Source organism: Nelumbo nucifera, chromosome 4, assembly GCF_055504915.1.
Source record: "Nelumbo nucifera cultivar China Antique chromosome 4, China Antique-T2T, whole genome shotgun sequence".
NCBI lineage: Eukaryota > Viridiplantae > Streptophyta > Magnoliopsida > Proteales > Nelumbonaceae > Nelumbo > Nelumbo nucifera.
Window position 1 is genome coordinate 91,169,330 of NC_142652.1, and position 144,179 is coordinate 91,313,508.

Here is a 144,179-nt window from a genome sequence, read left to right on the forward strand (position 1 = left end):
AGCAAAAACAATACAGTCGATATGCTCCTGAACTCAGGGAAAATAGTCGATCTAGAGATCAGACTTTCCCCTCTAAAGCTTTCCTCACACCACAGTGGTGCATTGGATATATCACATTTGTACAATATACTATTAGTAACGGTCTTTAGGCGATTGACTTATAGCCATAGGTGGCTCCTCACTTATTTTGGAAGGGAGGGCTTAGGGTGTAAATGGATCGAATTTGAATCGAATCAGGCAATATCCGAATTCAAAACCGATTAAAAAATTTGATATCCGAATTCGATTTAATATCCGACGGATATTGAAAATTAATATTCGAATTCGAATCCGATTAGATATTTAAATATTCGATTTGATTCAAATTTGACTAATTAAAAATAAATATTTTATTTATATAAAGTATATAAATATATAAATTATTTATATAATTTAATTATTATATATATATATATTTTATAAAACATTTAAAAATTTTATATATTATATATAAGAATTAAATAATCGGTCGAACTCGGATATTTATCAAATTGAATAAGATCATATCCAAATTCAAATTGATTAGCTATTCGGTATAAAAAGAATATCCGAATTCGACCAATTAAATATTCAAATTATCTAAATTCAATTTGATTATATTGAATTTCAAATTTAAAAATTGGATTTTCAAATACCAAGGTTTTTCTTTATATGGAAAAACTTTGGGGGTTGCAGGCCAATGCCTATGTAGTTGAGAATATTTTTTGGAGCAGAAGAGAGAAGAAATCTTCAAAAAAGGGTTCCCTGACCCAAACTGGGCAAGTATCAGTCCACAACTCTCAACCCCGAAGACCTCTTTGCGCTATTTGGTGAGCTACCTGATTAGCACTCCTTTTAACAAAACTGAACCTGACATTTATAGTAGCTGCAAGGGCCAGACAGTCGTGCAACCGGAAGAAACAGTCCAGCGAGAAAGAAGTTGAATTTGAAGTAAGTGCCTTGAATCATGAATTCACATCTCCTCCCCACTATGAGCCGCCCCACAACGTCCCACAACATATCCTCGCCGTGTATCAAGAACATTTCCCGATGATGATATCATCGGTTCTGATAATATTATCGGGGGAGATAATTCCAATACATGATGGGAATGTACTGTGGGACATTGTGAGGCAGCCCCTTGTGGGAAGGAGATGTGATCTTCTCGATCACTACGTTGGAGAAATTCAAAGGCTTGGCCAGGTTTAAACCTTCAAACACTGCCTAAGCCTTTACCTGTTGAGGAGACGAACTACGGACCGAGAAGCACTTCAAAGTCAAACCATGGGGGCTAACAACCTAATTTGAATTAGTTAAACGCTTTAGCTGAAGTATTAAATTCATACGCTCCACTAAAAGATGGGAGCCCCATGCATTTAATAATGGCATAAAAACTTATTATTGGTTCTACAGCCCACTAAACAGCTTTCCTTTCACATAAACTCTGCATGCTGTATAGACGAAAACCTTTCTCCCATTAATTTAATACACACATACGGGAGATATTCTAGATGTATGGATGGATGATGAAATTCAGGGTACATACAAAGTATTGTGGTGATGAGGGTCAGAGAACATGAGCCAACGCCTCCCCCCTCTCTCCCTTTGCAGCTTCTTGAATATTCTATTCCTCCTCCTCCTCCTCTAATATGTTGGGATTTATTCATAAAATCGGTTTGATGTTGCACGATCTGATGCTCTCTACTAGACAAATTTGGATGTTGGGTTGGTGAGGCCACCTCGGTGAGTTGTAATAAAATAGTATAGTGTTTGGTTGTTTTATCTAGGGTAGATACTTTGATGCTTAAGTTAGTGAAGAGTGTGTTGAAACAACATTTTAAAAAATGACTCGAAAACGGAATCGTTCTAGCCACCGGTTTCTGGGTTGACAATCTGACCGTCCGGTTCGAATGGACGACCTGTTCTGACAAACAAATTAAAAAAAAATAATTAAAAATAAAAAATGGTCAAAATGGTTGAATGGGTCAACAGGTTGACAATTTGACCACCCGAGTCGATGGATTGTTGACTTTTTCAACGATTTTTTTATCAAAACCAAATTTGGGGTAAAACGAAACCAATTGCCTCAACAATTCCTGGGCCGAACGGTCCAACCATCCGGATCAACGACAATTCGAAAACATTGTTTTGAAGAGTTAGAATGCGAAAGAGCTTAAGAGTTATGAGAGCTAAATCGTGTATGCTTTTCTTGAAGAATGGAACGCTTTTATATAGGTGCAACTTACCTAGGTTTCATGTAACACATCCGAGATCATCTGTCCGTTTGGTTCGGACGTGATTTCACGCCCGAAAGCAAACTCTACGTAAAGCGCTAATGCTTATCTAATTGCCTTCGAAATGAGGATTCAACTCCATCAACAGGGCGATGTGAGACCAAAAGAGTCGAAGATGATATAACCCACTGGTGAAGTCGCCAGCCACGTCATATACGCCGCTAACTGAGCCACGGTCAAGTCAGTGGAGGTAAGTCACTTCTTATACCGACATGATACTGGGCGTCCACAGGTTGCCCAGCCGAAATGGGTGCGACATGTCCAAAGTGCTAAAATCAACCCTCTTATCATGGTCCTATAGCATTTTTCCACCACACGAGAGGTAGATATTCATATTTGTATGTTTTCATTGAGATGGGAGATTTTAACAATCCAAGTTGCAAGGGGTGTGAGGAGGAAATCCGATTTAATAAAATATAACGTTGCAATTTCTCGCACCCCTTCGTGTACCTGGACTGAGATTTTCCCTTTTTCAACTTATAATATTCTTTTTTATTTTTAATTTATCTTCTGTATTTTCTATTTTGCTTACCACAAAAAAAAAAAGAAAAGAAAATCTTTTGCTTCTTCATCTATACCGGTAGAAGGTCAACCATCGGTGGCAGAGTTACCTTATTTCTTCAGTCTCCCTTTGCCGCCCAACCCACACACTGCACTCTCATCTTATGGGCTCCCTTCCTGTTCCTGATGCGTTGCGGTGGTGGTGGCAAGTGAGCAACCGCAGAGATGAATACGCCCGAGCAGTGCTCACACTTTCCTTGGTAGTCCTTTCCATCTCCTGGTACGCATGGTTAACCAGGAAATCAAGGAAAGCAGACCTCCCGTTGCCGCCCGGCCCACGAGGCCTGCCCCTGGTCGGAAACCTCCTTTCCCTTCACCCGGAACTCCACGTCTATTTCGCCGAGCTGGCTCGGACCTATGGCCCCATCACGAAATTGCAGCTAGGTAAGAAGTTGGGCATTGTGATTACCTCACCGTCGTTGGCTAAGGAAGTGCTCAAGGACCACGACACCACCTTTGCCAACCGTGACGTACCGGCTGCAGGCCGGGCGGCTACGTATGGGGGCCTTGATATTGTATGGACTCCATATGGTCCAGAGTGGCGATTGCTGCGTAAGGTGTGCGTGCGTGAGATGCTCGGCACTGCCACTCTTGACGCCGTTTATGGCCTTCGTCAGCGGGAGGTTCGCCGGACCGTGGAATACCTGTATTCCAGGACTGGCTCCCAGGTGAATATTGGGGAGCAGATGTTCTTGACCGTGCTCAATCTGATCACGAGCATGCTGTGGGGCGCTACGATCAAGGGGGAGGAGCGGTCTCGTCTCGGCGCAGAGTTCCGACAAGCCATTGGCGAGATGACAGCGCTGCTGGGTATGCCCAATGTTTCCGATTTTTTTCCTATTCTGGCCCGCTTCGATCTGCAAGGCGTGGAGAGGAAGATGAAGGGTCTGGCCTCGCAGTTTGATCGAATGTTTGATTCCATGATTCATAAACGGCTGAATATCATGGACGAAAAAGGTAAAGAGGAGGGCCATGACTTTCTGCAGTTCCTATTGAATCTCAAGGACCAAGGAGATGCTAAGAACTCCCTCACAATGAATCAAATCAAGGCCTTACTCATGGTATGGTTTTACTTAATTAATCTAGCTATATTTAAAATGATATCCAGTTCATCCTTAACAATATTTCACCACTTTGAAGATAACTCTGTTCTGTTGGGCATTTATATTTGTAATCAGACTGATCAATCATATCGTTGACTGAACAGGACATGGTGGTTGGTGGGACGGATACGACTTCAAACACGGTAGAGTGGGCAATAGCCGAACTGATGAACAAGCCAGAGACGATGAGGAAAGCCCAAGAAGAACTGGAGAGAGTGGTGGGTAAAGACAACATAGTCGAAGAGTCTCACCTTCCCAAGCTACACTACTTGCAAGCCGTGATGAAAGAAGTGCTCCGTTTACACCCGGTTCTGCCACTGTTAGTCCCCCATTGCCCAAGCTCTTCGTGCGCTGTTGGGGGTTACATGGTCCCCAAGGGCGCCAGAGTCTTCGTCAATGCGTGGGCAATCCATAGAGACCCTGCGTTGTGGGACAAACCCTTGACGTTTGATCCCGAGAGGTTCTTGATTGATGGGAAATGGGATTACACCGGCAGGGATTTGAGCTACTTCCCGTTTGGTTCCGGGAGGAGGATATGTGCAGGGATAGCAATGGCAGAGAGGATGGTTATGTATGCATTGGCATCGCTGTTGCATTCGTTCAACTGGGAATTGCCGAAGGGAGCAAAGCTTCAACTTACTGAGAAGTTTGGGATTGTGCTAAAGAAGGCCACACCTCTTGTCGCAGTCCCCACGCCAAGGTTATCTGATCCAAAACTTTATGCCGGATGTTAGTTTCATCGTCGTCTTCTCTGGTATAAATCTTTTATCCTGCCAGCTGTACCTTGACTTGTGTTGAAATGCAATAAAGTTTTAATATATATATATATATATGCAGAGAAGATTCTGTTATGTTCTTGATCGAATTGAGAGTACTCAGCTCAGATCTATGTTGTATAAAAGAAATGAACAACAAAATAAGCCCAATGCAATAATTTTCAAGAAACTAAAACAAGATGGGTGGTTGGCTGGTTGGAGTGATTAGCACAAGGTCTTTGAACATTACAGAAAATTACTCAGACAAGCTTGACGTATTAACCTTCCGGTATAGCAGTAACTCTATAATGCCATGACTAGTGCATGCCAAATTCTTGGCTGTCTTTTGCGAAAAGAAGATTCCCCTCGTTGCATTTAGGTAAATCCGAAGCCATTTTTCAGCACCATTTTCTTACAACCGAGTTCATCACCAAGTATTTGTCAAAAGGCCACAAAGAGGTAAGCCCCTCACCTCATCCTTTTTTATTTTATCTTGATGATTTTTCTTTTTGTTTTCTTAAATCTTCCTAATGATATAGGTGCTTTTCTTTTCTTTTCTTTTTTTTCATTTCAGCCGTGATTATTTTGTTGATTGGATGGTGTTTGGCATTCTTGTTGGTTAATTTCCTAGTTATTAGGTGTAAAAATCATTAGAATAGTTTGTTGGTTGATTTGGATAGCATTCTATGTCTGTTTAGTAGTTACTTAACTTAATTAGAATCAATATCATTGCTGAAATTTCTTCTCTCTCATATTATTCAAATTCGGATTTGTCTACTTAAGTGAATATACATTTTGGATCTTTTGCTTGAATGTCAGAATATGTGTTTAATGGTGCTTTATCTTCGTGTCAAATTATAATTTAAATTAGTTTGTTGTCTTATTTATTTGATTATTTTGCTTTATGATTTTTTTTATCCTAAATGTAGATTGTATTTAGTAAGCCCTATTTGAAGTGGCTCATAGGGGATTGATTCCCTTGTGTTTTGATTTCTCTCATTAGCCTAATAGGAACGAGGGAACCTTGGATAAAGAAGGAGGATGCATATAGTTGCCTAATCTTTTGCTCATTTAAGGGTTTCCTTCACCCAAAAAAGAGAATGAGAGGGTGGAATCACTTGGGAAACAAGCCACCATGACTATCCTCTTTGATGGGTAAAGTTATTAGAAATCTAGTAGGTTTTGTTTCCTTTGGTTCTTATTCTTTCTTTACTAAATTAGGGGAATGGTACTACATGTTAAGTATGGGAGAGGGGTGCTTAACACCTTCCCTCTCTCCCCTAAAAAGTACCTAGAATAACTTTATCTTGGTATGTATGAGTCATGTCTTGTTCATTGAACATGGGAGGCCCATCACTCCCATGTTTCTATTCTAGATGGGTAGCGGCTCCATACCATTTCAGCCATGGAGTGAATCCCAATTTCAATGGGATGTTCATAGTATACAATGGCGTTTCATTGTTATTGTGTTTTGGGTTAATCAATTCAAATTCGTTAGAAATATGTTTTTGTCAGTGTCACATGTATGGGCATAGTTTCAAGTAGAAAATTGCATGTATGGAAAACATCAAATTTAAAGTTTTAAGAAATAACAATTTGTATGTTCAATTCAAATCTGTCTCACAATTGTGAGACAAATGCTATGCAAAATCACTATACCAAACACTCCCTAGGTTTTGGCCTAACTAAGATGTTAGGTCTTCGGACTTCAATATATGACAAAGAGTTATGGTCAAGGTTCAAAATATCGATACGTCTGATACGCCGGTAGGGGTGTATCGGGCAAATCAATATTGTTTTTTGATGCTTTTTTTTTCTGCAACCGGTTCAGGTGGGCCGATTTAGGGCTCCTCCACCCCCTGAACTGTCAGACCCCCCGATACACCCACTGTAGAGGCATATCGGAGGGGTCCCAGAACGATGTGTATCGGCCAATACAGGCCGATACATGTCGATACTTGAACCTTATGATAAGCTTGGAATGAAGGAGCCGTTTGATAACACCTGAAGTAGTTAAAAAGGATTTTATTGCTTTGTCTTTTAATGAATATAAATTGTTGTAGGCTATTTGATGGCTGAAGCTGAAAGTGGGTATATCACTATACCCTTAAATATTTTATTATTTAATTATTTAATCCACTAATTAAAAGAGAAAGCAATAAGTCTTTTAATTCAGCCTTCAGCTGTTATTACTGCTCCCGCCTATAACTATTTTGTTCAATCTTTTTTGGGGATCGCGTAGCCTTAGGACCTCTATGATGTAAAGATAGACACAAATGGATTGGACCCACACTAGTTTCATGTGTTATATTATTATTATTATTATTAGCGATGATTACTTTCATATACTTTGTACATCTGGGAAACTATTTGTATATACCTTAGAACTTTCAAAAACAACTTGTACATTCCTTATTTATCTTTTAAACCTTAGCTCCAACTGATAAAACTTAAATGACTGAATTGTTCTTAACTGTTGATTAAATTTTCAAAACATGTCATTCTCTCCTCTCTTTTTCTTCTTTCCAAAACATGTTGTCTATACAAATTTCATGTATTGGATTATTACAAAAGAGACAAATTACAAAAATGAATTTGTAATAAGAAAAAATACAAGGGATTTGAAGTCTTTGAATCTACTCAATAGCGTAAGCAACCTCTGATTAATGGTCAAATTAATTCAGTGAAGATGAGAATCGGTGTGTTTCTTTTGTTTTTCAAAGTATTGATGTATATATATATTGATTTTAGCATACAACTCAATAAGAGCATTCCCAGTGCCAAAATTAGAGTCGGAATCAACAAGTGTTTTAACAATATGAGAATGGAGAGCTCTGCCTTCTTCCAACTTATGCAGATTAGCACAGGCTCTGAGAACAAAACTTATTGTGGAATAACCTGGAATCAGTCCTAGCTCCTTCATCTTACAGAACAGTTCTAGAGCTTTTCCATCTTCTGAATCAAAGGTTAGACCTGCAATCATGGCATTGAAGCATATCTCATTCTTACAACTGACCTCAAGAAAACATTTGTAAGCATGACAAACCATCCCTGTACCAACATACATATTGATGAGGGCATTCCAGATAAAAGAATCCAATCCAAAGCCAGACTTGATAAAACTGCAATGCACTTGCGAACCAACTGCCGTAACCTCTATATTTGAACACAAACTAAATGCATTAGCAAAGATAAAAGGGTCAAACTTATGACCTTCCGAGACAAATTGGCGAAACAAATGCACGCCTTGTTCAGCAACCCCACTCTGATTGAAACCGGCCAGCAAAGAACTCCAGACCACATTGTCCTTCTCTTCTAGTTACTGGAACACTTTATAGGCATCCTCCAGGAACAAAATATAGGTGTCAACAAGGGCTCCACCAACAAAGTTATAGTTATCCAAGCTGATGAGGGCGGATTTGGCCCTCCAGTGAAATTATGACACCTGACACCTCATGTCAACTAAGCAGCCTCTTGACAACTACACAGCTCGAGCTAGTCACATGCAGCTCGCCATAGGCAGCTTGCCACAGGCAGCTCGCCACAAGATAGCTCGCTATAGGGTCCGTTATCAAGTAACCCTGAGCCCCGCGAATCTCCCTGTCTGACAACTGTACCTGTCAAACCTGAAAGTTGCACCCACGTCCCTTGCTTGGCGGCATCGCACCTGCCAACTCTGAGGACTGCACTCATTGTCTCTCACCCGGCGGCGTCGTGCTTGCCAATCCCGTAGGTTGTCCCCTGCCTGGCGGGACCGTACCATACAACGATCACATTAGCCCACCTGCTCCCCAGTCCTGACGATAACAGCCAATCACTCCGGAGCATTACCTGACAATAGATCGCCGCGGCAGAGATTTGGGATCAGCCCCTTAGAACCTGCCAGAATGTCAGTATATAAAGACTCCAACCCCCCAGGGGCCAAGGGATCGCATATTCACCACTCTCTAGCTCTCATCTTCTTGCGTACTCATTCTCTTTCTTAGCTCCCTACCGAGTTCTAACTTAAGCATCGGAGAGTCCCCGTCGGGTGTTCAACCCCGGGTCCCTTCGTCCTTCTTGTAGGTATCTCTTGCTCATCGCCAGCTAGAAGCCTCGTCACTTCCAAGTAGGAGTGGCCGGATTGCGCATCATCAATTGGCGCCATCTGTGGGAACACGCTACAAAAAGCTAAGTTCTCATCCAACAAAAAACTAAGTTCTTATCTTATAAAAAACTAAGTCCTCTTTTCTCAAAAAGCTAAGTCCTCATCTCCTAGAAAGCTAAGCCCTCACATTTTTAGGAACCGAAGCTCTTGCTTTATAGTTTCCATTTCTTATGAACTCAAAGAAACTAAAGCCCTCGAATTACGAGGTAGATGCAGTGCAATCATAGCTCTAAGGTGCCCACTCGGAGGTCTGGCGCGACCTATGCGCGGCTTGGCGGCCTGATGTGGCGTGCGTGCGGCCTGGCAGCCTGGCGTGACCTATGCACGGCCTGGCGGCCTGGCAACCTGGCACAAGCGCCGATTTGGCGGCTTGGCCCAGGCGTAAACTTACAAACTAAGAAGGCACCAACCTCAGAAACAAGTCTCGGAGCAACTAAGTCAAGAAGAGTGGACTACGAGTCACTCCCAAAGCCTACGGGTCACAATACTACTGAAAGACCCAGTCGCCTCTACGGCATGGGCAAAGTTCAGGAGTGGACTACGAGTCACTCCCAAAGCATACGAGCCACAATACTGCTAAAAGACCCAGTCGCCTCTACGGCATGGGCAAAGTTCAGGAGTGGACTATGAGTCGCTCCCAAAGCCTAAGGGCCACAATACTACTGAAAGACCCAGTCGCCTCTACGGCATGGCAAAGTTCAGGAGTGGACTACGAGTCGCTCCCAAAGCCTACGGGCCACAATACTACTGAAAGACCCAGTCGCCTCTACGGCATGGGCAAAGTTCAGGAGTGGACTACGAGTCGCTCCCAAAGCATACGAGCCACAATACTGCTAAAAGACCCAGTCGCCTCTACGGCATGGGCATTGTTCAGGAATGGACTATGAGTCGCTCCCAAAGCCTAAGGGCCACAATACTACTGAAAGACCCAGTCGCCTCTACGACATGGGAAAAGTTCAGGAGTAGACTACGAGTCACTCCCAAAGCCTATGGGCCACACTACTACTGAAAGACCCAGTCGCCTCTACGATATGGGCAAAGTTTAGGAGTGGACTACGAGTCGCTCCCAAAGCCTACGAGCCACAATACTACTGAAAGACCCAATCGCCTCTACAGCATGGGCAAAGTTCAGGAGTGGACTACGAGTCGCTCCCAAAGCATACGAGCCACAATACTGCTAAAAGACCCAGTCGCCTCTACGGCATGGGCAAAGTTCAGGAGTGAACTATAAGTCGCTCCCAAAGCCGAAGGGCCACAATACTACTGAAAGACCCAGTCGCCTCTACGGCATGGGCAAAGTTCAGGAGTGGACTACGAGTCGCTCCCAAAGCATACGGGCCACACTACTACTGAAAGACCCAGTCGCCTCTACGACATGGGCAAAGTTCAGGAGTGTACTACGAGTCGCTCCCAAAGCATACGGGCCACACTACTACTGAAAGACCCAGTTGCCTCTACGGCGTGGACAAAGTTCAGGAGTGGACTACGAGTCGCTCCCAAAGCATACGGGCCACACTACTACTGAAAGACCCAGTCGCCTCTACGACATGGGCAAAGTTCAGGAGTGTACTACGAGTCGCTCCCAAAGCATACGGGCCACACTACTACTGAAAGACCCAGTTGCCTCTACGGCATGGACAAAGTTCAGGAGTGGACTACGAGTCGCTCCCAAATCCTAAGGGCCACAATACTACTGAAAGACCCAGTCGCCTCTACGGCATGGGCAAAGTTCAAGAGTGGGCTACGAGTCTCTCCCAAAGCCTACGGGCCACACTACTATTGAAAGACCCAGTCGCCTTTACGACATGGGCAAAGTTCAGGAGTGGACTACGAGTCGCTCCCAAAGCCTATGGGCCACACTACTGCTGAAAGACCCAGTCGCCTCTACGGCATGGGCAATACTACTGCTCAAGACCTAGCCACCTCGTCGGCATGGGCAAAATCAATAAAAGTGGACTATAAGTTGCCCCCAGGGCCTAAGGGCTACATACTGAATTGGTAGAGACCTCCTCACCTTACAGGCAGCTCACCACTTGCAGGCAGCTCCCAGAGCTTAAGAAATTGGATCAGTGCTTACTAGCTCGACGACTTACAGGCCAAAAGGAGAAATCTACTCCCTTCGCCGAGTTACTCTCAGCTCGGGAGTGGGGGGCAAATGATGAGGGTGGATTTGGTCCTCCAGTGAAATTATGACACCTGGCACCTCATGCCAACTATGCAACCTCTTAACAACTAGACAGCTCGAGCTCGCCACAGGCAGCTCGCCGCAAGATAGCTCGCTATAGGGTCCGTTATCAAGTAACCCTGAGCCCCGCGAATCTCCTTGTTTGACAACTGTACCTGTCAAACCTGAAAGCTGCACCCATGTCCCTTGCCTAGCAGCGTCGCACCTGCCAACTCTGAGGACTGCACTCACTGTCTCTCACCTGGCGGCGGCGTGCCCGCCAACTCCGCAGGTTGTCCCCTGCCTGGTGGGACCGTACCATACAACGGTTGCATTAGCCCACCTGCTCCCCAGTCCTGACGATAACGGCCAACTCCATAGGTAGTCCTCAGAACCTGCCAGAATGTTAGTATATAAAGACTCCAACCCCCTATGGGCCAAGGGATCGCATATTCACCACTCTCTAGCTCTCATCTTCTTGCGTATTCATTCTCTTTCTCAGCTCCCTATCGAGTTCTAACTTAAGCATTAGAGAGTCCCCGCCGGGTGTTCAACCCCGGGTCCCTTCGTCCTTCTTGTAGGTATCTCTTGCCCGTCGCCAGCTAGAAGCCTCGTCACTTCCAACTAGGAGTGGTCGGATTGCGCATCATCACAAGCCAACCTTTAGGCCTTTAAACGGTATTCAAAAATCTGAATTCGAACTTGAGATTCGGCATAATTGAATCGAATCCGAATAGTTTGAATCGGATATTCGATCGAATTCGAATACCATTTTTTTACCGATTAAATTATCTGGTCGAATTTGGATATGCATTGATCCGAATTCCATAGGCGCATCTCTATAGGTTTTATGACTATAATTGCCTTGCTACAAATCTGCAATGGCCAACACCCAACAATTCCATAGGTGCTAATCTTGGAACTAGGGGTGGATTCGAGCCGAGCCAAGCTGAAAGCTACCAGGCTCAAGTCAAAAATTCATAAGCTCGAGTGAAAAAATATTTTATAAAAATAAAAAATTATATATAAAAATATTTTTTATTTGATATTTAAAAAATTAAGAATTATAATAATTAATAATTATAATATTTTTATTGTATATATTATTTTCTACAATATATATATATATATATCTATAATATATATATATAAGCCGGCTCGCGAGCCTCACGAGTTGAGCTCTAGTAGGCTCGAGCTCGACTCGTTTAATAATTGAGCCAATGAATTGGGCTCGAGTTCGAGTTCAAGCTCGGTTGAAACCGAGCCAAGCCGAGCTCAAACAACTCTTGAAAAGCTTGGCTCGTTGCCACCCGTACTTGGAACATGTATTTTTGACAAAGTGGCTTGAATTAGGAATGAAATTAAGAAGCATGATTTTTTTTTTTTTATAGATAAAGAAGCAAGAAACTTAAGAAGCATTTTTTTGGATATCATGTTGTGTAGGTTTTTCACATTGAACTCAAGAAGCATGAAAATTGCAAATTGAGATTGTTGACGCTTTTCATTTCCTGATTTAGTTCAGCTATTTTAAGTTGTAAGTGATGAAATCAACTATGCTCCAAATATGAAATATGCTTGTTTCTCTTTTTAGGTTTTTTCCTTTGCTATTTTTGTCATTTTAGATAAAAAACATTTTTTTAATAAAAATAAAAAAAATAAAAAAACCAAAAACCGAAGACCAAAGACCGATAAACCGCTTCTTTCAGTTCAGTTTTGGTTCAGACTAATACAAAATCCAGTGGTACCGGTTTGATTTTTAAAATATGCCCATGGTTCGGTTAGCCGAACCGTGGACACCCCTACCATTACCTAGGTGGGAAGATTACTAACATCCTGATCCAAAATTACGAGCACGAGAACAGGCCCATAAGGCCAAAGATATTAAGATTTGAAGGGTAAAATGATAATTACAACAAGTTTTACAAGCGGCTTGTGTCCAGAGGCCTTTGGGACAAGCTCTTCCTCCCAACTTGTGTATGAAAAGGTTACAAGAGGACGTATCACTAGGGCACTTTACTAAGATCATATGCCTCACAAGACAGGTAGTATATTATATTTAATGATGCAAGGGTCTCCTCACCCTTTTGGAGGGGACCCCGAGTAAAGGTGTCAATGGATCGGTTTTGGATTGGACCCGTCCAATCCAAAATCAATTTGTATGGATTGGACGGACGAATAAGACATATTGGATTGGACCTAGTCCATCCGTGATAAATTTATATTGGATTGGGTTGGATTGAGCTAATATCTAGTCCATTAATATAAGATAAGAATATATGTGTCAATGGGCTGGGTTTGAGTTGAAACCAATCTAAATTCTAAATCAAAACGAATTTGAATAGATTGGACAATCCAGACATTAAATTGGACTGATTCAAATTGGTTCAAAACATTTATTGGATTGGATTGGACCTGATCCATTTATAATAGACTCACAATGGACTAGATTGGATTGGACCAAATCCAATCCAATTGACACCCCTGACACCGAGTACATGAGAATGGAAACCAAGAGGGAATACTTTCCATGGAAATCAAATCAATTTTGGTGATAGATACCTTCCCACAGATGTAGGAAGATCTAAGTCAAACTTGCCAAAGAGGTCCTCACAATAATTAACCTTTCGAGAGGAGACGACCCTCCTAAACCTGTTAACATAACGCTAAGCTCCCGAAATATAGTGACCTTGTTAAAAGAGGTATGTAGATGCCTTTGCTTGAACCTATGATGAAATGTTGGGCCTTAACCCCACTTCTTTCTACACGAAATCAAAGTGAACATCGATTATTCGCCTGTAAATAGGGGTGTGAATAGGGGTGCAAATGGATCGGATTATGATTTGATTCGATTCTATTTGATCGAATTCGGATCACCTCTGCTTGGATTTTTGGATCGGATTGAATCGGATCTTATGATTCGATAAGAAATTGTATTGGATTCAGATCTCCCTATCCGATCCGATGTACTATATATTTATAAATAATTATATCTAATACATATATATGTTATTTATTTCTTTATTTATAAATATATTATTATATTTTTATAAATTTGTTATATTATTTATTTTTTTATAAAAATATGTATATATATATATATATATATGATGAAAATAATTAAAAAATACTTGTATTTTTTGTTTTATTTAAATTGGTATATTTTATTTTTTTAATAATTTATTAATTTTTAAAGAAAATAAGTTGGATCAAATCAGATTTGAATATCAGATAGGGTTCAAATTCAGATTGAGTCCTATCAGATCCGATCAGATCTTCGGATCGGATTCGAATATACCCTGATTTGAATCCGATCTGATCTGTTTGCATCCCTACCTGTAAAGCAACACCCCAAGAAGCTTCCTGTAGAAATAGAAGTTTTCTATAGCAACACCCCAAGAAGTTTTCCAATTTGCTTAGCCAACATTGTACTAGTACGAAAGGACAAAATACGATGTCGCATGGATTTTTGGGATTTGAACAAGGTCTATTCTTAGGATGAATTTCTCTTACCGAACATCAATGTAGAGGTGTAAATCAGGCCGTGCCGCCTATGGCCCGACACGAACTTGGACCGGCTTGGTACGACGATCCGTGGGCCATGCCAGGCCTGACACGATCATGTGGGCCATGTTGGGCCTAGGGTTTTAAGTCCATGGGCCGACATGATTGGAACACAAATAGACAAAAAGAATGTCTTTAATTATAAAAAGTTCTTTGGATGTAGCAGATTGGGGGAGGTGGCTTCAAGGGTTCAATCAAAACCCTCTTTGATTGTAGTAATTTGCAAGTAGAAGTGACAATGGTACCAAATGTAGTTGGGTTGTATTCATGTTGTGCATTAAGAAGATGATAAAAACAGGTCAAATGTGACCCTTTTTTAAAATTACCCATTAACATGTGTCGTTACATGTTTTTTTAAAGATAAAGAAACTATATTAAGTAGGGACGAGTGGAATAATAAATTTCATTACATCTGATACCCCGTCCGGGTAAACTTCAAAGAAAAAGGAGTCTTGAGTGTAACTTTTTGCTAATTGGGCCATTTTGGGCCGAGATGTTAAAGTTTCTATATACATAACATAAATCCACAGAAAGGCAGGAGGCTGGCTTTTGTTTGGTCATTGACAAAAGCCCACAGCACGACCAATGGAGAGATGCTTTGTTCAACAAAGCCTAAATCACTTTTTGAGAATCTGTACATATCAGAAGATTTCCTTTGAGAAGTTGAATTGCTTGTTGAACTCCTTGCGAGATAGCAAATAATTCAGCCTCTTCAATGGACTTAAGATTAACTCTGCCCCCAACTACACAGACAGGATAAACTAGGTGATACACAGATTGCTCCAAATGAAAATTCAGAATTATTTACAGAACTTACATTAGCAAAAACAATACAGTCGATATGCTCCTGAACTCAAAGGGAAAACCTCCTGCTGGAACGTTGTTTGCATGAATAACTCATTTATTCCCGCTATCAACCAATGGATGGGGATTTGTCTATCTTTGAAACATTTTTCATTTCAACCAAACCAGATGTAATAGTACAAAGCTAATGCATACCGACTTAACACCTGAGTCACAGTCATTTTGTCAGGAAGAGAATTAGTTAGCTCATTCATACAGTCCAACCACGAAGACTGGAAAATAGCATTTATATTTATGTTCCACGAGGCTGCAAAGAAAATTGCCTAGGATAGAGGGCAATCTACAAACAGGTGCTTGATAGTTTCCTCCCCATTGTTACAAAAAACACAGTCTCTGTCTTGGGATAGATTCAAAATTTGACTCTTAACTGGAATGAAATTTTGAACTACTCTCCAAAGAAAAAGTTGGTAACGAGGAGCTACTGGGAGCTTCCATATCCACTTAGGGCAGTGATTTAGGTTGTCACTAGGAGTTCTTTGGCAGGAATCTAGAAGGAGAGAGTAAGCTTGTTTTGTAGTAGAAAAATTACCAAAGGGATGAGGGATCCACACCCAAGCTTTAGGGTTTTCCTCCTCCAAGAAAATGAGTGTATGAACGATGTCTTGACATTGGAGATGCTTGATATGTTGTTCAAGGAGAGAGAGATTCTAGGAGCCTTGACCAATGATCTCTGAGAAGGATAGGCTCTGGATACTAAGAGAGGTTGGTTGATCTAGCATTTGAAATCCAATCCTAGATTGCACCCAAGGGACTTGAACAATTTTCTAATCAGAGTTTGAATAGACTAAGAAGCCTACGTCAAGAAATAAGTCCATCAATTTTGGGGCGGTGGACTTCCAGTTGAGCGAGGAAGAAGAGCTGATGGAGTAAGGGAAAAGATTATTGTTCCTCAAGTATCTTGACTTCCGGATTTGAGCAGAGCTTGTGTTGTTCATTCAGGAATCTCCAAGCAAGTTTATTGAGAAGAACTTGGCTAACAAGTTTCATTCTCCGAAACCCTAAACCCCCCAAATTTCTTGGATGGGATAATATATCCCAGGCACACCACTAGAAAGGGTGAGGGTTAAACTTAGATCTAGACCACCAAAAGTATCTCGCAAGCTTCTCGATTTCATTTATGGTCTTTTTAGGAAAACTCACCATGTTCATAGTGTGGTTAGGAATTGCTTGAAGGAACAATTGGATTAGGATTTATTTTCCTACCTGGCTAAGGGCCAAAGATTTCCATTTATTCAACTTAGATTTTATATTTTCCAGAACGAAAGATAGTTGTGAGTGTTTAGTTCTCCCCCACAAAAGAGATATGCCCAGATATTTGGCATGGCTTTTGAGTGATCTAATCTAGAGTTGTCTACCAATCATCCTTTGATGTTTGAGATGATGTTTTTACTATATAGGATTCCAAATTTCTAAAGGTTTATGAGCTAACCCAAAGCATTTTGGAAATGTTGCAAAATACTATGTTGGATAGACATTCCATGGCCAGAATGAACAGGTAGGGAGAGAGGGGATTGCTTAATCCCTACTCATTAATTCACCATTAAATCTCTCCCCTCTTTCTCATCAACTCCATTAATTTCCTTAGCTTTATCTTTATCTATATCCATTTGATTTTTTAACTATAATTTTAGATATATTAGATATATTTACATTAAATTATAATTGTTAATAAAATTAATTAACCCATCCAACTAGCACAATTGAATAATACCTGTCGTTACCTAGAGGTTAAAACTATTTAGCCTCTAAGGAAGCTTTTAAAACACCAGTTTTGTTTGTGGAGTAAACTAATAATATTTATTCTGAAAAGTAAATTACTTGATTAATTAAATAATATTTGTCACACTTATTTTTGTTTAATATGATGAATGATACGATATTAAAGATGTGTCCAAATGTTTTCTAAAAATTTTTGGTATTTTTTATACTTTTGTGTGTTTTCAATTTTATTATTATTTAATTATCACATATAGGGTTGACACATTTGACCATTTGACCTAAAAGGATGAATTGCTGACACACCACGAAACAAGAAAACAACTCCATTTTTGGGTTGTTTTTAAATTTGTATTTTATTTCCATCATCAATAAAATCAATATATATATATATATATATATAATAATAGAGGGACTCGAGGACAGAACTTAGCTGGCAGAATGACAACTCATCTCAACGTACCCAAGTCTGCAACAGACCGAGCTCGGATAACCGAACCACCTCAGGGCAGGTTCACCTTGGAAGCAAATCCACCTCCAGACAAGTCCCCTTAGGGGCATGATTGCATCAAGGTCACCTCGGTTACCAGTCACCTCGGCGTTCGTAACAGGTCGGACCCAGGGGGCATCAGTTCGGGTAATATTGACCGACCTCCACTAGCTGACCCCGAAGGTCTCGTCACCGAATTCCATGTTTCACGGGATCACACTTTGTAACGGCTGGCCTTATCTCCTCCAACCGATTCGGACGGCAACGATATGCCATATCGGCTGGCGACGTCATCTCCTATTAATTCGGTAACGGGCCTCATTACGACAAGAATCCCGGAACCACTCTAAAAAACCCGCGAGGACTCCAGTATATAAAGACCTCAACGCTTTGGGGGTAGAGGTACGCGCAATTACTGCTTACTAGCTCTCTTGCTTTCTGATCACTTTCAGCTCGCACATACTGACTTAAGCATCGAAGCGACCTCGCCGGGTAAGCACCCCCAGGTTCTCTGATTCTCTCTGTGCAGATCCGTCTAACCCGTCGTATGCTGGTAGCTGAGTCATCTCCAGCTAGGAGCAGCAGCCAGATTGTGCAACATCAATTGGCGCCATCTATGGAAAGCGCTTCGAAAAGCCCTTTTTCACTAACCATCCTAAACTCATCTTCAATGGCATCTTCCAGCAACGCCGGACAAAACGCCGACCTGAACACCTCGGGGGGCAAGTTCAGGTCCCAACTGTTTGTATCGAACAGTTCACCATACCTCTCTCTGCGGACGGGACCCCCACTCTCAATGTGTCTCAAGTTCTTGCACTGGTGAATGCCCCACCTCCTCTGACGATGGGTGCAACCTTCGCCGAACCTTCTATCATCACCCCGGCGGTCGGACAGAATCAATTGGACGACCTGGTGCACTACATGTGGGCCATGCAAGCCCAAATGCATCAAGTCCAGCAGTTTCCGAGGAACAGAGGAAGAGATGAACCGGAAGAGTGAGAATCCGCCAGAGAAGAGGAAAAGAGAAGGTGAGACCTCAACTAACGGGGACAACAAGAGGAAGAAGGATGAGCCAGCCCGAGGAGGAGGAAAATCATATCAGCCTTTCCAAGCTCCTCCATTTGAAAGAACAAACTACACGCCCTTGAACGCGAAGCGAGCATAAATCCTCTTAGCGATCAAGGACGCTTCTTACGTGAAGTGGCCACCTCGGATGAGAGGAGATCCGAACACCAAGAATAGAAATGTATATTGCCACTTACACAGAGATCACGGTCATAGCACCGAAAATTGTAAGAACTCATCTGTCGCGAATATTTGAAAAACTTTGTATTAAATGATAATAAAAAACAAACAGGTCGGCAGGGGGAGCAAGGTAGAGATGCTCCCGAGTCCAGCAATAGGGAGAACGAGCAGCTGTAGAGACAACTGCACGAAGAAAGGCTAGTTCGAGGGGTAATACATATGATCACTGGTGGATCGATTGTCGCGGGCTGCACTTCAGTCGCGGCGAAAACATCAGCTCGTGAGATTGAAACAGAAGAACAGAATCCTCCGAAGCAGCCGAGGGTAGAAGAGCCCATTTTCTTCACCGAAGATGAGAATCCACCGAAACGATTATATATATATTAATATATTATATAATATATATATATATATATATATATTATATTATATTATTATATAATATAAAGATTAAAAAAAGAAAATAAAAAGTAATGAATAATGACTAATGATTTCGAAAATCTCATCGAACTCTTTCATTTCATTCAAACCTGAACCTACTTACCCCCTCTCTCTCATCTTCTCAAAACCCTAAAAGTGTAAAACCCTAACCCTCTGACCTCCGTCACTCCCTTCGCCGTCGCTAGACGTTGCCCGAGCAACCACCGCCGGTCCATCACCGGTCATCGCCCATCATCGCCATCGTCGCTCATCTCATCACCTCTCTCTCTCTCTCTCTCTCTCTCTTTTCTCAGTCTCTGTCTCAATGATAGTGAGACAATGAATCGCCACCGGGAAGTCGCTGGGAATCATCATCTTCTTTTCTCAGTCATCGCATTGCAACCCACGATTGCTATCGAGACCCATCATCTTCTTTTCCCAGTCTCGGTGTGAATTGCCAGCATCACCTTCTTGTGCTGCAACCCACGATTGCCGCCGGAAACCCATGCCTACCGCCATCCCCTGCTTCTTTTCCCTAGTTAATTTGATTACAATATTAGAGAATGGTTGCTATGCTAAAAATTTCAGATTTTTCGATTGAATTCGAATCGAATCGGATATTCAATTTGATAATCGAAATCGAATTCGAATTCAAAGATTTGATATCCGTCAGATATCGAATTGAATTCAAATATTAGTGTTCATAATCCATTTCGAATTCGAATCTAATCTCGATCCGTTTACAGGCCTACCTACCTTAATAGTGTGGCCATGAAAAGACTTAACCAGGTGGAAATTCCACAAGTCTGTGCATGATTTAATAAAAATAGCATAAGTAAAACATGTCGGTGATACATTAGAAGGCATCATCTGATGAAAAGTTAATGGCTTCCTTAGCCTCTGTACCTGAACACAACTATCAAGCAATGTATTCCACAAGGCCTCGGATCTTTCATTCAGCGGGATTCCATTGAAGAGCTTACGGGCATCATCCATTTCCCAAGATTTTACATACATATTGAAATATTGAAAATAGATCTATTACAAAAGAAGCACAGTTCAAAGCCATATTTCAGTATTTGACCATGAGGAACTTTTCCCATCAGCAAATTGCCTGTAACTCCACATGCTTTGAGTGCCACTGAGAACCCAAACTCGTTGGGCCACAACCCTGAACGACACATAAGAGAAAACAACCGCAGACCAAGGTCGTTGTAACCGTATTGTACATAGGCTGAGATCATGCTTGTCGAAGAAATCAAATTTGGCTCTGGCATCTCGTCAAACAGTAGACGAGCATTCATCAGCTCCTCACAAGCAGCATACAAACAGAGAATATTGTTCTGTACAAAGATATCTCGATGTAGCCCGCTTTTGATGAGGATTGAATGAAGTGACTTTCCATTGTTAACATCTCTCAGATCACTGAAACGCTGCAAAAGTGAAGCACACTCTTGTAAGGAAAACTGAGGTCTATGGTTCTCAATGTCGGAGAAGCTGTTGATGGCGCGAACTGTTCTCTGGATCCCAGAAATGAAAATGTTAAAATGAATGAAAAGATTTCTACAATTCGGTTTTGCAGAGAGGATTTCTCTCTGAAATGGGAAGGAAAGCCAGAAACGATTCCCAAAGATCATGTTCGAAAAGATTCATCTGTAGGTTCCTGAGTAATACGTCCTCAGTTTCTAGTATTCGATAAAAAACTGGTATTTGAATTTTCAGGGAAATAAACGAAGTACGGGTGCAACTTCTGAGAAATCGTCCATGCCGTAGATGGTTCAAACAGTCAAACAGTGCACAATCAATTGTGAGAAGGTTTCCAATCCCCTACTGAAACCGCATTTGTCCAGTTCAGCAGAGAATCGCTTCTACCGGAGAAGATGACCTGAGAACGTGTTAATATGCCCTAGATGGACTCACCCGCGTCGCAAATGTTTGGTTGATACGAATCACTTCCATTTTTCCTCCTCAGCAAATGGTTCAAGCCTGTGAAGAAGAAGAAGAAGAGATTCGCGAAGCTTTAAAGTCGCCCTTTTTAAAAAGTAATATTTTCTCCTCTTCTCGGTACAAATCTAAGAAAATATACAAATTTGCATCAATGCATTTTTAAAACCTAATCAAACGAATACAAATCTGAACCGAAGTGTAAATTTGCAATGGTTCAGATTTGCACTCCAACCAAACGCAGCCCTAAGTACTATGGGCTGGTTCGCATCAACCTACAAGATTATTTCATTTATCTTATTGCACACAGAAGGCACTAGGTGATGAGGAGGATACCCTGAATCAGATAGCATCCAATGTTTAAGTAGGGGTGTTCAAATTCGGTTGATAAATCGAAAACCAAATCAAACCGAATAAGCTAATTTGGTTCGATTAATTCATTTATCTGTTTGATTCGATTTTTATTATTTTAAAAAATTGATTTTCAATTTTGGGTTGGTTTGATTGTGAATTTCAACTAAACCACATCGAAAATCGAAAATCAAAAATTGAATTAATGTTAATTAATTATTATATTTCCTAATGAACAATTAATAATAGTTAATTAAATCCTTGACTCATTATTAATTGTTTATTAGTCATTAATTGTTCGTTAATCATTAACTAATTTTGAAAATGACTAATTGGCCAATTCCCCACTGGCATAGGGCTTTAGACCCATTTTAACTTTTAATTAATAATAACTATTTAATTAAAATCATTGGGTTTTGGTTTTAGGGCCATTTTAACTTTCCATTAATAACACTTGTCACTTATGTGGAACCAGGATCCAGCCGAAATCAAAAACCAAACCAAATAGAACCAAATTCAATTAGGATTGATTTGGTTCGAAAATATAATTCGGTTCAATTCAGTTAGAGGAAATGATAAAACTAAATAGTAGGTTAGGTTCTCAATTTGAACTGAACCGCCCGATTGTACACCACTATGTTCAACATCAACAACAATGAACTCACTTGCCAATCTTAATGGTAGTAAGGGACGAAGCCCTGTTTCCCGATGCCATGCCATTTCTAGTTGTCTAGCATCAGGTCGCTACTCTAGCACAATTCTTTATCAATCGACCCTTCAAAGTTCCCTTCGACCCTAGGGCAAAACTGCAACAGGGGGCGTAGATGAAAGGGTCAATTGGCTCCAATATCATGGCTAAGAGCCCCATCGTAGAGTGAAGGTGATCCATTGAGGGAATGGATCAATGTAGGGGTCCTACCTTAACAACGCATGATAACAACACCGAAAAGCAATTCATGGCTATGGAGGAGGTGTAGACAAAGATTGGACAACTAAAGAACATACAGGATGTCGACTTTGACGTTCCACTACCACCTTACCCATGGGAAATCTACAATAAATCCCATCCGTACAAATATAAGGCACCCTAGTTCCCTAAGTTCACTGGAGAGGGAGGGAATTCGTGCAAGCATGGTTTTTAAAATCGATCCAGAGACTGAACCGGTCAGGGGCCCAGTTATTAGGTCGAATGGTCGGTTCGTTTTTACAAAAAAAATAAAAAATGGTTAAAACTGTTTGAATGATTAACTGCTCGATTCAACGGTTTGTTGATCAAAATTAACATCTTTTTGAGAAAATCTAGTTTTGGGGGGAAATGAAACCGGCCACCTTCCTAGTTTTTCAGGTCCGACCGTCCAGTCCGGTCCGGTTTTAAAAACCAAGCGTGCAAGGATATCAGACACTTTATGAATTTGAGGACCTGTCTACATGCAAGCAAGTCCATCGATGCTCATACATACACTTGGTATTGCAACCTCAAGCTTGGGTCTATTAAGACGTGGAATGAAATGGTGTCTCTTTTCTTTCGCAAATTCTGAGCTAAAAGAACTCACTATCACTGATCTAGGATGCATGGAATAGGGTAAAGATGAAGAGGTCGTTGACCTCATATGGCCTTTTCACGCCAAGAGTTTGGATTTGAAGCATGTGTTGGGCGAAGATGAACATGTCTTGGTACAACTGTGCCTAAATGATATCATTACTAATTTTGGATACATTTGGAAAACTTATAACCAACTTCACTGATTTGCATTCCTTCGCCTAATGAACAATCTTGTTAATCGCCAAGTTAACAGAAAAGGGCAAGTAAGCATAGGATCAACAAGTTGCTATTGCAGAACAACCACTGACGAAAAAGGCCACTGAATGCGTTAAGCAAAGAGTCCGGATCTCTTGCCCATGAGAAGTCTGCCCACATTTATCGTAGTCACACATGGAGAGCATTTCATCTTCTGTCTGGTATTATGCATGGGGAGATGTTCCCAATTCACAGGGGGTAATGTATTGTGGGTAAGCATGGGCAGAGTTTTTGTGGGCAGGAGATCCACAGTCTTAAGCAAAAGGAGCGGCCCTACATAGGAGATGCTAGTAAATCCCATTATCCCAAAAGACCTTGATCCCCTTAGGGGGCGTTCTTTTTTTGGATTTTGAGAGGGGGGAAAGTTGGTCGATGCGATTTTGGTTCTCATTGACCAAGAACGCCATGTTCTTTTTTCATATTTATGTGGGGACCAAGGAAAGTTTATTTTCTTGGGTATCACTTACTTGGATAAGTGATATCCATCTCTTGGGTGGATAAATAACTTTCATGCCTAGGGGGAAAATTGCCAACACTTGAATGGGACAGAAATGCCCCTTTTAATAATGGATTTTTATGGCTAAAATGATCATTATATTATTTATTTAGAAAATAAAAGAACATGGGTAAAATGCACTTACTCGGGTAAGTGTTTCCTAGGAAAACTTACCCAGGTAATTGCATTTACCCGAATAAGTAACTTATCGAAAACGAACGGAGCCTTAGTGGAGGATTAGATAGCAAAAGGACTTCTTAGAGACCCAAAAGCTTTGAAGATCTCAAACCTAAAATAAAGGCTTACCCAACATTTTGTGTATATCATGGCCATGTGAAACACCCTACTCCAAAGTGCTATCTATTAAGGAGGTTTAATGCTAGTAAATCCCATAAAAGGGAGATCGAGGTCCGAGAAAAGATCAAGCCTTAAGTGCATGAAGAGCCATTGGCCTAGCATGATGCACCCCAATAGATCAAAGAAATTCATTCACCTCCCGACTAGGGGGAGGAACTGAAAGGATGAGAACCAAGTGACATCAACATGGAGATGGAAGAATCAATCAACAACGTAGCAGGTGAAAGTGAACCATAGTAGGAAAAGGGCAAAGACATTCAATGCCATTCGAAGTTCAAAGAGTTTTGTGATAGCATGTTGCAACAAATCTAATAAATGATAGCTAAAGCAACCACTAATATCACCTCAACCAATGAGAACAATTAGTCCTGTTGACCTCACCTATAACTAGGGTAGCAACCTTTGGAATCAGCTTCCTAAAGGGTCATAAGGACCATGAACCTAACAGGTTTGGTCAGCACCCCATTACCTAGGGTGTCCATAAGAAACCGAAAAACTGATTCGAACCGAAGAAATTGATCCAAAAAATCCGGTTAATTGAATAGGTCGCTTCGGTTTTGGTTTGATTTAAAAAAAAAACCGAAGGAATGGTTCAGCTTTCTATTAATTTATAAAAAATTGGCGGTTAACCGAACCAACCGATATATATATTATATTTTTTTTTATATTTTTATTTCATTTTTTCACCCCAACGCCCCTCCCTCAATCAGCCTACACTTCCACGTGCGACATGCCCAAGTGGCCAAGTGGCCCAAGCCAAAGAAAATGAAAAAATATTGATTGAATGATCAAACACTCGAACCTAGGCCAGATTTCAAAACCCTCTTCTTGTTTCTGAAAGAAAATAAGAATAGACAGAAACCCTAGCTCCTGTCGCCGGCCGTCGATCAATTTATCCTCTCCCATCGCCGTTGTCGTTGCCCGTCGGCCGGTTCTCTTTCTCCCCCGTTGCCATCGCTGTCGTCCAGTTCTCTTTCTCCCCCATTCTTCTTCTCTAAAATCCGAATCTGGATATCTGGTTTTCTTCTCCCTTCTACAGTTTAACAATTGCAGGTAAATAATTTTTTGAGTTAAAATAGTTGATATGAATGATACCTCTTATGAAATTTGTTTAAAATACGAATGATACCTCTTAATCTCTTATAGTCTTACAAATTTTTTTAGCTAAATAGTTCAATAGTTGCTTTGTATATATTGTTTCTCTTCTTTCTAAAATTTCCACATTAGTAAGAAAACATGTTCTTGAACATATGTTTTCTCAAAACAAATGGAGCAAGCTTTGTGTTTTTACTTTGAAAAAAAAAAAAACAGGTTCTTGAACAATTTTTTTTTGGGCCTTGTTTTCTTGAAAATTCAGCAATTATTTGTGAATAAAATAGATCATAGATGGGAAACAAGCCATTGCTAAGGAAAAATAAGAAAGAAACAATTTCTGAATCTTTGCTATAATGAATGTGCTTTTTACGTTTAAAAATCGAGAGCTCATAGTCATGGATGTAGATCGTCAGAACTGGTTTTATTTATTTTTTATGATATGATCAAAAAATGTATAAAACCATGCACTTTTTGGTTTGCTTGGCTGGGGGATTTCAGATTTGTTCATTTTGTTTTTAAAGTTGGAAAGTTTGATTATTTGATGTTTTAGGGAATGTAAAGTGTTAAGTATTTCTTATATAGAAGAGAGGTTGGATGTTTTAGGGAATTATAGACTTCATGAAAATAAAATAAAATAAAACTCATTATGAGAATATGAGAAATGTTAATGGAGATTAGTTTCTTGTAGTAAAGGTTCTTTAATTTGAAAGTATAAGATAAAATGAGAACTAGAACAACTCTTTGAGACCTTTACATGCCTTCTTTATCACATGATGATGTTATCTCTAATTTAATCCATCTCTAAATTTCAGTTTTTTTCTTATTCATTCCTTTTCAATTCTTTGGGGGAATGGAATAGAACTTTAAGCTAAGATTTAATACTTATTCATTCTTTTTCTTATTCATTCTTATTAATTCTTTTTCTTATTCATCCTTTTTCTTTATTAGATGTCAAGTACGGGTGATAATAACACAAGCATAAAACCCCCTCCTAAACCTCAAAGTACTGATGACAATGCATCAAATCCACTTATTATGGAGGTTGATTCAAATGTTAGTGTTTCTTCTACTTCTAGAAAAAAAAAATCTTGGGTGTGGGATCACTTCACTAACATAGATTGTCAAGTTAAAAGTGATCAAAGAGCATCATGTAACTATTGTGGTAGGGACTTAGCTTGTCCTAGTGCAAGTGGTACAACTTGCTTGATTAATCACGTAACTAGATGTAAGAAGTATCTTTTGAATGCGGACAAGAAACAAAAACTTTGGAGTCTTCATATCAAAATGCAAAAGAGGGGGGACACGGGCACCACACCAATACTTGTAACTTACAACTTTGACCAAGAAGACTGTAGAAGGGAACTCGCTAGAATGATTACTGTAGATGAATTGCCCTTTAAGCATATGGAACAAGAGGGGTTCTGTGACTCCTGTGGTAGCATGCAACCACGATTTATAGTCCCTTCATGTCAAACAATAACCGGAGATTGTTATGAACTCTTTATGGAGGAGAAGAGAAAGTTGAAGAAATATTTTAAGAAATTGCCATCGAGGATCTGCCTTACTTCAAAATCTTAGATATATGTGTCCCACTGCTCACTTCATAGATGATGACTAGAGATTGTCTTATTTACCTAAATGTTGATACTAGGTGGAACTCTACTTACTTGATGTTGGAATTTGCTTTAAAATTTCAAAAGGCATTTGATTTATTGGAGACTGTTGATGGTAAGTACGTAGAGGAGCTTACTAGTTCAAAAAATAAGGGTTTGCCTAATGATGATGATTGGGAACTCGGTGTTTGCTTCTTTTCTTAAAATTTTCTATGAAACTACATTGAAATTGTCTGGGTCACTTTATGTAATTGGAAATGAATACATGAAAGAAATTTATAGTATTAGGTTTGATATTTCTAGGAGGTGTACCGGTGATGATTTTAGTGTTAGTTTGATTAATTCCAAGATATAAAAGAAGTTTGAAAAGTATTGGGCAAATGTGAGGAATATCAACATCATGTTGTTCATTGCAGTGGTTCTTGACCCTCGATGTAAATTGTAGTATGTGGATTGGGTTATTAATGAATCCTATGATATTGATAATGCTCAAGTGTTGAAAGAGAGGGTGAAGCAAGTTTTGGTCTCCATGTTTGAGTTTTATAGTTCAGTTAAGTCATCTCATAATGTTCAATCAAGCAATCAAATTCAAGACACAAATGGGATGGAAGTTGATAGTGTGGAAGATGTTGCTGGTTTTATGAATGCACTGTATTGAAAGCAAAAAGCAAACCAAGGAGGTGTAAATACCAAAACAGAATTGGATAGATATTTAGGGGAGTAATGTGAAGATCCAAAAAATAAATCATTTGACATATTAGCTTGGTGGAAAATTAATTCATCTAAATATCAAGTGCTTTCTATGATGGCTCGAGATGTGTTAGTTATGCCTATATCTACAGTTGCATCTGAGTCGGCTTTTAGCACTGGAGGTCGTGTGCTTGATTCATTCCGTAGTTCTCTAAGTCCAAGAATGGTGGAAGATATCATTTGTGGACAAGATTGACTACGAAGATCACATGGTTACATTCATTTAGAGGAGAGTTTAGAAGAACTTAAGAGTATGGAATCAGGTAAGGCTTTTCTTTTCTATTTTATTTTTCCTATTCATTTATTTTTTTGTGATATTAATTCTAATTTGTGTTTGTCTTAATCTTTTTTGTAGAGATATCATGTATCAGTGAAGAACATCCTCTTATTGCTATTGATGATTGAATATTTATCGTTGTAGACCTCATTGAATTTAAACTTTCATGGTTGTGGACCTTATTTAATGTTTATGGTTGTGAATTTGTGCTTTGTGAACCTTGTTGAATGGCCAACTGTTGAAAGAAATATCTTGTTAAATGTTTTTGCAGAGATATCTTATTGAATGTATTATGTTGATTGGTTAATAGTTTAATACTTTTATGATATATAGATAATAAGCAAGAGGCTTTGACCTATGCAAAAAATCAATCAGGTTATGGCTCATTTACTTTGTAACAGGTGAAACAATCACTTTTCTTAATTGTTGGAGGCTGGAGCTAAGAGAGATTTAATCCGCGTTGCTATTCCCTTGTCAAAAAAGCAATCAGGTATTCAGGTTTGGATAAAGCACTTTCTAAGTTTCTATCTAAGTATCTATAGTCTATAGTATTAGTTAGTCTTACGGATTTGAAGTTGAATACTTGAATTATTCTTATTCTCTGATTTTTCCATTTCTTTATAGGTTTTATGACTATAATTGCCTTGCTACAAATCTGCAATGGCCAACACCCAACGATTCCATAGGTGCTAATCTTGGAACTAGGGGTGGATTTGAGCCGAGCCAAGCCAAATACTACCAGGCTCGAGTAAAAAATTCATAACCTCGAGTTTGATTTTGAAAAAATATATTTTATAAAAATAAAAAAATTATATATAAAATATTTTTTATTTGATATTTAAAAAAATTAAGAATTATAATATTTTTATTATATATATTATTTTCTATAATTTTATTATATATATATATATATAAGCCGGCTCGCGAGCCTCACGTGTTGAGCTCTAGTAAGCTCGAGCTTGGCTCATTTAATAATTGAGCCAATGAATTGGGCTTGAGCTCAGTTCGGCTCGGTTTCAAGCAGCTCATGAAAAGCTCGGCTTGTTGCCACCCCTACTTGGAACATGTATTTTTTACAAACTGGCTTGAATTAGGAATGAAATTAAGAAGCATGATTTTTTTTATAGACAAAGAAGCATGAAACTTAAGAAGCATTTTTTTGGATATCATGTTGTGTAGGTTTTTCACATTGAACTCAAGAAGCATGAAAATAGCAAATTGAGATTGTTGATGCTTTTCATTTCCTGATTTAGGTTCAGCTATTTTAAGTTGTAAGTGATGAAATCAACTATGCTCCAAATATGAAATATGCTTGTTTCTCTTTTTAGGTTTTTTCGTTTGCTATTTTTGTCATTTTAGATAAGAAACATTTTTTAATAAAAATGAAAAAAAAAACAAAAACAAAAACCGAAGATCGAAGACCAGTTAACCGCTTGTTTCATTTCTGTTTTGATTTAGACTAATACAAAAACCAGTGGTACCGGTTTGGTTTTTAAAATATGCCCATGATTTGGTTAACTGAACCGTGGACACCCCTACCATTACCTAGGTGGGAAGATTACTAACATCCTGATCCAAAATTACGAGCACGAGAACAGGCCCATAAGGCCAAAGATATAAAGATTTGAAGGGTAAAATGATGATTACAACAAGCTTTACAAGCGGCTTGTGTCCAGAGACCCTCGGGACAAGCTCTTCCTCCCAAGTTGTGTATGAAAAGGTTACAAGAGGAAGTATCACTAGGGCACTTTACTAAGATCACGTGCCTCACAAGACAGGTAGTATATTGTATTTAATGATGCGAGGGTCTCCTCACCCCTTCTAGAGGGGACCCCGAGTAAGGCTGTTAATGGATCGGTTTTGGATTGGACCAGTCCAGTCCAAAATCAATTTGGATGGATTGGATGGATCAATAAGACATATTGGATTGGACCTAGTCCATTCGTAACAAATTTATATTGGATTGGGTTGGATTGAGTTAATATCTGGTCCATTAATATAAGATAAGAATATATGTGTCAATGGGTTGGGTTTGAGTTGAAACCAATCTAAATTCTAAATCAAAATGAATTTGAATAGATTGGACAATTCAGACATTAAATTGGACCGGTTCAAATTGGTCTAAAACATTTATTGGATTGGATTGGACCTGATCCATTTATAATGGACTCACATTAGACTAGATCGAATTGGACCAAATCCAGTCCAATTGACACCCCTGACACCGAATACATGGAGAATGGAAACCAAGAGGGAATCATTTCCATGGAAATCAAATCAATTTTGGTGATAGATACCTCCCCACAGATGTAGGAAGATCTAAGTCAAACTTTCCAAAGAGGTCCTCGCAATAATTAACCTTTCGAGAGGAGACAACCCTCCTAAACCTGTTAACATTAACGCTAAGCTCCCTAAATACAGTGACCTTGTTAAAAGAGGTATGTAGATGCCTTTGCTTGAACCTATGATGAAATGTTGGGCCTTAACCCCCACTTCTTTGTACACAAAGTCAAAGTGAACCTGGATTACTCTCCTGTAAATAGGGGTGCAAATGGATCGGATTATGATCTGATCCGATCCTATTTGGTCGAATTCGGATCACCCCTGGTCATATTTTTTGATCAGATCGGATCTTATGATTCGATAAGAAATCGGATTGGATTCAGATCCTCCTATCCGATCGGATGTATTATATATTTATAAATAAATATATCTAATGCATATATATGTTATTTATTTCTTTATTTATAAATATATTTTTATAAATTTGTTATATTATTTATTTTTTTATAAAAACATGTATATATATGATGAAAATAATTAAAAAATACTTGTATTTTTTGTTTTTTCTTTATTTAAATTGGTATATTTTATTTTTTTTCTTTTAATAATTTATTAATTTTTAAAGAAAATAAGTTGGATCAAATCAGATAGGGTTCAAATTCAGATTGAGTCCTATCAGATCCGATCATATCTTCAGATTGGATTTGAATATACCCTGATTTGAATCCGATCTGATCTGTTTACATCCCTACCTGTAAAGCAACACCCCAAGAAGTTTCCTATAGAAATAGAAGTTTTCTATAGCAACACTCCAAGAAGTTTCTCAATTTGCTTGGCCAACATTGTACTAGTACGAAAGAAGGACAAAATATGATGTTGCCTGGAATTTTGGGATCTGAACAAGGTCTACCCCTAGGATGAATTTCTCTTACCGAACATCAATGTAGAGGTGTAAATCGGGCCATGCCGCCTGCGGCCCGACACGAACTTGGATTGGCTTGGCACGATGATCTGTGGGCCATGCCAGGCCCGACACGATCATGCGGGCCGTGCTGTGATGAGAATAAAATTTATCATATTTTTATCTCCAAATATTCAGTCTTTTATACTGAATTAGTACTTATTTGGACTCATATTTCTTGATTGATGGTTCAGGGCATGAAAGAAGGCGTTAGGAGAAAAGCAAGGCAAATCGGATGATTTTTCACAATTTCAGCACCGTTCAGTAATCTGGGCCTAATTCTCGTATCCGAGATCCGATTGGGCTGATTCAAGACTCAATGGAAAGATAAGAGAAAAAACTACAACTTTCATGTTTTGGGATTTCACAGATTTGGCTTGTATCAAAGTAAAATATGGGCCCGAAATCGGGGAAAATTCATAGGAAGGCCCAATTCGTAGCTGAAGCCCAACTTGCAGAAAAGCCTTGCAGCAACCCAATTCGCAGAAGAAGCCTAATACGAATGCAAGAACAAGAAACTGAGAAGAGTCCTACCAGATTTGTGATGTAATCCTAAGATAAAGAGATTGAATTCACTAGATAAAGATATAAGAGTAGGATTATACTAGGACTTTCCATATAGTCTATGAGTTATCTTGCTTAATGCTATTAGGAGTGACCATCTCTTAATTGATTAGGTTTATGTGAATGAATTGAGAGATGAATTCGTATAGCAGACCAAATAATTCATGGTGTGAATTGAATGGTATATAAGGGTATATACACATGATTCATCTGAATATAATAGTTTTTCCTTGAATTTAATGCATTTCTATCTTAAGAACTCTAGTCGAGAGATCGAGGGATTACCTGATAGAAATAGTTTTGATATATCTTGAAAAAGAATATTGAATAAAATTGGAAAAACTTCAGCTTATGGGAATGACAAATTATCTTGGATAACCTCATCTATTACAATTCATTGGAATGGTTAGACAGACCAAAGGTCCTAGCGAATTCAGTCAATCGTTGCATACTTCAGTAGCCTTTACTAGTGCACTTGCTAGGATTATAATCATAGCTATCATGTTGGGCCTAGGATTTTAGGTTCATGGGCCGACACGATTGGAACACAAATGGACAAAAAGAATGTCTTCAATTGTAAAAGGCTCTTTGGATGTAGCAGATTGGGGGAGGTCTTCTTGGCTTCAAGGGTTCAACAAAAACCCTCTTTGATTGTAGTAATTTGAAAGAAAAATCTTCAATGGTTTAAAGACCAAAATTCTTCAAGCGATATAGCACGGAGTTGCAGCAATGTCGAAGCTTCTAATTATTATAGAGCCAGAATCCTTGCTATTTCTTCCTGCAATAAGAAAAGCCAAAAAAAAGAAAACTTTGGACGGGGTGTTGAAGGTAAGAGCCAAATGGGAGCAGGAGCCCCAAAAAGGGGGAAGAAAAATATGTTTGTTCGATTGTTGATTGTTGAAGGATTTTAGTTGCAGCAGTTTTGAGGGCTGTAACCTTGGTTTTGGTGCAGCATTCCCTTCCTTTTTTCTGTCAAAAGAAAGGAGGAAATCAAGCAAAAAGGTTTGAGTAGCCGAAGGGGGAGATCTGCCGGAGGGCGAGAGTAAACCACCCGCCATCTCCTTTTATATTGAATTGACTTTGTTTCAAGAGTCTGCCCATATCTTCATTAAAAACCAGACATTTAATTTGGTGGTCCCACAAAATTAGCTATAGATGGCCATTAGTAGATTCCCTCATCCGATTTTGGGTTTAATGCAATTAAGATTGATTGTTGAGAGAATCGGCTAGTGGGCAAAGGTTTGACTCCAAGATTTCAAGGATCTTGTATATTCGATTAAATTAACCAATTTTATTTCCCTTTTTAGGGATCTTAATCTAAGATTGGTATTCAATTTGACCCCACTAGGCGGACTGATTTGTTAATCAATCTTGATTAAATCTTTTGAAATGTGCCGATTTAAATGAAGCTCAACATGGCGGGGATTCTATTTGTTGATGGGCTGGTGGGGTAATTCACCCTTGGGCTGAAGGATTAGTGGGCCCCTGTGATGGGCTGAACAAGCAGCCATTTGTTGAGTCATCTCTCTTTATATATATATTAATTAACAAATGCCCCCAAGTCGATGATGGGCTGAAGGATTATTGGATTCACTTTCTATCTTTATTAATTTCCTTCCTTCTCACTTTCCCTTTTTCCTCTCTCTCTTTTTTTTTTTTTTAATTCGTGAGGAGCCTATTTATATTGTTAGGCAGCTTCTCTTGTTCCCACTGATTTCGGCTCTGGTTTGTTTCGCTCCCCTTTGGTTTTTTTTTTTTTTTTTTTTTTTAATTGGACGTCCTCCCTGTGCATCATTGCCTTGACATCGATATCTCCTTTTGCAGGTGCATTCTTTGGAGATCCAGGTATTTATATATGTTTTTTTTTTTGCTTGCAAGGGATTAATGGGGACCAAATTCCGTTTGCAGTAAGGTCATGACAAAGAGAAGTTGATGGTGAACTTCTTTTTATGTGTCGACTTTGACCGACATCATATTTTTTTTAATGACCTGTACCTAGGAGGATAGGAACCCCCCGCTTCGGTGTCCTGCCGTTTGATCAAAACTTATCATTCATGTTGCCCATGAGGGTAGGTCCTTACTTGCTTTGGGACTCTACTCGTGAACCTGTGGTTGGTTGTGTTATTCGGAGACCCTAGGCAAGTCCGTAACGGGTTGTTCCAAGGTTATAGCCATCATGAGGGTAAGGACTGTAACACTTGAACCCGTATCCGGTTGTGTACCCATGTAAACCCATAATGGGCCCGTTCTTCTTGAACATCAAAAGTAACATATCCACCACTAGAACGCCTTGACCCGTGGTTGGTTGTGTACTTGGGAGGACTTCTTGGTGAACGGAAAGGTCCATTTTTACTTGTATTGACCAAAACTCATATCGACCACGAGGGCACATCCCTGCTTGCATTGGGATGGATCATAATGCCTGAACCCGTGATCGGTTGTGTACTCGAGATTCGTATATGGCTGATCGTGTTATTTGGAAACCTCTTGGTGGGAAGATTTAACGACCCATGTGTCTCTCCATGTTCACCACGAGGGTAGGTCCTTGCTTGATTTGAAGTGGTTCATTCTAACACTCATGAGAGCCACGCTTTCCACGAGGGTTTGTCTTTTCTTATATTAGGACCGTTATGTGATATATTAGATTGCTTTGTGATGAAAGGCCTTCTCTTTGATTATAACCTCTCTCTCCCTCAACCTTAATTGTGCTTTTAATGGGATATAATAATTTACTTAATCTTTTCTTTTTCTTTTTTTTATTGGCCCAGGAAATTCATAATATTTGCTTCAACCATGGAGAAGAGATGCCTTGCCAAACCTGTATCATGGGTTGGTGAACATCCAAACCCGAAATTTAAGCGATCCCGACTTTGTTTTTCAGAAGGGAATTTTTCCTTGATTGTTCTTGGACCATTGACGGGTCCATTTTCTCAGCTCGAGGATTCAAGCACTCCCACCGTTAATGTGCAGAGCGAACTCCAAACAATTCAAGAGGGTGCTATGTTTTTCAAGGAGGGGGATTCCCCAAGTACTCTCCGAGCATGCAGTGTGCCTATTTTGCACCATGACCTCACTCACCATAACTCTGTGCATTTACTAGTCCCAACCCCAACTATTGCGCAAAAGATTGTTGACAACTTAACTCGTTGGGGTTCTGACTTGAGTCCCCGTGGTGACTCTCGTTGGTTGAGTGGTTTTTGGGATTGGGGCCGTGTCATACTCCGGGAATATCGTACAGAGTCAGAGACGGCTGGGATTTATTCCTTTGTTTTGGCATCTACTTATGATTATGAAAGACCCATGGGAATGTATCGTGCCTCATGTGAAACTTGGTGTAGGGACACAAACACTTTTACATAAGCAGGTGAGATTGGGATATCCTTGTAGGACCTGAAGCAAATAGTCAGACTTCCCATCTATGGTGAATTCTATGAGGAAGTTAATCTGTGTGTTGAGGAGTTAACAGGGGTTGATAAAAAGGGCAATAGGCATCTTCCAAAGAGTTGTGAGTATCTCTATAAAGCCTATGCTCAGTTGATAAAGGGGGTAGTGCTTAAGCGTCGGGGCAGCGCTACCAACACAAGTCAAGAGTCTGTGAAACGTAACAATGAGAAGGTGAGCCAAGATGAATGGCTTGAGTTTTGGTTCATGGGATTAGAAAGAATTCCTAAACCCCCCTCTCATCAAGAATTGAATCGCCTTTTGGGTTCACGGCGTAACCAAGATCGGTCCAGCCTTCCCTTACCTTTGAGCGAACTAGAGAATTGTAGCCATCTATGTAGAATGAAGAATGAGAAGACACCTTTTGAACACTTAGCTTTTGAGTGTGATCCTATTATTGAAAGAGAAGCGTTCTTGGCTGCCTATTTATCATTATGGATATGTCGCTTTCTCCTTCCCTCATGCAGCAAGCATTCGATCCGACCTATGGTGTTTAAAGTGGCTTCGAGGATGGCTCAAGGTGTTCGTTATAGTCTTTCCCCACCCGTACTAGCCTCCATTTATCAAGGCCTCTCATTGACTTATCTTTCTTGTCAGCAGTTAGGCCAGTGTGTACATTTCTTTCCGACACATTTCTTATATGCGTGGGCTGGCCTATATTTTAAGAAGGTCTATCGCAGGTTTGATTCCTAGCAATATGTTCCTATGATTACCCTCCATGGTACTGGCAATGCATTTATGCATTCAGAGCACCCTGATAAAGAAGCTCGTTACAAAGTTAGGACTCGTCGGGATTTTCACTAGCAATTGGTCATCAACGTCCATTCGTTTGCAGATGGTAAGGAAAGGCGCGACATAGATCTTCCTCTTGAGGAGTTAGAGCTTTTGATCAGAAAAAGTCCAGGATTCCTATCATGGCAGAGAAACTTCATAGTGAAATCTAAATTGTATATTCCGTACCAATTTTCTTGCCAGTTCGGATTTTATCAAACAACACCTGGATCTCCCAACCATTAGCGAGTCAAGCTTGGCATAGTTGAAGCCTATCATTGTTGGAGGTCTCTCTTAAGAAAAGACACTAGGTCCAAATTCATTGTGCCACTGCGTCTTAGAGACTCTCAACGTTCAACCACGGCAAACTATTCAGGTTGGTGGTATAGTGAGGTTTTTCCAGTTCTACGACAACTCAAAATCGAAGCTCTGGCTAATAGTGAAACGGACTTCTACCATGTTGGTCTCACTAGGGCACAAGAAGACAAGATTGTCATGAGGAATGTTCGTGACAAAAAGATGAAGACAGGGGAGGAAGTAGGACTAGAAGATGCTCAATCAAGGATGAATGTTGTTACACTTTCTGCCCCTTTAAAGCGCCAACAACCCGAGAAAGATAACCATGGTGAATCAAAAGGTGAAGTACAATCACCTGAATTCTTTAAGTGTCAATAGTGAGCCAATCATGAAGATGACTCTGCTTCCAAGAGCAATAAATTGAACAAGACCTCATCATCGACACCCCCAATAAAAGTCGTCCGGCGAAATATGTTAAAACTAATCCTAAAGGGTTACAAGATTTACCTTCAGGAGGGACACATACCCCTATCTTGGTGGACTCTGGCGATGATAGTTCATCTTCTCACTATGGCCAGTTTGCACCTATGGATTCCCAATGTACAATTTCCCTTTCTCTCTCTCCCTTTATTTGATTGTTACTTGGTTATATCTATTTAATGTGCGTCTCTCCTCTCTCTCTCTTTTTTTTGTAGGTGAGAGAGTTGCAACTCCAAAGAAGGTGGTTCCATGAGCAGCCATTGGTAATCAGCAAGTGGAGACAGGCATGGGGCATGATTCCTTTGCTTCTACTAATGATGAGGATGTCAACAAGATCATGCGTTATGCATTGGAATAGTACTTAACCAACTTCATTCAGTCAATGCTCAAGGAGCCTCATGATGTGATGAGGACTTGGGTTGGCAAGAGACTACCAGTAGTTTCTCAAGTCATGAAGAAACAATTTCATGTGGACCATATGCCTTTTGAGAGGTGAGTGGAAGTTTTCCTAAGGCACAATGACGATTACCTAGCCCACCAACAAACCATTGAAGGGGGAATTTCCCTTGAAGAAAAGACTTCTAGAATGGAATCGATTGCCAAAAGCATTGCAAACCAGTTAGTGATCCAAGTTGAGATTCAAGCGAAGTCGAGTGATGTTGGCACCCAAGTAGAGACCCTCAAGAAGCGTCAGTGTGAGCTGTTAGAAGAGTTGTCCCACTTGGAGGATGGATTAAAAGAGTTGGAACCCACCTTGCATGATTTGCAGAGTTGAGAGGCAAACTCTATTGCTGATTTATCTACAATTAAGTTGATGGATCAGGAACTCAGAGCGATGACTGTGATCCCTGCAGAGAAGCTTGAGACTTGCAGAGTCCTTCGAGAGGCACTTAACACGAAGGATTCATACCTCAAAGTGTTTGACTGGATTAACTTTGATTGCTTAGAGTAGATTAGGATAGTAGATTGAACCTTTGCAAACTTTTTGCACTAGGCATTTAAGAGATGTCTTGATGTTTTGTTAGTTTAACTCCTTTCGAATAATTCATGATGTTCTTGCAATGTAGGACCAATTTTTTATCTCTCTTTCCTCCCTCTTTTTCTTTGGATTTAGCCATTCACAATTTATACTCATGCGGGCCAGGAGTAATACATAATAACTTTTTTTATTTGATTTGGCTGTTCACAATTTATACTCATGCGGGCCAGGAGTAGTACATAAATGCTTTTTTTTGTTTGATTTGGCCGTTCACAATTTATACTCATGTGGGCCAGGAGTGATACAAATGATTATTTTGTGGCTGCACTTTTTCAGGTTGCCTACGTACCCCTTAGAATGATCAAGTCATGATGTAGTTCATAAAGTAGTTTGTACTTGCAATTTGAGGCTTCGGCCGTTATCTAGGAACACTTAATGGATAGTTTAGGCTAGTGTCCGGGAGCAGTTCACAAATCTTCATGGATAATACCTTTTTAGGTATTTCCCATTGATAGGTCCCAGTCGTATAGCCTGTCAGGAGTAATGAGTAAGTAAGCACCGTTGTTGTAGACTTCTTGGACTACATGTGGACCATCCCACTTGGGGTCGAATTTTTTTCCAGAACGATGTGACAAGATGATTGGCCTATGGACTACAAGTACTAAGTCTCCCTTTTGGAATGAGTGGGGTCAAACTCTTTTATTGAAAGCTTGAGCCATTTGGGCTTGGTAGCATTCCAAGCGTTGCTATGCCTCTAACCTCTTTTCATCCAAGGCGTCGAGTTCTACAAGCCTAAGCCGTGCATTCTCATTGTCTGTAAGCCCTTCTTGGATTGTTATGCATAATGAGGGAATTTGTACCTCAAGTTGGAGCACCGCCTCGACCCCATAAACTAGTGAGTAAGGGTTTGCTTGTGTAGCTGTACGGCAAGAAGTACGATAGGCCCATAGTGCTTCACCCATATGCTCATGCCAATCTCTTTTGCTTTTAGAAACCACTTTCTCCAATAATTTGCATAAGGTTTTATTAAAGGCCTCAACCAAACCATTTGCAGCTGCATTGTACATATTGGAGCACCTTTGTTTAATACCAAATTTCTCACAAATTGGTCCATTAAATGGTTGCTAAATGGCTTTCCATTGTCAGTCACAATGTAGCGTGGAATGCCATAGCGATGGACAATGTAGTTCTTAATGAATTCCACAACTGTTTCCTTTTTGACTTCTTTGAGTGCTATGTCTTCTGCTCGCTTTGAAAAGTAATCAGTCCCAGCAAGAATATAAAGATGCCCCTTAGATGACTTTGGGAGTGGACCAACAACATCTAACCCCCAAGCGTCAAAGGCCCAAGAAGCAACTGTGGGGTGCAAAGGCTCAGGTGGTTGACGAATGAAGTCACCATGAAACTGGCATGCCTGGTAATGTTTTGCATATTCTATTGAGTCTTTTACCATGGTCGGCCAATAATACCCCATTCTCTTGATCCGATCATAGATTTTTGGCCCTAATTGGTGAGCTCCACAAATTCCTGCATGGGCGGCTTCTACTACAAATGGTGTCTCATCTTTGCCCAAACATCTTAAAAGTATATCACTAAAAGATCTTCGATACAACTTACCATTTAGGTAGACGAATCGAGGGGCTCTTCTTCGTACCTTTGTTCGAAGTTTTGGATTTTCAAGAAGCTTTCCATCTTGTGGGTAATCAATTATAGGCTGCCTCCAATCCTTTCCTTCACTAGGAGACACTGAGATGGCATTACTCTCATTTTCTTCTTCATTGGTGGTAACCGGAGGTATGACCCAACTGTTGCAAATGGGCACAGATGCTGAGTCTCTTTTGGTTAATAAGAGCATTGTAGCAAGGTTAGCTAGAGTGTTCACTTGTTTGTTCTCACTTCTGGGTATGTGCTCAATGTTTATGTAATCGAATTGTTTCATGAGCTCAGTCGCATAGTGAAAGTATGGGACTAGGTCCAACTTACGCACATCGTATTCCCCTAAAAGTTGATTTATGATTAGTTTTGAATCTCCGTGCACAACCTTGTGTTGGATTTCCATATCTAGAGCCATCTTTAACCCAATAATTAGGGTCTAGTATTCTACTACATTGTTTGAACATAAACATGTCAATGTGAAAGAGAAAGGCAATACCTCCCGTTGTGGGGAGACAAACACCACACCTGCTCTAGCACCATCCTTTTGAGCAGCACCATCAAAGAACAACTCCCAAGGTAATGGAAGCTCAATGGAGAATACTTCTTCATCTAGGAGGTCTTCAGGCAACTCCCAACTTGTTGGGATGGGGTGATTAGCTAGAAAATCAGCCAATTCTTGACCCTTAATTAACTTTTGTGGAATGTATTCGATTTCAAACTCAGACAATATAGAGCCCACTTGGCTAGCCTACCAGAAAGTACTAGCTTAGACATGATGTATTTAAGTGGGTCAGCTCATGAGATCAGGTGGATTGTATTCGCTAGCATGTAATGGCACAACTTTTTTGTTGCAAAGATCAGGGCGAGACATGTCTTTTCAATTGGGGAATAATTTAGTTCTTCCCCCACTAATGCCCGACTTAAATAATACAAAGCATTTTCCTTGCCTTGTTCATTTACTTGAGCAAATAAAGCACCTAATGATTGCTCTTGGGTGGTGATGTAGAGAATTAGAGGTCGCCTTGGGATTGGGCCTGGGATTGGGTCTACCAATACTGGAGGCTTGAAGAGATAATTTTTTATGCTTCTGATAGCATTCTCACATGCCTCGTCTCAGACAAAAGGCACTCCCTTCTTCATTAATCTATTGAATGGAATACATCTCACTGCCAAGTTAGAATTAAACCTCCGGATGTAGGCGAGGCGACCTTGAAGACGTTTAAGTTCCAGTAGGTTCCTAGGTTCAGGCATATTTTGAATAGCATCAATTTTAGATTGATCAATTTCAATGTTGTGATATCATACGATGAATCCAAGAAACTTCCCAGATGTCACTCCAAAAGTGCACTTTAGGGGATTCATCTTTAGCTGATACCGCCTTAACCAACTAAGGATCTTGCGTAAGTCACTTAAGTGGTCAGCTCTCTTCCTTGACTTCACAACTAAATCATCAACATAACACTCCACAGTGTTGTGCAGTAGATCATAAAAAATGTTTTGCATGGCACGTTGGTAAGTTGCGCTAGCATTTTTCAGCCCAAAGGGCATGACTTTGTAACAATAAAGTCATGCCCGTTGTATGACCATTGTATGCCCGGGCAGCTTGTTATTTTTTATATTTGTTTAATGGTCGGAATAGCTGGAACACCATTTGGTAGCAAAAAACAATTGTATTTGCATTGATGGAAATGCCAAACATGCACAAAAATTGTATTCTTATTTGCATCTTTCAAAACAAATGAACTGAGTGCAAAGTGGGTGTGTAAATCTTGAACCACTTTGCACTCACATGAACCAAACATTTTTGTTTTGCACTCTACAAATTTGCATTCGTACTCTAACCAAACGGAGCCTAGGGGACAGATTGAGCTGATTTTTGTAGGAGGCCAGGGAAATTAACTTACTTTGTCACGAGCTCGGGCAGGGCTTTCACTCTTCATTAATTGATTTTTTCAAGGCCTGAGCCCGAGCCTGACCTGACCATCAGGCCTACAACTTGGGCCCAAGCCTGGCCCTTATAAAAAGTCTGAAGCCCGGGCTTGGGCCCGAGCCCGAAGTCTAAAGCTCATGCCACTACTATCGCAAAAGTGGTTGAGCAAGAGAGGGAAATTATAAAGAAAAAAATAAAAAATGTATATATTAAATTACTAATATATATTATAATAAATATTATATTTTATATTATATAAATCAGTCAGGCCTGGGCCTAAGCCCGAAGTCTAAAGCTCATGCCACTACTATCGCTGAAGTGGCTGAGCAAGAGAGAGAAATTATAAAGAAAAAAATAAAAAATGTATATATTAAATTACTAATATATATTATATATTTTATATTATATAAATCAGTCAAGCTGGGCTGTTTTGACAAATCCCAAGCCCGGCCCGAATGACAATCGGGCTTGGTGTTTTGGGCCCAAGGTCAGGCCCATAGGCCTAACTACTTGTCCAAGCCCAACCACGATGCAGGCCAGGCCATCGGGCTACCTAGCCCATGAACAAGTCTACTTTGTCAAATCACATTGGATCATTCAAGTTAACTACCTCTTTACCATCAATCACGTGTCATTGGTTGTTACGTCTCATTAATTAATTGGGAAGGGCATTGTCAAGCCACTACAAAACGGCCCTTCTTAGAGAAGCATTCTTCACAACTAATCAAGCACGGAGCCTAGAGTGAAAAAATCTATATCAATTCTTCAAAATCACTAAAATAAATAAATAAATAAATAAATATACATCAATACTTTGAGAAACAAAAGAAACACACTGACTCTCATCTTCACTGAATTACCTTGACCATTAACCAGAGGTTGCTTACGTTATTGAGTAGATTCAAAGAGACTTCAAATCCCTTGTATTTTTTTTTATTACAAATTCATTTTTGTAATTTGTCTCCATACTTTATAATAATCCAATACATGAAATTTGTATCGGCAACGGAAAGAAGAAAAAGAGAGGAGAGAATGACATATTTTGAAAATTTATCAACAGTTAAGAACAATTCAGTCATTTAAGTTTTATCAGTTGGAGTTAAGGTTTAAAAGGTAAATAAGGAATGTACAAGTTTTTGAAAGTTCTAAGGTATAAACAAATAGTTTCCCAGATGTACAAAGTATATGAAAGTAATTAGCGCTAATAATAATAATAATAATATAACACATGAAACTAGTGTGGGTCCAATCCATTTGTGTCTATCTTTACATCATAGAGGTCCTAAGGCTACGCGATCCCCAAAAAAGATTGAACAAAATAGTTATAGGCGGGAGCAGTGATAACAGCTGAAGGCTGAATTAAAAGACTTATTGCTTTCCCTTTTAATTAGTGGATAAAATAATTAAATAATAAAATATTTAAAGGTATAGTGATATATCCACTTTCAGCTTCAGCCATCAAATAGCCTAAAACAATTTATATTCATTAAAAGACAAAGCAATAAAAGCCTTTCAACTAATTCAGCTTTTATCAAACGGCTCCTTCATTTCAAGCTTACCATAAGGTTCAAAGTATCGACATGTATCGGCCTATATTGGCCGATATGTATCGTTCTGAGACCCATCCGATATGCCCCTACAGTGAGTGTATTGGGGGGTCTAACGGTTCAAGGGATAGAGGAGCCCTAAATTGGCCCCCCCGAACTGGTTGCATAAAAAAAAGCATCAAAAAATAGTATCGATTTGCCTGATACACCCCTACCGGCGTATCAAACGTATCGATATTTTGAACCTTGAGCATAACTCTTTGTCATATATTGAAGTCTGAAGACCTAACATCTTAGTTAGGTGTGATGTGTAGGATTCAAGGGCTGAGGTTAAAACATAAGATGTTAGGGTTAATCTCGAACAACGAGATCGCCCAAATTGGAATCTTCATAGATGAAGGGGTAAAATGGGGAATTTTGTAACAAAATTTTCTAAGCGTGTTCTAAGGTGTCCGAAAAGGGGAATGATGGGGTTTGATGGCCTCAAGGAGTGTGTCAGAGTGAGAAATTGTGATTTGGAGTGTGTTGAGCAGTGGGGGTCGTTGAATCGGGATTTTTCTTAATGAAAGGGTAAAATGGTAATTTGGTCTAAGAATGGAGGAGAGTTTATTCGGGTATCTAAGAAGGTGATGACGCAATCTAGGTGTATCAGAGGGTGTACCACAATGCAGATCTTGAAATGGGAGAGTAGCGGCCAATGAGTGCCCTCAATTTGGAATCTTTATAGATGAGGGATAAAATGCTAATTTTAAGGCTTGAGGTTCAATGGATCGATGATCGAGATGTTTTGATGGGGTTTGGAGGTGTCAGATGATGTGTGATGATGGATCTTGAATTTGGGGCATACCGGGTGATGAGGATGGTCCATTTGGAATCTTTTTAAGCTAAGGGTAAAATGTTCATTTTAGGGTCTGAAATGTGATGAATCATCGATCGGGAGGTTTTGATGGGGTTTGGAGGTATTAGGTGATGTGTGATGATGGATCTTGAATTTGGGGCGTATCGGGCGATGATGATGGTTTATTTAGAATCTTTTTAAGCCAAGGGTAAAATGGTCATTTTAGGGTCTAAAATGTGATGGATCATCGACCGAGAGGTTTTGACGGGGTTTGGAGGTGTCAGCTGATGTGTGATGATGGATGTTAAATTTGGGGCATATCAGCGATGAGAATGGTTCATTTGGAATCTTTTTGGATGAAGGGCAAAATGGGTATTTTGAGGTATGATGTTGGGTGGATGGTTGATCGGGAGGTTTTGATGGGGTTTGGAGGTGTCATGATGTGTGATGATGGATCTTGAATTTGGGGCATATCGGGCAATGAAGATGGTTCATTTGGAATCTTTTTAAGCCAAGGGTAAAATGGTCATTTTAGGATCTGAAATGAGATAGATCATCGATCGGGAGGTTTTGATTGGGTTTGGAGGTGTTAGATGATGTGTGATGGTGGATCTTGAATTTGGGGCGTATTGGGTGATGGGGATTGTTCAATTGGAATCTTTTTAAGCCAAGGGTAAAATTGTCATTTTTGGGTTTGAAATGTGATGGATCATCGACCAGGAGGTTTTGATGGGGTTTGGAGGTGTCAGATGGTGTGTGATGATGGATCTTGAATTTGGGGCATATCAGGTGATGAGGATGGTTTATTTGTAATCTTTTTGGATGAAGGGAAAAATGGGTATTTTGAGGTCTGATTTTGGGTGGATGGTTGATCAGGAAGTTAGTGGAGGTCTCAGGGTCTTGGATGGAGTATCTCAATGAAGATCTCAGATTAGGAGAGTGGTGGCTAATGAGGATCATCGATTTGGAATCTTTTTGGAATATGAGAAGTGAGTTAGAAAGGGGACCGAGCAAAAATTAGGTGCTTACATATACCAAACACCCCTTAGTTATTTGAACAAGAAGAGTATCCAATGATATCACCTCACCTCCACGCTTGAAAACAAAAATTGAAAATTAACTTGAGCAGTGAGAAACATTGAATGTGTACCCTTTACTGTTCCAACTGTACTAAAGTTTATGGGTGTATTGAACAATAAAAACTCCTAAGGTTGTGTTTGATTGCATTGCAATTTTATTTGCATTAGTATAAATGCATGGGAGTGCAAATATAAAAATGCAAATTCTTGTTTAATTTTGTTTTGGATTTTACTTTATTCTGTTTCATGTCTTAATTTACTTCATTTGTTTTGCAATGAAACAAAATAAGCTAAAATTTGAAACAAAAATAAGTCAGAATTTACACTCAAATCATTTGCACTGCCATGATTTTGCATCAGTGTAAATTTATTTGCATTACAACCAAACACAGCCTAAACAATTGAACTTTGGTGACTGATGAGGATGGATTTGGCCCTCCAATGACATCATGACACATGGCATCTTGGAACAACTAATTGACACATAGACACCGCCTAAGCAATGACTTGGAGTCCTAGATCGTGGTTTCTCTTCGCCCAAACCTCGCGACCTGCCTTCACCACCAACCTGGTGACCTCGACCACAACTCAGGTCAGCTAGAAGCACCTCATATAGGGCCGACTTGCAGCACCTCGTCACTGGCCGAAGTGACATCGACACAAGGAGCGACCTCCCTCGAGGGCGTGTCGGCCTGACAGAGGTCTAAGTGGCGACATGCGAGACATGCTCGCCGACAAATTTGCCATGCATATCCCGACACTCCCACAATTCTTGGAAGCTGGCCCACGTACCAAATGTTTCGGAGGGTGGTCAACGTGCATGATGTTTACCTCTAAGGATTTCGAACCGGTTAGGCACGATCTCTCAGAAATCTCGGATGCGGTGTGTGACGCCCACACTGAACAATGCCTATATAAAGGCACCAACCCCAAAGACCCAGGGGGGAGAAAAAAAAGAGAGGTACGCGTGATTACTCTACTCTCTAGCACTCAAGCTCTCAAGCATTCAGCTCGCATTTACAACATACTTACTGACTTAAGCATCGGAGTGACCTCGCCAGGTTAGCTACCCTAGGTTTTCTGATAAATTGTTTTGCGGATCGATCCAGCTCGCTATCCACCTGGAGTCCGAATCGCCCTCCAGCTAGGAGTAGTCAGATCGCGTGCCATCAATTGGCACCGTTTGTGGGAAACGCTACAAGAAGCCAAGTTTTCACCTTCTAAAAGGCTAAGTCCTCTTCTTCCAAAAAGCTAAGATCTCACCTTTTAAAAACTAAAGTTCTCACTTTCTAATTTCCATTTTTTATGAACTCAAAGGTACTTTTGAGCAGCATCAACACCGAGAACGAATACCGATTACTAGGGGGCAAAAACATTTATGATGAACCTAGAGAACTCCCCTTTGACAAGCAGACAAGTTCAGGCCAAACTCAGCATCCCCAGTGCCCTAGATAAATACACCGCTACTGTATGTGAATGCCCCTCCCCCCGCGGTAGAGCCATCAGTGGTTCCCGCCGGGATTGAAGCGTAGCAGTTCTATGAGATGAAGCATGAATTTCCATATCTGAGCATGGGAGAAGCCCGATGTAAACAACAACAAAACATCCTCAACTCATCCTCAACAGCAGTCAACTAGGATGAGGCCTCATCAGCCCTGTTTCGCAAGGTCGCCTCTATAAGATGAGCTCTTCGTGGCTTCCGCGGGAGTTGGTGGCCAACGGATTGCATGGACACCCTTGCAGGTCGAGCCTTCCAAGGCTTCCGTGCGAGTTAGTGACCTAAAGTTAGTAGTGCTGCCCCCATATGTCGAGCTCCCAGTGGCTTCTTGTAGGAGTGGATGACCGGCGTCACTAACGAGGCTGATGGAGTGCAGTCATGGCCCTGAACTGCCGACTCACACCGACAACAACATTATGCCCTCGCAAGGGGGGCAGAACATGTACGTTGTGGTCTCGCAAGCACTCACCCAAGAAGATAATCCCACGGGATGACGTAGAAACAGCCATATGAGAAGTTACTACAGAATGACCACTCGCTTAGGAGGAAAGGTCAGGTCACACGTCGGCTAAATAAGGATAAGGAGAGTGGACCGCGAGTCGCTCCCAGAGCCCTAGAGCTAAGGTGCCAAGTTGATAAAAGACCTCGGCACCACATGAGACCCAGTCGCCTCTTCGGCATGGGCAAATACAAAAATAGCTTGTGCGCAGGTAGGACGGGCACATACCCTACAATGTCTATTCACTTCGAAGTACATTGAGATCGGGTTATTCCTATTAGAGCCTAGCTCGTCAGCCCGACACTTTGTTAGTAATCCACAATTATCCACGTCAGCTCGGACATATACCTAGTCGTCTCTTTGGCATGGGCAAAATAAAAAAATAATTCGCGTTTAGCCTCATCGGTGTGCATACAGTTTGGCACTTCGGGGTAATCCACACTTAGAAAACTTTTACGCAATGGAGTGGAGGAAAAAATACAACACCTATTCGGCATACCAGTTCGGCAGCATGACAAACACAAATTTGGTTGATCTCTTCACAATCAACCTCTACCTCGGTTTTAGGTTGCGCATCGAACTCACTGGCTACTCTTTTGAGAACCAATTCGAGTGACACTGCGTCGAAGTCTACCTAGGTGGAGCGACCTAATAAAGTAGTCACATAGTTAGAACCTCCCTTGAGGACAGCATGGTAAGCTTCGCTCTCGAGGTAATGGTCAGATTGTAGAACCCCTTGACGGTTGCATCCCTAATAAGGTAGATGTCCTCGGGGTACCTGCTTCACCTCTCCTCGAGAGGATGAGTTCGCTCTCGTGCCCCAAGAATCAAAACAGCGAGGTCCTGTGTAAGGTAGCAAACACTCGAACTATTCCGATTTGAGAAGTAAATCAGACCAACGCTTGCGACTACGAACTGATCGAATTAGTCATTTTTGGGCCAAAAGGAACAATCTCTCCCTTCATCGAGCTACTCTCAGCTCGGGAGTGGGGGGCAATTGATGAGGGCAGATTTGGCCCTCCAATGACATCATGACACATGGCATCTTGGAACAGCTAATTGACACATAGACACCTCCTAAGCAATGACTTGGAGTCCCAGGTCATAGTTTCTCTTCGCCCAAACCTGGTGACATGCCTTCACCGCCAACCTAGCGACCTCGACCACAACTCAAGTCGGCTAGAAGCACCTCGTCCAGGGCCGACCTGCAGCACCTCGTCATTGGCCGAAGTGACCTCCCTCAAGGGCGTGCCGGCCTGACTGAGGTCCAGGTGCCGACCTGCGAGACGTGCTCGCCAACAAATTTGGCATGCATATCCCAACACTCCCACGATTCTTACAAGTTGGCCCACGTACCAAATGTTTCGAAGGGTGGTCAATGTGCATGATGTTTACCTCCAAGGATTTTGGACCAGTTAGGCACGATCTCTCGGAAATCTTGGATGTGGTGCGTGAAGCCCACATTGAACAATGCCTATATAAAGGCACCAACCCCAAAGACCCAGGGGGGATAAAAAAAAAGAGAGGTACGCGTGATTAATCTACTCTCTAGCACTCAAGCTCTCAAGCATTCAGCTCGCATTTATAACATACTTACTGACTTAAGCATCGGAACGACCTCGCCGGATTAGCTACCCCGGGTTCTCTGATAGATTGTTTTGCAGATCGATCTAACTCGCCGTCCATCCGGATCGCCCTCCGACTAGGAATAATCAAATCGTACACCATCAGTGACCATAACAAAAACTGTCCATATGCGCCAAAACCTATATTTGAGTTGGAAAAAGATAAACACACATATATATATTTGCATTAGACTTGTTTATGGGCCGCGTTCGGGTTTAAAATATATATATATATATATATATATATATATATATATATATATATATATATATATATATATATATTTTCATTAAAAAAGAGTGGGTTTCGAAAATACGCCCGATACAGGACGTATCTATCGAAGATCGAAATTTTGAACCTTAATTAAAAGAGTTATTACTTCAAGTAATTTTGTTAACTGTACAAGTAATTTTGGATGGGTTGAAGTTCAGCGTCCCAAACCTATCCAATTGCCAGCCTAGCAAGGTTTTTTCTTTTCGCTAAAGACAGCCTAGAATTTGGCATGCACTACTCATGGCATTATAGAGTTACTGCTATACCGGAAGGTTAATACGTCAAACTTGTCTGAGTTATTTTCTGTAATGTTCAAAGACCTTATGCTAATCACTGCAACCAGCCAACCACCCAACTTGTTTTAGTTTCTTGAAAATTATTGCATTGGGCTTATTTTGTTGTTCATTTCTTTTATACAACATAGATCTGAGCTGAGTACTCTCAATTCGATCAAGAACAGAACAGAATCTTCTCTGCATATATATATATATATATATATATATATATATATATATATATATATATATTAAAACTTTATTGCATTTCAACACAAGTCAAGGTACAGCTGGCCGGAGAACAGATTTATACCAGACAAGACGACGATGAAACTAACATCCGGCATAAAGTTTTGGATCAGATAACCTTGGCGTGGGGACTGCGACAAGAGGTGTGGCCTTCTTTAGCACAATCCCAAACTTCTCAGTAAGTTGGAGCTTTGCTCCCTCCGGCAATTCCCAGTCGAACGAATGCAACAGCGATGCCAATGCATACATAACCATCCTCTCTGCCATTGCCATCCCTGCACATATCCTCCTCCCGGAACCAAACGGGATGTAGCTCAAATCCTTGCCGGTGTAATCCCATTTCCCATCAATCAAGAACCTCTCGGGATCAAACGTCAAGGGTTTGTCCCACAACACAGGGTCTCTATGGATTGCCCACGCATTGACGAAGACTCTGGCGCCCTTGGGGACCATGTAACCCCCAACAGCGCACGAAGAGCTTGGGCAATGGGGGATAAACAGTGGCAGAGCCGGGTGTAAACGGAGCACTTCTTTCATAACTGCTTGCAAGTAGTGTAGCTTGGGAAGGTGAGACTCTTCGACTATGTTGTCTTTACCCACCACTCTCTCCAGTTCTTCTTGGGCTTTCCTCATCGTCTCTGGTTTGTTCATCAGTTCGGCTATTGCCCACTCTACCGTGTTTGAAGTCGTATCCGTCCCACCAATCACCATGTCCTGTTCAGTCAAGGAAATGATTGATCAGTCTGATTACAAATATAAATGACCAACAGAACAGAGTTATCTTCAAAGTGGTGAAATATTGGTAGGGATGAACTGGATATCATTTTAAATCTAGCTAGATTAATTAAGTAAAACCATACCATGAGTAAGGCCTTGACTTGATTCATTGTGAGGGAGTTCTTAGCATCTCCTTGGTCCTTGAGATTCAATAGGAACTGCAGAAAGTCATGGCTCTCCTCTCTACCTTTTTCGTCCATGATATTCAGCCGTTTATGAATCATGGAATCAAACATTCGATCAAACTGCGAGGCCAGAACCTTCATCTTCCTCTCCACGCCTTGCAGATCGAAGCGGGCCAGAATAGGAAAAAATTCGGAAACATTGGGCATACCCAGTAGCGCTGTCATCTCGCCAATGGCTTGTCGGAACTCTGCGCCGAGACGAGACCGCTCCTCCCCCTTGATCGTATCGCCCCACAGCATGCTCGTGATCAGATTGAGCACGGTCAAGAACATCTGCTCCCCAATATTCACCTGGGAGCCAGTCCTGGAATACAGGTATTCCACGGTCCGGCGAACCTCCCGCTGACGAAGGCCATAGACGGCGTCAAGAGTGGCAGTGCCGAGCATCTCACGCACGCACACCTTACGCAGCAATCGCCACTCTGGACCATATGGAGTCCATACAATATCAAGGCCCCCATACGTAGCCGCCCGGCCTGCAGCCGGTACGTCACGGTTGGCAAAGGTGGTGTCGTGGTCCTTGAGCACTTCCTTAGCCAACGACGGTGAGGTAATCACAATGCCCAACTTCTTACCTAGCTGCAATTTCGTGATGGGGCCATAGGTCCGAGCCAGCTCGGCGAAATAGACGTGGAGTTCCGGGTGAAGGGAAAGGAGGTTTCCGACCAGGGGCAGGCCTCGTGGGCCGGGCGGCAACGGGAGGTCTGCTTTACTTGATTTCCTGGTTAACCATGCGTACCAGGAGATGGAAAGGACTACCAAGGAAAGTGTGAGCACTGCTCGGGCGTATTCATCTCTGCGGTTGCTCACTTGCCACCACCACCGCAACGCATCAGGAACAGGAAGGGAGCCCATAAGATGAGAGTTCAGTGTGTGGGTTGGGCGGCAAAGGGAGACCGAAGAAATAAGGTAACTCTGCCAAAGATGAAGAAGCAAATTTATACAGAAGTTTTTTTTTTTTTTTTGTGGTAAGCAAAATAGAAAATACAGAAGATAAATTAAAAATAAAAAAGAATATTATAAGTTGAAAAAGGGAAAATCTCAGTCCAGGTACACGAAGGGGTGCGAGAAATTGCCACGTTATATTTTATTAAATCGGATTTCCTCCTCACACCCCTTGCAACTTTTTTTGACAGAACACCCCTTGCAACTTGGATTGCTAAAATCTCCCATCTCAATGAAAACATACAAATATGAATATCTTCCTCTCGTGTGGTGGAAAAATGCTATAGGACCATGATGGGGGTTGATTTTAGCACTTTGGACATGTCGCACCCATCTCCGTCTCCTTGACCCCATCTCGGTTGGGGAACCTGTGGACGCCCCAAAGAATATCAGGTCGGCATAATAAATATTTATTTTTAAGATATAATATAAGCACATAGTCAAGACTATATATGTTGTTTATCATTTATCAATTAAAAAGGAAGTCAGACTATATATTTGTTTGATTTGAAAAAAGAGAAAACAAGAGTTTTTTTTTTCTCTATTTTGTTTGGTTTGAAATAGGAGGGAATACTCTATCAGAAGCATGGTAGAAAGGTTCATCAATCTGAGGCCCAAAGACATAATTTTTCTCAACCCAAACAAGGAATATGTGTTTTGGCAATTTGCCAATTTCCACAAGTGTATTTATCATCCATCCACTTGAAAAATCCTTGTCAAAGAACCCATATTGACTGTCCAACCTTGGATTTGAAATTTGAATGTCATTCAATTTTATTTCGTATGACAATGAAAATTAAAACAAGGATCTATTTCGAAACAAAAAGGGTTTAGGCTGCTTATTTTGCGCACATAATATCTTTAAGATGATATGATAACATATAAAATACAACTGATTACGCCTTAAAAAAAATAATACAACTGATTACTAACAAAATTTAATGAAATACTTTGTCGGAATTTTTGAAAAGTTCCATCACAGAGGAAGGTTCAAAATCATAAAAATTTTCAAAATTAAAACGTTTTAATTAATGTCAATTAAAAAAGGGAAAATTCCCGATAGGTATCTTGTACTTTAGGCCGAGTGTCAATTCAGTGCCCAAATTTTAAAACGTGACAATCTAGTACCCAGACTTTCGAAATGTGACAATTTAATACCTACCATTAATGGATCGTAAGTTATGTATATCACGTGACCTCATACATGATTTTAAGACTTTTAAAAATGTCAAAATTACGCTTAGACACAGTTCATCATCTTCTTTCTCAAGAAAATGAAGATCAGGTTTCGGGAACCCAAATCTCTTGATGGAGGTGAAGCCTCCATCCACCAACCGAGGAATGAACGTATGGCTTTCTCAAGAAAATGAACATCCAGCTGTCTTTGCCGCACCACGGGAATTTTCCCTTAATAAACATGCTCATCGCAGATTCTCCTAACCGTGTGCGCTGGCTAGAGCAAGTCGAACATGAAATCAGGAAAGGAGCCATCTTGTCTAATTGATTTCTAGATGCAAGAGGTCGTGAAGGAAATTGACACTGTTTGAAGCCGGGGAATCTTCTCTGCCGCGGCATACCAATGACGTCGAGATTAGCGGGCATATTTTTGACTTCCTATTCGCCGTGTAGGACACTTCGACGTCATCGTTGCTCTGGGTTGTGATGATCTTAGACTCACATCCGAATGTACTCATGAAGATCCGAGCAGAGGTTTCTAGTATCTAGTTTCCGGAATTTGACACACTCATAACGGTGGAGCAATTGACGGAGATGAAATCGCCTCCTTCTTTCGTTGGTTAAAGGCTTTACACCTCCTCTCGAATTTCACCTGAGCACCTTCGTCTCTCTATCCAGTCTTCACAATCGTTGTTTTCTCTTCTAAACAGTCTGATGTAGGTGCATTTGGCTGGCCTATACGAGGTTGACGCGTGTCAAACCGGAGGGCGCTAGTCTGGGCATACCATGGGGACACTTAGGGCTACCAGGTGCAGACCAGAAGGACCCAGTCACAGGGCGCCGTGTGGCTTTGGCAGAAGATCTCGCCAAGCCCTCGTACGGCTCGCATCTGGACCATCCGAGCCCAACTACTTCCAGTCAACTCCGGCTATAAATGCAAAGCCCCCCATGAGGTAGAGGATTCGAAACTTGAGCAATCTCTAAGCATAATCTCTCTGGAGAACTTAAGTGCTATTTGAGACCTGGTTTGGACCCTTTGACTCTAGACCTTTAGTTCACCTTTAGTTTACCCGAGGCCTCTGACACTTCACATCAGAGAGATTTGAGGTCTCCTTTGGACCCCTTGCACATTACACTTTGTACCAGCCTTCGGCTCCTACAGCATCCAAAGAGACCTTCCACCTCGGGCGTAGTCCTCGGCCTCGGCCTCCCCTCTTCGGACCTTCGAAGCCCTCGGCCATTTTCGTCGAAGCTTGGGAGCGAAATTACTTTGTTGTCCTTGACAAATCCGAGCATCAACAATTCACGCGGACTGGTGGGTAGTGGCTGGTGTGTCTGAAAGCGCATTATTAAACACTCCGGAACACTAGTTTAAACATTTATAATTTTTACCGTTTTTCAAACAACTACTAGCGTAGTAAATGGGTGAGAATGGGTCGTATCCACAGGGAAGCAAGTGAAAAACTAATATATACTTAGATCTGGACAAGAGAATGTAATCGGGAATGGTAGAAAATACGAAAATAAAATCTATTATTACTGAAATTAAATGTTTCAAATTTAAACAATAAAATAAATAAAAATTAGAATTTAATAAAGTATGAGAATCAACAAAGGAAATAAAAATCCTCTACCTCGTGGGGGGCTTTGCATTTATAGCCGGAGTTAACTGGAAGTAGTTGGGCTCGGATGGTCCAGATGCGAGCCGTACGAGGGCTTGGCGAGATCTTCTGCCAAAGCCACACGGTGCCCTGTGACTGGGTCCGTCTGGTCTGCGCTTGGTAGCCCTAAGTGTCCCCATGGTATGCCCAGGCTAGCGCCCTCCGGTTTGACACGCATCAACCTCGTACAGGCCAGCCAAATGCTCCTACCTCAGACTGTTTAGAAGAGAAAACAACGATTGTGGAGACTGGATAGAGAGACGGAGATGCTCAGGTGAAATTTGAGAGGAGGTGTAAAGCCTTTAACCAATGAAAGAAGAAGGAGGCAATTTCATCTCCGTCAACTGCTCCACCGTTATGAGTGTGTGGACTAGTGGGTAGTGGCTGGTGTGTCTGAAAGTGCGTCGTTAAACACTCCGGAACACTAGTTTAAACATTTATAATTTTTACCATTTTTCAAACAACTACTAGCGTAGTAAATGGGTGAGAACGGGTCGTATCCACAGGGAAGCAAGTGAAAAACTAATATATACTTAGATCCGGACAAGAGAATGCAAGCGGGAATGGTAGAAAATACAAAAATAAAATCTATTATTACTGAAATTAAATGTTTCAAATTTAAACAATACAATAAATAAAAAGCAGAATTTAAAAAAGTATGAGAATCAACAAAGGAAATAAAAGAAATAACTAAAAAAAATGATCCAAAATCTGGATCTGGTGGCAGTAGCTGCAGATTGGCCAGACAGCTTGCAGAAACCCCTCCTAACAAGAACAGGGCGTTCGTCCTTTCTACAACCCTCGAACCCCTCGAGACACCTTTGCCTTGAACTGAACGAATTCAGATCTGTAAAACGGAGAAATGAACAAGAATTAAACTAAAAGATTGCATAAATAAAAATAACAAAAAAGAAAATAAAGAAAAGAAAAGAATGGTTGATCAGATCCAGTGGCGGTAGTTGCAAAATGGTTGAACAGCTTGCAGGAACCCCTCCTGACAAGATCTAGATGTCCTCCCCTTCTACAACCCTTAAACTCCTTAAGAAACCTTAGCCTTGTTAAATAGGTGAATTGACCAACCCTTTCTCCATGGCCTCTGGGGTCCTTTTTATAGAGAAGGGTGGATATATAATTAGGAATTAGAGAGAAAGAGGGGGGCGCAGCTGGGTTTTTGCAAAAATATAGGTGCCCTAGGGTTTAGAATGGAGGGTTAGTATTGTTTTAAGGTGATCCTATGGATGAAAATAAAAGGAGAAGGCACCTAATATTATGTAGGGCTGAGATTTGGGCGCCTAGAAATGGAGGGTGTAGATTAGAACATCTAGGGTTGAAAGGTTAAGGTTAAAAGAATAGGTGGTGCCCTAGATTGAATGGTTAGGATATAAGATGGAAGGAATGACTGAGATTTAATGGTGGGGAGTTGAATTATGAGGATTAGAAGTTAGGTGGCTCCTAGGGTTAGAATGCTAAAAAGAGAGTGCCCTAAAATGGATGGTGGAGATTAGATGGGATGGAAGGTGAGGATTTAGTAGTTAGGGGTGGCTAGGTTTTGCTAAGAGTGAAAAGAATGGTTTAAAAGGCGCCCTAGGGTTTGCTAAGGCGTGGGGAGCATGCTAATACAGTAGGAGGGGCGCCAAACTGGGTTTAGCAGCTAGGAGGCACCCTCCTGCTTTCAGTTTTTCACAAAAACACCCCCTCTCAGCTGGACTTCACACCAACTTCCCAAAATCTGCATTTCAGCCATGAAAACTTCCCAGTTTTGCACAGAATTTGCATAAGGACCCTCAGAGGTCACAACATTGAAATTAACTAGGAAAATGACACAATTTGACTACTCTAAGGTCGAAAATACCCCTAAATTGATGCACAACTGTCTGGCCCTTGCAGGTACTATAGATGTCAGGTTCAGTTTTGTTAAAAGGAGTGATAATCAAGTAGCTCACGAAATAGCGCAAAGAGGACTTCGGGGTTGAGAGTTGTGGATTGATGCTTACCCAGTTTGGGTCATGGAACCCCTTTTTTGAAGATTTCTTCTGTCTCTTTTCTGCTCCAAAAAATATTCTCAAGAGCATAGGCATTGGCCTCCAACCACCAAAGTTTTTCCATATAAAGAAAAACCTTGGTATTTGAAAATCCAATTTTTAAATTTGAAATTCGATATAATCAAATTGAATTTGGATAATTCGAATATTTAATTGGTCGAATTCGGATATCCTATTTATACCGAATAGCTAATCGGATTCGAATTTGGATATGACCTTATTCGATTTGATAAATATCCGAATTCAACCGATTATTTAATTCCTATATATAATATATAAAATTTTTAAATGTTTTATAAAATGTATATATACAATAATTATATTGTATAAATAATTTATATATTTATATACTTTATATAAATAAATTATTTATTTTTAATTAGTCATATTCGAATCGAATCGAATCGAATATTTGAATATTTAATCGGATTCGAATTCAAATATTAATTTTCACTATCCGTCAGATATTAAATCAAATTCGGATATCGAATTTTTCAATCTGATTCGAATTCAGATATTGCCTGATTCAATTCAAATTCGATCCATTTACACCCTAAGCCCTCCCTTCCAAAATAAGTGAGGAGCCACCACCTATGGCTATAAGTCAATCCCCTAAAGACTGTTACTCATAGTACATTGTACAAATGTGATATATCCAATGCACCACTGTGGTGTGAGGAAAGCTTTCGAGGGGAAAGTCCGATCTCTAGATCGACTATTTGCTAATCTCACCTACCAACAAAAGACCTAACACTCTCCCAACATAATTTGGCACTGCACATCTCAGCACGAGGGTAGGACTCACCATGGCCATGTATGAGATATGTGGTGTTAGATTATGTTTGGAAGGTGTTGGAATGTCTTTTTGTTGTAGGTGATCCGAACTCTTGTTTCCCTGATAACTACACTGCATAGCAGTTCTTGTTCATCCCATGACTCCCATGATAACAAAAACAAAGAGACCAAATCAGCCCCCCACAACATCCCACAGCACATCCCCGCCATGTATTGGGAACATCTCCTGATGATAATCCCATAAATCATAATGTCATCATTGGGAGATGCTCTCATTACACGGCGGAGATGTGCTATGGGACATTGTGGGGGGAAATCTCGTGGGGGGTTGATTTGAACTAAAAAACAAAGGTGTCTAACCTGCTTGTAAGAGATTTCTTCCTCACAAAATTGATCTTTACACCATCCTCACAATACTTCTTTCATAAAATATCTTCCCATGAATAAAAGAAATTCCATCTGGGTCATGCCCCACTGCACATCTCAATCGTGTATTGGAAACATCTCCAGATGACAAATATGGGAGATATTCTACAATGCATAATAAATTTTTATTTTTAAGACATAATATAAGCGCATAGTCAAGACTATATATGTTGTTTATCATTTATCAATTAAAAAGGAAGTCAGACTATATATTTGTTTGATTTGAAAAAAGAGAAAACAGGAGTTTTTTTTCTCTATTTTGTTTGGTTTGAAATAGGAGGGAATACTCTATCAGAAGCGTGGTAGAAAGGCATATCAATGTGAGACCCAAAGGCATAATTTTTCTCAACCCAAACAAGGAATATGTGTTCTGGCAATTTGCCAATTTCCACAAGTGTATTTATCATCCATCCACATGAAAAAACCTTGTCAAGGAACCCATATTGACTGTCCAACCTTGGTTTTGAAATTTGAATGTCATTGAATTTCGTTTTGTATGACAATAAAAATTAAAACAAGGATGTATTTCGAAACAAAAAGGGTTTAGTCCGCTTGTTTTGCGCACATATTTGTAATATCTTTAAGATGATAACATGTAAAATACAGTTGATGTATTTTAAGCTCAGGCCAGGCTTGAGGTTAATGAACAAACCCACTCTAAAATCATAATTGTATATACTTGTATATATAGTTGGGCTGGGTTCGGGTTAATTACAGTTGATGTAATAAGCCATGTCTATATTTTTTAAGTAAAAGTCATGTAAAGGTATGGTACCAAACTGATAATCAAACCAATCAATCAATTCATTTGAATTCACATAATTGTTAAAGTGTTTTAAATACGGAGTTTTATCATAGAAATTAACCAAAGAAAACAAAACAGACAAACCAAAAACTGTCTACTTTTTGGGATATTTTTCTTGAGGGAGGTTTGACCTTTTTATTTTTTACTTTTTTATTGGAGAAAAATGAGAAGATCTCTCTAGAATACCAGAATAGAAATAAAAAGCAAACATGAGGTTTGACCTTTTTATTTTTGGGATATTGTCTATAAGCTTCATTGATGGGTCAGGCCCACCAAACTGAGAAAACAGCCAAGCAGTGCCAACAGGTTCACAGCCATTGTAACTTTTTGGGATATTTTTCTTGAGGGAGGTTTGACCTTTTTACTTGCCATATTTTCCCTAATGTAATTACATTTGTTTATAAGAAAATGAAAGAAGAAAGATACCTTTCATGGCTAACTTCATTGAACATAAAGCCTGATTTGCTTTCCAATCCATTCAAGGCAGGTCTTCTTAAATCAATTAAGTCAAGAACAGATTTTGGATTTACGGAAAAACATGATCACAATTTCAACTACAATCAATAATTCTTTAAGATGGTATGGGATATTTTTTTTTTCTGATAGATAATATCAAGTCCTTCAGGAATTGAAGCAAGATGATCATGTATGCCTTCTTTACAGCTTGTTGGAATATCTTGAATAAGCTCAGGGAGGATTACCATCAGTTTTCTCTTCAGATTGTTAATCATATTAGCAAGTGGATTCTCGAGATAGACTTGTTCCCAGGGCCATATCTTATGAAAGTTGCTAATATATGACATTGTGGTGGATTAGGGAAGCATGAAACAGATAATCTTTTAAAAATAGAATGGATATATAAGATACTAAAGAGAAAATAAAAATGAACCTCAGGCCCTTATTGCTCTATCTAGTATTGGATTTCATTTGATGCCTTTGGACATTCACGTTAGTTTTATTTGATACTTTTTATTAAATTTTATATTTAAGGTATTAATTCTCATTAACATTCTTATTAAGTCTTATATTTAAGGTATTATTCTTTATTAGAATATCTTTATTTTTGAATTTGATACCTCTCCAATTTTGAGGACAAAAAATATAATTTGAATTACTACATTTCTTGTTCAAATTATAAATCTCCATGAATGCTTTCAGGGGGAAATTTATGACACTGAGAAGACATGGTACCTGAAATGCTTTGACCAATCATAAATCTCCATGGATTTTAATGAAAACTCACCTAATTGATTACCACGTTTATGATCCTGCTTGATTGGTTGAAAGTGTATCATATATTTCCGACTTCGTAGTCAAACCCATAATTGGAATTGGCCATTCTGGTTCTAACTGCTTGGTTGGGTGGAAATAGAATCCCATTCTCATTCCTGGTGGAATGACACCCCTCATTTAAGGGAATGGTTATTCCCTCCCCTCGGAATGAAATCTCATTCCAACTGATTCCAATTCCTGTCTGAACCAAATAGATTATGAGAATAGACCATTCTGATTTGGACTCCAATTTTGATTTCAGCTGCATGCCAAACAAACCCTAAATAAGACCTATTCTAACACTGCAAATGACTCTACCGTGCATTTTATTTGCTCTTTTTTCAAGCTTTGGCTCTTTTAGTGATCTAAGCATTGTTTTGAGTATGTTCGTTTGTAGTCCATTTGATTAAAAGCTTTCTTGATCCACTTGAACACATTGCCTGCAAAGACTACTTGATCCGCTTTGAGCACTCAACTACTATAAAAAATTGATTTAACATACGAATATGACAAGGTGTGCTTATTATCATCAGAACACATACGAATAGGACCTTAAAAGTTAACAAACCCAAGCCCAACTCCAAGATGCAAATTTCGGGCTCAGGTTCGATCCAACTAAGGTCAAGTCCAACTTTACCACCTAGTCCCAACTAGAAAGGGCTTCATCTCTGTTTGGACCAAGCCGGGCTTAGGTAGGTTGGTCAGGCAGGCTCGAGTTTGATCGGGCTTAGGTTGAACTATGTTAGGCTCGGGCTACTTGAGCCTTCAACCCAAGCCTAATCCAAATTTAGATCAAGATAAAATTTTTTTGGACTAGGCCTAGCCCAAAACGAAAAAAAAAAAAAAAAACATAAGCCTAACCCATATAATAGCTCAGGTTGGGTTGGATCAGGTTTAGGTAGGGCGGGTTGGGCCTGCCCAAATTGTACCCCTAAACATAGACTAGGTGGCAAGGTGTAGGGCTATACTCACTTCTAGAATCCAACTTGGGCCAATTGGGTTCGTTTCCATAACAAAATTCAAAGGAGCCTATATCTCCAACAAGTAAAAACTTTGCTCACATATAACATCCAGTTGCACATTAGCAATATCTCTGGTACATACATGTTAAATTCATGAGGAGATGTTCCCAATATGCAGCTGAGTTCCAATGCTTCTAGAGTGTGCAAAATTTTTACTTTTAGAAAATCCCGTTTCAATTTAAAGCCCAAATCTCCTATAAGCATAAACTCTATTCACGTAGCATCCAACCATACATTAAAAATATCTACCATATATGTATGTTAAATTCATGAGAGATGTATTCCGAATTTCCGATGCTTGTAGAATTCTACGTGCCCTACATGTGATGAGATTTGCTGCAAGCAAAATGTCTACCCACCCTTTGGACGGATTAAGGCTAAATTTGAGAATGCTTAAAAATAAGTGTTTATTCCAATAGTCCAAGACCACACCAATAAATGCTTATTTGCATTTTGAAAATAAGTCCAAATAATGCTTATTCAATAAGTGATTATTTCCTATCGACCTGTCTTGGCTCGCCATGTAATTTTGAAAATACTTTTACTGTCCCTGTTTCACCAAACATTGTTAGCCAAAGAGCAATATTAGCCAAACACTTTTTTTGTAGAAATCATTTGGCAGGGTTGTTTTCGTCATTCTCGGAAAACAGCTATATATTAGCCAAACAGAATCTGCAACCGATTAAACCGAAAAGAAGAAGAAAATGGCATTACCGATCCAATCTCCATGTTTTGCGAAGAAACCCTCACCTTCTCTTCTGTACCCATCTCCTTGCTTTCCCGCCAGAGTCAGGCTAACTGTAAGGGCAGAGGCATCACAGAACAAGAGTTTAACTGAATCAACTCCTGAGCAGGCCTCCATTTTAGCTGCTTCCAAGAAAGCAAACACAACCGGACTTGGGTTCGGCTCGTCTACTTTGGATAAGACGAAGGAGAAGGAGGGAGCAAACGATACTTCCAGTACTGCCAAGAAGAAGAAGAAGAACAAGAAAGGTAGAGAAAGGACATCGTCAATAATTCGTCGATCCCCACTAGAGAAGCCCGCTTTTCTTTCCCAGCAGGGAGAAGCACAGTCCCAAGAGCAGAGAAAGAACGAAAGCGCTTTCCTTCTCACTTGGTTGGGTCTCGGCTCTCTAATTCTCATTGAGGGTATCGTTCTTGCTGCATCAGGTATAATTACTTATCTGATTTGCTTAATTCTGAGTCCCCGCATGCTATCTGTCGATTGTCATGTAGCTGTAGGAGCTGTACCACTGCAATTAATTTTGAGATAATCGTCACATGAAATTTAGGAAGCTATGGGTCGTTATTTTGTTCTGAAGGACCAGGATCCTTTTCTTTTCTTTTCCTTTTCTTATTAAGGACCAAGATCATTTCTAATAGAGAAGTTGTTGGAATGGTGATTATAATGGAAGAAAGAGGGAAATGTAGGTCGGAGCCTCGGAGGGCAGAATTAGGCACTTAAGGATTAACAGAGAGATGGATACCTGCTTACTCAATTACCCAACCAGATGTGCCCAAAAAAGGTGTCTTCTCTTTTAGATATAGCTCTACATCACTGTCAACTAGGGTCAGTGTGTCTTTTGCACATGCAAGATAAATATTAGCATCTGTCATGCAAATAACCTCTCTGCAATTTAACAGCTACTCTGTCATTTAGGGGTAATGCCAAATAACCAATAAAATTTTCCATCTTCAGAAATTGCATAGACATTTATGGTAATGTAGAACAAAATAACCCATTTCACTGTCATTGGTATACGTCATCCATATGGAAGCTCTAAAATGGCTTGATAGAAGCATATCCTTCCTTTATTTGGGTCAACATGGAATGCACTCTCTAACATTTTGGATCTCTTTGAGTTACATTTCTTGTACCCATCTACTGCGAGAGCGGAGATTCTCTGGAGATTTACAAGGGAAATAATGATTTGAAGTATTTCAAACAGAATTGAAGGTTCTTCCAAGACAGGAACTGAAGCCATACACCATTGTTGATCTAGCTACCATATGAGAAGCACATGGAGATAGAAGAATTTAAAAAAGATTTTCTGTCAATTCCATGTTAAGGGGTTGTGAATCAGTGTCAAGTCTTTTTCCATCTGAGGGCACCAAGAAAGCAACATTGGAAGCCAGCTGCCCTTCCCCAAAGAGGACTGACTAAGACAAGCTTTTGGGTAATCCAGGGTCATCAGACATTAGGGCATCATCTAGATATGAAAATGGAAGGGTAAGAAATAAGAAAAATACAGAAAAAGAAGAAAGAAAGAAAAGAAAAGAAAGGAAAGGAAAAGAAAAAGAAAGAGAAAGAAAAAAAAAGAGAAAATAAAGAAAAGGGAAGGAAAGAGAAGGGGAAAGAAAAATGAGATCCTCCTTCCACTTCTTCCTCTTCCCCCTCCTTCCTACTCACCCCCTTCCTCTTAAGGAGACTTACGCCTCCTTGTGTTCAGGAGGCTTACGCTTCTTACGTTCTAAACTATGCTTCACACCTCTAGGTAGTAGAATGCCCTGCATCATACCTCCATGTTCTAAAACATTGCTCATAGAAAAGCTAAATCTTTGGCATCCAGGCAGAGCTGCTTGATGAAAAAATCTGTACCAAGATCAGCTAGTACACTGGAAAATAGTCTAGCTAGAGATATAACTGGATAAGCTATTGAACTGTGGTTCCTTGGCTCCTACTCAAAGAGAATGGAGTTGCATTTCCTCTTTATTTATTTATGTATTATTAAGACATCTCATTTATCTCGTTACTGACAAAATGGCTTCTGCATGTAAACATGTGGAGTTGAATGTAAAAGAGTCACACAATAGTTTGGAATTAAGTTCCTCTTATCATTCATCAAGTGTTTTTGAGATTATACAAAGCCTTATAAAGATGGCATGCAAGAACCATGTAATCTAGGTGGCACTTCATAAATTCCTGCTTATGAAGATCTACAAATGGAAATTTGGAGAACAGATCAATCACATGCAGTTTACTGTTGATTGAACTTGACATGACACAGTGGAAGTTTCTATTGTGTTAGAAGCTTTGTTTTTCTCATAGTGTCCATCTAGCATGTTACTTGACTTTATTGAACTGTGTCTTGTCTCTGATCTACATACTAAGTTGTTACAGTGAATCATGCTTACCTGGTTGCCTGCTGCCAGTGCTTTTATATCTGGGATATGAGGATGACTAATGCTCATAAACCAAACCAATATGACAAGAAGAAAATAAAGCAGCAATGAAATATTTCATGACAAGTATAAATTGTGCTAGGAAAGTAATATATGGAGAAGGACAGGGACATTTCAATCAACGAAATGCTGGAACTAGTCAGAACCATTAATGGGGTGAAGTTGCTTCGTAAAATCCTAAGGTGGTAGGATTTGGGCAGGAGCATTTGATCTCAAGTATTCACTTTGAGTATTATTAGTAGCCTACATTATTCAAATTGTAATGCTCTGAATATGGATTTTTTTAAGCTTTCGCATATTAAGTGTATGTAATGACTGAAGGTTGTTCTGGACTACTGACAGTGCTTGTTCCATTTAACTGTCATTACTAGATCTTATTTGATTTACTAGTGTATATTACTTGGGGATCATTTCTTAATAGTTAAGCAATGTACATACTTGACTCATCACATACTCCTAGACTGTGCAATTAATAATGATACAACTACCAATGCATTATAGTTTCAACTCTCTAGAATATTCTTTCTAGAACCAAGTTAAGTTTAACTAGAGAGGTCTAGAAAATGCATGAATCCTCAATAGCTAGCTGTTTGTTGTAACATCCCTCTTTGGTCTGGAGTTAAGACTATGCAGGACAAGGTTATGCCTCAAATTAGGGATCATTAGTTTAAATTCAGGATCATTCGAATTACACAACTATAATGATTCTAGCTGTACTTAAATGATAGCCCATATTGCTAAATTGCTACCTATCATCTATTGATCAAACTAACAAACAATAATGTACATTTATTCAAAATCATTATGGCTGTGAGCCACATTTGATTTTGATTAATCCTACAAATGATGATAAGTAACTGGGGATGATAGATTATGATAGCAAAGCCTTAAGTAAATGCAGTTCTTAGTAGGCTTTACACTATTTGTTCAGTTTGAAGTTACACCTGATAAGTAACCTGATCTAGTGACCTATATACATTCTTTTTAACATGAAATGTACCATTTAGTTTGTTGTCAGATGATAATCCTTTTTGCCCTCGCTACTTGGACAGGCTTCCTGCCAGAGGAATGGGATAAGTTCTTTGTGAAGTATCTGTATCCATCATTCACCCCAACAGTCTTCTTGTTTGTTGGTGGAACAGTCGCATATGGAGTGTTGAAGTACCTGCAAAGTGAGAAAACGAAACGCTAAGCAAAAGCATGAAGATGGTCGAAGTTTCTGTTCAGCAACTATTTAATCGAGGCAGGGTTTTGGATGTTTTGTTAAGCAGTTTTTTACTTGTAGGATTGGTACAGATGTATATTCTATGATAATACGAGCTACATTAAATGAGAAAAGTGCACAGGGTGAGACAACAATTGGGTTTAGTCTACATCTTGTGAAGTGGTTTTGGTACTTTCCATAGATGTGAGCCATATATGCACCTCAAACATTTAGCTGGTGAAGAAAATGAAACACACATTAGTATAAGAACATGTGATCAGATAAGTATGAAAACTAAAGAGGAGAGCTGTGGAAGATAGAAATTTCAGAAGCACATAGAGATTAAATGGGCACATTGGCAGCATCAGCTATTTGTGTTGAACCTGAATTTATGTTGAGAATTCCATTCATAATGCTTGTATTTGTGTGACATAAAGTTAATAATTCCTACTGCTTGCTTGTACAGATCCAAAGTACCGAGGAAGGAAAGAAAGGAAAATGGGCTCTTTTTTTTTGGTCTCATTTAATTATTATTCGTTAAACAAGGTTACAGCAGTTGCTGTCCTGGTGATTATCTTGTTCCCACGGACCACTAAGAAGTTGAGGAAGGAAAGTTGCAGTCTTGATGCTGAGCTCCATATCTATTTCGGAAAGTTGTCTCAAAACCTCATACGGCCCCATTGCAAAGCTCCAACCGACAAACGAAAGTTAGTTTCATATTAAGATCATCTTGACTTGGAAAGAAGGTTCTCTGATGGAAACGAAGTATATTTATAGATCGGGTCCCCAATTGTGGTAGATAAAATTTTTGTAACCATGGTCAATGTGACGATTGATGATGGAGCTAATTGCATAGCCAGGGCGTTGGAATTGCTGGAAGGGAAATCTCCTTTGGAATTTGCTTGCATTCAATTAGAAACCTCCCTGAACCAAACTTGAAGCTCATTTCACTTTTTTAAACCTGGTTCAAAGGGGTCGGTTTAAGGCTTGTCTACCCCTGAACTGGGTTAAACCCCAAAACACCCCCTGTAAGGGCATACTGGGAAGCCTATACAATATTGACATAGAGAATCTGCCTTAGTTGACCTTGGTGGAAACGGCCTTGGAACCAAACTTGCATTGAAAAAAGCCTATACAATATTGACATAGAGAATCTGCCTTTTTTGTATTAAGCAGTGGGTCTCATGGTAAAATCACTTTTACTTTTAGGTAAACCTTACCCATCTTCCAAGTGGATAAGTAACTTCCCTAGTTAGGAGAAACTTTTATAAAACATAATGGGATTATTTTGCCTATTTTAATACTAAATTTTAGTAGGTAAAAATGTTATTCTGTTACTTACCCAGGAATCTTGAAAATCCAAAGGACATGGATAAGTGAATTTATCCAGGAAACATTTACATGAATAAGTGCACTTACTCCATTAACTTGTAAAGTTGTAAATAAACAAGGCTTAAGTCATAGTGATTTGACCTTATTTGTTTCAATTTAATATTTATGTATAATAAGTAATTTAAAAAGTAATATTTACAACAAATTAAATTATAATGGTAGGTTTTGAACTAGATTATTATTATTATTATTATTATTATTACTGAAAATCAAGCCCTTGAAGAACAAATTCCATTCTTTTAGCGGAGTTGGTGATGATTTTGCATTTGTTTCTCACCCCTACTGTACAGTTGTTCTAGCTAGGGTGTAATCCAATAAACTTTCGTTGTGAGTTGGCTGAAGGAGTTGAATAAAAGGAGATAGGAAAGGGGCCGCATTCAAGATTCTTTGTTGTTTACTCTCCCTAGTTTGTCCTTAACATGTAGGCTCTGATTATCGTTCTGATCATGTTTATCACCAGTTTGTCTTAACATGTTGCCTCCTGAGTAGACCCTAAAACCAACCCTTGAACCAATCTTGATAGGGTAGGTTTCAATTCCAAAAGATTGGAACCAACCCTTACAAGGTAGATTTTAGGTTCTATCTTGGAACAACTGAATCAGCCCATGTTCACCCTTAATTTTATGATACAAGTTTCAGATTCTTCCAACAAGGCACACCATATGCATGTTATGGGTGTTCCCATGACAAGTATAGAAGATGTTCCCAAAAGATAAGGAAGATGTTCTGTGAAACATGCTTTATGGGCCCGTGTTTATCCTGTACCTGTTGTTAACCCGATTAACTGTGCATGAGTAGGGTTCTTTTGACACCATTACTGGTTCTATGTAAAACATTTTGTGTTGATCAGTACAAATTGAGATGAATCAATTCATCTAAAACGATTAGAATTCACCCCTAGAAGAAGAAACTTTAACTTTGACATTTCAATTAGCAATCAATGATCAGTCCTTCAACTATAAACAACGTGAAAAAATCATCAATGTAAAAGTCAGTCGGTCGATTTAAAAGGAAGCGTGGCAAAGAAAACCATTGATTGATCAAGACGTACTGAGACATGAGAGGTGACACGAATTAAAGCCGAAAACCACACATTAGATTCCAAGGACATACTTCATAGTTCATACATGAATTTTTAAAAGCAAATGCATGAGCCAATGGGCGTGCTTACTTAGAGACAGGATCTGCTCTCACAAATGGGCGCCTCACATGTACATCTACCGTGTATTGAGAACATCTCCCATGAATAATAATTAATAAATGCAGAAAATGTTCTCAATACATTATAGGATGTACGTGTGAGGAACAAATCCTGTTTCACTTCCTTATTCTTGATTGGAGCACACCATCAAATCCGACCTTAAGGTGCACAAAAAAAAAAAATAATAATAATAATAAGTTAATAACTTTAACATTTCGATAAAAGAAAAAACAACTAGAACCCATGTTTTAATCGGTGGTTATTGACATGCACACATGTATGTTATAGGTCGTCTTAGATTCAAGATAAGGGAATGACCTTTTTGTTGGTCGAATAATATAATCTATTTTTTTTTTGTTACATGAGGCTACACAACCGGGATAGTTCATCCTCCAAACCCAAAACCCTCTAACCCTGGTGATCAAAACAACATTTGATCCCAAGTTTCAGCTAGAACCAGTTGGAGACCTTACAAAAACAGAGTGAATCGCACTTCTATTATTACTAGCAAACCCTAAACCCTTTAATGTTGGTGATCAAAGCAAAATTCCATCCAGAAGTATTATTAGCAAATGTGTATATATTTTATTGCATGTAGTAAATTTGGACGTTGATGTTGATGGTAATAATATGTTTAATTTTAATTTTCATTTTTATCATATTTATTTTTTATTTAATATGATGAATATATAATATTAGAGATATATTCAAATGTTTTCTACAAATTTATGTATTTTTTATAATTTATTATGTTTTATATATATATATTTTAATTTTTATTATTTAATAATAACATCATGAGTTGACCCATTTGATGGAATGATTGAATTGTTTATCTTTCTCCTATCCTGAAAATGAATGTAATAATTGATGCAACCGGTTCTGGTCATGTACCGACTTTTTTTATTTCTTTGCTAAGTACCTCGTCATTTGACCTGCTCCGAGGAGAGGATGGTGGAGCTCCCTAGTGGCGAACTGCCTGGGGGAGAGCTATACCAAGCTCTCTGATGGTGAGCTACCTTGGTGGACTCGTCATTTGACCTGCTCCTAGACGACCTGCGACTCAGAGGATGGTGGAGCTCCCTAGTGTAACGCAACCCGACTGCCCTCTACATGAGGTGATCTCCTCTCCTTTGTAGGCGGCGGGAGCTTAGAGACCTGCGAGAACTCCATCTTTTCCTCCTCTTTGTAGGCGGCGGGAGCTGAGGAACCTGCGAGCACTGAATCAGAGGACCCGGGGGTCTTTACCCGGCGGGGGACTCTTCGATGCTTATGTTAGCACTCTAATTGTAGAGAGCTTGAAGATGATATTAGAGAAATGAGAGAGCTAGGGAGCAGAGATTACCTCCATTTTCTTTTCTCTCTCCTTATCTTTGGGGGTCGAAGTCCTTATATAGCGGTGTCCTGTCAAATCAGGCCTAACTGCCTCTATCAAGTCAGGCATAACCACCTCTGTCTTTCTTCCGTAGCCGTTACTGCCAAAGCTGAGGTGGCGGGTGCAGGCGGTTGTTGCAGAGTATGGCTCTGCCAGGGGAGGGATAGCTCTCAAGGCTGGCAGGCACGGTGCCGCTTGGCGAGAGACGTGAGCTTAAGTCTCCGGACCTGTCAGGTACGATTGTCAGGCAAGAGATCTTCCTGCGATATGCCGAACTGCTCTTTTGTACCGAGCTACCCTACAAGTGGCGGGCTGTCTGGGGGGGAGCTATGGCAGGCTCTACTGAGCTGCCTGTGGCGAGCTATACCGAGCTGCCCAAGCTGTTCAGTTGTCAAGAGGCTACACTTGGTTTGCATGAGGTGCCAGGTGTCACAATTTCACTGGAGGGCCAAATCCGCCCTCATCAATAATTAAGCTTCTCTTTCTCTTATCTTGGAACCGCCATAGAACTAGATGGGTGACGGAATGCTAACAAAAATCTAAGCTTCTCTGCAAACCTCTGTTAACAGTTTTACTGTGCAAATGAAAAAAAAAAACCTATTGCGTTCTGTGTTCCTGCGCCTGTTCACGATTTATCTGTGAACTCTGTGTCTAAATAGGCCTCTTTATCAATTTTTTTCCCGACTAAGGAAAGCCTTTTGGGAGTTGTCAGTTTTTTGCTCCTCCAGTTGTGAAGGCAAACGGTGAGCCAGCGTACTCATACCATGGAGACAAGAAGGGGTGCATGAAAGAGGATCCATTCATGAATAGTAGTTATGATAGATTAGTGAAAACTTGGTTCAGAATCCTGACATTTCTTTTCGAATTGTGAATTTCTTAGGTTGAAAATTGAGAAGGGGTAGTTAATTTTGATGACATACTTGCAAACTCTGATGAATTTATTTATGGTGGCACATGTGGATATGGGAATGGAAATTCCAATTGATGAGAAGATATTTCTAGCACAAAAAGTGGTGATCTACAAGTGCAACATCCAGGGTGATCCTGTTGGGACTGCAACTCATATGTTGGAATCTATGATCAACTAGAGTTGAAGCCACCGATGTTGCCAATGCGGTTGTTGATGACTTGATGGCATAGACCGAGTAATGCTTAGTAGAGAAACAACTGTTGGTGCTTACCCTCAACTTGTTGTACAGAAAATGGTGAGATATTATTATCATCCTGATCGGTCCATAGCTGAGTTGGTCCAAATAGACATGTGGCCGTTCAATCATCGCCTCATCAGCCCGGTCAGTTCCCTGTTATACATTGACTTCACGGCTTAAACCGGGCAACACTATTATTGTAGCCCCCCATCTTATCCTTTCAGTCACGTCAGTTATACGTCACGTGGATAAGCGTAATTATGGATAAAGAGGAATAGGGAAGACAACTCCACTGAGGATTAGGACTCTATCCTGAATATCTCGGCGGCTGACTTCATCCCGACAACCCCGGAAGCCCCATCCAACTAGGAAACGGAGCGTCGACTATAAAAAGGTATTCTATGCTCAAGGTAAAGGATTCCAACTTCTGACACCCATACTTTCTCGTTGCTCAGCCAAGCACTCTCCTTGCTCGGCTGAACCTTCCACTACCTCCTACTAACTTGAGCATCGGAGTACCTACCCGGGGAAAACTCCTTGGGCCTTTGACATCTTTCTCGATCACAGGTCTTGAAGCGCGGCTATGTCCTTCCACCTTGGCTCCTCCTTGTTGGAAAGGACTATCAAGTTGCTCTCTTCAGTTCGCGCACCACTTCGGATTGAGCAGCATCAGATTGGCACCATCTGTGGGATACACACAGAAAGCCAATCATAGACCATGAACACCGCTCAATGCACTGTGGTCTGAAGTCCTAATGCAAATTCGTGACCGCAATAACATTCATTGGCCCAAGAAGATGAAAACACAAGGCAACAAGAGGAACCGTGACAAGTATTGGGAGTTCCATAAAGACCATGACCACGACTCGGAGAACTACTTCGACCTACGTAACCACATTGAAAACCTGATCAGGCATGAGTACGTCGACAGGTTGGTTGACAAAAGCAAAAATTCGACATACGAAGAACAACGCGTGGAGAATGCTCGGCCACCGCCCCGAGACCCTCCTACTGGTGTGATCCACGTCATATCAGGAGGAACCGTCGTATGAGGAGAGAGTAACTCGGGGCACAAGAAGTATAAACGGCTGTGCGAAATCGACAACCAGGGGCACAAGAAGAAGTGTGGCTAGTCTATCACCTTCACCGACGATGACCTCTGGGGAGTTCAAACCCCACACGACGACGCCTTGGTAATCATAGCCGAGGTTGCCAATTTTGAGATGCGGCAGATTATGGTAGATACGGGTAACTCCACTAATGTGCTCTACGAGGAAGCATTCGAGAAACTCAGCATAGACAAAGAGTGCCTAACCCGTGTCAACAGTCCCCTAATGGGCTTCTCTAGGGAGTCCCTCTTGCTCACTGGAAGGATAACTCTTCCCCTCTTGATCGGAGATGATGACATCACTGCGACGATCATGGTGGACTTCATTGTGGTTTGTTGCCTGTCGTCCTACAACGCCATCCTCGGCAAGCTAAACCTTAATGCTTTGCAGGCCATGGTCTCCACATTCCACCTCACCATGAACTTTCCCACCAAATACGGCGTAGGCATAGCGTGTGGAGACCAAAGAACTGCACGACAGTGCTACTTGCTCTCCTACCTAGGAGCACGCCCAATTGCAGAATTGTTGATGGTTGAAGCCCATGATCTACGGGATGAGGTGAGAACAGAACGCGGTCAACTTGTCAAAGACCTCATCCAGGTGCTGCTCAATGAAGAAGACCCCGAGAGCTAAAGCAGTACCTGATCTTGCCACCCCTCCTCACCAAGCCGAGCCCAGGGGATGAGCTATTGTTCTACCTCTCGTTCGGGGATGAGGTTGTCATCTTGGTGCTTGTTAAGGAGGAAGATCGGGTATAGAGTTCGATCTACAATACTAGCAAAGTTCTCAGCGGCACGAAAACTGAATACTCCAACTTGGAAAAAATGGCCCTGGCATTGGTTACCTTGGTCATAAAGCTCAGGCCATACTTCCAAGCCCACAACATTCGTGTGCTCACTGACCAACCACTCAAGCAAGTCCTCCAAATGCTGAAAGCATCTGGCTGTTTGAACAAATGGAGCATAGAGCTAATTGAGTTTGATATCGAATACACACCCCAACTCTCGATCAAAGCTCAACCCCTAGCTGACTTCATTGTCGAATGCACATTCACCGCCGAGGACCCTACCCCGCCGCCACAAGTATGGACTTTACATGTGGATGGCTCATCAAATCAGTAAAGCAACGGGGCCGGCCTCATTCTCCTTGGCCTAGATGACACGGTGTTAGAGCATGCCCTCAGGTTCGAGTTTAAAGCATCTAACAACGAGGCTGAGTATGAGGCCCTGATCGCTGGACTTCGCCTCGCCTTAAACCTGGGAGCCTAGAGAATTGAAGCCTTCAGCGACTCCCAGTTGGTAGTCAACTAGATCCTCGGCCAGTTCGAGATGCAAACACCTACGATGATGAGCTATTTATGGAAGGTGCAAGAGCTCATCCACCGGCTTGAGCATTTCAACATCCAACAGATCCCTTGAGCCGAAAACACACAGGCCGACGCGCTGTCAAAGCTAGCTAGCTCCCCGAAAGTCAACCTTGATGCAACAGTGCAGTTAAAGATGCTGACTCAGCCAAGCATTACACTGACGACCCTCCTCATCCTCCTTGTGCAGTATGGTCCGCCCTACCAATAAAGTCATTGTGCCCGTGCCTGGGGAAGGCAAGCTCACCAGAGTTCTTGGACCGGGCACCTACAGACTTGAGGACCTTGATGGCCGACCAATATTGAGGAGCTAGAATACAGGGAATCTTCAGATCTACTACCAATAATCTGATAGTTAATGTAGAATGTTTTATTCGAGCCACATGTCTGATTGTACCGCACATTGCATACACACGCACCACTGCACACACACCGCATAAGTCGTGCTACACAGTTGCACAACACTCACTGACTTGGCAAATCTTCAAACGACCCAAGCCTACAACACGTAGCTCAGCAGCATATTGCCGACCAACTTGACTCGACTGTCTACAGCCCGAGCCTAAGGTGGAGAAGAACGCCCCCACCCATCAAGACCTGAGGACGGTCATTAAACTCCACTCAACCATTGACTAACAGTCGGTCAGAGCAAGTTGAGCAACGGCCAGCCCTCGAAGAGCCCCAAAAGCTCCCGAGATAGAAACTAAGCATTCCAGAGATGAGAGCTCGGAATATACTCTGGCCTCGCTAGACTAAAAATCTCAATCAACCCTAGACCTCGGCGAAGGTAAGGCCGAGGAACCCAAAAAAAAATGATGTATGTATGCACACAAGTTCAGAACAAAAAAGTTTCATTAAGTTAAATAGTCGATACACTGACGACCCTCCTCATCTTCCTTGTGCAGTATGGTCCGCCCTATATGGATCCCATCACACAGTACCTCCAAGAAGGCACGCTTCCAGAAGATCAGACAGAAGCAAAGAGACTCTAGCATAGATCAGCCCGGTACTGCCTCATCCAAGGTTAGCTCTACCAACGCTTGCACACTCTCCCCTACTTGAAATGTCTCTCCCCAACCGAGGCAGATTACGTCCTCAGGGAGATCCGCGAAGGTATTTGCGGAAACCATCTCGGCGCGTGCACCCTAGCACACAAGGCACTCTAGCAAGGTTATTTCTGGCCAACGATGAAGCAAGACATAACCCAACTAGTTTGAAAATGTGACAGTTGTCAGCGACATTCCAATCTCCATCATTAGCCCATAGTCCCCTAGAAATTGATTACCAGTCCAAGGCCATTCGCACAGTGGGGTATGGACATCCTTGGTACTTTCCCCACTATGGTTGCACAGAAGAAGTTCCTCCTGGTAGCAGTGGATTACTTCACCAAATGGAAGGAAGCCGAAGCTCTGGCACGCATTACCGTGCATAATGCCCAAAACTTCTTCTGGCAAGGTATTCTCTACCGATTCGGTATTCCACGTGTTCTCATCACAGACAACAGGATGCAATTCACCGACTGAAAGTTCAATGCCTTCTACACCGACTTGAAGATTGATCACCGGACCAACCGAACCTTATTGCACGGCTTGAAAACTCGGCTAGACCAAGCCAAGGGGAGGTGCGTCGGGGAACTATCGAGCATACTCTGCATACAGGACTACTCTGCAGACGGCCACTAGAGAGACACCCTTTAGCCTAACCGACGGAGCCGAAGCCATGGTGCCCGTAGAGATTGACTCCCCAAATCTCTAAACTGGGCTCTTCGATGAAGACCAGAACGACGAGGACCTCAGCGCAGAGTTAGACCTAATAGAGGAAACTTGGGACTGAGCACATGTCAGGATGGTAACACAACAGCAGAGGATGAAAAAATACTACAACTCAAAGTCAGAAGACGCAAGTTCAAGACATCTGACCTCGTCCTCCATAAAGTCATTGTGCCCGTGCCTGGGGAAGGCAAGCTCACCAGAGTTCTTGGACCGGGCACCTACAGACTTGAGGACCTTGATGGCCGACCAATATTGAGGAGTTGGAATACAGGGTCGGATCTACTACTAATAATCTGATAGTTAATGTAGAAAGTTTTATTCGAGCCACATGTCTAATTGTCCCGCACATTGCATACACACGCACCACTGCACACACATTGCATAAGTCGTGCTACACAGTTGCACAACACTCACTAACTCGGCAAATCTTCAAACGGCCCAAGCCCACGACACGTAGCTCAGCAGCGTATTGCCGACCAACTTGACTCGATTGTCTACGGCCCGAGCCTAAGGTGGAGAAGAACGCCCCCACCCATCAAGACCTGAGGACGGTCATTAAACTCCACTCAACCACTGACTAACAGTCGGTCAGAGCAAGTCGAGCAATGGCCAGCCCTCGAAGAGCCCCAAAAGCTCCCGAGACAGAAACTAAGCATTCTAGAGATGAGAGCTCGAAATATACTCCGGCCCCGCTAGCCAAAGACTGAAAATCTTGATCAACCCTAGACCTCGGCCAACGTAAGGCCGAGGAACCCAAAAAGAATTGATGTATGTATGCACACAAGTTCATAACAAAAAAGTTTCATTAAGTTAAATAGTCGGTACAGTGGATGAAAGTTCGGAATACCAAGCCATTACAAGAACAGGAAAAATAAAGAACCCCACGGCTACACAATCCTCGACGGGGGGATCAGCAGCCTCGTCACCACCCTCACCGTCTTCACCATCCTCATCGGCCTCCTCATCGACAAGATTGTCTGAAGCAGGTGGAGTGTCCAAGTCGTACAACTCCCAAGTCTGTGCAACCTCGCTCAGCTCCGAGCAGTGACGCAGAGCCCTCCTACAGAAGACGGTGAAGCTAGCTTCAAAGGAAACCGAGACATATTGATCCATCATTTGTCAGAGCTCAAACGATGCCTTGTACCGATCTACCACCTCCTCGGCGGCCTCCTGCCTTAGCCGCTCCCTCTCCACCTTCAGCTTAGCAAACTCCTACCTCCGGTCACGCACTAAGTTCGCCTGTTCAGCCAACTGGGCCTTTAGCTCAGCAACTTCCTTCTCCAGCGCAGTTGACCGCTACCCTGTCGCCTGAAGATCAGCCAATTGAGCTTTTTGTCGCTAGTACTCAGAGTGCTCTATCTCGTACATTCCCCACAAGTGCCAAAGACGGTCAACCAATGTTATTGCCGAGCACGTGTTCTGTGAACATCAGAAGTACCCTTAGCATGAAGGAATCTACTTAAAAGCAACAAGAGTGAGTACGAGCTTACCTGAGCCGCTGCCCGAATGAGTGAGCATTCCAAGGCACCGCTGCCAATATTCCCGACCTCCTTAGATATGTAGGCCGTCATCATTCCATGAACCAACTGGTCAGGAACCCCAAGGATTTCTAGCTCGTCCTGATTACGAACCGACTAGTGTAGCACGTGGATGTCCGAGCTGCTGCCCCTACCTCAGTCTTCGAAGAAAAGGCAGCCCGACGAACCTCCTTGAGATCCACGACAATGACGTCCTCATCATCATTTCCATGTCGCCGAACTCTTTTTTGGCGACGGGACGCCCTCTTAGAAGACCTCGGAGGATGAACTACCTCGGGACAGACCTGCGGCTACGGGCTAGCTCGGTTCTACCTCTGCCAATTCTCCCTCATCCGACATATAATCTCCTCACTCGCTCGCCATCTCTACACCTGCACTACGGAAACATGACAATGAGTACAAGATCAGAGAAGCAAAGAATATATAAGTAAATGAAGCAACAGAAAGGACAGACCAGCCACCCTACGCATCAACCTGGTGAGCATCATCAACATCTTCGAGCATGTGTATGTAGCTACGTTTATCTCAAGAATCATGCTCAGAGCTGACCTCTCCTCCCATGTCAGTGCAAACCATAGACATTGTGGCACTCTCGTCCTCGGCTCTTGTAGCACGGCCGGGAAGGGGAGGCCCATGAGACAATGCACAAAGAAGAAAGTCTCCTTCCTAGTCGAGAAGTAATAATAGTCCTATTGGTGAGGTTTAAGTTGAAGGAGGAAGATCACCATACCCAGGGTCAACTCAATGTCACGAACCGCACAATAGGACATAAGGGCAAACAAAAACCTAAAGGAGTTCGGCATCAGTTTCACTGGCAATACTCGGTACCATCCAAGCACACCGGTGATCCCTTCTTTCAGAGGAAACCTTAGCCCGACTTCTAAATTGTTCTCGTACACGTATATCTCGTCGGGCTAAGCATATGTTGCCATCTCGTCAAGCTGTGGGCACCTCATCTGGAATTCCTCGGGGATGTTGTACATAGCTCGGATCCGAACCATATCCCCAAGAGACAAGACACAGGGTGTGGTCCCAAATTGACGACCAACTTGCAAGGGAAGCTCTACTTCTACCCAATAAGGACCAACCTCGACAGTCTTGAAATCCCCAACCTCCGACTCATAGTCAAATTCACTAGAACCCGAAGAAGAACCAGAAGCAAAAGAAGAATGGGAAGATGAGGAAGACATCTTATCGAACTTGAAGCCAAGGAATAAGAGACAAGGCCGAGTAACGCCAACAACACCTCGCTGAGCAATCCAAGCAACTCCTCTCGCAAATGACAATGGAGAAAGGCCCATCCACCCCTTCTTATAACCCCTAGGAACATGAATCGATGCTAGATCAATCATAGGGATCAAGTGCCACTCTAACGAAGCTCAGGAAGACCAATTGGCGCGACTGTCACTGCACTCACATAGCCTCAGGAACCGAAGCGATGATATTGACAAGCAACAGTCAGGGAACTAATTGCCTCGGTTCCCCCTCTAGCACTGGTCCAACCAACGCCATAGATGCACGGAGTTCACCTAGGACCACCGGTCCAGTTAACTCCTTGGGTCTCCTCAAGGCACCAAGCAGCAGATGCCAACCAAAGAAGGCCACGCCACACCTTAACCAGGAACTCCACTCTTCAACTTCGGAATTGGGGTAGTGGTGTTGGGATTCCGAAATTTCGTTAACAAGTTCCTCAACCGAAAGAACGGAGGCCCCGACTTCGTAGCTTGGCACCTCCCTCGACATGTCATTACCGAGCATCACGGAGGCCCCCGACTTCGATGCTCAGCACCTTCCTTGGCACATAATCACCGAGCATCATAAAGGCCTTAACACCGAAGCTCGGCCCCCTCCTCGGTGTAGCATCATCGGGCATCAGAAAACCCTTCCTCGGCACCATGCAATATTTCAGTTGAGGAACGAAGAGACCTTCCTCGGCACCTTCAAGAAGACCTAGAACTCGAAGCTCAGCTCAACACTTCGATGCCCCACCGAAGTTACAATTATTGGAGTTCCGCAGCCGACGGTTGAAGGATTCCTTGGCCACATCCCACATTGTGCGGACCTCAAATTCTGGCTAGCGAGGAACATCAAGTGGACTAGACCCTCAACTAGACTTCAACTTGGAGTTCCTCAGCCGAGGAACAAAGCATCTTGTCGCGCTAAGCCTCGGCCGAACACTTTGTGCCTCAACTTCAGAACTGGGGGAGTGATGATTGGGCCATGGCTGAGCTGGTCCAAAGAGACACGTGGCCGACCAGTTATCGCCCGGTCAACCCGACCACGTCAGCATAGCTTGGCCAACTTCGCGGCCTAAGCCACGCTACACTATTATTGTGGCCCCCCATCTTATCTTCTCAGTCACGTCAGCTACATGTCATGCAGATAAGCATAACTACGGATAAAGAGGAATACGGAAGACAATTCCGCCGAGGATTAGGACTCTATCTGAATACTTCAGCAACTGACCTCATCCCAAAAACCCTAGAAGCCTAATCCAACTAGGAAATGGAGCATCGAATATAAAAAGGTATTACATGTTCATGGTAAAGTATTCCAACTTTTGACACCCGTACTTTCTCTTTGCTCAACCCAACACTCTCCTTGCTCGGTCTAACCTTCTGCTACCTCCTACTGACTTGAGCGTTGGAGTACCAACTCGGGGATAACTCCTCGGGCCTCTGACATCTTTCTTGATCACAGGTCTTGAAGTGCGGCTTAGTCCTTCTACCTCAGCTCCGCCCTGTTGACAAGAAGTATCTGATTGTTTTTCTCAATTTGCGCACTGAGCAGCATCACATCACAATTGTCGTTTGCTGCTGACTTATGGTAATTTCTGAGGCATTTCTTTGTTGATTTTTCCAGCAACCAAGTATTTGGGAGTTTTGTCATTGATGGGGGCGCGGTTTCTTTTTGTAATGGATGGCCACCACCCATAAATAGTTTTAAGAATTATTCGATTGGATTGATGATTTAAGAGGAAAAAAAAAGTTTTTTAAGAAAATATAAAATGTTTTTATAGGTATTTTGGTAATTTAACGTATTTCACTATCTAACTTAATTATTAGGTGGTCTTTGTCTAATGGACAAGTTTGGGGGCCCTATGTCGCAACATAGGTCTCTCTTTACGAAGAGTTCTCCAGCATTGAATCATCACCCCCGACCTTCAATCAGTACTAAGAACGCTCACCCGAGGGGGGTCTTTGTAATTTACCCAAAAGAAAAAAATGGGTAGAGAAGATTTATGTTCTTCTTCATCCTATGTTTCCAATATTTACATAGTTTTTCTCACATTTTAGGGAGTATTAGGATCGTGTAGTATTTGTGTTTTATTTAGTTCATGAAGACAACGGGTTAGACTTGGCAGTTGGTTTGAGTGGGTCAGATTCGGGTCCAGTCATGGCACTTTTGGGTTGATTTCAGGTTGAACCGAGTTATGCATAGGGTTGGCAAATTATAGATCCTGACCCTAAATGTTTGGTTAGAATTGACCCATGGAACGATTTAAATCAACCCTAAAAATAAATAAAATTTCAAAATTTAATCTTTACAATTCTAAACTTGAAAAGTCAAAAATTCAAAGAATAAACAATAAAGAATAAGGAATAAATACTGGATATTAAAGAGTAAAAGCTTTTAACAATACATAAATAGTCTCAATTAGATTTGGCAATCGAATCATTGGGTTGACCCATGACCCAATTTTTCTAGAAATGTTTGTCTCATGAATTCTTAAAGTAGTATTGATTTATGTGCACATATTTTATTATCTATTCAAGCCACTTAGGTGCTATTAGACACAACATACAAAAAAAAAAGTAAAAAATGGTGATACCATTGAAAAAAAAACATCAATTTACATAAATTGAGGGGGTTAAAGTAGATGGTTTTTTAGTAAATGTCCCAACTAAATAAAAAAATCATCAACTGCATGCCTACTTGGTGCTGCATTTATAAAAATAAACAACCATACTTCCAAACACACAAGGTCATCAGCATTTTAATTCAGTTAAGTTTAGGCTAGGGGTATTTATGGCATAGATATGAGAAAATTCACTAAATTGATACTCGGACTCCATTCGCTTTTCAATATGTATATTTACCCATGTTCTTTTATTTCTAAGGTAATAAGACAATGATTTTTTAGCAAAAAAAAATTTGTCCCATCCAAATGTTGATTACTTTCTCCTCAAGTGGAAAAGTTATTTATCCACATGAAAGAATGATATCTCTAAATCGAGAAAAATAAATTTTTCTTAATTTTTTGTAGACCCCATATATAAATATACAAAAAGAACATGGTTTCATGATAAATGTAACCAAAAACATACAAAACAGAACAAAACAAAAGAAGAGAAATAGGAGTTCACATCTCAGCCCCACAAGGGGCCGTCCCACAACATCCCACAGCACATCTCCGTCGTGTATTGTGAATATTTTCCGATAATGACATCATCAATTCTGATACTATCATCAGAAAATGTTTCCAATACACCACAGAGATGTACTGTGAGTTATGGGGCGGCCCCTTGTGGGGCGGAGATGTGAACTCGAGAAATAAGCGCTGATCAGGCTGAATCAGCAGCCCTACAAACTGGTAGGTCCTTGGGAAACCTAGGTTGGGCTTGGAGGATGGGATTCCTCTCGAAGAAATTGACGGGTTTCAGGTCGAAGCTTGATGAAACTGTAGGCATGATGGGGAAGTCCTCTTGGCAAGGTATGTGGTGGAAGCCCAGAGTGTACCACACTACAATGTCTCTGTCTTCAATTGGACGATTCCTGCATTATCATTGTCTCATTTTAGTTTTATTTTTTAATAATTAAATATTTTGACAAAGATCATCATGGTGTTAAAACCGTTGTTGATCTGGATAGTCAGACTGTTTGGTTCGGGAACTGTTCAAACAACCAATTTTGTTTTACCTCAAGCTCGGCCTTTGGCCAAAAACCATCGAATCAGTCAACGATTCATTGATCCGGACAGTTAAATGTCAACCCATTTGATCTATTCAATGGTTTTTGGCTATTTTTATTTATTTATTTTTTTTTGTCAAAATGAGCCGTCCATTTGGAATGGTCGAAACATCGACACAGAAACCGGTGACCAGAACAGTTCCAGTTTCAGGTCATTTTTTAAAACATTGAAGATCATTACTCTTTGTAGCTCAAGCTTATTGATCTGTAAATTGTGTATTTGTACCTCGCAGACCAAACAGCAAGTGTGTCGTCCCCTTTGCTCTGATATGCAAGGAGTCCGCTGGCCCACTGCTCACTCCTGTTGTATGGAGTCACCCAAATCTGATCAACATAACAAACCAATACTGTAGCATTTAGAGAGCGCCAAATGAAGTTTGAATCTGTTTGATTCACGGAAATAAGGGTTTTGAATCCGAATTAGAATAAGAATGGTTAGATTCTAACCATTTGATTGGACAGAATTTGAATTCCATTCCCATTTCTACTGGATTGACCTTATTCTCCCATTTAAGGGATAATATTCCCTCTCCCTCTCTTGGGAATGAAGGTCTCTTTAGTTTGTAGTTAGAACCAGAATTGGAATTGGAATGATCAATTCCTATAGTCTATTTGGTTTAAACAAGAATTATAATGAGAAATGAAATAAATTGGAATAAGATTTCATTCACGAGGGAAGGAGAGGGATTAGAAAATGACCATTCCCTCAAATGAAAAGCATAATGTCATTTCAGTAAGAATGAGAATGATCAGATTCCAATTCCACTTAACCAAACAGTTGGGATCCGATTCTGATTACAGAACCCTATTTCCCTTAATCAAATGGTGTATTCCAACTGATTCCAATTCGAATGGATTTCAATTCTGACTCCGAGTCTCCGACTACGAACTAAAACATACTCAGAGAATTTTAAGATTTGTAAGATACCTGATTATTTGTGAATGCACTTCGTTTTTGGGGAGGATCATCGAGGTCGAGTAAGCTAGCAGCCGTGCCGCCGGGAACAATCTTGTACCCAACTGGATTCCCAACCCTAGATGGCCTGGAAGGATTGACGACATGGAACTCCGATGGGTCATAAAGCTTGAGCTTGATCTGAGCATCCTTCTCCGTCTTCGAGACATGTCGCTTAACCTTCAGATAACTCTTCCTGGGCGATTCTCCAGGTGTAGTCTCTTCCTTGACGAGATTCATTTTCACAAAAGAGTTGTCTGGACCATCGATGTCCATGTCCAGGTAGAACGTGACGTAGTGGTCGTGTACTACGCCGATCAAATTCTCTGACACCAAAGTTCCGGCAATGTATTCTTGCTCCGCCACTTGATTAAGATTCTGGTAGGCTGTTGCTTTCACCATCAACATCCCACTAAGTGCAACCTATTTGTAGATTGATGTAGATTGTATATTACTAGAAAATGAGGCAAATTAAGCTTTAACTGATTAATTTAACCAAATGGAAGAAAAGTTTCTTGTTTTGATGAACCTTAATACGAATGAGACCGTCAGTTTGAAACTCCCAATCTATAATGTAATCGTAGTTTCCCACGGATGCTGCCATTCTAACCACAAGAGTCACTTTCGGCCTGGATTCTCGAATCTGTCCAAAACCAAAGTCCGAAACATTTAGTGGCGTTTATGGTTTCTGGGTTGTGTTGTTAGTCTGTGTTTTGAGTGTGGCTTGTTTCTTTGTTAGCTTTATAATGAAATGTTCTTAGTTCTTACTGCTAGGAACATTTTTTTTGAGGCAAAATCTCAAACATTTGAATTATTGGGTCAGTTTCGATTTATTATGTGTCTCCCTACCACCGGTTCAAAAATTGACTTGAGGGCCACTTGTTGAATCATTGTTTTGTAAATGAGAATACCTTTTTATATTATATTATTATATTTATTTGAAAATTTGAAGAAATAATAATATTTAAAATAAAATAAAAACAAAAAAAATACATATTTCTCGTGTACACAGAACAATTTGGGAATACATATGATTGGCCATAAAGGGCTACCCACAGCCAAGAAAACACCAATGCTCCGTTTGAAAAGAGTACAAATGCAAATATGTACAACCTAAATACATACAAAATAATATAAATTATACGGTTTTGCACTCTACATATTTGCATTTGTACTTCTCCAAACTCAGCCTAATGTTTTCAATGTGCTGTATAATAGATCCAAACTAATGTTACTCAATTTGAGGTAATGCATGAATTGAGGAGGGTAATCAGATAGTCCTTGCTAGCAGGTCGGGGTAGAGCTTTAATGATGAGGTCGTGTTCCAAGATCTGCAATTAAGGAAGAAGTCAGAGGCCCAAGGAATTACCCCCGGGTAAGAACTCCGATGCTCAAGCCAGTAGGAGGTGGTAGGATGGTCGGCCCGGGCTATAAGGATGCCGGTCCGAGCTAAGTAGCGGTGTAGGTCTCAGAAATTGGATCCCTTACCTCGAGCATGGAGTACCTTTTAATAGTTGAAGATCCGTGTCCTAATCGGATTGGGTTTCCGGGGTTGTCGGGATGAGGTTAGCTATCGAGGTATTCGGTACAGAGTCTCATTCCCCAGCGGAGTTGTCGGAGCGCCTTATGGGTAAGTGTGCGCGTGCCAAGGTGATCTCAACAAATGCCCTCATGTATTTTCCTAAGGACGTAGTCTGCCTCAGCTGGGGGGAGGCACCTCAAGTAGGGAAGCGTGTGGGAACGACGGTAGAGTTGACCCTGTATCAGGCAATACCTGACTGCTCTGTGTTGGAGTCTTCTTGCTTCTGCCCGTTCCTCTGGGAGGTGCCCTCTCGAAGATACTTGATTATGGGATTCATCCAAGATGATCCATGTTGCACTAGAAGGATGAGGATGGCTGATGGTGCGATGCTTGGATGGCCAGCGTGTCTATCTGGACAGTTGAATCAAGGTCGGTCTGCGGCAAGCTGGCGAGCTTTGAAAGGGTGTTGGCTCGAGCGTACTCGGCTCGAGGGATCTGCTGGATGTCAAAGTGCTTGAGCTGCTGAATTAGCTCCTGCACCTTCTGTAGGTAGCTCACCATAGAGGGAGTCCGAGCCTCGGTGGCCGTGGATTTGGTTGACCACGAGCTGAGAGTCACTGAAGGCCTCGATTCGTTGTGCCCTGAGGTCTAAAGCAAGGTGGAGCCCACAATCAGGGCCTCATACTCAGCCTCATTGTTGGACGCTTTGAACTCGAACCTGAGGGTGTGTTCCAACACTATGTCGTTCGGGCTGAGGAGGATAAGGCCGGCGCCACTACCCTACTGGTTCAACGAGCCATCAACATGGAGGGTCCATACTGGGGGCAGTGGGGCTGGTTCCTCCACTGTAAATGTGCATTCTGCGATGAAATCTAACAAGAACTGGGCTTTGATCGCCGGTCGGAGCGCGTACTTGATGTCAAAATTCACTCAGCTCCACGCTCCACTTGACTAGGATGCCCGACACTTCCGATCTCTGTAGCACCTGCTTGAGGGGTTGGCTGGTGAGTACTTGAACGCTGTGGGCTAGAAGTATGGTCTGAGTTTTCTAGCTGCGGTGACGAGAGCTAGAGCCAAATTTTCGAGATTGGAGTACCGGGACTCTATGCTATTAAGGACCTTGCTGGTGTAGTAGATCGGTCTCTGTTCCTCTTCCTTGACCAATACTAAGCTGACGACCTCATCCCCGACCGAAAAGGTAAAGCAATAGCTCGTCTCCTGGACTTGACTTAGTCAAGAGGGGCGGCGAGCTCAAGTACTGCTTTAGTTCTTGGAAAGATTGCTCACACTTTTTGTCCCATGGAAGTTCTTTGACCGTTTAAGTGCTTTCAAAAAGGGGAGGCATCAGTCCGCGGACTTGGACATAAACCTGCCAAGGATGGCTATTCTCCCGGTGAGCTGTTGCACTTTTTTGTGGATCTGAGGGGATGGCCTGTCAAAAATGGCTTTTATCTTCTTCGAATTTGCTTTGATTCCTCTCTGTGTTACCATAAACCTCAGAAACTTGACGGAGCCAACCACAAAGACACACTTGGTTGGGTTTAACTTCATCTTGTACTTTCTAAGTGTGTCAAAGACTTCGTAGAGGTCGGCCAAGAGGTGTTCGGTCTTTTTGCTCTTCACGAGCACATCGTTGACATATGCCTCCACGTTCCTACCGAGCTGGTCATTGAATACCTCGTTCACCAGCCGCTAATAGGTAGTGCCGGCATTTTAGAGGCCAAAGGGCATTACCTTGTAGCAGTACGGTGTGATCAGTGATAAAGGTCGTTCGCTCTTGGTCATCTGTGTCCATCCAAATCTGGTTGTAACTTGAGAAGGCGTCCATGAAGCTTAGGAGCTCATGTCCTGTTGTTGCATCGACGAGCTGGCCGATCCATGGAAGGGGAAAGTTGTCTTTGGGACAGGCCTTATTTAGATCAGTGAAGTCGATGCAGATTCTCCACTTTCCATTGGCCTTCATCACCCTCATTACGTTGGCCAACCAACCAGGGTATTTGAATTCCCTAATGAATCCGGCGTCGAGCAACTTTTGTACTTCCTCAGCGATCACTTGCCACCGCTCTATGGTGAAGTTTCTCTTCTTCTGCTTCACAGGTCGGTAACGGCGTCGACCCGTTGAGCAACTTCTCTTGTTACTTTGTGTTTTCATCTTCTCCGGCCACCTGACATAGTTGCAGTCGCGGATTTGCATCAGAACTTCAGACCGCGGAACATTATGTGGCATGAAATTCCGATAGGTCGGCGGAGGGGTGCGAGGTCTATGGTCAGTACGGCGATCTTGCCTCTTGCGGTCTTTGTCTGACCTCTCGGACTTTCGCTCGTCGTTTTCTCTCCTATTTTTGTCAGGTTTCTCATCCTCGTCTCTGATCTACGCCTAGGCCTCTTCAGTGTTGATATACTTCTACGCGTGGCTCATTAGCGCGGCCAACGTTTGAGGAGGATTCTTGGAGATGGAGAAGTTGAATAGGGAAGGGTGGAGTCCATGTTGTATGGCCGTCACTGCGACTGATTGATTTAAGTCCCTAACTTGTAGTGCTTCTTTGTTGAACCTCGCCAGGTAGTCTCTAAGGGACTTCGCCTTTCTCTGTCAGACCTGCATAAGGCTGGTCAAGGTTTTCTAATGCTTCTAACTAGCTGTGAACTGTGCCAGGATTTGGGTCTCCAGTTGGGCCCATGACGCTATAGACCTCGGCAACAGGGAGGAGTACCATGCCGAGGCTGGGCCTTGCAGTGTGGTTACAAGGGCTTTGCACATTAGTCCCTCTGACGCACCATGTAGCATCATCTGGGCTTTGAGCGCTGCAACATGGTCGAATGGGTCGGAGTTCTTGTCGTACTTGTCGAATTGGGGGGCTCGCTATCCAACAGGGAGTACCTCATCCACTATGCCCTGGATGAAGGGTGTCTCCTTTGTGATATGCGCGATGGCCTGCACAAGTTGGTATACGGTGGGATTTGCACTCTTATGGGTGGAAGTGTGCTCTAACTCTTCAAAGCGTTGCCGGAGCTCTTTAATTTTGGCATCTCTATTGTCTGGGGCTGTAGTGTGTATGGCCTCCCTTTTGGGTCATGTGGGGTGATCCTTGACTGAGCTTGACTCGGCAATTGAGACTACGAAGGGCGGCGTCCTTTTGCCGAGCCTTTCTTTGGCAGGGATGCACGCTAACTGGTATGTCTGGTTATGGTAGTCCCGTCCTTCGGGAATGGGCAGTGGCAGCGGACCTTCGAGTCGTGTCTTTCCTCTTATGCTTGGACCGCTCTCCCCTTACGTCTAACAAGCACGCTTTGGAGTCCTCGGTCCAAGGATCGTCCTTTGTGCGCGTCAGGGCGTGAGGGAGGACAACCCAGTTAGGTGGCGCGGCAGACCCTAGTGTTTGCATGAATTCGAAGATCTTATCAACCTTTTCTACATGGCTCGGAATTGCACTGGATCTACTACAGTCGAAGGGTGTGGGACGTCTTGGTTCTCCTGAGACAGGGAATGGCCAGATGATCGTTCAGACTAGTTTTTAGGCATCTTAATCACTTCCTTAATTGTGTGGCGAGGAATGAGATTTTCGGGAAAGTCTTTCTGTGTCATTCCCACAAATGGCTTCAATCTGATGCTGCTCAATCCAAGGTAGTGCACGAACCGAGGAGGGCAATCAGATAGTCCTCGCTGGCAGGTCGGAGCCGAGTTTCAAAGACGAGGCCGTGCTTCAAGATCTGCGATCAAGGAAGAATTCAAAGGCCCGAGGAATTACCCTCGGGTAAAAACTCCAACACTCAAGCCAATAGAAGGTGGTAGGATGGTCGGGCCGGGCTATAAGGATACCGGTTCGAGCTAAGTAGCGGTGTAGGTCTCAAAAGTTGGATCCCTTACCTCGAGCATGGAGTACCTTTTTGTAGTTGAAGATCTGTGTCCTAGTCAAATTGGGCTTTCGGGGTTGTCGGGATGAGATTAGCCGCCGAGGTATTCAGGATAGAGTCACATTCCCCAACGGAGTCGTCCTCCTTATTCCTCTTTATCCGTAGTTGTGCTCATCCATATGACGTATAGTTGACATGGCTGGAAGGATAAGATGGGGTGCCGTAGTAATAACGTAGCTTTGCCGAGCTAGCCCGATGTGGCTGGGCTAGGCCGACGTGGCAGGGCGACAGTTGGGCAGCCACGTGTCTCGCAAGGCTAGCTCAGCCATGACCCGAACACAAACCAATATGGGTTTTGTTGCAAATAAGTGTATAAACTTGGTTATGTGACCAATCACAATTAAATATGTTAATCTTCTGTGCACATGAGCCCATACAACATGTAGGTCTCATACATACAAAAACCATTGAACGGGTTAATGGGTCAACGGTTCAACCATCTAAATAAACGAATCATTAATCAATTCAACGATTTTTAGTCAAAAATCGAATTTGGGATAAAACGAAACCAGTTGTGTGAACAGTTTCCGAATCGAATAGTCCCACCGTATGAGTCAACGGCAGTTCGAAACCATGATCATATCTTTTTGGCATATAGTCGAACCTTTGTTCAAATAGCCCAGTTTACACACTTACATTGGTATCAAATTTGGACTTATTGGCCCTTTCTCAAGGTGGATGTTAGAGCCACCTCATCCACCATTCAATTTTTTCTTTTTGTTTTTCAGCTTTTTCGAAAATGACAACTTTTTTGAAAAAGACAGATTCAAGGCTTCTCATCTACCATAAAAAAATAGGAATCAGATATTTGATGGATTTTAGCATATAAAGGTCACTTTTAGAGTTTAATATCAATAAAAGTAATATATTTAAAATAATTTCAAAAATATGTTAACTTTTTAAAAATAATACCAATAAAGAGTAAAAATACTATTCATCTTCTTATTCTTGCCATTTGTTCATCAGAACCGCCGTCTGTCGTTGCCGCCCGCCGCGCCTTTGTCCACCTCCGCCTCCGCCTCTGACAACGTGGTGTCCAGAGGCAGAGGTGGTGGCAGTGGTGCTGGTGGTCATTCCTTTGCCCGCCGCCGCTCCCACCTCTGTCTCCACCCATCTTTGGCAACGTTGCCAGAGGCGGAGGCAGAGGTGGGCGAAGGTGGTGGCGTTAGACAGAGAAATCACCAGTGCCACTGCCACCACCTTTACCTCCGGCCACCTCCAGCAAAGAGGCGGAGGTGGGCGGCAGCGGACGGTGGTGGCGGGCAGCACAGACGACGGCTCTGGTGAACAAATAAGAAGAAGAAGGAGATGAACAATGTTTTTGCCCTTTATTATATTATTTTTAAAAAGTTAACCTACACATGACAAGTTGAAAGAGAAGTTGGAAAATGAAGTAAGCAGAATTATTACTCTTGACAGTTGACACTGCCATAGTATAAGTGAAATTGGGCCTGTTTATCACAAAATGTGACTCACACCAATCTCAACCTGCACGTTTTAGCCTATGAATAAAAATTTACAATTTTGAAAATGTTCTAGTCTTGTAGATGCACAGCTGGAACGGTGCTGTGAGGTATGTGTGTAGTGCACTCAGTGAAGAGCAAATCCAAACTCAATTAAATGCTGAGTACAGATTTGCTCCTCATAGAACGCTCTTCACACCAACCTAAAACTGAAGTGATAGGATCTGCTCCTCATAAATAGGTGCCTCACATGCACATCCACCATGCATTGGAAACATCTCCGGTGAATATTCATTAATAAGTATGGGAGATGTTCTGTATTTTGTGAGGAGCTAATCCCTAATTTAAAGTGATTTATTGGTTTAGTCCTCGCAAAACCATCGTAACATATTCATATACTTTTTGCAGCTTGGATGTTTTTATTGGAACGGTATTTGCTCCTCACACTTCGGCGCCTCACATGCACATCCACCGTGCATTGTGAACATCTCCGGTGAAAAAGAACTTATAGGTACGGGAGATGTTGCCCATGAATGGTAGAATGTGCGTGCGAAGCGCGTGTGAAACGCCCTATGTGAGGAGCAGATCCAGCTCGTTTTTATTCGAGTTTACATCTGCGCCTCAAAAAAGCCCAACATACATGTCAGCGTGTATTGAGAATATCTTCCGTACTTTGCCTTTTGGAGATGTTACTAATACACGGCTGGGATCGGCTGTGGGGCGCAGAATGAATTCTTTTATTCGTATGTTTTTAGTTGAAGAATTTTGATGATTTTGTGGGGACGGAATTCGAATTCCTTTGCTCCCGGGAGGACCTACGAAGCTCAAGCTCGAAAGCTTTTTTTAGCCCATCAGGCCATCGGGCCATGCACCGACGCCGGCCGCGACCACGCAAGTGGCAACGCAGCCATCAGCATAATCTACAGCTATAAGATTCCCCTCTTTAAGTCTTACCTCCATGCCGGTGATGGGGCTCTCGGAGTGCCGCCAGGCGATGTCCCCAGAATAACGCTCAAATACACAGACCATGTTGGATTGAACATAGGGATTTCCATCAGGCCCAACGAACACGCCGTCCATGTAGTGAGACTGACGAGGACAATCGTTCAACGGCACCAGCGGCATTGCCGTGAAGCCCATGCCGTATTCGCCTGCATCCATGTAAGTCTTGAAGTACCAGCCATCGCTAGGATCCATGTATGGTACAAACAGCTCAGATGAGAACCCTTTGTACATCACACTTCTCAGCCTCTCTCTGTCGGAATCCCAAACCATGGCTCGTGAAACTATGACTCCGGCTCGTTGGTCGGCCTTCAGGTGGAACTCCCAGTTGGCCCACTTTATGATATGCCCATCTTCGACGCTGAAGCTCGGCCCTCTGGGCTGCTCCATGGATATGGGATTGAGCTGCTGGTGGAGTGGCTTCTTCTTCTGTGCCTGGTATCGATAGTCCGTGCCGGCGGCCTGGGGGATTGGGATGCCCTGGCCGGTGTTGGAGATGTGGATGATCTCTCTCGCGTCAACGTCCACCGTCACGGTGAGCCCTTCGATTGGTCTCATGTAGAAATTGGCCGTGCCATGGCTCGAGAAGCACTGTACCTTGAGGACCCTCCTCCCATCTTCACTGGCTCCATACCAGCCAGTGGAAAGCGGTATGCAGGCAACATTGGATAAGTCCACACCTCGAGCAGTGATGATTCTTCCAACTTCTCTGTTCGCCAGCGTTACGTTTAGGACACCAGCCATGTCATCGACGGTCAGTGAAGGGTAGCCCGAGGCTGGGTTGGTCACATGTCCGGCGACCTGGTTGGACTCCAGACAGACAGTGAGGATGTGAGACTGGCCGTTCAGAAGAGCAACCACGGTGGCTTTCCTGGGAGGAAGAGGATCTCCTTTCTTCCATCTCAACACAATTGACTTGTCTGGCTCGTCCAGCGCTACATAATGGATCGAGGGGGAGGGGGAGGAGGAGGCGAAGGGCGGGTAAGATGAGAGGATTGCACGGACGAGGTTGATTTCTTGGAAGGTGAGGGGATCTAGTGGATGATGAGGGCTCTCAGTTAAGTGGTCTATGGATTTGGTTCTGGGTGTCTGTGAGAAGAGATTTGATTTGGCCTGAATCCGGTTCTTAGAGATGCACCATGGCTTGTAAACAGAGCAGTCGAGAAGTTCGAAGTTTTCTAGAGGATACAGTACAAGGAAGAGGATGATGAGACCGAACAAGAGAAGTAAGAAGAAACGAAAGGATGGAATAGTTTCCATCTCTCTCTCAGAGAGGAAGGAAGAGAAGAAGGGCACAAAGCTTTTCCACAGGCACTTTATTCTCTCTCTTGAGATGAAGGAAGAGAAAGAACACAAAGCTTTTCCACACAAGACACTTTGTTAAATGGCCATGGGCTGATTGCTAGTACCAAATGACCCCAGCTTCGTGTGAAGTGGAAGAAATTTAGGGTCTAAAGGCAAAAATAATGTCTCCATTAAAAAGCAATGAGTGAAGAACGTAGTAATCATATTTATGTCATACGTAAAGTAGAGAGATGTTGTAAAATGGGGTAGAGAAAGTGATTTTCAATTTTTTTTTTTTTTTCTGTGCAAATGCTTGATTTGTGCTGTTTAAAAAGCAATTAACAATTAATCAATGTTAACTTTGAGTTCATGGTCGTTGATCACATGGTCAGTATCACACTAAAGGGCAAAGTGTGCTTCATTGCACCGCATGCATGTGCGTGCACGTTGCAGATATCAATCCTCCATACTCTCATTTCTTTATCTAAGGAGTGTAAATCAGCTCCTATTAAAAAATCCAAAATAAAACTTGTAATTTTCCAATGTGGGACAAGTTAAAAAACTATTTTTGGTAAGAAAAGAAGCTATTTTATGGCAAAGTGCGTTGTGGCGCACTAACGAGCGCCTAAACTTGCTATCGGACATGGTTTTTAAAACCGAATCAGTCAAGGGTCCGATTACTGGTTCAAACGATCCGACCATTCAACCCGAACGGTCGGCTCATTTCGATAAAAAATTAAAAAAGAAATAAAAATTTGAAAAATAATCAAAAACAGTTCGAATAATTAACCGATTGGTTCAATGATTTGCTAACCAAAATCAACAGTTTTAAAGAAAAACATAACCGGTCTTGATTTTTCTAATCTGATCGTTCAATCGATCCGATTTTAAAAACCATGCTATCAGAGCTTTCAGCGGTGCCGCTCGATTAACGCATTAACAACAAGCAACGGATTGAACGCTAACGCTCAATTAGTTTCGCAAAGCCGGAGTGCACATGGAATCACGAAGGAGCTTTATTGCAGTCGCTTTGCAGGAGATTCCAATGTATCGGTGTGTCCCATCTACAATTGGAGTCTACTGAGTATTGATTGATTCATCAATCACAGAGGTTCCGTTTTGTTCGCGGTAAGAATCGTTCGAATCAAAATCGGAATCTCTTAGAATTTGAGTCAAAATCGACTACTTTTAATGTCTAATTCAGACGAAAACCGGAATCCAATTCATTGTTATTCGATTCATTTGAAATTACAAATGATACAAAAGGCCGAGAAAGGTATATGTACTATTCATTCGAAACTAGAATATTACTTTATTACCCTTCTTTTATTGTTTTATTACTAATTTATTGTTGTTTCGAAAGATTCGTTAAAGTGATTGATTTATGAATTGAAAAGCACAAAAGCTTTGAAAATGGTCCAAACTTCAATTACAACCATTAAATTAAGGGAAATTTTCCAATTTGTGCCCTCTAATTCGGGTGTAGGGTCATTTTAGTCCTTAACTTTTAAAATGCCATAATTCACTACGCAAACTTTTAAAACGTGTTAACCCACTACCTACTATTATTAACTAGCTGTTAATCAGTCATTAAGTAGCATTTGAAAAAGATACAAATATCCTTCGAGTTTCATCTAATTTTTTGTATAAATAATCTAAACATTGATAAAAAAATTAACAGTCCTAAATCCTTGTCTCTTTTATTCAAGAAAGTCATTATTTTCAAAACCAGACCGGACTGGATGGTCGGATCGGAAAAACTGGGAATCGGTCACCTGGTTCCATTTTCCTCCAAAATCGCTTTTTCCCCCAAAACCGTATATTTTGGTCAGCAAACCGCTGAACTGGCCAGTTAATCGTTCGAACCATTTGAACGGTTTTGACCGTTTTTCAATTTTTTTTATTTTTTTCGTCAAAATGGGTATGTCATTCGGGTCAAACGGTCAGACCGTTCAAACCGGAAACCGGACCCCTGACCGGTTTAGTCACCGGTTCATTTTTAAAAACCATAAAGAAAGTTAACGTCATCAAAATGCCCACTGAGGCATGACCCCAATTATGTTGAATAGAAGAAAACAAGGATTTATGACTTAATTTTTTCAACGTTTAGATGATTTATAAAGAAAATTAGTTAATACTCAAAGGGTATTTGTGTCTTTTTCAAATATCACTTAATAGTTGGTTAACAGGTAGTTAACAATAAATATTAGATTGACATTATTTTAGAAGTTCGAATACTGAATTATCGCATTTTAAAATTCGAATACAGAAATTATACTAGACTCAAAGTACAGAATACTAATTGAGAATTTTCCCATAAATTAAATTGCAGAAGTGGTACGGATGTGGTAGTGAAGAGGTTAGGTAATCTTTGATGCCGGAATCTCTAAAAAAAGTATCAGCTTTACCTACACACGTAATAGAGGCGCAATGTGAATGATGGGGGGTGAGTCTATTCTTCACTACCCCACTCTCATTTGCGCTTGTGGTAAAAGGTCATTAGATCTGTCATATTTGTATGCTGCCAAAAATAATTAATTAGTCACATTCCTTTCTTGTAAAGGACAAGATTTTCGGAAAAGTATAGATTTGTTCAATGCAGATTAAGGAAAAGTATAGATTTGTTCGACGGATACCCACACTCTATGCACTCGTTCTCGTCGTGGAATTGGCATCAATTCAGAGCTGGCACCTACCCTCGTCCATGAATTGGCATTAATTCACAGCTGGCATCAATTAACAACACTGAGAGTATTACTGTATACTGCCAAAAAATAATTTAATTAGTCAGATTCATTTCTTATCAAAGACAACGCAACTAGACATTAACATTTCTTGTCGAAGACAAGACTATAAGATTTTTTTTTTCAGAAAATTATAATAATTTTTTTAGTAAGTGTTGAATTAAGGATCTATTTGGTTGTAGTCGAAATCAAAATCGAAATCCTTAGGAATTGTAATCAGAATTGTCCATTCCCATAGTTTGTTTTGTTAAGACAGGAATGAGAATGCAAATTGAAATCAGCAGGAACAGGATTTCACTCCCAAGGGAAGGAGGAGCAGGGAATGGCCATTCCCTCAAACGGGGGAATGCCATTATTCCAGCAGGAATGGGAATGGGATTCTGATTCTACCCAACCAAACATTTGGAATCAGAATAACCCATTCCGTTTCCAATTTCAGACCCCTATTCCAATGAACCAAACAGGGCCTAAGAATCTTCACATTAGGCATGTCTTAATTCATGTGAGAAACTAAATAAAATTATATAAATGATGATGAAAGGAAAATTTATAATTTGCTCCCTAACAAATTAACATTGTTACATTTTAGTTGTACAAATTATAGGCTATCTAATATTTAATATGATGACATAAGGATTAAAAGGAAGGGAAACTGTCTAAAACTCAATATGACTTTAGCATTTTTCTTAAACTCACCATAACTTTTCAAAACATGCAAAGAACCCCATGTTAATGAGTTTTTGTACCATTGTTAAAGCACGACACAATTAGTGATCATTGACAAAGTTGTTTGCAATTTTCATGACCAAACTGCCCTTTAATAGTGAAGAAGGAGGAGGAGGAGGTGGAGGAGGAGGAGGGGAGAGAGAGAGAGAGAGAGAGAGGTGAGTGGGTGAGCTGCATTGCAGTTTCGAGAGCCCTATTCTTTGCCGCTAGAATGAGGAAGATGGTGGAGGAAGAAGCACATGTTGCACTGTCAATTTGTCATTAAACATTGAAAATGAATAAATTTAATCGGATTAAAGAAGCCCCACCAAAACGCATAAGGGTTTACTGTATAAACTCTGTGACATAGGCGCCACTTCAGCATTTCCCCCATTATGTGGATCTATACGCATAGAGACTTGTAGAAGCAAGCCTTGATTTAAGTGTGTGCCTACAACTAGGGGAAACTTTATTTTAACGCTTCCCCCAACGAATAGACATTTATTCACTGTTTTGCTGATGTGGTGCCTAATGGCGCATAGTGGCTCCTTAAGTGTCAATAAATAGATTAGTTATTGCTTTTCTCGGTTTTGCAAACAAATCAAATACAAAAGTTTAATGAATAAACGCCAAACACATATTGGATCTATCAAAACCCATAAGAGTCACATTCAAATCCCCATCCTCAACTAAGAATAATCCAATTTGACTTCAGAGGATAAGTGGCTTAGCTGTGTGTTTTATTTCTCCCTGATTTTTTCTAGATTTGTTTGTCAGGCTAAAGAAATTCATTCAAACTTGCAGGTTTTCTGATTGCCAAAAAGGACCTGTGTTGATTAGAAAGTATAACCTAGTTTTGGTTGAGTTTGGGGTTATGAAGGTATATTTATTTCATTGATTTTGTTTTGGCCTTTCCTCTGAGGAGTGATTTCTATGTTGTCCGATCAAAAGCAATTAGAGGTGTTCAAATTCGGTTGATAAAATGAAAACTGAAACGAACTGAACTGAATAAACTAATATTTTAGCTGATTGAAATTGGTTTTTAGTTCTGGTTCGGTTTTATTTTTTTAAAAAAATCAGTTTTTGGTTTTGGTTCGGTTTTCATTTTTATTTTTTTTTAAATTGATTTTCGGTTCTGGTTTGGTTTGATTGAAATTTTCAATCTAACAGAACCAAAAACTGAAAACCGAATTAATGTTGTAATTTAGTTAAGTATAATAAACATTAATCTTTTATTTAATACTTTATGCCAATTAATTATTATATTTCCCAATGAACAATTTGCCAATTCCCCATTAGGCTTTATGCCTATTAATTAAAACCTAGGCTCATTATGAATTGTTTATTAATTATTAATTGTTCATTAATCAATTAATAATAATAGCTCATTGGCATAGGGATTTGGGCCTATTGTAGTTTTTAATTAATAATAGCTAATTAATTAAAACTATTGGGCTTTGGGGTCATTCTAACTTTTAATTAATAATAGTTAATTAATTAAAACCATTGGGTTTTGGGGCCATTTTATGTTTTAATAATAACACTTGATAAATGCTTATCATTTATGTGGCACCAAGGTCCAACTGACCCAAACGGAACTGAATTTTGTTAGGGTTGGTTCGGTTATTGGGAATGGTAAAACCGAATAATCAGTTAAGTCCTCAATTTGAACCGAACTGACCGATCATACACCCCTAAATGCGATTACCTTGAGATCGAGTAAAGAACTTGGTTTATCTTCAACTTTCCGACTGCAAATTTCCAATCCGTAAATCTTCTTGTCTTGAAGAGCGACTTTAGTGGACACCGAGTGATTGTATCAAATTAGATGGGCTTAGGTGATGGGAGTGTCAAAGTCTCTCCAAAGTTTGATGTTCATGTATGTTATGTAATTCTTCGTTCAATGAGATCCTCCTTCCACTTCTTCCTCCTCCCCCTCCTTCCTATTCACCCCCTTCCTCTTAAGGAGACTTAGGCCTCCTTGTGTTCAGGAGGCTTACGCTTCTTACGTTCTAAACTATGCTTCACACCTCTAGGTAGTAGAATGCCCTGCATCATACCTCCATGTTTTAAAACATTGCTTATAGAAAAGCTAAATCTTTGGCATCCAGGCAGAGCTGCTTGATGAAAAAATCTGTACCAAGATCAGCTAGTACACTGGAAAATAGTCTAGCTAGAGATATAACTGGATAAGCTATTGAACTGTGGTTCCTTGGCTCCTTCTACTCAAAGAGAATGGAGTTGCATTTCCCCTTTATTTATTTATGTATTATTAAGACATCTCACTTATCTCGTTACTGACAAAATGGCTTCTGCATGTAAACATGTGGAGTTGAATGTAAAAGAGTCACACACTAGTTTGGAATTAAGTTCCTCTTATCATTCATCAAGTGTTTTTGAGATTATACAAAGCCTTATAAAGATGGCATGCAAGAACCATGTAATCTAGGTGGCACTTCATAAATTCCTGCTTATCAAGATCTACAAATGGAAATTTGGAGAACAGATCAATCACATGCAGTTTACTGTTGATTGAACTTGACATGTAATCTGGTCATGTACCGACTTTTTTTATTTCTTTGCTAAGTGCCTCGTCATTTGACCAGCTCCGAGGAGAGGATGGTGGAGCTCCCTAGTGGCGAACTGCCTGGGGGAGAGCTATACCAAGCTCTCAAATGGTGAGCTACCATGGTGAACTCGTCATTTGACCTGCTCCTAGACGACCTATGACTCAGAGGACGGTGGAGCACCCTAGTGTAACGCAACCCGACTGCCCTCTACATGAGGTGATCTCCTCCCCTTTGTAGGCGGCGGGAGCTGAGAGACCTGCGAGAACTCCATCTTTTCCTCCTCTTTGTAGGCGGCGGGAGCTGAGGAACTTGCGAGCACTGAATCAGAGGACTCGGGGGTCTTTACTCGGCGGGGACTCTCCGATGCTTATCTTAGCACTCTGATTGTAGAGAGCTTGAAGATGATATTAGAGAAATGAGAGAACTAGGGAGTAGAGATTACCTCCATTTTCTTTTCCCTCCCCTTGTCTTTGGGGGTCGAAGTCCTTATATAGCGGTGTCCAGTCAAATCAGGCCTAATCGCCTCTATCAAGTCAGGCATAACCACCTCTGTCTTTCTTCCGTATTACTGCCAAAGCTGAGGTGGCGGGTGCAGGCGGTTGTTGCAGAGTACGGCTCTGCCAGGCAAGGGATAGCTCTCAAGGCTGGCAGGCACGGCGCCGCTTGGCGAGAGACGTGGGCTTAAGTCTCCGGACCTGTCAGGTACGATTGTCAGGCAAGAGATCTTCCTGCGATATGCCGAACTGCTCTTCTGTGCCGAGCTACCCTACAAGTGGCGGGCTGCCTGGGGGGGAGCTATGGCAGGCTCTACTGAGCTGCCTGTGGCAAGCTATACCGAGCTGCCCGAGCTGCTCAGTTGTCAAGAGGCTACACTTGGTTTGCATGAGGTGCCAGGTGTCACAATTTCATTGGAGGGCCAAATCCGCCCTCATCAATAATTAAGCTTCTCTTTCTCTTATCTTGGAACTGCCATAGAACTAGATGGGTGACGGAATGCTAACAAAAATCTAAGCTTCTCTGCAAACCTCTGTTAACAGTTTTACTGTGCAAATGAAAAAAAAAAAACTGCTGCGTTCTGTGTTCCTGCGCCTGTTCACGATTTATCTGTGAACTCTGTGTCTAAATAGGCCTCTTTATCAATTTTTTCCCGACTAAGGAAAGCCTTTTGGGAGTTGTCGGTTTTTTGCTCGACCAGTTGTGAAGGGAAACGGTGAGCCAGCGTACTCATACCACGGAGACAAGAGGGGTGTACGAAAGAGGAGCCATTCATGAATTGTAGTTATGATAGATTAGTGAAAACCTGGTTCAGAATCCTGACATTTCTTTTCGAATTGTGAATTTGTTAGGTTGAAAATCGAGAAGGGGTAGCTAATTTTGATGACATACTTGCAAACTCTGATGAATTTATTTATGGTGGCACATGTGGATCTGGGAATGGAAATTCCAATTGATGAGAAGATATTTCTAGCACAAAAAGTGGTGATCTAAAAGTGCAACATCCAGGGTGATCCTGTTGTGAATGCAACTCATATGTTGGAATCTATGATCAACTAGAGCTGAAGCCACCGATGTTGCCAATGCGGTTGTTGATGACTTGATGGCATAGACCGAGTAATGCTTAGTAGAGAAACAACTGTTGGTGCTTACCCTCAACTTGTTGTACAGAAAATGGTGAGATATTATTATCATCCTGATCGGTCCATAGCTGAGTTGGTCCAAATAGACATGTGGCCGTTCAATCATCGCCTCATCAGCCCGGTCAGTTCCCTGTTATACATTGACTTCACGACTTAAATCGGGCAACGCTATTATTGTAGCCCCATCTTATCCTTTCAGTCACGTCAGTTATACGTCACGTGGATAAGCGTAATTATGGATAAAGAGGAATAGGGAAGACAACTCCACTGAGGATTAGGACTCTATCCTGAATATCTCGGCGGTTGACTTCATCCCGACAACCCCGGAAGCCCCATCCAACTAGGAAACGGAGCGTCGACTATAAAAAGGTATTCTATGCTCAAGGTAAAGGATTCCAACTTCTGACACCCGTACTTTCTCTTTGCTCAGCCTAGCACTCTCCTTGCTCGGCTGAACCTTTCGCTACCTCCTACTGACTTGAGCATCGGAGTACCTACCCGGGGATAACTCCTTGGGCCTTTGACATCTTTCTCGATCACAGGTCTTGAAGCGCGGCTATGTCCTTCCACCTTGGCTCCTCCTTGTTGGAAAGGACTATCAGGTTGCTCTCTTCAGTTCGCGCACCACTTCGGATTGAGCAGCATCAGATTGGCACCATCAGTGGGATACACACAGAAAGCCAATCATAGACCATGAACACCGCTCAATGCACTGTGGTCTGAAGTCCTAATGCAAATTCGTAACCACAATAACATTCGTTGGCCCAAGAAGATGAAAACACAAGGCAACAAGAGGAACCGTGAAAAGTATTGGGAGTTCCATAAAGACCATGACCACGACACGGAGAACTACTTCGACCTACGTAACCACATTGAAGACCTGATCTGGCATGAGTACCTCGGCAGGTTGGTTAACAAAAGAGAAAATTCAACATACGAAGAACAACGCATGGAGAATGCTAGGCCACCGCCCCGAGACCCTCCTACTGGTGTGATCCACGTCATATCAGGAGGAATTGTCGTACGAGGAGAGAGTAACTCGAGGCAAAAGAAGTATGCACGGCTATGCAAAATCGATAACCAGGGGCACAAGAATAAGCGTGGCTAGTCTATCACCTTCACCGACGATGACCTCTGGGGAGTTCAAACCCCGCACGACGACACCTTGGTAATCATAGCCGACGTTGCCAATTTTGAGATGCGGCGGATTATGGTAGATATGGGTAACTCCGCTGATGTGCTCTACGAGGAAGCATTCGAGAAACTCAGCATAGACAAAGAGTGCCTAACTCGTGTCAATAGTCCCCTAATGGGCTTCTCTAGGGAGTCCCTCTTGCTCACTAGAAGGATAACTCTTCCCCTCTTGATCGGAGATGACGACATCACTGCGACGATCATGGTGGACTTCATTGTGGTTCGTTGCCTGTCGTCCTACAATGCCATCCTCGGCAAGCTAAACCTTAATGCTTTGCAGGCCATGGTCTCCACATTCCACCTCACCATGAACTTTCCCACCAAATACGGCGTAGGCATAGCGTGTGGAGACCAATGAACTGCACGACAGTGCTACTTGCTCTCCTACCTAGGACCACGCCCAATTGCAGAATCGTTGATGGCTGAAGCCCATGATCTGCGGGATGAGGTGAGAACAGAATGCGGTCAACTTGTCAAAGACCTCTTCAAGGTGCTGCTCAACGAAGAAGACCCCAAGAGGACGGTCTAGGTCGGCTCTCTCCTAGATGACCGCCTCCAGGAAGAGCTTGTGCAACTACTAAGGGATCACACTGACGTATTTGCTTAGTCGGCAGCGGAGATGTCGAGGATTGACGCCAAGGTCATAACACACCGCCAGAACGCCAACCCTCGCTACCGACCAATCAAGCAAAATAAGAGAAGCTTCGCTATAAAATGGTGGCAAGTAATCGCTGATGAAGTGTAGAAGTTACTCGATGCCGGCTTCATTCGGGAAGTCAAATACCCCGATTGGTTGGCCAACGTGGGGATAGTGAAGAAAGCCAATAGAAAGTGGAGGATATGAATCAACTTCACCGACCTAAACAAAGCCTCCCCTATGGGTAGCTTCCCTCTACCGAGGATTGATCAATTCATTGACACGATGATGGGGCATGAACTCCAGAGCTTCATGGATGCCTTTTCAGAGTACAACCAGATTCGAATGCACCCTAATGATCAGGAGAAAACGACTTTCATCACTAACCGTGGCTTATACTGCTACAAGGTGATGCCCTTCGGCCTCAAGAACGCCAGCGCCACCTACCATCGGCTGGTGAATGAGGTATTCAAGGACCAGCTCGGTCAAAACGTGTAAGCGTATGTCAACGACAGGCTTGTGAAGAGCCAGAAGGCTGAGAACCACCTTGCCGACCTAAAGGAAGTCTTCAGTATCCTCAGGAAGTATAAGATGAAGCTAAACCCAACCAAATGCACTTTCGGGGTCAGCTCGGGTAAATTCTTAGGGTTTATGGTGACATAGAGGGGGATTGAGGCAAATCCAGAGAAAATACAGACCATCCTTGACATGCAACCGCCCTGAACTCACAAAGAAGTGCAACGACTCACTAGTAGAGTAGCTGCCCTCAGCAGATTCATGTCCAAATCCATGGACCGGTGTCCGCCCTTCTTCAAAGCCCTCAAGTGATCAAAGGACTTCCAATGGACTGAGGAATGCGAATAATCATTTCAAGAGCTAAAGCAGTACCTGATCTTGCCACCCCTCCTCACCAAGCCGAGCCCAGGGGATGAGCTATTGTTCTACCTCTCGTTCGGGGATGAGGTTGTCACCTTGGTGCTTGTTAAGGAGGAAGATCAGGAATAGAGTTCGATCTACAATACAAGCAAAGTTCTCAGTGGCACGAAACTAAATACTCCAACTTGGACAAAATGGCCCTGGCATTGGTTACCTTGGTCAGAAAGCTCAGGCCATACTTCCAAGCCCACAACATTCGTATGCTCACTGACCAACCACTCAAGCAAGTCCTCCAAATGCCGAAAGCATCTGGCCGTTTGAACAAATGGAGCATAGAGCTAATTGAGTTCGATATCGAATACACACCCCAACTCTCGATCAAAGCTCAACCCCTAGCTGACTTCATTGTCGAATGCACATTCACCGCCAAGGACCCTACCCCGCCGCCACAAATATGGACTCTACATGTGGATGGCTCATCAAATTAGTAAAGCAACGAGGCCGACCTCATTCTCCTTGGCCTAGATGACACGGTGTTAGAGAATGCCCTCAGGTTCGAGTTTAAAGCATCTAACAACAAGGCTGAGTATGAGGCCCTAATCGCCGGACTTCGCCTCGCCTTAAACCTGGGAGACTAGAGAATTGAAGCCTTCAGCGACTCCCAGTTGGTAGTCAACTAGATCATTGGCCAGTTCGAGATGCAAACACCTACGATGGCGAGCTATTTATGGAAGGTGCAAGAGCTCATCCACTGACTTGAGCATTTCAACATTCAGCAGATCCCTTGAGCCGAAAACACATAGGCCGATGCGCTGTCAAAGCTAGCTAGCTCCCCAAAAGTCAATCTTGATGCAACAGTGCGGTTAAAGATGCTGACTCAGCCAAGCATTACACTGACGACCCTCCTCATCCTCCTTGTGCAGTATGGTCCACCCTACCAATAAAGTCATTGTGCCTGTGCCTGGGGAAGGCAAGCTCACCAGAGTTCTTGGACCGGGCACCTACAGACTTGAGGACCTTGATGTTATCGCACACATGCTCGGAGAGCATGATCCACAAAATCAACGTTATCGCACACATGCTCGGAGATGTTGATGCTCACCGGGCTGATGGAAAGGGTGACCGGTCTGCTTCCTTTTACTTTTGTTTGCCGAATTGAATTTACCTTGCATGCTTTGTACTTATCTTGGGCATCCTATGTTGTAGGTGTGAGCATGGCCAGCGAAGAAGAAATTGTTCGTCAGATGAAGGCGCTCCGACAAAGGCAGGAACGAGCCGGTGTGCAACCAGAAGCTCGTCCCGAGGCGGAAAAGTGGCCACAATCCGAAGACAAGGCGGCTCGTCGGCGAAGAAGCGTTCGGCAACGAGTGGTCGAGCAGGATGACGTTGTCGTGGTTGACCCCGTGGGAGCATCGGTAACTGAGGCAGGAAGCAGCTCGGGTCTGCATGTGCCGAGGAGGTCGGTTCGCGTAGACAATAATCTAGAGAAGCCTGGGGTTCCCGAGCAGTTGCCGCGGGGAATCATGACCATGTCCACAGCTCGGGAATCGGTCGGGGCCAGTAGCGGAGCCTTGGAGTGTGTGCTACTTCGGTCTGCTGCCTAGGTAAATCCTCTACTTCTTATTCCTTGTGTTTTGCTCTCCTTTTCGGTATACTTTTTATATTCATCTATAGAATGCTTGTGCGACGGTCGCGCTGGTTGATCGCCTCTGAGACATTCGGTCATCATACGAGAGGGAACACTCCAAGTATCTGCGGCAGAAGGCCCAATTGGCTGAGCTCCAGGCTGCTTGGGGGCGGTCGTCCGCGCTGGAGAGGGAGGTGGCCGAGCTAAAGGCGTACCTGGCTGAGTAGGCTGGTCTTGTCCAGGAGCTGAAGCGGGAGATCACCGAGATCAAGGCAAAGCGGGACAGTCTGAGGCAGGAGGTCATTGAGGAAGCCATCAATGAGTACAAGGCATCGAAGGAGATGCAGCTGCACATGGACGAGTATGTTGAGGTTTCCTTTGCGGCTGGGTTCAACCTTTTCCGACGAAGGATCATTCGCCGTCACTTGGAGTTGGCCGTTAAGTCACAAGGCTGGGATAACTTTGACCCAAATTCTCTGCAATGGTTTGCAGAGAGAGCTAAGGATGAGGCCGAAGCTGCTATTGGTGTTGTTGATTCTACCGCCGAGGACTGAACGGCGGCCTCCTATGTTCATTATTTTTTGTGTTGGCTCAGTATGTTGAGCCTTAAACGATGTAATAGAATATTAGCTCTTCTTCTTGTTAACTATATGTATGCCTATTGTTGTTGTTTCTATACTTGTGCATGTGCATTTTTCTTTTTCCAGCCAAAGCATACCTGACTGGGCTATTACGCGTGCCGAGCCGAGCTACGCCTCGGCATCTTGTTACTTGTACCAATTTTCTTTTGTTGGCCCAGGTGTGGCCGGCTGGGCTACTATGTGGATCGGAACAGACTGTGCCCCGGGCGTCCTCTTCGTCATTCGCGATTCTAGTCCATCAGCCGAGGTATGGTTGGCTGAGGCATGGTCGGTCGGGCTAAGCCTCGACGTCCACCGTCTTGCGCTGACCGAGGTTGTCGTTGGCCAAGGTGTAGTCGGCAGGGTTATGCCTTGGCCTTCCCAATCTTGTTTTGACCGAGGTGTCGTTCGCCGAGGTCTAGCCGGCCAGACTATGCCTCGGTGTCCCTAGTCCTGTGCTAACCGAGGTGTCGCTCGCCAAGGTGTATCCGGTCGGGCAATGCCTTGGTGTCCCCAGTCTTGTGTTGATCGAGGTGTCATTGTCCAAGATCTTTCGGTTTCCGAGCTCTCAGCCATGGGACACTCAATTTTTGGTCTCTACAGCCTTTGGGGCCCTTCTAGGGCTAGCTGTTTCCCAGCTATCTCAGTTGTTAAGCCGGCGGTAGTGCGGAATTCCTTGACCGCCCTCAGGCCTTGGTGGGTGGGGAAGTTCTTCCTCCATGTTTAGGCTCAGCCGTTGGCAGGTGAGTCGGGTAGCTTGCTTGGCAATGTGCTGCCGAGCTGGGCCTAATGTGCGTGTGTAGTGCGTGCGGTGGTCGTTGGCACGCCTTTGGGTCGAAGGAGTAGCTTAAAAGGAGACTTTCATTGCTTGTGGGTTCACTAGTAGTACATAATGAGGTTTCCCAAGTTCCAACTCCTCGGAATTGGTCGACATTCAAGGTCTTCAAGTCTATAAGTACCTGGTCTGATGACTCTGGTGACCCTATACGGCCCTTCCCAGTTCGCTCCAAGCTTTCCTTCTCTGGGTGTGGGTACAATGACTTTGCGCAGAACGAAGTCGCCTATCTTGAATTTGCGTCTTCTTACCTTAGAATCGTAATGTTGTGCCATATTCTATTGTTGTGCAACCATCTTCACATGTGCTCGGTCCCGAGCTTCTTCTACTAGGTCCAATTCTGCGCGTAGATCTTTGTCATTTTGTCCCTCGTCTAAAGGGTTGGGGAACCTATCTCCACGGGGATCATGGCTTCGACCTCGTAGGTCAGACTGAAAGGGGTCTCTCTAGTAGTAGTTCGTGGAGTCGTCCTGTAAGCCTAGAGATTTCTCGGCAGCTCCTCATCCCATCTTCCCTTGGCCCGATCCAGCCGTGTTTTCAGACTGTGTAGTAGGATTCGGTTGGTTACCTCGGTCTGCCCATTGCTCTGAGGTCAATGTATCACAGTAGGTGAGCAATCCTTTGGTCGGCACAGAGGGCCTCGAACTTCTTGTTGATGAACTGTGTTCTGTTGTCTGTGATGAGCACGTGCGGGATACCGAAGTGGCAGATAATTCCCTACCAAAGGAAGTTCCGGGCATTGTGGGCGGTGATGCGCGCCAGGGCTTCGGCTTTTACCCACTTTGTGAAGTAGTCCACTGCTACGAGAGGAATTTCTTCTGCGCAACCGCGGTGGGGAAGGGGCCGAGAATGTCCATTCCCCATTGGGCAAACGGCCATGTGCTGGCGATCGGTCTCAAAGGGGTCGCAAGCTGGTGATGTAGATTAGAGTGACATTGGCAACTATTGCACTTTTGGACTAATTGGGCGGCATCCTACTTCATCGTCGACTAGAAATACCCCTGTCGGAGCGCCTTATGGGCTAGTGTGCGCGCGCTAAGGTGATCTCCGCAAATGCCCTCATGTATTTCCCTAAGGACGTAGTCTGCCTCGGTTGGGGGCAGGCACCTCAAGTAGGGAAGCGTGTGGGAACAACGGTAAAGTTGACCCTATATCAGGAAATACCTGGCTACTCTGTGATGGAGTCTTCTTGCTTCTGCCTGATCCTCCGGGGAGGTGCCCTCTCGAAGATACTCGATTATGGGGTCCATCCAAGATGAGCCATGTTGCACTGGAAGGATGAGGACGGCTGATGGTGCGATGCTCGGCTGGCCAGCGAGTCGAGCGGGACAGTTGAATCAAGGTCGGTCTACGGCGAGCTGGCGAGCTTTGAAAGGGCGTCGGCTCGAGCGTTCTCGGCTCGAGGGGTCTGTTAGATGTCATAGTGATTGAGCTGTTGAATTAGCTCCTGCACCTTCTGTAGGTAGCTCACCGTAGAGGGAGTCCAAGCCTCGAACAGGCCGTGGATTTGGTTGACCACAAGCTGAGAGTCACTGAAGGCCTCGATGTCGTGCCCCGAGGTCTAAAGCAAGGCAAAGCCCAACAATCAGGGCCTCATACTCAGCCTCATTGTTGGACGCTTTGAACTTGAACCTGAGGGTGTGTTCCAATACTACGTCGTCTAGGCCGAGGGTCCATGCTGGGGGCAGTTGGCCTGGTTCCTCCACGGTAAATGTGCATTCTACATTGAAATCTGCCAAGGCCTGGGATTCGGTCACCGGCCGGGGTGCATACATGATGTCAAATTCACTTAGCTCCATGCTCCACTTGACTAGGCTGCCCAACACTTCCGGTCTCTATGGCACTTGTTTGAGGGGCTGCCTGGTGAATACTCGAACGCTGTGGGCCCGGAAGTAGGGTCTGAGTTTTCTGGCTGCGGTGACAAGGGCTAGAGCCAACATTTCGAGATTGGAGTATCGGGTCTCTACGTTGTTGAGGACCTTGCTGGTGTAAAAGATCAGCCTCTATACTCGGTCCTCTTCTTTGACCAATAATAAGTTGACGACCTCATCCCCGATCAAAAGGTAGAGCAATAGCTCGTCTCCTGGACTCGGCTTAGTCAGGAGGGGTGGTGAACTCAGGTACTGCTTTAGTTCCTAGAAAGAATGCTCACACTTTTCTGTCCAATGGAAGTCCTTTGGCCGTTTGAGTGCTTTGAAAAAGGGGAGGCACTGGTTCACGGACTTGGACATAAACCTGCCAAGGGCGGCTATTCTCCCAGTGAGCCGTTGTACTTCTTTGTGGGTCTGGGGGATGGCATGTCAAGAATGGCTTTTATCTTCTTCAGATTTGCTTTGATTCCTCTCTGTGTTACCATAAACCCCAGAAACTTGCTGGAGCCAACCCTGAAGGCACACTTGGTTGGGTTTAACTTCATCTTGTACTTTCTAAGTGTGTCGAAGAATTCACGGAGGTCGGCCAGGAGGTGTTTGGCCATTTTGCTCTTCACGAGCATATCGTCGACATATGCCTCCACGTTCCTACTGAGCTTCTCTTTGAATACCTCGTTTACCAGTCGTTGATAGGTAGCGCTAGCGTTTTAGAGGCCAAAGGGCATTACCTTGTAGCAGTACAGGCCGCGATCAGGGATAAAGTTTGTTCGCTCTTGCTCGTCCGTATCCATCCGGATCTGGTTGTAGCCTGAGAAGGCGTCCATTAAGCTTAGGAGCTCATGTGCTGTTGTTGCATCGATGAGCTGGTTGATTTGTGGAAGGGAAAAGTTGTCTTTGGGGCAGACCTTATTTAGGTCAGTGAAGTCGATGCAGATTCTCCAATTTCCATTGGCCTTCTTCACCATCACTACGTTGGCCAGCCAATCGGCGGAGGGGTGCGAGGTCTATGGTCGGTCCGGTGATCTTGACTCTTGTGGTCTTTGTCCGACCTCTCGGACTTCTGCTCGTCGTTCTCTCTCCTTTTTCTATCAGGCTTCTCATCCTCGTCTCTGAGTTGCACCTAGGCCTCTTCAGCGTGGATCATTAGCGCGACCAACGTTTGAGGAGGATTCTTGGAGATGGAGAAGTTGAACGGGGAAGGGTGGAGTTCGTGTTGTATAGCTGTCACCGCGACTGATTGATTCAAGTCCTTGACTTGAAATGCTTCTTTGTTGAACCTCGCCAGGTAGTCTCTAAGAGACTTCGCCTTTCTCAGTCGGACCTGCATAAGGATGGTTGAGGTTTTTCAATGCTTCTAACTAGATATGAATTGTGACAGGAACTGGGTCTTGTAGTGGAGGAGTACCATGCCAAAGCTGGGCCTTGTACTGTGGTTATAAGGGCTTTGTACATCAGTCCCTCTATTGCACCATGTAGCATCATCTGGGCTTTGAGCGCCGAGACATGGTCGAAAGGGTTGGAGTTCCTGTCGTACTTGTCGAATTGGGGCGCTCTCCATCTGACAAGGGGTACCTCGTCCACTATGTCCTGGATGAAGGGTGGCTCCTTGGCAATATGTGCAGTGGTCTGTACAGGTTGGTTTACGGCGGGAATTGCACTCTTATGCGTGGAAGTGCGCTCTAACTCTTCCAGGCGTTGTTGGAGCTCTTTAATTTTGGCATCTTTGTTGTCTAGGGCTGCAATGTGTATGGCCTCCCTTTTGGGTCATGTGGGGTGATCCTTGACTGAGCTTGACTCGGCGACTGAGACTATGAAAGGCGGCGTCCTTTTGCCGAGCCTTTCTTTGGTGGGGATGCGAGCTGACTGGTATGTTTGGTTATGGTAGTCCCGTCCTTGGGAACGGGCAATGGTAGTGGGCCTTCGGGTCATGTCTTTCCTCATACGCTCGAACTGCTCTCCCCTTACATTTGACCAGCGCGCTTTGGGGTCTTCAATTCGAGGATCGTCCTTCGTGCGCGTCAGGGCATGAGGGGGGACAGCCCGGTTGGGTGGCATGGAAGACCCTAGTGTTTGCATGAATTCGAAGATCTTATCAACCTTTTCCTGCATGAATCGGAATCGTGTTGGATCTACTACAGCCGAAGGTTGCGGGACTTCTTGGTTCTCCCGAGACAAGGAATGGCCAACTGATCGTTCAGACTAGTTTTTATGCATCTTAATTGCTTCCTTAATTGCACAGTGAGGAATGAGATTTTCGAGAAAGTCTTTCTGTGTCATTCCCACAAACGGCTTCAATCTGATGCTACTCAATCCGAAGTAGTGCACGAACTAAGGAGGGCAATCATATAGTCCTCACTGGCAGGTCGGGATTAAGCTTCAAGGACGAGGCTGCGCTTCAAGATTTGCGATCAAGGAAGAAGTCAGAGGCCCGAGGAATTACCCTCGGTTAAGAACTCTAACACTCAAGCCAGTAGGAGGTGGTAGGATGGTCAAGTCGGGCTATAAGGATGCCGGTCCGAGCTAAGTAGTGGTGTAGGTCTCAGAAGTTGGATCCCTTACCATGAGCATGGAATACCTTTTTATAGCTGAAGATCCGTGTCCTGGTCAGATTGGGCTTCCGGGGTTGTCGGGATGAGGTTAGCCGCCGAGGTATTCGGGGTTGTCTGAATGCTTTCCGAATCGAATTGTCCAACCGTATGAGTCAACGGTAGTTCGAAACCATGATCATATCTTTTTGGCATATAGCCGAACCTTTGTTCAAATAGCCTAGTTTACACTCTAAAATTGGTATCAAATTTGGACTTATTGGCAAATTCGGATTCACTTCCTCCGAGGTGGACTTGCATATATGCTTCCCTTTAAAAAGGTGGATGTTAGAGCCACCTCATCCACCATTCAATTTTTTCTTTTTGCTTTTCAGCTTTTATGAAAAAGACAGAGTCAAGGCTTCTCATCTATTTAGGGTTTAATAGATTTGATGATTTTGAAAAAGACAGAATCACATATTTGATGATTTTAGCATATAAAGGCAACTTTTAGGATTTAATATCAATAAAAGTAATATATTTAAAAAAAATCAAAAATAGGTTAACTTTTTAAAAATAATATTAATAAATGGCAAAAATACTATTCATCTTCTTCTTCTTGCCATTTATTCACCAGAACCGTTGTTCGCCGCCGCCATCCGTTGTCGCCCACCGCGCTTCCATCCACTTCCGACAAGGTTGCCAGAGGTGGCCGGAGGCAAAGGTGGCAGCGGCAGCACTGGTGGTCATTCCTTTGCCTGCCGTCGCCGCCACCTCTGTCTCCACCCATCTCCGGCAACATTGCCGAAGGCAGAGGCAGAGGTGGGCGGAGGTGGCGGCATTGGACAGAGAAATCACCAGCGCCGCCGCCGCCACCTCTACCTCCGACCACCTCCAGCAATGTTGCCGGAGGTGGAGGTAGGCGGAGGTTGACGGCGATGGTGGGTGGTGGCGGGTAGAAGTAGGCGGCAACTCTGGTGAACAAAGAACAAGAAGAAGAAGATGATGAATAGTGTTTTTGCCCTTTATTGATAAAATTTTTAAAAAGTTAACCTACACATGACAAGTTGGAAGAGAAGTTGGAAAATGAAGTAAGCAGAATTATTACTCTTGAGAGTTGGCACTGCCATAGTATAAGTGAAATTTGGCCTGTTTATCACAAAATGTGACTCACACCAATCTCAGCCGCATGTTTTATTCATGCGTCCTATGAATAAAAATTTACAATTATGGAAATGTTCTAGTCTTCTAGATGCACGGCTAGAACAGTGCTATGAGGTATGTGTGTAGTGCACTCAGTGAAGAGCAAATCCGAACTCAGCTAAATGCGGAATACAGATTTGCTCCTCATAGAACGCTCTTCACACCAACCTAAAACGGAAGTGACAGGATCTGCTCCTCATAAATAGGCGACTCACATGCACATCCACCATGCATTGGGAACATCTCCGGTCTCCGATGAATATTCATTAATAAGTATGGGAGATGTTCTGTATTTTGTGAGGAGCTAATCCCTAATTTAAAGTGATTTGTTGGTTTAGTCCTCGCAAAACCATCATAACATATTCATATACTTTTTGCAGCTTGTATGTTTTTATTGGAACAGGATCTGCTCCTCACACTTGGGCACCTCACATGCACATTCATTGTGCATTGTGAATATCTCCCATGAAAAATAACTTATAAGTACGGGAGATATTCCCAATGGATGGTAGAATGTGTGTGCGAAGCGCGTGTGAGGCGCCCTATGATTAGACCAAACAAGAGAAGTAAGAAGAAACGAAAGGATGGAATAGTTTCCATCTCTCTCTCTCTCTCTCTGAGAGGAACTAAGAGAAGAAGGGCACAAATCTTTTTCACAGGCACTTTATTCTCTCTCTTGAGAGGAAGGAAGAGAAGAACACAAAACTTTTCCACACAAGACACTTTGTTAAATGGCCATGGGCAGATTGCTAGTAGTGTTGGTATTTAAATTTTGGGTTCATGATCAGTTATTTTGGGGGTTGTGTGAAGTCAGTCCCGAAACTTTCAAACCATAAGTGACATTTTTCTGACAATTTTACCCATTTTGTCTAAGTGTTAAAAAAATGGAAAGGAGAGGAAGGGTTATGAAACTAGACATCGATCAACTATTGGAGCTCCCGCTCCCTCGACATGCAAAAGAAGAGTACTGCAGTAACTCAACATTAACAAACATGATGATTCTCTGCCACAATCACCACATCTGAGGCGCTACCATTTCAAATTACTCACTCTTGAATTGGTTTATGTGGAAGTGGCAGATAAATAAATTAGATGACAACTAATGGGTATTTCTATAATTTCACTTATCCATTAACGTCTCGTATTGAATAAGGACCTATTAGACACAATTTGGAAGTTCATAGTACTATAGAGACATTTTAAACTTCGGGGACAGACTTGACTTAACCCCTAAAGTGTAGGGTACAAATCAGGAATTTTACCTTAAATTCTAAACAAAGTTAAAACAGGCCATGTTTGGCGCGTCTTTTCGCATGGGCTATTGATTTTTTAGAAGTTTAACAGCCCATGTTATCGTCATTTCCCATTTGGTTGGAAAAAGATTTAACCGCCAAAAATCATTGTCCCAAAAAGATGCATAAAGCCCGTTTTGAGCGATTTTTGGAAAGCTCCAAATGGAACTTTTAGATTTTTTCAACTCGTCTTCTTACAGAAAGATGCACAGAAAGACACAACTTAACCAAATAGTCTTCAGGCTGCCAGATCTTAATGCAAAAGTTCACTATGTCTTTTGCCAATTGGTGCTTCCAAAAGATCTTTTCAAAAAAAAAGAAAAAAAAAATACCAAATGACCCTAGCTTCATGTCAAGTGGAAGAAGTTTAGGCTCTAAAGGCAATAATAATGTCTCCATCAGAAAGCAATGAGTGAAGAATGTAGCAATCATACTTATGTCATACCGTAAAGAAGAGATGTAGGAAAATGGGGTCACTAAAACTTGAACAAGAAGCTCTGAGGCGCGTCTAAAGACACTATCTTTAGAATGTTATTTGCCCCCACTCAGTTTTACTGAGTTTGTTGTTGGATTATAGGCAAATCCGTTCCTAGGATACAATGGAGCATTGGGCAAGAATCTAAAACTAGCAAAGTTGAAGAGTCTCCAAAGAAACCTTCTGTGAGATAGTAGAGACCGTAATGAGAGAGAGGGAGAGAGAGAGAGAGAGAGAAAAAGTGATTTTTGAAAATTGTTTTTTGTGTCTAAGCAAATTTTTATTTGTGCTCCTTAAATAATCTTTGAAGGGGTCCGGATGTAGTAGGCATGTTAGGTAAGCACAATGAGTGAGCACGTAATAGCTGTGTGACACACATGTCCTAGTTAATGTGTCTTTCATCCAAATGTTTTTGCTCTGTTGGACAGAAATTATCCATTATTTTATTATCTTTTTCAAAATAATTAAAAATAAAAACAATGAAAAAGGAAAACCTAAACGTGTTGGGAGTTGGAACTCATTTATGTTTTCTTTTTTCATTATTTTTATTTTTATTTTTATTTATTTTGACAAAGATAATAAAATAATGGATAATTTTTGTCTAACGGAGTAAAAACGTTTGGATGAAAGACACATTAATTGGGACATGTGTCACATATCTATTACGTGCTCACTCATTGTGCTTACCTAACGTGCCTACTACATCTGGACCCTCTTTGAAGAGTCACAAAGGTGCTGGTTCAGAGAAGGCATATTGAACAGTCACAATTTCAAATATTGTGATTGTTTAAAAGGTAGTTAACGGTTAATGATTGTTAACTTTGACTTGTGCCTCTTAATCACACTTGATCGAATCATGATCGTTGATCACATCAACAATCAGCATTGCACCAAAAGACAAAGCCGCCTATCGTGAGCAAAGTGCGCCTCTAAAGCGCTCTTCAAGCTATCTAATCTTAATGCAAAAGTTCACTATATTTTTTGCCAATCGGAGCTTTCAAAAGATCTTTTCAAAAAGAAAAAAAAAACATACCAAATGACCCCAGCTTCATGTGAAGTGGAATAAGTTTAGGGTTTAAAGGCAATAATAATGTCTCCATCAGAAAGCAATGAGTGAAGAACATAGCAATCATACTTATGTCATACCATAAAGAAGAGAGATGTTGGAAAAATGGGTCATTGAAACTTGGAGGAGAAGCTCTAAGGTGCGTCAAAAGGCACTATCTTTAGAACATTATTTGCCCCCACACAATTTTACTGAGTTTGCTGTTGGGTTATAGGCAAATCCATTCCCAGGATACAACAGAGCCTTGGGCAAGAATTTGCAACCAACAAAGTTGATGAGTCTCCAAAGAAACCTTCTGTGAAACAGTAGCAAACCGGGCTGAGAGAGAGAGAAAGTAATTTTTGAAAATTGTTTTTTGTGTCTGTGCAAATGCTTGATTTTTGCTCCTTAAATAATCTTTGAAGAGTCACGAAGGTGCTGGTTCAGAGAAGGCACCTTGAACAGTCACAATTTCAAATATTGTGATTGTTTAAAAGGTAGTTAACGGTTAATGATTGTTAACTTTGACTTGTGCCTCTTAATCACACTTGATCGAATCATGATCGTTGATCACATCAACAGTCAGCATTGCACCAAAAGACAAAGCCGCCTATCGTGAGCAAAGTGCGCCTCTAATCTTAATGCAAAAGTTCACTATATTTTTTGCCAATCGGAGCTTCCAAAAGATCTTTTCAAAAAAAAAAACCAAATGACCCCAGCTTCGTGTGAAGTGGAATAAGTTTAGGGTTTAAAGGCAATAATAATGTCTCAATCAGAAAGCAATGAGTGAAGAACATAGCAACCATACTTATGTTAATACCGTAAAGAAGAGAGATGTTGGAAAATGGGGTCATTGAAACTTGGAGGAGAAGCTCTGAGTCGTGCCTGAAAACATTATCCCCACTCAGTTTTATTGAGTTTTCTATTGGGTTACAAGCAAATCCGTTCCCAAGATACTATAGAGCCTTGGGCGAGAATCTGCAACCAGCAAAGTTGAAGAGTCTCCGAAGAAACCTTCTGTGAGACGGTAGCAAACCGAACAGAGAGAGAGATTTTCGAAAATTGTTTTTTGTATCTGTGCAAATCCGTGATTTGTGCTCCTTAAATAATCTCTGAAGAGTCATGAAGGTGTTGATTCAGAGAAGGCACCTTGAACAATTACAATTTCAAATGTTGTGACTGTTTAAAAAGTAGTTAATAGTTAATGACTGTTAACTTTGAGTTGTGCCTCTTGATCACACCCAATTGAATCGTCACCATTGATCGCATCAACGGTCAGCATCGCACCAAAAGACAAAGCCGCCCTTTGCGAGAAACGTGTGCCTCTAAAGCGCTCTTTAGGTTGTTAGATCTTAATGCAAAAGCTCACTATGTCTTTTGCCAATCGGAGCTTTTAGAAGATCTTTTCAAAAAAAGAAAAACTTACCAAATGACCCCAGATTCGTGTAAGTGGACGAAATTTAGGGTCTAAAGGCAATAATAATGTCTCCATAGAAAAGCAACGAGTGAAGAATGTAGCAATCATACTTATGTCATACCGTAAAGAAGAGATATGTTGGAAAATGGGGTCACTGAAACTTGGAAGAGAAGTTCTAAGGCGTGTCTAAAGACACTACCTTTAGAACGTTATTTGCCCCCACTCAGTTTTACTGAGTTTGCTGTTGGGTTATAGGCAAATCCGTTCTCAGAATACAATGGAGCATTGGGCGAGAATCTGTAACCACCAAAGTTGAATTCTCCAAAGAAACCTTTTGTGAGACAGTAGCAGAACCAAACTGAGAGAGAGAGGGAGAGAAAGTGATTTTCAAAAATTATTTTTTTTTTTGTCTGTGCAAATGCTTGATTTGTGCTCCTCAAATAATCTCTGAAAAGTCATCAAGGTGCTAGTTCAGAGAAGGCACCTTGAACAATCACAATTTCAAATATTATGATTGTTTAAAAGGCAATTAACAATTAGTGAATGTTAACTTTGAGTTGTGTCTATTGATCACACCCGATCGAATCATGGTAGTTGATCACATCAATGGTCAGTATCACACCAAAAGGCAAAGTTGCCTTTCGCGAGCAAAGTGCGCTTCATGGCGCCGCATGCATGTGCACACACACGTGCACGCACGTTGCATGATATCAATCCTCCATACTCTCATCTCTTTATCTAAGGAGTGTAAATCAACTCCTATTAAAAAAGCCAAAACAAAACTTGTAATTTTCCAATGTGGGACAAGTTAAAAAACTATTTTTGGTAAGAAAAAAAGCCATTTTATAGCAAAGTGCGTTGTGGCACACTAACGGGCGCCTGAACTTGCTATCGGACATGGTTTTTAAAACCGAACCAATCAAGGGTCCGGTTACTAGTTCAAACGATCCGACCATTCGACCCGAATGGTCAACCTGTTTTGACAAAAAATTAAAAAATTAAAAAAGAAATAAAAAATTAAAAAATGGTCAAAACGATTCGAACAATTAACCAACCGGTTCAATGATTTACTAACCAAAATCAACAGTTTTGAGAAAAAACAGAACCGGTCCTGATTTTTCCGATCCAACCGTTCGGTCCGATCCGGTTTTGAAAACCATGCTATCGAAGCTTGCAGCGGCGCCGCTCGTTAACGCACTAACAAGCAACGGATTGAGCGCTAGCGCTGCGCTGACGAGGCTGCGCTACCGCGCCACGTTAGCACTCAATCAATTAGGCTCGAAAGCAGTGCGCATGGAATCTCGAAGGAGCTTTATTGCAGTCGCTTTGCAGGAGATTCCAATGTGCCCGTCTACAATTGGAGTCTACTGAGTATTGATTGATCCATCAACCGGAGAGGTTCCGTTTTGCTCGCGGTAAGGATCGTTGGAATCAAAATCGGAATCTCTTAATTTGAGTCAAAATCGACTACTTTTAATGTCTAATTCAGACGAAAACCGGAATCCAATTCATTGTCATTCGATTCATTTGAAAATACAATTGATACAAAAGGCCGAGAAAGGTATATGTGCTATTCATTTGAAACTAGAATATTACTTTATTACCCTTCTTTTATTGTTTTATTACTAATTTATCGTTGTTTCGAAAGATTCGTTAAAGTGATTGATTTATGAATTGAAAAGCACAAAAGCTTTGAAAACGGTCCAAACTTCAATTACAACCATTAAATTAAGGGAAATTTTCCAATTTGTGCCCTCTAATTCGGGTGTAGGGTCATTTTAATCCTTAACCTTTAAAATGCCATAATTCAGTATGTAAACTTTTAAAACGTGTTAACCCAGTACCTACAAATATTAACTTAATCAGCCATTAAGTAGCATTTGAAAAAGATACAAATATCCTTTGAATTTCATCTAAATTTCTGTATAAACAATCTAAACATTGATAAAAAATTAATATTCCCAAATCCTTGCCTCTTTTATTCAAGAAAGTCACTATTTTCAAAATCAGACCGGACTGGGTGGTTGGGCTGAAAAAACTGGAAACCGGTCACCTGACCAATTCCATTTTCCTCCAAAACCGCTTTTTCCCCCAAAATTGTTGATTTTGGTCAATAAACCGCTGAACTGGTCGGTTAACCATTCGAAGGGTTTTGACCGTTTTTTAATTTTTTTTTTATTTTTTGTCAGAATGGGCCAGTCGTACGGGTCGAATGATCGGACCATTCGAACCAATAACCGGACCCCTGACCGGTTTAATCACCGGTTCGTTTTTAAAAACCATAAAGAAAGTTGACGTCATCAAAATACCCACTGAGGCATGACCCAATTATGTTGAATAGAAGAAACAAAAATTTAGGCCTATTAATTTTTTTCAAAGTTTAGATGATTTATAAAGAAAATTAGATGATACTCAAAAAGTATTTATATCTTTTTCAAATATCACTTAATAATTGGTTAAATGATAGTTAACAAATAAATATTAGATTGACAAGTTTTAAAAGTTAGAATATTGAATTATCACAATTTAAAATTCGAGGACAGAAATGATAGTAGACACAAAGTAATACTAAATGGGAATTTTCCCATAAATTAAATTGCAGAAGTGGTACGGATGTGATAGTGAGTGAAGTCTATGATGGGTGGTGAGTCTATTCTTCACTACCCCACCCCACTCTCATTTGCGCTTGTGTAGGGTAAAAGGTCATTAGATCTGTCAGATCCATTGTATGCAGCAAAAAATAATTAATTTGTCAGATTCCTTTCTGGGCAAGGACATTTCAGATCAATTAAATATTATAAGATTTCTTGGAAAAGTGGATTTGTCTAATGCAGATTTCTGATTTACACTAACTGCTATAAACATTTAAATCCACGGATATCTACACTCTATGCATTCATGTCCGTGAATTGGCATCAATTCTAAGTGGCACCTATCCCTAATTGTACATTGAACCTACAAATTCTGACATTGTCAGTATTAGTAAGATTTTTTTTTCATAAACATTGTATGCTGCCAAAAAAAATTTAATTAGTCAGATTCATTTCTTATCAAGGACAACTCAACTAGACATTAACATTTCTTGTCAAGGACAAGACTATAAGATTTTTTTTCAGAAAATTATAATAATTTTTTTAGTAAGTGTTGAATTAATGGTCTGTTTGGTTTGCAGTCGGAATCAGAAATGTCCATTCCCATAGTCTGTTTGGTTCAGACAGGAATGGGAATGGGAATTGAAATCAGCATGAACAGGATTTCATCCCCAAGGGAAGGAGGAGCAGGGAATGGCCATTCCCTCAAACGGGGGAATGCCATTCTAGCAGGAATGGGAATGAGATTCTGATTCCACCCAACCAAACAGTTGGAATCAGAATAACCCATTCTGTTTCCAATTCCAAACCCCTATTCCAACAAACCAAACTGGGCCGAAGAATCTTCACATTAGGCATGTGTTAATTCATGTGAGAAATTAAATAAAATTATATAAATGATGAGGGAGGAAAATTTATAATTTGCTCCCTAACAAATTAACATTGTTACTGGTTTAGTTGTACAAATTATAGGCTATCTAATATGACAAGGATTAAAAAGAAGGGAAATTGTCTACAACTTTTCAAAACATGCAAAGAACCCCATGTTAATGAATTTTTGTACCATTGTTAAAGCACGACACAATTAGTGATCATTGACAAAGTTGTTTGCAATTTTTATGACCAAACTGTCCTTGAATAGTGAAGAAGGAGGAGGAGGAGGGGAGAGAGAGAGAAAGAGAGAGAGAGGTGAGTGGGTGAGCTGCAATGCAGTTTCGAGAGCCCTATTCTTTGCCGCTAGAATGAGGTAGATGATGGAGGAAATAGCACATGTTGCATTGTCAATTTGTCATTAAACATTGAAAATGAATAAAGTTAATCCGATTAAGGAAGCCCCACCAAAACGCATAAGAGTTTACTGAATAAATTCTGTCACATAGGTGCCACTTAAGCATTTTCCCCATTATGTGGATTTATACGCATAGAGACTTGCAGAAGAAAGCCTTGATTTAAGTGTGTGCCTATCATTAGGGGAACTTTATTTTCACGCTTCCCCCAACGGGTAGACATTTATTCACTGTTTTGCTGATGTAGTGCCTCATGGCGCCTAGTGGCTCATTAAGTGTCAATAAACGGATTAGTTAGTGCTTTTCTCGGTTTTGCAAACAAATCAAGTACAAAAGTTTAGTGAATAAATGCCAAACACATACTGGATCTATCAAAACCCATAAGAATCTCATTCAAATCCCCATCCTCAACTAAGAATAATCCAATTTGACTTCAGAGGATAAGTGGCTTAGCTGTGTGTTTTATTTCTCCCTGATTTTTTCTAGATTTGTTTGTCAGGCTAAAGAAATTCATTCAAACTTGCAGGTTTTCTGATTGCCAAAAAGGACCTGTGTTGATTAGAAAGTATAACCTAGTTTTGGTTGAGTTTGGGGTTATGAAGGTATATTTATTTCATTGATTTTGTTTTGGCCTTTCCTCTGAGGAGTGATTTCTATGTTGTCCGATCAAAAGCAATTAGAGGTGTTCAAATTCGGTTGATAAAATGAAAACTGAAACGAACTGAACTGAATAAACTAATATTTTAGCTGATTGAAATTGGTTTTTAGTTCTGGTTCGGTTCTATTTTTTTAAAAAAATCAGTTTTTGGTTTTGGTTCGGTTTTCATTTTTATTTTTTTTTAAATTGATTTTCGGTTCTGGTTTGGTTTGATTGAAATTTTCAATCTAACAGAACCAAAAACTGAAAACCGAATTAATGTTGTAATTTAGTTAAGTATATTAAACATTAATCTTTTATTTAATACTTTATGCTAATTAATTATTATATTTCCCAATGAACAATTTGACAATTCCCCATTAGGCTTTATAACTATTAATTAAAACGTAGGCTCATTATGAATTGTTTATTAATTATTAATTGTTCATTAATCATTAATTACTTTTGAATGGCTAATTCGCAATTGGCATAGGGATTTGGGCCTATTGTAGCTTTTAATTAATAATAGCTAATTAATTAAAACCTTTGGGCTTTGGGGTCATTCTAACTTTTAATTAATAATAATTAATTAATTAAAACCATTGGGTTTTGGGGCCATTTTATGTTTTAATAATAACACTTAATAAATGCTTATCATTTATGTGGCACCAGGGTCCAACTGAGGGTTGGTTCGGTTATTGAGAATGGTAAAACCGAATAATCAGTTAGGTCCTCAATTTGAACCGAACTGACCGATCATACACCCCTAAATGTGATTGCCGTGACATCATGTAATGTCTTTGGTTTATCTTCGACTTTCTGATTGCAGATTCCCAATCCGTAAATCTTCTTGTCTTGAAGAGCGACTTTAGTGGACACGAAGTGATTGTATCAAATTGGATGGGCTTAGGTGATCGGAGTGTCAAAGCCTCTCCAAAGTTTGATGTTCATATATGTTATGTAATTCTTCGTTCAATCCTCTATATGAGATGTGTTTTCTCTTGTCTTGTTTGTCGGAGGTTATTCAGAATTTCAAGAATCTTCTCTTTCCCTCCTTTGTTTGGTTTTGTGGTATCTCTCTTTTCCTCCCATCTCATGTAGGAGACTCTTGTCCTACATTGCTTGGAAAAAAAGTTGGCTTTGAGTATATCATTAGGATTGCTCTCCCTATAGGTAGGGGTGCTTTTCACGCACATGCCTCAAGCCAGGTCAAGCCGGGATAGGGCACAGAAGCGGGTGCGTGTGTGTGTATGTGCTTGTATACGCGGTGTCTCTGTGAACAAGTGCCTTGTTGTATTGTCTTGGAGAGACACTTCTCTTTGAAAGGACACATCTATGTTCATTCGGGTGATTGAAAACACTCTATAAATAGAGTGGTGGTCAACCCAGTGTTACACAACAATAAGTTCATAGTTCTCTATTTGTTTCTTTCTTAAGCATCATCTCTGATTGTTTCATAGAGGTCTGGTAAGCGAGTGCACGTCTAGCAGTGGCATGTGTGCTATTTTATCTTGGTGACCAATTTGCAATCACCTGGCTACACCGTAGGGGGAAAATGTGGTATTAAGGAGAGTGAACAAGTGGCACGACACAGCCCTCCCTTCTTTGCAATTCTCTGTTTCGTCTTCATAGTTGTGCAACATTGTCGACATATGGTTTGGAAAGCGTTTACCAATAAGTTTCATTCTACCTTATTTACATTATTTATCCAACAATTTTAAAACCGCATTTATGGAACCTATCTCTGCTAACCCCATTATGAGGAACTGGATACTGTCAACAGTTATCAATTTCTCTACAATTGAACATTTCAATGGAACCAATTACAAGCATTGGAGACAATGCCTTCTATTTTCCTTAGAACAATTAGGGGTAGCCTCCGCTTTGATTGAACCAAACCCAGTGAACATGGAGGAACCAACACGTTTTGTTATTGCAAAACACTGGAACATGACTTACCACCTCTGCAAGAACCACTTCTTGAATTGCCTATCCAATAAACTGCAAAATGTTTACTCATCCTACAACTTTGCCTATGAAATTTGGAATGCTCTAGACAACAAATATGCTTTGGAAAATGCTAGAAACAAAAAATATGTCATTGTTAATTTCCTACATTTTACTATGAAAAAAGACATTAATGTGTCTACCCAAATAGATGAGTTTCAAGTGCTTGTGGGGGAATTAGCAAAGGAAGGCATGACATTGATAGATTAATTTATTGTCAGTTCTCTCATAGAGAAATTGCCACATACATGGAATGTTTTTGAAACAAATATGAAGAACAAAAGAAAGGACACTACTTTGGATCAAGTAGTGGTCCGAATCAAAATAAAAGAAAAGAATAGAAAGAAATTGAAGATGAGAAAAATCAGATTTCCAAAAACAATCTAGTAAAAGAAATGACTACAAAATTCAAAAAGAATATGAATATGAAAAATGATTAGAAATTCAAGAAGCAACAAAAGAAAGGAAAATGCTATGTGTGTAGCAAATCTGAAGGAATGGAAAGATCCATCGTATGGACGCCCGGATAATGCGGAATAGAATGGACGAATTTCAAAAATTTAGTTCCTTCCTACAATCACATTCCCTATTTTAGAAAACTAATTTTCAAGGATCAATCTTGAATCAAGAACCGAACAATATCTGAGTAAAACAGTAGGAGAGGGAAATACTTGATACGGAGAATTAGTATCCCCCAACGAAGGTGTTCACACCTAGAAAAGTCACCAAAAACTGCTCCCACTGAAGATGACGCAGTGTAGGACGGAGCAGAAGCAGCAACATTCTTCACAAGAACTGGATCATTCACAAGAACCCACTGGACGGCAGGTGAGCACAACTTCTTTTCAATTCTTTCACAAAGAACTGAAATCAAGAACGCTTCTTGATGACTCCCACGTGAGTGGAGATGAACTGCTAATGGCGGCGGCGGTAGGAAGGAGGGGGCAGAGAGAAATTGGCACAGTCTCACTGTATGCTGATCTCTCCCTCTTTGTTGTATTTGTATCTCATATGAGTGTCTTTTGAGGCTGCTGCCCCCTCCTCCTTTTATAATCCAAAAGGGCTCCTAATCTCATTAGGAGAAGTTGATCCCCTTAAGTGATAAGGTAGAGTCCTTATCTAATCTGCAGATCATGATCAACCCTCCTAATTTGATTAGGAGTTTCCAATTTTGAATCATATTCAAATCTGGACTCTTACTGAGTGGATAGGGACTTTCCCTTATCCTTTAAGGCCGGTCCATATCTCAGATTCGCCCCATTCAAACTAATCTAATTAGCCCAACTCGTATTGGGCTTTTGGCCCATTAAGTGTATGTGCTCACTTAAGCCTTCCAAATTGCTGCCTAGTTGGGCTTTCTCTGTATGGCGTGGGACTCAAACATTGATCTACACATCAGCCACAAGGGTTCAACCCAGCCTCTGTTACAAGGCCTAGCCGAATTCAGTGGAGAGCCCAGTGAACCCCTTGAACCCATCAAATGGACTCTATGGGCCCAACACTTACACTAAGTGGTCCTTGTGCCAAGCCACCTTGTAACACCCAAGGACTGTGGGCAGATGCAAGATTAGCCCATCAGGTTTAACCCTCAATGGCCTTACACTTAACCTCTCAGCCCATAATGATCAAACACTGCCCGACAAGGGAGGACCTCTCCCCTGACTGCAAGGTACAGTGTTGCACTCTCCTCTTACATGGACCTCGGGGATTAAAACCTTTTGCAAACAATTTTGGAAAACCTATAGTATATATATTATATAAATATATTTTGCAAAACAAAATTTCAACGATTGAAATCAACTGTCGGCAGTTTTGGTTTCCATCAGAGAGAGTGCATTTCCCCGATCATTACCTTTGTCCAACAAAGGGGTTGATCCTGTCACTATGATCACCCACTTAGATGGGTTCATGAATCATCCCAAAAAACCCAGGTTTTGACCCCCTCTAAGGGTCTCACTAATTGGCATATCAAAGATGGCCCAATCCGCCACCTTGTGCGGTGCCATAATCGAGTCTAGGGGTCAGGTGTAACATTCCAGTTTTTCCCACTAATTGCCAAGGTCCAGGGCAATACTGGAATTCTGGTCCGGTTCAAGGTCTCAAGCTGATCCCACACGGCATGTACCTCGGGTGTCACCCTAGTGGCAGAGACAGGCCACCCCAACCGACTTGGCGGCACATCAGTGTTAGCCTTATCAGGATAGGTCTTCCCAGACCGACCCAATGGCTGTGAACGTTCTAAACCAACACAAGTCTCATAAGTGTCCGGTTTTAAGGGTATTACACTAAAACACACCACATGACATGAATCAAATATGCACTTTATTCATTTACAATAAATGTCATAAGTACATCAAATTGATTGGAGCTAAGGGCATACAAAACTGTCTAACAATCCGAGCATTACAAAAAGGATTGTTATTACCAAAAGAAAAAAAGATTTTGGGAAACCAAAGGCCAATTTAACTAAAGATGTCATTGCAGCAATGGTTACCGAGGCAAAGTTGGTTGATAAACCGAAGGAGTGGGTATTTGATACTGGAGCTACCAAGCACATATGTGGAGACCACGACTCCTTCAACAAAATAGGACTACCAAAGGAAAGGTACTCTTGGAACTTACTTCAAGAAATATCCTGATGTTGAATGATGTGCTAAATGTACCAAAAATTAGGAAAAACTTGGTATCAGGTGCACTCCTCAACAAAGTAGGACTAAATCTCACATTTGAAGCAGACAAAATTGTTTTAACTAAAAATAATGTATTCATTCGAAAAAGATATAATGTTTATGGACTGTTTGTACTAAACATTTTTAATACTATTATGAATAAGAATGATTCTTCTTCTACTTATATGGTTAAATCTTTTGATATTTGGCATGCTAGACAAGGACATCGTAATGCTCCTTATTTAAAATCAGTTTTGAATGTTCCTATTAATTTTACAAGTGAAAATTCCAAGTATGTGTAGAAGCCTGTGTTTTCAACCCATTGTTGACCCAATTGGTCAAAACGTTTGAATTGTTACCCGGCCGAGATTCTGGGTCCGGTTTAGTCAAGACCCTTCAGATGGTAAATGACCATTGACTTGGTCAAGAATCTTTTCGACCCAGTCGATTCAACCGCTGACCCGTTCAACCTGGTCATAGGGTCGCGGGTTGCACACTCAATGTATGCAAACTTTCGAAGGCCATAACTTTGCACTTCGATGCCCGACTTTTTCAGCAATCATCAGGTGCGTCAGCCTCCGGCAATGTGGCAGGTTCAAATTTGGTTCCCCATAGTGGGATCCATTATCTCCCTATCAAGCTCACAAACGACAACTACCTGCTTTGGAATGCGCAGCTGCCAGTTCTCTACACCAACCGTCTAATAGGGTATGTAGATGCTTCTATTGTTGCACCTCCTCAGTATATACTGGATCCGACAGATGGAGGTCGGATGATTCTCAATCCAGCAAATTGCGTCACTTATAGAGAACATGTTTGCCCAAGTTGTAGGACATCGGTCATCCCGTGACGTTTGGAACGCTTTAGCCAAGTCTTTTGCAAACTACTCACGATCTAGGCTAATGCAATACAAAAGGCAGCTTTAGAGTCTCAAAAAGGAAGGTATGTCTATTTTTGAATATGTTAGAAAAGCTAAATCCATAGCAGATAGCCTTGCAGCTGTCACAGAACCAGTAAAAATGAGTGATTTAATTTTGTATATATTAGTCAGACTAGGGTCTGAATATAAATCTGTTGTTATTGCCATCACTAATAGGTCCTGGTTAGAACAGAATGCTACCATGGTTGATTCACCCCTGCGACCAATATGGCCAATTTTAAAAATAAAAATCAGAGTAATAATCAATAATCTCCTTTCGGGGCATGGTTCTTCAAATAACCGCCCAAATAATGGTGGCAGAGGGCGTGGTAACACAATTGTTTGTCAGCTATGCAATAAGCTGGGACATGGTGTGATTAAATGTCACCGGCAGTATGATCTCAATGAAGGGATGGGAGATCCATCATATGGATGGCCGAAACCTGTAGGAAGGTTGGGCGAAATTTCAAAAATTTCTTTACTCCCATCTAGGAATCCTATTCCCAATTTAGAAAACTACATTTTCAAGGTTCGTTCTTGTAACCAAACCAGACCAAATCTGAAACCAAGATTAGGGAGGGATATACTTGATATAGAATCCACGCAAAAAGATCCTCTCAACGTAGGTGTTCACACCCAACGATTGTACCAAATCCTCCATCCACTGAAGATGACACAGCTTAGGATGAGGCAGGATCAGCAGGTAGTTCTTCCCCAAGAACTTGTGATTCTTTAGCAAGAATCGAATGGGGAAGTGAGCATAGCTTCAAATTGTTTCTTCCAACAAGAAACAATATCAAGATCAAATCTTGATCAGATCCAAGAACTGGAGATCGAACAGGGTAGAGCGGCAAGAGCCGGAAGAAAAAGAACTAAAGGCAAGATCTGTCCAACTGACTTGTCTTCTCTCTGTGTTGTGTCTGGTGTCTTTTTCAGGTCCGCCCTACTCTCTATTTATAACCTTAAAGAGACAATCTCCTAATCTGATTAGGAGTTTCCTTATCCAAATCTTTATTTGGATCTGAACTCTTCAAGTGATAAGGATAATCCCTTATCTTATATGTAGTTCAAAATCAGCTCATTCCTAATCAAATTAGGAGTTTCTTGATCCAAATCTTTAGTTGGATCTGGACTCTTTAAGTGGATAAGAGTTATCCTCTTATCCTTATCTACTAATCCAAACCCAAATCTGCCCCTATTTAATTAATCCAATTAACCTAGTTCGAAATGGGCTTTTAGGCCCATTAAGCTTTTAGGTTCACTTCCTTTTAATGTTGGCTAGCTTGTCTCTCTTTGTATGGCGTGGGACCCTAACATTGATCTACACATCAGCCACATGGGTTCAACCCAACCTCTGTTACAAGGCCTGACCGAATTCACTGTTGAATACAATGAACCCCTGAGTCCATCACCATAGGCACTTAATGCGCCCAACATTTATACTAAATGGTCCTTGGGTCCAGCCATCTTATGAAGGCCCAAGGACTGCGCTGGACCCAAGGACTATGGGTAGATGCAAGATTAGCCCATCAGGTATAACCCTTAATGGTCTTATACTTAACCTCTCAGCCCTTAATGATCAAACACTACCCAACAAGAGAGGATCTCTCCCTTGGCTCCAAGGTACAATGTTGCACTCTTCACTCACATGGATCCCAGGAATTAAAACATTTTGCAAACATTTTGAAACCATTATATATATATATATATATATATATATATATATATATATATATGCATATCTCTATATAAATATATTTTGCAAAAACAAATTTCAATTGTTCAAATCAACTGTCGGCAGTTTAGGTATCCACTAGAGAGAGTGCATCCCTGATCATTCACTTTGTCCGACAAAGGGGCTGATCCTATCACTTTGATCACCCACTCAGATGAATTTTCGGACTGTCCCAACATACCTAGGTTTTGACCCCCTCTAAGAATCTCACTAATTGGTACATCAAAGACAGCCCAATCTAACACCTGGTGCAGTATCATAATCGAGTCTAGGGGTCAGGTGTAACATTCCAGTTTTGCCCATCCATCTCCAAGGTCCAGGGCATTAGTGGAATTTTGGTCCGGTTTAGGGTTTCAAGAAAACCCATACTTTATGTACCTCAGGTCTCACCCTGGCAGCTGAGACAAACCACCCCAACCAACTTGGCGGCTGACGGATTGTCAAAGCCTTCAGATTTAATTGTAGTCCCACTCTACGAGTAAAATTGTAGTAACATTGGTACCAGATCGAATTCCATAGGGAGAAAGTAATTAATTTCTCAGCCAAGTGCACAATTTAAAGAGTGGGAATTTCAAATAACTAAATTTCTAAACAATTAACACAAAATAGCAAATAACAATTAACAAGGAAAATTTCAGTCTTACTAAACTCTGATCCAAAGGTTCAATTTGAGTCAATTGATCACCGATCCTAGGCTAAATTAGAAATCTTGCAATTCAAGCATTTAACTTTTAGATTTATTAGGATAGTCATAATAAACCTTATACCTTCATAGTTTAGTTGACCAAACCCTGCATTCAATCAACACTTATCATTCATTGACTGGGCACGATAGCGTTCCATATCAATTAATGATAGCAATAAATTTTATGAAAGCAGTTAAAGCAAAAGAAAAATAATCGAGATAGCTGCAATTATTAAATTTTGTTCCATTATTCCCTTTAGGTTAAAACATGCCAACACATTGGTCAAAGGTTGTCACGAACAATTGACCCACAAAATTGCTACTTGTACCACTATTTGTGACAATTACGAATCATCGAATTATGGATAGCAGTAGGAAGATCAACATTAATTAATTTGTCAGACTAATCAACATTAACTTCCATAAGAACATGCACAAGAATCAATGAATACTTGAATTAAAAGCAAGAAATTAAATTAAACACATAACCTCACGATGACACAACCGAATCAACAATCCCCCTTGAATCAGAAAAGAAAAGCTCAACCGCTCATAGTTGTCGTCTTCTTCTTGCTTTGCTTCCAAGATGGATGGACTGCTTGCTTGCTTGATTGCTTGATTTCTTGATTGATTCCTAAAGCTAGTCCCCCCCCCCCCCCCCCCTTATATAGTTTTAGGAGGAGGGGTTGTTTCCAACTCCTTTTAGGAGTTCATTCTCAAAAATAGAAAGTCCTAATTAGTTTTGATCTAATCCTATCATATCTCTTATCTAGTAATTTCAATCTTTTTTATCTTTCTAGGATTACATTTGAAATTTAAATCTGATAGGACTCTTTATTCTTGAATTTGAGTTGGGCTTCTTTAATAAATTGGGTTGCTACAAGGCTCTTCTGCGAATTGAGCTTCAGTTGTGAAATGGGTTTCTCTGCGAATTTGCTTCGACTTTAGGCCCGATATTTTGGGTAACTTTTAGAGATCTATGCATTCTAATGGACCGTAGGCACTTTGCCCCACTATTTTCACAAAAAAAACCCTTTTAACCTCAAATTGTAATTTTTAATATTTTGTATAAATAAAAAAATAAAAAATTGTTTAAAAATATAAATTAAATATAAAAATACATATAGCATATTTATACATTATTTATTGATAAAATATATATCTATACACATATATACATATGCATATAAATATATACTTAATACATATATATGATGACGTGGAACGATCTAAACCGTTCAACTCGGTCGGTCGAACCAGTGACCCGCGACCCAAAGGCAAAAATGGTTTGGCCTCTGGGTTGGTTTTTAAAACATTGGTAGAAGCAAATTTCACTAAAAACCTCATAAAAGTGTAGAAAGAGAAACCGAATTACTACAACTTATACACAATGATCTAGGAGATCTTAAGTTTCATAAAACTAGAGGAGGAAAAAGATACTATATAACCTTCATAGATGAATTTTCTAGATATGCAAAAGTAGTCTTACTTATATAAAAATATGAGGCTAAACAAACTTTTATAACATACAAGATTGAAGTAGAAAATCAATTAGGAAAAAAAGTAAAAAGACATAGAACGGATAGAGGGATTGAATGTGATGGAGAAACCATCAAGAAATTCTTTGAAGAAAATGGAATTATACATGAAACCCCAACCCTTACCAACCTAAATATAATGGAGTTGCATAAAGACTTAATACAACATTAAAAAAATGATGAATGCTATGCTAATTAGTTTAGGTGCACCTTTGAATTTGTGGGGGGAAGCAATCCTAATAATTTATCACTTGTACAATAGAATACCTCCCAAGAAGAAAGGACAAATACCATTTGAACTTTGGCATAACAGGAAACCCAGTTTAAACTACTTAAAAGTTTGGGTTGTTTAGCAAAAGTTCAAATATTTGAACCTAAAATAAAGAAATTGGGACCAAAAACCTGTGACTATGTGTTTATTGGATTTGTACAAAATAGTGTAGCTTATCGGTTCCTTGTAATTAAAACTATTGATAATGTTGTGGAGAATAACACAATGATTGAGCCCTGAGTTGTAGAATTCTTTGAGCATATTTTTCCATGGAGAAAAGAAACAATAAATAGGGAACTTTCTCAAGTCCATAACAAAAACCAAGAACAAGAGTTGAATGCTCAAGGAATCAGTACTTCACTTAGTAAAGGAAACACCGATTCTAGAAATTAAGAACCAGACTTAAGAAGAAGTAAAAGGCAAAGAAAAGAAACAAACTTGGGTGATGGAATGTTCACATTTTTTGTGGACAAAAACCTAGTAACCTATCAGGAAGCCATAACCTTCACTAATGTAGTATTCTGAAAAGAAGCCATAAAAAGTGAAATAGACTCTTTAGTCACTAATAACACTTGGGAACTTGTAGATCTCCCACCTGGAACTAAGGCACTAGACTATAATGTTGTGTCTAGCTTGAAGGAAAAAGTAGGGAAAGGAAAAGAAAATTAGGGAAATTAAACATTCACAAATCTTGTATAAATTTCCCTACCTTTTCTTTCGTTTCCTTACTTTTTCTTTTAAAACCAAACATAGCCTAAGTGGATATTTAAGAAAAACTAAAACTAGATGACACCATAGATAAATCCAAAGCTAGAGTATTTGCTAAAGGCTTTAGAAGAAAGAAAGATGTAGATTTCTTTGACACATATTCCCTTATTGTAAAGTTAACTACCATTAGAGTCTTATTTGCTATAGCATCAATTTACAAATTGTTAGTTCATTAAATGGATGTAAAAACAACTTTCTTAAATGGAGAATTAGAGGAAGAAATATACATTAGGCAACCTGATAATTTTATAGTGCTAGGACAAGAGAACAAAGTATGTAAACTGATTAAGTCCTTGTATGGCTTAAAATAAGCTCCCAAACAATGACATGAAAATTTGATAATGTGTTAAAAATGAATGAATATAGCAAAAATGATTTTGACAGATGTGTCTAAAACAAATTTGTAGATGATAAAGGAGTCATAATCTGCCTATATATTGATCGTTTGTTAATAATGGGTACAAGTATAGAAGTAGTAAAGAAAAAAAACAGTTTTTAATGTCCAAATTTGACATAAGGACATGGGTGAGGCTGATGTAATCTTGGGGATTAAAATCCATAAACAACAAGGAAACTTTATTCTCTCCTAATCACACTATGTGAAAACTATACCTAGGAAGTTTGGAGACTATGACTGTAAACTAATTAAAACACCACTTGACTATAGTATACACTTAAGAAAACATGTAGGAGAATATGTTTCAGAAAAGAAATATGCAAGTATAATTGGATTTGTATCCTACTTAATGAATTGTACAAGACTAGATATAGCAATAGCAGTTGGAAAATTAAGTCAACATATTCATAATTTTGGGAATGAACATTGATAAGCTTTAGTAAGGTTACTAAAATATTTAAAGGGTATCATAAACTATGGTTTACATTATTTAGGTTTTCCTCCTATTTTTGAAGTCTTTACTGTTGCAAAGGATTTTAGATTCAAAGGATAGTACTTCCTTTAGTGGGTATGTCTTTACCTTAGGAGGTGGAGTAGTTTCTTGGAAATCAGTAAAACATTCCTATAACACAAGTTCAACAACAGAGGTCAAATTCATTGCATTAGAATTGGCAAGTCTAAGGCAGAGTGGCTAAGGAACTTATTAGCGGATATACCACTTTGGCCACGGTCGGTTCCATCTATATCTCTCAATTGTGATAGTCAAGCAGCAATAGCTAGAGTCAAGAATAAAACATATATTGCTAAAAGAAGGCACAACTTGGTAAGACAATACATCAGTGAATGAACAATCGCACTGGATTTTGTAAGGTATGAAAAGAATCTTGTAAATTCGTTAACCAAACCACAAACTTGTAAAGTGGTTTATGAGGCATCGGTAGGAATGAGGTTAAATCCCGTTACATAAGTCATTAGTGATAGACACCCAACCTATGTGAAATGTGACCCTTGGAATTAGGTTGAATGGGTAAAAATGAGTCACTGGATGACTTAGGAAAGAACTATCAAATTGTGCCCCATAATAAATGTCGAAGTAAGATAGTGCTCATTGCAATTTGAGGAGGGTGAGTGTAAGGCTCTTAATCGGTTAAGAACAATGTGTGTAGTGTAGACTAAATAACCGACCTAAGTGAGTGTGAAGTGTGGCTGCTTCTAAGAGAACTCTAAGAGTTGACCCTCTAAAATACTCATGATTCCAAGATGGAAACAATGCCAAAATGTTCCAAAACAAAAGAACCACTAAGGAAAGGTGAGTTGAGTCGGTTGGCAGATTAGCTAGTTACATCAAAGGAGAAAAATTGGAGGAGTCTGACTTTACCAATACTCTGTAACATAATTTGTCATACCTAAGTGTTGATTGAATTCCAAAAAACATCACCATGAATATTTCTCTCACCGCGATATGCAATATATATCTACATGCATGGGTAAGGACCCATAGGAGGAGAGCAATATATATCCCTACATGCATGTGAGGGGGTTAGGGGTACTTTTCACACACACGCGCACACCAAGCCAAGCCGGGACAGTGTGGGGCACGGGTGCAGTGCGTATGTACACGTGCTACACCAAATTGTTTTGCCTTTGACCGGTTTAACCTACTTTTTACTTGTTCGTTTTGTGTCTCTGTCTCTGCAAATAGGCGCCTTGTTGCACTTTTCTGGAAAGACACTTCTCTATGAAAGGACACATCTGTGTCCATTTGGGTGTTTGAGAACACTCTATAAATGGAGTGGTGGTCGACCCAATGTTACACAACAAGTTCATAGTTCTCTGTCTATTTTTTTTCTAAGCATTACCCCTAAGTGGTTCACGGAGGTCTGGTAAGCAAGTGCACGTCTACCAGTGGCCTGTGGGGTGTTTTATCTTGGCGAAGGGGAACTAGAGAAAATGGGTCTTTCTTGCATACCGGACGTTGGAGTATAGGCAATATCCGAATTTGATTCGATATCTGACGGATATTCAAAATCAATGTCTGAATTTGAATTCAATTAAATAGTCAAATACTTGATTTGATTCAAATTCAATCAATTAATTATTTTTAGTAATTAGTAAATATACAAAATAAATATTTTATTTATATAAAGTATATAAAAATATAAATTATTGATATAATTTCATTATTATATATATAAATTATATAAAATATTTAAATAGTTTATATATTATATATAAAAATTATATAATTTGTCAAATTTGGATATTTATCAAACTGAATCAGGTCATATCCAAATTCGACGTGATTACTTAAATGGTATGAATAGGATATTCAAGTTTGACCTATTATGATAATCGAATATGCTTAATCTTAAATTCAAAGTCAGATTTTCAAATACCATTGACACCCTTACACATAATTATAGTATATATTTCCGATGTATGGTTGGGACATGTCGTGAGGTTAGTGTGAGAGGAATACTATGTGAGGAGCAAATTTGGACTCGCCACTTTGCAATTCTGATACTTTGAACCTCTCTCTCTCTCTCTTCTTTGATAAACAAGGGCCTACATAACTATGGAGTTAGCATGTCCCAAAAGACAAGGCCATTACCTAATGTTGATCCCAATTATCTAGGGTCTTAGGAGGGGTAGACTGGATACAATCCCAAACTTTTTGACATTGTTTTGCACAAAGTGGTCACTCTCGGAACCATGCAACATTAGAAAGATTAGACCAATCAAAGATGACTATCCAACATAGGGATATCGACAACTAGAGGTATAAAATGGGTCGTGTTGGGCTGGCATGGCATGGCCCACGTGCAGCCCGCAGACCGTCCTAGGTCGTGCCTTCCTCCCCTAGGATATTTTGGGGGGTCGGCCCGGCACGGCCCACGGCCCGAACAAGTGTGGCCCCATGCCAGGCCACGATTCGGGCTGGTCCACTGGCCGAGCCTTGGACCATTCTAGGTCATGGACTAGGCCAAAGTTATTTATTTAAAAAAATTGAAAAAAAATTGTTTATTTTATTAATATATTATATATTATATACTATTATATATATATATATATCATATATATGGATTGTGTCGGGCCGGGCCATGCCGGCCGATGGGCCATGGGCAGCACAACACGACAGTGTGGGTCGTGCTGGCCCAACCCGCTGACCTGAAATCCCAAACTTGGCACAGTCCATCGGCCTATACAATCGTACCGGATTGTGGCACATCCCGTGAACCCTTGGGCTGTGCTGGCTCAAAATCCTGCCGGGCCACGGGTGGCACGGCCTGATTTACACTTCCATCAACAACCTAACTATAAGATAAAACCACTGCATCTGTCACGAGCACCGTTGCTGCAACTGAAAATAGCACCGATACTTCCTGAGGAAATACAAGGATAGAGATGTTCATTTAGTCTGATTGTGTGTTTGGTTCATTCCGTTCTGACTAAGAATCCTAGCAGGCCGAAGAAGCTTCCATTACTAAAACCACAAGAAGTTGCTTTAAGGCTTTCTTGTCTATTAGGCTCGACCTGCATTGGGTTCAGATCCATTGATTATTATTCATAGTGAAGAAAGATTTCATTCCATCACCTCAGTTTATCTTTCTTTTGCATTGGATTCTTGTTTGTTGTTTGCTTCATTATCGGACCTGACATTTCTGGAGAAAAATAAAGCAGATGAAAATTTTCGTTGAGGCTTGTGGTGGATGCGGAGCCTACGGCGATATGGACCTAACATATTTTCTGTTCATGAGTCCGATTGAGATTTTGGTTGTTTTTTCATATTTATATCTATTTGTTTTTTAAATGTTGCCACATCAGTGCCATATCTATTTGCCACATCTGTTTGGAAAATCTTTTTAGAAAGATCTTACAACAGCCTTAAATGGACAAAAGATGTCTTCCGGTCTTTCATTGCCAAACAGAAAAAGACCAAATTATGGTCTTCCAAGCTTTAAAAAGCCCAAAAAAAATCACACAAAAAGACTTGCCAAATGCCTCCTAAATTTGTTACCCAAGCCCAGCCCATGTTAGATCCTGAACAATTCAGGTTGGGTTTGGGTAGCCTGGGTGTGATGGTCAGGTTTGAAAGCTTTCTTATCTTATGTTTTGTACAATTTCACTTCTAATTTACACATAGGTTTTTTGGTGTACATCTATATCTATACTATCTATACTACCTATAAAAGTGTGAATGCCCCTTCTTTCTGGAATTTTTATTAAACGCTTTCTATTCCCCTTGTCTAAGCATACAACGGGCATAAAAACAGTATATATGTCCTTCACTCGCTTTAAAAATCCCGCTTATAACCATTCAGAAACTGTCCATAAATTATAAATAATTTTATCTTAGAAATATTGTCACGTACAAATGCACATACATATTTACTAATAATAGTTTAAAGTATATATAGTATATACAGAGATTGGACGGGCTAACTTGAATCAGGCTTGTATTGAGTTAGGCCTGCCTCGTCCTACTTTACAGCTTAATCCAAAAACAACATGAATAAAGTCAATCTCAAGTTTTCAGGCCTAAGACCATTCCAGAGTCAAAAAAAAAAATCAAAGCCCAACCCATTACCAGAGGAGGACACCAAATATAGATATTAGATAATGCAGGGAAATGATGGGTGAACCCAAAATATGAAAATCAAAATTAATACAGGAACTTTTAATTAGTTAAAAAAATAAGCATTCTAATTTTTATTGAAAGCGAATAAATAAACATTTTAATTGATCTTCATTTATGCAGAATATTCTTTACAATTATATGGTGAATGCTCACTCTTTTGAGGTATCACATGTAATTAAGTAACTAGATAATTTTGTTATTATTGCAATCCTTCATAACGGCGAGTGTTTAATGAGTTCAAATCAGCCCCCACAAGATTGCCCCCCACAATGTCTATGTATTAGAAACATTTTCTAATGCTAATATCAGAAATGATGATATCATTATTGGGAGATATTTCCAATGACGAGAATGTACTGTGAGACGTTATGGAGGGCAATCTTATAGGGCTGATTCACTCCGGTGTTTAATATAGGGGAATAGCCAACTTAAAAAAAGTAAATTACATATTGCCACTCTGTACTTAAGATGCGGTGATACTTAGTCCCCTGAACTTCTGAGTTTCATCACTTTGCCCCCCATTCCATTAATGGGATTGATGGTAAATTACTAAATTGTCCATCCAAGATTTGATAGGCTGAGACCACAAGCTATCCAAATGATGGAAATAAACATACTAAAGCATAACATCTCTTTTCTGTTGGACTGGATTTTTTATGTTTCCAAACCCAGATGATGAATTTGGCTTTTTCTTTGGTGAGGGTTTGGAAGCCCAACAACCTAGTGCAAAAGGTGTACTATAGTCCAGAATGACCATTTTCATCATTTTGATAGCTTTTGCTCCAAGCCCATCAAAACCTAAATGGATATTTTAGGGTCATTCACATTTATTGAATTTAACATCTGAATGTTTCTAAAATTGTGATAATTAATTTTAGGTGTATTGGATTTGGTGAGTTTTTCTTGGTTCCGAATGTAAACGATTAAGCGTGGAGAATGTTGTTTTGAAATTAGAATGTTTAGTTTTAAAAAATAACAACTGAACATTTTAACCATAAATATAAGAAAGTTTGATTAACTATTTAATAAATTAATTAACAATTATAAAATAATACACAAATAGTGGAATTAATAAATATATAAATAATTAAATATTTTAAAGAATTAAACATTTAATATTTAATTAATTATAAATGAAAATAATAGCAATAATAGTAAAAAATTATTATTTATCATTAATTAATTTTTATTTATGATAAATGAATTATACATAATTATTTGATGATTAATTAATTATTTTAATTACATATCTTGTAACTATGTAATTTGTTATTAATAATTAATCTTAGGGAAAATTTCTTAAACTATTCCCACTGTTTAGCTAATTGATAAACTATACCCTTACTATTTAACTATTGTCTTAAACCACCCCTACTGTTTATGACAATTAACTAACTCTACCCCAGCCATTAGCGTTCGTTAATGTACCACCGAAATTAATAAATATATAAACAAAAGACACACAGAGGGGTCAAGAGGACAAAAGTAAAGCCGTAAAATGGATTAGAATGGACAGAAGATGACCAGAAGAATCTCATGGATTTGGAGATTTCCGAGCTAGAAAGTGTTGGAAAATAATAAAAAAGGCAGAATGAAACTTATCAATAATCGCTTTCCAAACCGAAAATTGCAGGAGTGTGATGTTGCAAAATAAGGATCGTGCTACTTTCACGTTCCTTCGATGTTGCTTCAGAATAGTCTAAGAAATCCATCGAAGATAGTACTAAAAGCCAAGAGGAAACAAAAGATACACAGAGGGGTCAAGAGGACAGAAGTAAAGCCGTAGAATGGACTAGAATGGACAGAAGATGACCAGAAGAATCTCATGGATTTGGACACTTCCGATCTAGAAAGCGTTGGAAAATAATAAAGAAGGCAGAATGGAACTTATCGATAATCGCTTTCCAAACCGAAAATTGCAGGAGTGTAATGTTGCAAAATTGCAAAATTGAGAAGTTGCAAAGAGAACGAGGGTTGAGTCATGCCACTTGGTCACTCTCCTTAAAACTGCATTTTCCCCTACAATACAGCCAGGTGATTGCAAATCAGTCGCCAAGATAAAATAGGCATAGGCCATTGGTAGACGTGCACTCGCTTACTAGACCTCTGTGAACCATAGAAAATTGATGCTCAGATTGATAAAGAAGACAGAGAAGAGAAGACCGTCGAAAATGTTGGTGTGCGAAAACTGGGTTGACCAATACTCCTTTTATAGAGTGTTCTCAGTCACCCGAATGGACATAGGGGTGTCTTTTCAGACAGGGACCTCTTCAAAACAGTGCATCTGTTCGAAGAGACATAAAAAAGAAGACACACAAAAAAGAAAAGAAAAAATGTTCAAAAAATTAAATTCGAAATTTAAAAGTCAAATGATTAATTTGGTAAAAACAAAACCGATTCGGTGCATTGTGCACATGTACACGCATCCATGCCCCGGCTCAACTCGGCTCAATGCGCACGCATGTGAAAAGCACCCCTCAACCCCCTCCCCTCGCATGCATGGGATATGTATAGTGCTTTCCTCCTACGTTTCCCTACCCATAGAGAGAGCAAAATTATAGATATGCTCCACCATTATTCATTTCCCAAACAATGTGGGATAAGGAGACTTCCCATGCACTCAAGAGTGGGAAGAGAAAAAGACAACTGAAAAATAAGAGAGGGAGGAGAGATATTCTTGAAATTTTGAATCTCCCTCCAACATAAAGAAACTAGTGCAAGAGGGGATTGAAAGCGAGGAAGTGGGACCCCTTCAGAGGTGTGAGCTTGTTTCCATGGCCCAGGAGAAAGAGAGATAAAGGTCTAAGGAAAAAGAATTAAATCAGGCTTCTTCTCTTCAGCATAGTTCTAAAGAAAATAGTGCAGAACGGTTAGTTCTACTCTCACAAGTCAACCAGAGAGTTTGATAGGAAAGGGTAGACATCTGGACCTCCAACGACTCCCTAATTCCATTTAGAAGATGAATTGTGGTCTATGCTACAAGATTGAATCATGGGCGGTGATCGTGTTATTGAGCTTTCTACTCTAACTCTCACTGAAGTTAACAAAGCTTATTAAACGAAGAAGCTCTCTTCTCTGGCTCCGGCTCTCATCGATCATTGGACCACAGGGAAGAAGCCCTCCACCTCCAGCCCCTCTCTCATGCACCTCCCATGTTTCATCATTGTTGCTATAACTCGTTGCAGCAATGGACCCTTCCACCTCCGGCCTCTCTCTCTCTCTCTCTCTCTCTCCTTCCCTTTCGTTCTCTCACCCTTGTTTCATCACCACCTATGCAACTCGTTGCAATAGCAAACCCCTCCATCTCTGGCCCCTCTCTCTCTCAGATAAAATCAAACCAACCCATACGAACACCTAGTTCTAGTGAGGCCTTGCTCCAAGATTAGGTTAAGATCCTTTAGAAGAAGCCAAATTGTCAAAGTACTCTTTCACAAAATCACCTTCTCCATCTACACAGGGTTCCATGCTTATCCCCATCGGTGACCACTTGCTTCTAAGGAAGTTTCAACTATTTGGATGTGCTGTGAGAGCTTTATCGTTCTCTGATATTACACAGAAGACTGATGAAGCATTATGAAAATTTGAAGAAAAATAATGGGTAAATAGTCTCTTTCGTCTTTTCCTAAATGACGTTAATTGCGAGGTTTTAGACAATTGCCAGAAAACTTAGGGGTACTCTATGACAATATATAAACAATAAGGGTAGAGTTAATCAATTAGCTAAACCATAAGAATAATCTAAGAAACTTGCCCTTAATCTTAATTAATAGTGATTGATTAATTATTTAATAAAATGTAAATAACTAAATAATAATTGTTAGATAATTAAGATTTTTATTTATAATTAATTATGTAATTAAATATTATTTTTTAATAATCAGTAATTTATTAAATAAGCTAAATAACAATTAATGATTGAAATAATTATTATAATTATAAAAATAACTAGTTTCAATATTAAAATTGTTTTAGTTATTAAAATAATGAATTGTTAAATTTAATTATTGTTGTCGTTGTTGTTGTTGTATGGATGCAATCAAACTAAGCTCCAAGCGAATGGTTCATACATATATATACATACATACATACATTATAGAATATAAAAATGTATTTTATGCATACATTATAGAAATATATTTTTATACGTAAAATATGTTTTTTATGTATTATAGATAATATAAGAATATGCCATATATTATAAAATAAAAAATATATATTCATTTTCAAGATTTCAATCCAAACTCGAGCCCATCAAATATTTTATCAAACCGAGTTTGAACAAAGAAATAGAGTTCAAATCAAACTCAAACCTAATAATATTTTAGTTGAACCAAGACAAGATATGCAAGAGTTCGGCCTGGGTCAATTCAATTGCACCACTAGTTGTGGTTATTTGTTAAGTTAATGAAAGTAATCTACATGACTCACCCTAAATGGGTACCCTTGTGACTCGTGTGGGCTGTGGATATGTTGTAGAACATAAAAAAACAAAAGGAAAAAGTGGGACAAAACAGGAAACAAATTTATAATACTATTGATTGATGGGGTATTAGTACAATTTCATAGGTGCGAAGATTTTGAGCAACCAAAGCATACGTGTAGGGGTGATCATTTCAGCCCGGCCCAAAAATTCTGGGCTTGGGTCTGGGTTTTGTGTTCAAGCCTGTCCCGGGCCCACATCAGGTCTGCAAATTTTAGGGTCAGGCTTGGGATTAATACTTCAAGCTCAACTCGGGTCTGGCCTGCCCCACATATATTTAAACTTACACATTTTGTGTATGGTGTATACATATGTATACATATTATTTTATATTATATTATATATTTTATAAATAAATATTATAACATGACATGTATAATTTATATTATATATAATATTTTATATTATATAATATATAAAATAAAATTTTATATGCATGTTATGTCATTTAATATAAAATATTATAGATATTTAATATTTTATATATGAAAGAAATTGGCCCGAAATCAGGCCTGGCCCATTCTGGGCCTGTGTAGACCTAGGCTAGGGCTCATGTTATAGGCCCAGAACCCCGGGCCTAAGCTATAGCCCTTATCATAAGTGCAAAGCCCGGCCTGGGCCTGGCCCATGATCACCCCTATGTACGTGTATCTCTCTTCAACATTAAGAGATAAATGGAAATGAGTGGGGCCTTAGCGATCTTATCTGGATAGTGAAGCTCATTGCAGATTTGAAGCAACCCTTCAACTTAAAAGCTCAAGCTGTTAGGTGAGGTCTTTGAATAGATTTTTATTCTCTAACAATGATTTAGGGGCAAAGTGATGAAATGTAAAAGTTGAAGGAATTTTTTACACAAACAAAGTTTGGTGGGCTAAGTGTTAGGTGGCAATCTCTAATTTATCCAAAAAGAATACTAACAAATAAAGAGGAAATCAACAAAATGGTTTGCCCATTTTATGTTATTTTGCTCCTTGAACGAGAAAGGTTGGGAAACCCATTCAAACCCTTCAATATATTAGTGTGTTGTTACAAGAGTTCTAGCCGTGCAAGAATTGTTAGAATAAGTTACATTAAAGTTTTAGAAAAGATTACAATGTTAGTAAGAGATATATAAAGGTCTGATTGGTTTACAGTCGGAATCAAAATGATCTATTCCCATAGTATCTTTGATTCAGTTAGGAGTCGAAATTAGAATAGCTGGAATAGGATTTCATTCCAAGGGAGGGGGAGGGAACGGCCATCCCTCAAATGGGGGAACGCCATTCTAGCAGGAATGGGAATGGGATTCTGATTCCACTCAACCAAACAATTGGAATCAGAATGGTAGAATCCGATTCCAAATTAACCCCTATTCCCACAAACCAAGTAGACCCTAAGATATATACAATTTGCAACCAAATTGATCACTGGGAGGGAAACATACTAAAGGTAGAAGTGAAGCTTGCTCCGATACATCCATCATCTACAAAGCCAAGCAAAACCCTTCTTTTCATAAATGAGCAACCTTTAAACAAAGTTTATTCTATCTATATTTATACTATTTAAAAAAGTGTGAATAGGTATTATTTTCTAAATTTTTCATTGGACAAAATTACCCCTTGATCTTGAGCTGTTATGGGGGTAAACTTGTATTTTGATAAGGGAAAATTCCCGATTAGTACCTTGTACGTTGGGCCTAATGCCACTTTGGTCCCCTGAACTTTAAAATGCAACACTTCAGTACCTGAACTTTCAAAGCAAGTCAATCCATTACCTACCTTTAACCAGTTGTTAACCAGCCGTTAAATACCTTTGAAAAAGACACAAATGCCCTTCGAGTGTCACCTAATTTTCATTATCAACCATTCAAACATTAACAAAATAATAACAGTCCTAAATCCTTGCTACTTTTATTAAAGAAAGTTGGAGTCTAGAATGCCCACTAAGACATGACCCCAACTTTCTTGAATAGAAAAAGCAAGCATTTGTGATTGTTAATTTTTGTCAACGTTTGGATGGTTAATAAAGAAAATTAGATGACACTCGAAGGGCATTTGTGTTTTTTTCAAATGTCAATTAACGGTAGGTACTGAATTAACACGTTTTAAAAGTTTGGGTATTGAATTGTCTCATTTTAAAGTTTGGAGACCAAAGTGGCACTAGGCCCCAAGTATAAGGTACTAATCGGGAATTTTCCCTTTTAATAAAAAAAACTCTAATTGAGATAGTAAAATGAATGAACAACATTTCTATCTTTTGATACTACTATTCAAAGTGTGAATGAAAGTGTAAAACTTTTATTTGACTACAATACCCCAAATTTTTAATTGGTCCCTCTCGTATTGTAAGGATAGAAATATAATTTGAGTAACCACTTGTCTCCTTATTCAAATCCCTCTCATGAAGTCTTATATTAAATGCAATAACTCTAATTAGCATTCATTAAATCATATTATTAACTAGAATGCCCCTATTTTTGAATTTGGTCTCACTAATTGTGAGGGAACAAAATGTAATTTGAACTACTACATTTTTCCTCATTCAATTCCCTCTCATTAAGTTTATATTTAGGTATTAACTCTCATTCTTTTATTGAAGATTATATTAATTAACAATACTAAAGAAAAATAAGTGTGACAAATAATAATTGTTTTTATTGATGATATAAATAAAATACCAGCATAATACCATCCAAAAAATGGAATTATTTTCCTACTTGGTGGTCAATCAACAATTCAACCTTTTGGGTCGAAATGTGTCAACTATAGAAGTCATTGTTAAATAATAATAAAAATTTAAAAGTCTGAAAATACATAATCATATACAAAATATAAAAAAAAAGTCCAAGAAAAATTAGGGCACATCTTTAATATCATATATTCATCATACTAAAAAAAAAGTGTGACAAATAAGAAGAATTTTATAAAAATAAAAATAAAAAAAAAATTGTAGAAATTTTTAGAAACATATTCTTCACTATCATTATCATCATCATAAAATTGCTATGTGCATGAACTAGATAATGATAGTAATAATGATCTTGAGCTATCATGGGGCAAATTTGTATTTTAATAAAAAAGCTTTAATTGAGATATTAAACCAAATGAACAACATTTATGAATGAAAAATTTAAGACCACATGTATACTACCATTAAAAGTGTGAACAAGTATGTCTCATATTTTGGGTATTAATTCTCATTTTTCATTGATTGTTATATTAATTGACCATATTAAAAAAAATGTGGCAAAGAATAATTGTTTTTATTAATGATAGAAATAAAATACAAATTTAAAATCAACCCAAAATGAAGTTGTTTTCTTATTTGGTAGCAAGTCAACAATTCAACCTCTTAGGTTAAATGTGTAAATCTTTGATGTCATAATTAAATAATAATAAAAATTAAAAAGAAGAAAAACAAACAAAAGTATAGAAAATACAAAAAAAAAAATTGTAGAAGACATTTGGGTACATCTCTAATATCATATATTTATCACATTAAACAAAAATAAGTATGATATATAAGAACAAAATTACAGAAAATTTTGAAAATATATTATTTACCATCATCAAAAAATTGTTACATGCACACCTACTAGTCCCATAAAGAGCTTAAAACTTAACTCCGCTAATGTAAGATTGTCTGACACGCTAGTCCCCAAACCCGAATAAAAGACAGTTCAATGAGATAGGTAATTGATATATAATTTGTCTTTTTATGATCGTGACACTCAATAGAACCAAAAGGTAAAACACGATTCATGTAACAAACCCCATAAAGGTGGGATAAGGCTTAAATGATGATGATGATTATGAGAGAAACTTGAAGATTACATCAGCTATAAAGATAAGGTAGAGAAGATAACCAGCCATTACCATGTACTGTAATTACCAATGTTTTTGAATCATTGTTGACTTGGACGGTCAAACTATTTGGCCCATAAACTGTTCAAGCAGCCAGTTCCACTTCACTCTTGACTCGTTATTTAGCAAAAATTATTGAATTGATCAGCGACTCTCGTTGATCTGAGTGGTTTAATTATCGATGATTCAACCTGAACAACAGTATATAACCATAATTCTTTTTTTCTTTTGAAACATACTTTCCATTCGAACAACAGTATATAACCATAATTTTATTCAACCCGAACAGTATTTTTTTAATAACAGTATATAACGAGTAGTCATAACGGTTCCGATTCTGGATCGATTTTTAAAACATTGATAATTACAATACCCTGATCGATGGGCCACGATTGCATGTTTAGAATTCATAGTTAGGACAAAGCCGGGTCCTACAAAGGATTTACACAAATTGAATCCGACTCTCTCTCTCCTCCATCCAGTGATCTACACACCCGCATGTGATTTACCAGTGAAACACAGTTCCATTCCATCGCATAGACGACATTGAACAGTAGTACCCTTTTTTCTCTTCTTTCTGTATTGAATTATTGAAGTGAAAGTGAAATATCTTTCTCCGGGTAGGTTGTTATCTTGGTATTGCTGGTACATGCATGCAGATGCAGGGTCAGGGACATGACAATAGGACAGGAGTCATCAGTCTGCAAAAAGGGTACTAATTTGTCCATGTGCATCACCATGTACATGGTGTGTGTGAGGCCGGACAGACAATGCGCTGGATGCCACGTACCGTATTTGGGGGTCCATATCATACAACAAAGAGAGGTTATGTAGGGCCCATGTCAATTATGTTATGGATTGGAATCGTTTAAACCAATGTTTATCAGTTTATTGATGGCAATGGGGTGGATTAATGGAGGTGGGGAAGGGCTTTGTAAATTTTGGAGTCTATTCATCTCCCTAAACCTTTCAATCTGTGTTAAAATTTATAGTGGGTTGGATTTTTTGAATTTAAACTTTCAGCTTATTCCTCTCGCATTAAAAGATAGGGTGGATATATTATTTCTTGTTATATATAAATATATAATAAATAAGTAAAATAATATAAACAAACAATAAATTTTTTAATTATTTATTTAAAACATGTAAACTATTAATTATACTTTACATAAAATTCTAAGTTTCAATATGATTTCTATTAGCCTAATGGCATTCCCTATCCAAACTTGTACCGATTATAGAATACTAAAACCCCCACTGAGAAGAATGGAGATGCATATTAATTAACCGAATAATAGGGGTGTTCATATTGAATGTCAAACCGATCAAACTAGTTCAACCCAATCCGAGTTAATCGGTTTTTTAAAATCACTAGTCGGTTTCAGTTTGTATGAGAAAATAAACCTACAACTCGGTTTTGTTTTGGTTTTCATGTATGAAAACCAAAATCGAACCGATCCTATATGTTTAAGTAATTATTAATTATTCCCTACCTCATATGTTAAATGTTGATATATTTTATTTGTGTTTTGTTTGAACTTTGAAAAAAAAATGGTTATTTATGATAAAAACTAAAAATGTAAAACCAATACAAATATAATACAATGGTACAATATTTAATTCAGTTTTGTATAAATTTAAATATATATTGACAAAAAAATCAGTTTTGCATAAAAA

At 40.7% G+C, this 144,179-nt stretch overlaps 6 protein-coding genes and 1 long non-coding RNA gene across 9 annotated transcripts; 4 read left to right on the forward strand and 3 right to left on the reverse strand.

Moving 5' to 3' along the window:
* Positions 1-2,889: 2,889 nt before the first annotated feature.
* On the forward strand, positions 2,890-4,957 carry LOC104611525 (cytochrome P450 monooxygenase 76AD131-like). 2 transcript variants are annotated; one of them, XM_010278615.3, is made up of 3 exons: positions 2,890-3,934; positions 4,081-4,730; positions 4,814-4,957. In XM_010278615.3, exons 1-2 carry the CDS (start codon positions 2,978-2,980, stop codon positions 4,708-4,710), a joined length of 1,587 nt encoding a protein of 528 aa, XP_010276917.2. In that variant the 5' UTR covers positions 2,890-2,977; the 3' UTR covers positions 4,711-4,730; positions 4,814-4,957. The 2 variants fall into 2 exon arrangements, with proteins under 2 accessions (XP_010276917.2, XP_010276913.2); XM_010278611.3 differs by having other exon boundaries at positions 4,081-4,827.
* A 15,177-nt stretch (positions 4,958-20,134) lies between these two features.
* LOC148800845 (uncharacterized) lies at positions 20,135-21,559 on the reverse strand. The gene is made up of 2 exons (XR_016085606.1): positions 21,259-21,559; positions 20,135-20,771 (listed from the first exon to the last, which is right to left on the reverse strand). It is a non-coding gene; the product is annotated as an uncharacterized LOC148800845 (long non-coding RNA).
* Positions 21,560-49,253: 27,694 nt separating this feature from the next.
* On the reverse strand, positions 49,254-51,192 carry LOC104611511 (flavonoid 3'-monooxygenase CYP75B137-like). Its single transcript, XM_010278590.3, has 2 exons — positions 50,126-51,192; positions 49,254-49,979 (listed from the first exon to the last, which is right to left on the reverse strand). Exons 1-2 carry the CDS (start codon positions 51,080-51,082, stop codon positions 49,350-49,352), a joined length of 1,587 nt encoding a protein of 528 aa, XP_010276892.2. The 5' UTR covers positions 51,083-51,192; the 3' UTR covers positions 49,254-49,349.
* A 9,846-nt stretch (positions 51,193-61,038) lies between these two features.
* LPA2 (low psii accumulation2) lies at positions 61,039-65,195 on the forward strand. Its single transcript, XM_010278582.3, has 2 exons — positions 61,039-61,541; positions 64,607-65,195. The coding sequence occupies exons 1-2, from the start codon at positions 61,076-61,078 to the stop codon at positions 64,744-64,746; spliced, it is 606 nt and encodes a 201-aa protein (XP_010276884.1). The 5' UTR covers positions 61,039-61,075; the 3' UTR covers positions 64,747-65,195.
* Positions 65,196-71,097: 5,902 nt separating this feature from the next.
* On the forward strand, positions 71,098-71,616 carry LOC148800846 (uncharacterized). Its single transcript, XM_088903851.1, has one exon. It carries the CDS (start codon positions 71,098-71,100, stop codon positions 71,614-71,616), a length of 519 nt encoding a protein of 172 aa, XP_088759977.1.
* An 8,120-nt stretch (positions 71,617-79,736) lies between these two features.
* Positions 79,737-90,946, reverse strand: LOC104611496 (amine oxidase [copper-containing] gamma 2-like). 2 transcript variants are annotated; one of them, XM_010278578.3, is made up of 5 exons: positions 89,434-90,944; positions 82,112-82,225; positions 81,556-82,005; positions 80,854-80,951; positions 79,737-80,432 (listed from the first exon to the last, which is right to left on the reverse strand). In XM_010278578.3, exons 1-5 carry the CDS (start codon positions 90,739-90,741, stop codon positions 80,222-80,224), a joined length of 2,181 nt encoding a protein of 726 aa, XP_010276880.1. In that variant the 5' UTR covers positions 90,742-90,944; the 3' UTR covers positions 79,737-80,221. The 2 variants fall into 2 exon arrangements, with proteins under 2 accessions (XP_010276880.1, XP_088742694.1); XM_088886568.1 differs by lacking the exon at positions 82,112-82,225 and having other exon boundaries at positions 89,434-90,946.
* An 8,673-nt stretch (positions 90,947-99,619) lies between these two features.
* On the forward strand, positions 99,620-99,973 carry LOC148800847 (uncharacterized). The gene has a single exon (XM_088903852.1). It carries the CDS (start codon positions 99,620-99,622, stop codon positions 99,971-99,973), a length of 354 nt encoding a protein of 117 aa, XP_088759978.1.
* The last annotated feature ends 44,206 nt before the right edge of the window (positions 99,974-144,179 follow it).

What these genes read in the sequence shown, in the direction of transcription:
- LOC148800847 (XM_088903852.1), top strand. Translation starts at nt 99,620, where the DNA reads ATGCGGCGGATTATGGTAGATATGGGTAACTCCGCTGATGTGCTCTAC.
- LOC148800846 (XM_088903851.1), top strand. Translation starts at nt 71,098, where the DNA reads ATGCGGCAGATTATGGTAGATACGGGTAACTCCACTAATGTGCTCTAC.
- LPA2 (XM_010278582.3), top strand. Translation starts at nt 61,076, where the DNA reads ATGGCATTACCGATCCAATCTCCATGTTTTGCGAAGAAACCCTCACCT. An exon ending in TATCGTTCTTGCTGCATCAG is followed by an intron (nt 61,542 to 64,606) that starts GTATAATTACTT and finishes CTACTTGGACAG; the next exon opens with GCTTCCTGCCAGAGGAATGG.
- LOC104611511 (XM_010278590.3), bottom strand. Translation starts at nt 51,082, where the DNA reads ATGGGCTCCCTTCCTGTTCCTGATGCGTTGCGGTGGTGGTGGCAAGTG. An exon ending in AAGTCAAGGCCTTACTCATG is followed by an intron (nt 49,980 to 50,125) that starts GTATGGTTTTAC and finishes TTGACTGAACAG; the next exon opens with GACATGGTGATTGGTGGGAC.
- LOC104611525 (XM_010278615.3), top strand. Translation starts at nt 2,978, where the DNA reads ATGGGCTCCCTTCCTGTTCCTGATGCGTTGCGGTGGTGGTGGCAAGTG. An exon ending in AAATCAAGGCCTTACTCATG is followed by an intron (nt 3,935 to 4,080) that starts GTATGGTTTTAC and finishes TTGACTGAACAG; the next exon opens with GACATGGTGGTTGGTGGGAC.
- LOC104611496 (XM_010278578.3), bottom strand. Translation starts at nt 90,741, where the DNA reads ATGGAAACTATTCCATCCTTTCGTTTCTTCTTACTTCTCTTGTTCGGT. An exon ending in GCCCCATCACCGGCATGGAG is followed by an intron (nt 82,226 to 89,433) that starts GTAAGACTTAAA and finishes GGTTTTGGACAG; the next exon opens with ATTCGAGAATCCAGGCCGAA. An exon ending in CTTGCTGTTTGGTCTGCGAG is followed by an intron (nt 80,433 to 80,853) that starts GTACAAATACAC and finishes ATGATAATGCAG; the next exon opens with GAATCGTCCAATTGAAGACA.